The sequence below is a fragment of the Pelophylax lessonae genome (assembly GCF_965119305.1).
Source record: "Pelophylax lessonae genome assembly, chromosome: 4".
In the NCBI taxonomy this organism is placed as follows: Eukaryota; Metazoa; Chordata; class Amphibia; order Anura; family Ranidae; genus Pelophylax; species Pelophylax lessonae.
Genome location: NC_138771.1, coordinates 267,053,452 through 267,197,630, shown reverse-complemented (window position 1 = coordinate 267,197,630; position 144,179 = coordinate 267,053,452). Strand labels below are relative to the sequence as shown.

Below are 144,179 nucleotides of genomic sequence, written 5' to 3'. Positions count from 1 at the left end.
GGGCATTCCTGTAGTTTAAATAATTCTCGAACCATTACCGCTACAGTTTGTTCAGCATAAGGTACCTCCTTAACGGGTATAAAATGAAGCATCTTAGTGGTTGACAACAACCAAGATAGTGGTCATTTCTTTTGAGTTAGGTAAATCGACCACAAAGTCCAAAAAAAAAAAAGTCCCCCATGCTCTTGATGGAACAGGGAGTGGTTGGAGCAACCCCAAAGGAGAAGCTTGGGGAGTCTTATTGCGTGCACAGGTCAGACACAAGGCCACATAGTGTTTGACATCAGTGTTAATTTCGTAGACTAAAACGTTTTTCGTCGACAAAATTAACACAATTTTAGTCGACTAAAATACAACTAAATCTAAAACAATTCAGATAACTAAAATACGACTAAAACTAAAATGGCATTTTAGTCATAAGACTATAACTAAAAATAAATAAAAAATTGACATCATCAAAATTAACACTCCTCTGCTGGCCATTTCTATATCGGCAACACAATTCCATCCAGAGCATGTAATAATAGCACATTAAAGTTTAAACATGTATTGCACTACTGCATACGCATAAGTAAGGAGCATCTACTAAGCTGCTGAAAACTAAACAATTAAGAAAAAGGCTTTTCTTATATTTTTCCCTAATATTTAATGATGGTAATATATTCAGGTAATATGTGCAATGACATTACAGCCAATGGAGTTTACAGCAGTGTTAATTTCGTCAACGAAAACGTTTTTGTCACCGCTTTCGTCACCGGCATTTTTCAACAGACGAAAACGAGACGCAAAGTATAGCACATTTTCGTCAAATGACGACAACTATGATGAAAATACAATCCGTTTTCGTTAACGAACGAAAACTAAACGAGAATGTGAGGCAGGGACGTTTACCCAACTCCCGGTTTTCACGGAGCTCCGCCTGTGTGGCGTCTGGCGTGGCGTGCCCCGTGACGTCCGACGTGAGGAGTGGACTACTACAAGAGAGTCGACTCGAGACCAGTCACCTGACCTCACCAGAGCACTGCAGCTGTAGCACTACAGCCAGACGCGCCAGGCCCGACTCACCACATGGCACTGGCACCCGGCCACCACTGCATCCAGAGCAGAGCACCCACTGTGAGTTAACAGCCAGGCCAGCTATTACTGCCTCCCTGAGTCCCCTCAGACCACTCACCAGTCACCACTGGCATCCGATTCCGCCATCCATCCAGGACTGTGTGCGTGCATATAGGCCGCTGAGGCCCGCCCGGCCCATCCTGTTCAACAACTTCAGTTCAGAGTCATACCATAGACCACCCTTAAACCTGAGACCCCCATCCAGCACTCTGAGCAGCACTGTGTGCACTCACTGCACTGACTGCAGGCAGCAGCATTACAGGCCTCCTCTCTGACCTGACCATGACCATTTAGATGATTAAAATGAGTTTTAGTCGACTAAAATGTGCTGGAGTTTTAGTCGACTAAAATGTAAGATGTTTAAGTCGACTAAAATGTACTGGAGTTGTTTTAGTCGACTAAATACGACTAAAACTAAAACACTTGCAGAAGACTAAAATGGGACTAAAACTAAAATGCCATTTCAGTCCTAAGACTTAAATTGAAATTTGCTGCCAAAATTAACACTGTTTGACATCTTTCTTATAGCCAGGCCACCAAAATGAGCGTTACAATAGTTCCTCAGTCTTAGAAACCCCAAAGTGCCCTGCAAGTTTTGAGTCATGAACCAACCTGAGGGCTTCAACCCGAGCACATTTAGGTACATAAAGACAATGTGCATGAGTTCAAAAGCCGTTCTTGTACTCAAGGTTAAAATAAGTAGGGCGATGATTGAGAAGTGGGTCATTTTAATACCCCTCCTTGAGGAGAATCAAGAATATATTGAAACTGGTGTCCCCTATGTGGGGATTAGCTCAGTGGCGGGTGTGGATGACCCCTTGGGGGGGTTCGTTACACAGGGAGATAGCCGAGAAGTGGTTGCAAACAACAGTTTGGTTTATTCTTGCAATTTACTTCACACAAGTGCAAGCCTCAAAAACAGCAAAAATAAAAATAAAACACAAAATAAATCCTTGCCACTGTGGGCGGCTACCTTCTCACATACAGGCAGAGATGTATAGTAACGAAGTAGAAATACTTAAGTACTGTACTTAAGTACCGAAATGCGGTATCTGTACTTTCCTAGAGTAGAATTTTTTTCTCCTACTTCTACTTTTATTTCACTACATTTTTTCGATGATTTCAATACTTCTACTCCAATATTTTTTTTTTGTGCTGCATAGTTACTCGTTACTTTTAAAAAAATGACCACTGCCAGAACAGTAGATGGCAGGTTTCATGAAGCTCAAAAAAATGTGTATAATGTCATTTGTAAATCAGCGCATACGAAAATAAAGGCTGTGTATAATAAAAGCTGCTATACCAAATCTTTCCAATAAAAAGAAAATATGAAACAAACAAATAAATGGTACTACAGCGCTTAAAGTGCATCAAGAAACTACTAACAAACACAGGTTAATCATTTGAATAAATCATTTGAAATAATAAAAAACAATATGATGTTCAAACTTTTGACTTCTTTCTTTAATAACTACATAACACAGTACTTGTACTTCTACTTTCAGTACTTGAGTAGAATTTTTTTTTTTTCAAAACTACTGGTACTTTTTACTTCTAGTACTTAAGTAGCACATTTTTTGAAAAAACTACTTGCAATACTTAAGTAAAAAAAATGTTGAATACTTTAGTACTTCCACTTAAGTAACTTTTTCTGCGAGCACTTCCACTTCTACTCAAGTCACTTTTTGATCGAGCACTTGTACTTTTACTCAAGTAGAAATTTTGAGTACTTTATACAAGTCTGCATACAGGAACCTACCTACGGAGTCTGTCTCCAATCTACTGTTGGGCAAACTTTGCTGATCCTAAAGCAGACACTCAATAGTCCATGTTTTTCTCTTCACACAACAAATGTCCATTGAACATGTCCCTTTACTCTTCACATAGAACACATTCCTTTGTTTGTCTCTTCACATAGCAACCATTCATTTGCTTGTCTCTTCACATAGCAAACAGTTAATTTATTTATTTTCACATAGAAATAGTCCAGACCTCACCTTGAGTAGTCTTCACACTTTTTACCCTCCTCAGCGCACATCGCTCCAGGAGGTCTTCTCCCATGCTCACACAGCGTCGGGAGGCACACATCTGATTGTCCTCCTCTCCCCAGCTTCACACAGCGTCAGGAGGCAGCAATCCATAGACTTCCTTTGGACAATTTATAGAGGCCTTAACTTCCTCATTCCGAACAGCTGAAGGCCTTTCAACTTTCTTAAGCCAGTTCTGGCTACCTTTGCAGCCGACACCCTATAGTAATTGGTGAATTTTCAAAACCAGGTGGAAATGTATCTCCTGTCTGTGACTACATCCACAGATTTACCTGACTTCCTGTCACACCTAAGAAGTTCTTTTGAGGCAGGATTGTACATTCACAGTTGCCTTCCTGGAGAGGTTCAGTCAACATCCTCGATAAGGCATTGGCCTTACCATTCCTTGATACAGGTCGATACGAGATAAACCTGGAAAAGAACAGCGACCACCGGTCTTGTCTAGAAGACATCCTCTGGGTAGAACAAATTAATTCTAGATTTTTATGATCAGTGAGCAGGGCCGGACTGGCCTACCTGGAAATTTCCAAGTAGACCGGCAAGTCCCCCTGCCCTGGCTGAACATCAATTGCACCTGTAAAAAAAATGGCAGTGGCCAGCCCAACATGTACACTGCGCATGTGCCGCCGGGACACTCAGGAAAGCCCGTACACACTCGATTATTCTCGGGCAGACGGCGCATGCACGGTGACGTAATGGTGCTGGGTGGCGCCATTTTTAAATGTAAGGCACCTCACCGATGGGTAAGTGAGACCCCTCCGCAGCCCCTGCATCTCCTCAGGAGATGCAGTGCTGCGGAGATTGGTACAGGAGATTCTCCTGTACCTATCCCTGTAGCACTGCATCTCCTGTACCATGCCCGCAGCCCTGCATCTCCTGTACTATGCCTGCAGCCTTGCATCTCCTGTACCATACCTGTAGCACTGCACCTCCTGTACCATGACCGCAGCCCTGCATCTCCTGAACCATGCCCGCAGCCCTGCATCTCCTGAACCATGCCCGCAGGCCCGAATCTCCTGAACCATGCCGCAGCACTGCATCTCCTGAACCATGCCGCAGCACTGCAACTCCTGTACCATGCCTGCAGCCCTGCATCTCCTGCACCATGCCCACAGCCCTTCATCTCCTGTACCATGCACGCAGCCCTGCATCTCCTGTACCATGCCCGCAGCCCTGCATCTCCTGTACCATGCCCGCAGCCCTGCATCTCCTGTACCATGCCTGCAGCACTGCATCCCCTGTACCATGCCCATAGCCTAAATGTAAGGCACCTCACCGATGGGTAAGTGAGACCCCTCTGCAGCCCCTGCATCTCCCCAGGAGATGCAGTGCTGCAGGGATTGGTACAGGAGATTCTCCTGTACCAATCCCTGCAGAACTGCATCTCCTGTACCATTCCCGCAGCCCTGCATCTCCTGTACCATGCCCCCAGCCCTGCATCTCCTGTACCATACCTGCAGCATTGCATCTCCTGTACCATACCTGCAGCACTGCATCTCCTGTACCATGACCGCAGCCCTCCATCTCCTGAACCATGCCCGCAGCCCTGCATCTCCTGTACCATGCCTGCAGCACTGCATCTCCTGTACCATGCCCGCAGCCCTGCATCTCCTGCACCATGCCCGCAGCACTGCATCTCCTGTACCATGCCCGCAGCACTGCATCTCCTGTACCATGCCCGCAGCACTGCATCTCCTGTACAATGCCCGCATTCCCGAATCTCCTGCACCTCCTGTACCATCCCCACAGCCCTGCATCTCCTATACCATGCCCACAGCACTCCATCTCCTGTATCATGCCCGCAGCACTGAATCTCCTGTACCATGCCCGCAGCCCTGCATCTCCTGTACCATGCCCGCAGCCCTGCATCTCCTACACCAATGCCACAGCCCCTGCATCATGCCCCCAGCCTCTGCTGCACCATGCCTGCAGCACTGCATCTCCTGTAACATGCCCGCAGCCCCTGCATCTTCTGTACCATGTCCAGAGCCCATGCATCTCCTGTATCATGTCCGCAGCCTCTGACATGTCCTCCCTTACAATGCCTGCAGCCCCTGCATGTCCTGTACCATGCCCGCAGCCTCTGACATGTCCTCCTGTACCATGTATGCAGCCTCTCACATCTCCTGTACCATGCCCTCACAGCCTATGACCACCTCCTGTACCACAGCCGCACTTTTAACCAGAATTTGCTCATATATAGATAGCCCTATATGCTTTCATATCTGTCTTATCTATAATACACTCTTTAAATGTGCTTTAAAATGCATGGTTTTCCCTTTTATGAACAAGAAAATGGCGTTATGCTGTTGGGCCAGTATAATAATGCTATGGGGCTGGTATAAATTATTTCCAGGGCTGAATTTTATTCCCAGTCCGGCCCTGTCAGTGAGAACAGTTACCAGATGTTTAGCCCCTTCCAGCAGATGCCTCTATTCAGAAAAGGCTTCCCCTAATTGCCAGCAACTTCTTATTCCCAATGTTATAATTATTTTCAGTTGACGACATTAAGCGAGAGAAATACGCACAAGGATGAAGCTGCATCTTTTCTCCTTTTCGATGAGAAAGGATAGCTCCCACATCAGAGTCTGAGGCATCTAATTCCACTTTAAAAGGAATTTTAGGATCGGGATGTACCAATATTGGTGCAGAAGTGAAAAGAGAATTTAGCTTAATAAAAGCAGTCTTTGTCTCAAGTGACCACAGAAAGGGCATCCTTTTCTTTGTCAGCTGTGCAATTGGTGCTTTCATCTTAGAGAAGTTTCTTATGAATTATGGCAAATCCAACAAATCGTTGAATTTCTAGGGGCAGGCCAATCCACCGCTGCTTTGTTATTCCAAGGATCCATGTTCACTCCTGTAGGAGAAAGAATATATCCCAAGAACTACATCAGGGTTATGTCAAACTCACATTTCTCCAATTATATATAAAGTTGGTTCTTTCTTAACCACTTACGGACCGCCCGCCGCAGTTTTACGTTGGTATTTTGACGTTAAATACCGGGGTTATGGCTGCAGATAGCGGCCATAACCCAGGTATTTTTTTTGAAACTGCAGGTGGTCCGCTTTAACATAAGGGTGGTCTCAGCAGCAGATTCGGGATCACCCTTATGGGCGGCAGGAGAGGTGCCCCCCTCCCTCCCTCCCCTTCCCGGTCGTTTTCCCTGCTTACCGTAGCTGCCGTTAGCGGGGAAAACGATCCGGTCTGCTGTCCCCTCAGGCAGGAAGTTGAGTGAAGGCAAGATGCCACTCACTAGACTCTATGGCTTTGGAGGGCCGGAGCGATGTCATACATCACTTCCTAGCAACGGATTTAAAGAGCCCATTTTTTTTCAAGATTAAATAAAATTACTTCTTTTTTTTTTCTTTTTTAGATGTGAGATCTGAGGTCTTTATGACCCCAGATCTCACATTAAAGACGTCCTGTCATCCTAATTTCTATTACAAGGGATGTTTATATTCCTTGTAAAGGAATAAAAGTGATCAAATTTTTTTTCCTTAAAAAACAGTGTAAAAATAAAAGAAAATAAATAGGGAAAAAACGCAAAAACGCAAGTCGCGCCAACATATGTAAATGGTGTTCAAACCACACATGTGAGGTATCACCGTGATCATTAGAGCGAGGGCAATAATTTGAGCTACAGAACTCCTCTGTAACTTTAAACTGGTAACCTGTAGAAATTTTCAAAATGTCGCCTATGGGGATTTTTACGTACCAATGTTTTTTGCCATTCCACGAGTGTAATTTTGAAGCATGACATGTTGGGTATCTATTTACTTGGCGTAACATTATCTTTCACATTATAGAAAAAAATTTGTGTTTGTAAGACCGCTGCGCAAATACGGTGTGATAAAAAATATTGCAACGATCTCCATTTTATTCTCTAGGGTCTCTGCTAAAAAAAAAAACTATATATATATATATATATATATATATATATATATATATATATATATATATATATATATATATATATATAAACAACACGTGTCAGAAAAAGGCCTGGTCCAGAAGTGGTTAACTTTTCAAATACAGTGCAAACATGCTAGTAATGCTCCTCAGAGTTATTAGAAAAGATGAGAACATCATCCAGATAAGCAATCACAAACTGGTCCGATAGATTTCGAAAAGCATCATTGATGAAGTGAAGGAGCATTGCAGAGGCTAAAAGACATAACCAAGGACTCAATATGCCTATATCTGGTTCTAAAGGCAGTTTTCCATTCATCTCCTTGATGAATGCGGACGAGGTTATATGCCCCCTGTAAGTCTAGTTTTGTAAAGCCTGGCAGAGTCTTTCCAACATTTCAGAGATTAAAGGAAGTGGATAACAGTTTTTAATAGTAATTTTATTTAAGTCCCTGCAGTCAATGCATGGACACAAGGTAGAGTCTTTCTTTTCAACAAAGAACAGGGCTGCCCCTGCAAGAGAGGGTGAGGATCTTATGAAGCCCTTCTCTAAATTCTCATCAAGCCACTCCCTGAAAATCTTTAATTCAGGTTCTGATAGAGTGAAAAGATGACCAAAAAGGTATTTCAGCCTCTGGAAGCAGTTCAATGGGACAATCATATGGGCGATGAGGAGGTAACTGATCGGTATTCTTCTCATTACAGACATCCCAACACTCATAATTGTCATGAATCTGCAGTAATGTTTCATGCCCTGACTGTCTGCTTACCTCTCTGGTCTGTGTATCAGCTTTAGGGACCATGCTCTCACACCTGTGTGTTTAAGTAATCTTCTCTCAGCATGGCTCCACCCCAGCCTCTAACAGGAAACACTATATTAACACACGCACTGCAAGCCAGCTTTGCCCAAACAACAATTTTGAGAAGGCTTCCCTGAATGTTTCTTGCTGTGTGCGGCTGATCTCCGTATACCGACTTTGGCTTGTTCGCCTGACCATACCTGTCTGCTTGTTGCCCTGACCTTCGGCTCGTTCTTCTGACCATCCCTGTCTGCTTGTTGCCCCGACCTTTGGCTTGTTCTCCCGACTATCCCTTGTTGTCCTGGACTGCTGATTCCTCTCTATTCACCACAGCAAGCCATGAGCGTGAGCTGGGAGACCCTGGGGGGGCCACGACCGGGAGTCAACTGCAGCCAAGTCCATCCTCACCATCAGAGGCTCTGGTGAAAACCTGCTGGCACTTAGACTCGCCCGGGGATATCCTATGCTCTAGCTTCCTGTCCAGGACTGTGTCTGCGACCCTGTATAGCTGCTTCTCTAAAGCCATCAAACCTCAGCAGTTGGGTTCACAACCTCTGCGGTGCACTCACCGTCAATGGGTCCTGCAGGTGACGCTGGCAATGATATTGTGGTGGCAGGTAGTCATAGGACTGCACAGTAACCACATCCACCTGTGATTACTTAACTGGTGGAGAACTTGTTTGACAAGGTTCTCTACAATATACCTCGCAATGGGGGGACAGGGAACGTAAAATTTATAATCCGTGCTTCCCAGTTGATGGAAGGATGCCCCAGTGTATGTTATTTTTTTTTTCAAATAAGCCACTATATACCTTTTTTTATAGGACCACCTCTCTCCTCTCCATGTCACTTCTCTCCTCTCCAGGTCTGATAGGCGGCTAGTCACGTGAGCGCAGCTATGAAAAAAGTTTACAGCAGTTTACTTTTTAGAAAATACATATACTGGGGCACATCATTTAATATAACAGAGGGGATTATAGGCATAAGACACAGTTACAATAGCAGCAGGAGAGGAGGGGCAGGCACTGTCACAAGCTGACAGGCAGGGAGGAAGGGGGGAGAGAGGACAAAGGAGAGCTGCGGATGAACGGACCATGGTGTCAGGGCTCAGCAGCAATTTGGGTACAGCGTCGCACGACCGCGCAATTTTCCGTTAAAGTCACGCAGTGCAGAATCGCAAAATAGGGCCTGGTCTTTGAGCAGACAAATCCTCCGGGGCTTAAGTGGTTAAAGGAACACAATCCATTTTTTTTTTTTTTTTAGGGCTAACCATCCACCGTCTCCATATCGATAGGGGCAGATTTATTTCTTGTTTGGGTATTATTACTGTGGGCAAATTCTATGTACATAAAGTTCCCCCAACCCCAGAGTCCAGCATAGCAGAGCAAGGGATTTCAATGTTCGCAGAGATAGGTTTAATAGGGATGACAAAATGAGGTAGTAGAGAATTCACTTCCTTTTCTTCATGAACCAATGAGGAGAAAAACTGGCTAATGAAGTTTATTTGTTCAGGCTCAACGACATCAGTCCCAGCGATTGTTCTTCTAACTTTGTTAGGTAATTAACTGTGTAATGATCAGAGTCCACAATATAGACATAAGTTCTCAGAAAATCTTCTCTTTCTCCTGAATGGAAATGGATCTCTTAATAGCATTAACCTGCACAGGATCAGGAGTGTTAGAATCCAGAGAAACTCTGGAATCCTGCTGAACAAATGGACTAGCAGAGAAATGCATGCCATCCTTACTTCCAAACAATCCCAGCCTTTCCTTCCTTCTTTCTGTAAGTCTCTAATCAATTCGAATACATAGTTGGATGAAGGCCTTGAGCTCATGGGGAGTCTCAACTCTGGCAAGCTCATCCTTTACCTATTCAGCAAGCCCTTGGTGTAACCAGGGCCAGCGCTACCTATAGGCAAGGAGCGGCGCGCTGGTGTGCCGCTGCCTGCATGTGGCGGTGAGGAGTGAGACTTCAGCTGTGCTGCCGGACGGACTGCCCAAGACGACACAGAGAACTCCCTCTCCCGCCCCTACCTTCACCCCCCAGCAGGGGAGATGGTGCTGCCGCATACAAGATGCGTCTTGCCCCCCTTCTTCTTCCCTGGTATGTGAGGTGCTGCAATGCAGACTGAGCTCTCTGCACATCTAGTGGCTGAAGAGTATCGCTAATGGAGGGGGTGAATGGGGAAGTATGTGCAGGTGACAAGTGCTGTATATAGGCATCACAAAATGGAGTGTCCTTTCCTCTACCGTGTGACTCCTCCTTCCACCGATTTCGTCCTTACACAGCAGGTAGAAGACAGAATGTCCGAGCAGAAGGCGGGAGCTTTCGAACTTTTCAAGTTAAAAAGCCTTTTGCGGTTTGTTGCTAGAGGCGGTCCTAGCAACCAATCATCTGCCTATTAAATGGAAAGTTAAACAGCTCATGCCCTCTGCTCATACATGCCACATTCTCTGTCTTCTACCTGCTGTGCAACGTAAGGGAGGGGGCATTCACATAAAGGGGATTGGGTTGCAAAGAAGGAAGGGGGCTGTAAAGGGAACCAGGATATGAGAAAGGTGGGGACTGTGAAAGGGAGTGAGGTCCAAGTAGGGAGGGACAGCTGTAGAAGAGACTGAATACAAGAGGGGCTATAGAGGGGACTGGTATACATGGAAGGAGGGTCTGAACTTACTACACTATGAGTCGCTTCCTTTGGATCTCTTCCAATTTACATGTACTTCATTCTGGATGCTGTTCAGTGGTCTAGATACAAGATTAAACCTGGGTCTTAAGGCGGAGTTATCCTTTTAAATCACCCACTGCGCTGTTTGACCGTTGTGGGAGCAATGGTCTTATCTATTGTGGTAAGAGACAGTGTATTTATTGGTGACGGGGAGGATCATGCTCACATTTTTATATGGCTATGACACCAGGGTGAAAGAGTCAGTCTTAACTACTATAGGACTTTTTATATCTGGTCATATGATCACTCATTCTAAGTGCTGCATTTGTGTTTATATTATAGTTTACATTGAAGAAGGGCCTAAGATGCAGGAGGGGGGGGGGGACTATGGATGGGAACTGGGATACATAGAAAGAGGGCCTGGGATGCAGGGGGGGGGGGGGGCTGTGGAAGGGACTGGGATACATGGAAGGAGGGCCTGGGATGTAGGGGGGGGGGGACTATGGAGAGGACTGGGATTCAAGGAGGGGGGTGTGGTTGGAATGGAGATACACAGAAGGAGATGCAAGCATGAGGGCTGGGATGCAAGCATGAGGGCTGTGGAGGGGACTGGGGGTTCAAGGAAGGGGGGCTGTAAATGGAACTGGGATCCAAGGAGTGGGACTTTGCAGGATACTGGGGTTCAAGTAAGTGAGGGCTGTAAACAGGACTGGGGTACAAGTAAAGGGGGCTGGGGTACAAGCGGGGCTGTGAAGGGGACTAAGGTGCAAAGAAAGGGGGATGTGAAGGGGACTTGGATGCAAGGAAGGGGGGCTGAGGATGTAAAGGGGAAGGTCTGTGATGTAAAGGGGAAAAGAGGGCATTAATATAAAGGGGGGCTGAGATGTAAATTGGGGGCTTGGATGCAAAGAGGTCTGTGACATAAGGCAGGCACTGTATTGAAAAGAGGTGCTGTATTGCCACTATTTGTCATTACACTTGTATTTAAAGTATGTTCGCATTCATAAATGACTGAAGAGACTCCGGCAAGATGTTTCACAAGTCCTGTCGATGTGCAAAGTCTTTCAGATGCAGCATTAGAACTAAATTGTCCATAAAGAAAAAAAACTTTATATGACAAGTTACAATCTGAACCTTCTTGTTTATCCCCTCTTCTGTGAACGTTCGTCAGGGAAAATTTGTGATGTGGCAAGGCACAGCCAAACTGCCAGCCATTTTTCATCCATGCTCCTGAGACCTCGCCAATCTCTTGCTCCACCAGGACTCTGGGAATGAAAAACAAGAGCAGACTCAAATTCTTATCCACAATATCCATTAGTTTGCTATTTTTGCTTAATTTTTCCTTGCTTCTACAACTCTGAAGAAACTGATAAAACAACCATGATTTCTTTAGGATAAACCCACTCTAAAATGGATCTCCATTAGAAGGGGAAAAAATAAAGTAAATGCTGCTTTATTAATAAATTCTTATTTGAAACCAGCTTTTAACTTAAGGCCCCATGCACATAGGGCGTCTGAAAAAACGAGCTGCAAAGCTATTTCTGATGCCAGGAAAAAGTGGCGCCAAAAACGCGCCTTTAGCAGCATTTTGCATTAGCGTCAATGCGCGTTTAGGCGCGTCGGTGCTTAGCAACATTTTTAAATAAACACAACCATCTTCTATTTGTGACCAATCACATTTTTCATTTTTCACATTTTAAAAAAGGCCTGACGCTGCTAAAAGCCGATATACAGCGTTAAGCCGCGTTTAGCAGCCTCGGGCATTTTTACAGCTTAATGCTGCTGCTCCTGAGCGTAATGGCCCTGGGTTTTTTTTTTTTTTGCAGCTTAGAAACGCCTATGCCACTTGGAGCTCCTAAAAGCCTGTGTGTGCATGAGGCCACAGAATAACATGGAGGGGTGTTTTTAAGCTGCAAAAAAAAAACGTCTTATGCTCCTAACAGCAGCTGCAAGAACACCCTGTGTACATGGGGCCTAAGTCCTACCCAATAATTCCCCTTTTAGGTGGACCAAGCCTATCTATTTTGAATTTTGTTCCACCTGAATAAAAATAAAATGAAAAAAAATAAGATAAAGCCAGAGGTTAATATGTATTTTTACTAACTCCTGTCTTAACCAAAATGCATTCAGCTACTAACTGAGGGCAAAGCCAATGGCTCCCCTTTCAGGTGGGCTAAACCTAACACTTTAGAACTTTCCCACCTAAACTTAAAAAACAATAACAAAAATAAGAAAAAATCCAGAGAATTATCCTTGAAAATACTAAAAATACATCAATGTCTTCCATAATATAATAATAATAGCTCTGTCGATATTAATGGTGATAATATAACAATATCAGCTTTAAAAATAAACACAATGCTCAATGAAGCAAATGTCTTGTTTATTTATAAAGTAGAACACTTACATAAAATCTAGGCATAGTAATATAAAGCATATAAAACAAAAGAGCACAAATGATACATTACGTAAGTCCTTTCTCAGGGTCTGTGTGTTGGCTGGGCCTTAGGAGAAAGAGAGAGGGCCTTCATCATTGGCCCTCACATTTGAAAGCACTCACAGACATAACCCACACAAACATCCTCTGCCAACCTGTGCAGTCCTCTGTCCAACGAGCAAAAAGGCAGTAGACTTTCAGGAAGTGTGTTGCGGTCCTTGATAACCATCAGCAGATGGAACTGCTATATTACCATCAAACTTCTTGACCCAGGTCAGCATTCCAGTCTACATCTGGTCCCTTTGATGTTCTGGTTGAAAGCGAGGCAATTAGGCACTGTAATCTACACATCACCAGGAGGTCTGGGCTCACACTTTCATAGGCTGACATTACATTATACAATTTTCTTATATGATTTTCCTTTATATTTACCAAAACCATGTACCTTTACCTAGATCTCCTAATAAAGAGGTCAAACCTAAACTCTTTCAATTTACAGCTGCAAGAAAAAGTATGTGAACCCTTTGGAACGATATGGATTTCTGCACAAATTGGTAATAAAATGTGATCTGATCATCATCTAAGTCACAACAATAGACAATCACAGTCTGTTTAAACTAATAACACACAAAGAATGAAATGTTGCCATATTTTTATTGAACACACAATGTAAACATTCACAGTGCAGGTGGAAAAAGTATGTGAACCCCTAGACTAATGACATCTCCAAGAGCTAATTGGAGTGAGATGCCAGCCAACTGGAGTCCAATCAATGAGATGAGATTGGAGGTGTTGGTTACAGCTGCCCTGCCCTATAAAAAACACACACCAGTCCTGGGTTTGCTTTTCACAAGAAGCATTGCCTGATGTGAATGATGCCTCGCACAAAAGAGCTCTCAGAAGACCTACGATTAAGAATTGTTGACTTGCATAAAGCTGGAAAGGGTTATAAAAGTATCTCCAAAAGCCTTGCTGTTCATCAGTCCACGGTAAGACAAATTGTCTATAAATGGAGAAAGTTCAGCACTGCTGCTACTCTCCCTAGGAGTGGCCATCATGTAAAGATGACTGCAAGAGCACAGTGCAGACTGCTCAATGAGGTGAAGAAGAACCCTAGAGTGTCAGCTAAAGACTTAAGCCCCGTACACACGTAGCGATTGTCGGCCGCAAATATTCGGCCGCCGATCCGATCGGCCGATTGTAGGCTTGTTAGTATGAAGCTTTCCGACAGCCGACAGCGCATTTTCGGCCGAACAGAATCTGTCATGCAGGCATTAAAATTTTTGTAGGCCAACACCAGAACGGCCGATTGTTCGCTAGTCAGTACAGATTTCGGCCAACAGACAGCAGATTTGCAAGACTGGGCATGCTCAGAAAAGAAAAAAGACAAGGAAAGTTAACCATCACATGACATCACTTCTGCAGTCGGCTGTTGTTGGCCGACAAAATTCGTGTGCAGTCTTTTGCACTTTTCAGCGGACAGGACAGCCCTGGACAAAAGACGACCGATCGTTCGGCCGACGATCGGTACGTGTGTACGGGGCTTTACAAAAGTCACTGGCAAATGCTAACATCCCTGTTAGCGAATCTACAATACGTAAAACACTAAACAAGAATGGATTTCATGGGAGGATACCACAGAGGAAGTCACTGCTGTCCAAACAAAACATTGCTGCACGTTTACAGTTTGCACAAGAGCACCTGGATGTTCCACAGCAGTACTGGCAAAATATTCTGTGGGCAGATGAAACCAAAGTTGAGTTGTTTGGAAGAAACACACAACACTATGTGTGGTGAAAAAGAGGCACAGCACAGCACACCAACATCAAAACCTCATCCCAACTGTGAAGTATGGTGGTGGGGGCATCATGGTTTGGGGCTGCTTTGCTGCGTCAGGGCCTGGATGGATTGCTATCATCGAAGGAAAAACTAAGTCCCAAGTTTATCAAGACATTTTGCAGGAGAACTTAAGGCCATCTGTCTAGCAGCTGAAGCTCAACAGAAGATGGGTGTTGCAACAGGACAATGACCCAAAGCATAGAAGTAAATCAACAACAAAATGGCATAAACAGAAGAAAATACGCTTTCTGAAGTGGCCCAGTCAGAGTCCTGACCTCAACTCGATTGAGATGCTGTGGCATGACCTCAAGAAAGCGATTCACACCAGAAATCCCAAGAATATTGCTGAACTGAAACAGTTATGTAAAGAGGAATGGTCAAGAATTACTCCACGGTTGTGCACGTCTCATCTGCAACTACAGTAAACGTTTGGTTGAAGTTATTGCTGCCAAAAGGAGGTTCAACCAGTTATTAAATCCAAGGGTTCACTTACTTTTTCCACTTGCACTGTGAATGTTTACATGGTGTGTTCAATACAAAAACATGGCAACATTTCATTCTTTGTGTGCTATTCGTTTAAGCAGACTGTGATTGTCTATTGCTGTGACTTAGATGATGATCAGATCACATCTTATGACCAATTTGTGCAGAAATCTATATCATTCCAAAGGGTTCTCATACTTTTTCTTGCAGTTGTATTAGCAATCAGGCAGGCCCTTACACTACACAGTTGAAGGTAAATCTAAAGGAAATTGAACAATTTTAATAATTTTGTATAATGTATGGCCAGCCTTATTCCCATACGCCACCGCCAGGGGTATGCATGAACCCCTCTCCCAGATGAAGACCTGATATGCACCCTTCTGCTATACACACCCGGGTAATCTTGCTCTGCTGGCATTCCAGGCTAACCCCCAGCCGTATCCAGATGTCTTCAGTATAACCTGGTCTCAAAAGTACAGAAATATCATGTTGACATGTTGACTTCCATCACTCAGTGTATATAATAAAATAAATTAATTAATAAGTGCAGTTATTTATTGACAGCAAAACTACTTGCGGACTGCCCTACATCTACTAGTAAAAGCAGTGTATATTTCACTTGTTAGGCACACAGTAAATGGGAAACTCCAGTTAAAAATGAGATTTTTCCTATTAGTAGTATGTTAAATATCTTTTTCTTTGATATTTCATGCTCTGGCTAGCTGCTTGGGTAGCTTAGAAAGTCTTATCTAAGCTGGAAAAACAGCTTCTTCCTGTTCTTCATCGACAACACTATCTCCCTTTATCTGAATTTGCTAAGCTGTATTTCACTTCCTGAAAAGGTTGTCGGTCTTTCTTAGACAGGCATGCTCAGACCTGCCCAGCCCCACCCCCATCCCCCTTATCCTTCACCATGATCTCCTCCTTGCTTCATAGCTTCCTTTAAGCTTACATCTATTCCTGAGAGAAGGAGAGAGATGGGGGGGAGAGAGCGGAGGGGGGGAGAGAGAGAAGGGGAGGGAGAGGGGAGAGAGAGGGGAGAGAGAGGGGAGAGAGAGGGGAGAGAGAGGGGAGAGAGAGGGGAGAGAGAGGGGAGAGAGAGGGGAGAGAGAGGGGAGAGAGAGGGGAGAGAGAGGGGAGAGAGAGGGGAGAGAGAGGGGAGAGAGAGGGGAGAGAGAGGGGAGAGAGAGGGGAGAGAGAGGGGAGAGAGAGGGGAGAGAGAGGGGAGAGAGAGGGGAGAGAGAGGGGAGAGAGAGGGGAGAGAGAGAGAGAGAGAGAGAGAGAGAGAGAGAGAGAGAGAGAGAGGTCACGTGACCAGCACAATATATGAAAGAAATAAGGTACAAAGGAACATTTTTGAAAGTTTAGAAGGATAATTTTCTAAATAGAAATCAATTTCTATTGCTCGTTACATTTTTTTTTTGCCTTCCTCTGGATCACCTATGGGTACCGGGTTGTGTATATCGGATTGTAGGATTTTTTATTTTATTTTTTCCCTTTTATTGGTTGAACTAGATGAACTTGTGTATTATTTCAACCTGACTAACTATGTAAGATTGTATTATTCTCATATAACTATGTCCAGGGCACCCCACCCCCTTACATCAGATGTGAAGAGCCCCCCAGAAGTCATGAGTTCATCACCCATACATCACAGTGCACCCCCTTACCTTGTGCTGCTGCTAAGAAGAAGCTGTGGGCAGAGCAGCAGGAGAGGAGTGAGGGCCAAATGAAATAGCCTGGAGGGCCTGCGGGCCTTGTGTTTGACAAATGTGCTTTACAATATCCCCTCTACACCAAACTCTGTTCCTTCTATAACCACTTATCTTTCCTCCACTCATCTCCCGTGCCTTACTTCACCTGACAGATGAAATCTCAAGACCCCCTTTACCATGGAAGAATTGCAGACGGCGATTAAATCCACCAAATTGGGGAAGGCCCCTGGACAGGATGGTTTCACCATACAGTACTTCAAAACCCTCCAACCCCTATTATCCTCCTTTATGCTAAAGCTGTTCAACAGCCTGTGACAGTCCTCCTCCTTCCATACCGAAACCCTACTAGCTCAAATCTCACTCACCTCGAAGGAAGCTAAAGACCCATCAGCATGTAGCAGCTATAGGCCGATCTCTTTACTCAATTAATAGTTAAAACTCTTTACCAAACTGATAGCCACTAGACTGCAAGCCTTACTCCCCAGACTGGTTCATCTGGATCAGGTAGGTTTAATCCCCTCCAGAGAAGCAAGAGATAATACTGTTAAAGTCCTCAACATAGTCCACCTAGCCAAACATAGGCATTCTCTGTGTTTTCCTAAGCACTGATGCGGAGAAGGCCTTTGACAGAAGCCATGGGAGTAGCTATCCCCCGCTCATTACACCAAACACTCCAGCTTAACTTCGCCTTTATATGGACGACGTCTGCATTAAAATACCTTGGTTAACGGCACCAGGCAGGGTTGCCCCTTGTCCCCTTTATTATTTGCTATTGTGATAGAACACCTAGCACAAGCCATACATAAGATCAAATCCCTCCATCCAAGGTATACACACTCCTTCAGCACATTGTAAACTGTCCCTCTATGCAGATGACCTTCTATTATATGTCACACAACCTCACATTAGCATCCCCTCTATTTTAGCTGAGATCCAAAAATTTGGAACACATATTAATTTCAAACTGAACCTTTCAAAGAAGGAAGCCTTGAACATCTCTCTACCTCAAAACATCCTCTCTGTAATTAAATCGAACTTCCCATTACGCTGGCAATCCAAGGCCCTTACCAATCTTGGTGCAGCGATCCAGACGCATTATGCAGACTTGTATGCCCTCAATTATAGCCCTCTCCTCACTAAAATAAGAAGATTGGTCGAATCCTGGCATGAGATTCGTGCCTCCTGGTTCGGTCGGATCAATACAATAAAAATGGACATACTCCCTAAACTACTATATTTATTTCAAACTGTTCCAATTACACTACTCTCTCCCTTCTTTTGCACGCTTCGTTCTCTTATGATCAGATTCATCTGGCATGGAGGATGACCTAGATTGAAATACAGGCTACTCTGCTATCTTAAATCGCGAGGAGGAGCGGGCCTTCCAGACTTTGAGATTTACTACGCTTCTGCGATTACATCCAGATTGCTAGACTGGTTCCCCAGACCACTCTTCAAAGTGACTACACTTTTAGAACAAGATATGTCCCCTCTTGATCACAGTGCTTTACTCTGGGGCTATGTCTCTCTGTATAATTCCATCACCACTCTTTCCCTACTGACCAGAGCTGCTCTTCAAGTATGGTACCGTCAGAGAGAGACTAAACTCACTTACCTCTGATCCAGGTCCGTTAAATCTGCTCTTTGACAATCCAAAACTTCCTGGAGGTAATGGGGCACCCTCCTTCGGTACTTACGATAGACAATCCTGGCTCACCACCAGTTCCTTTGTAGACCCTACACATGGGTCCTTTGTGACGTTACCTACATCGACCTCATATCCGATTAACTGGTTAACCAATTTTCAATTATCAAATTACTTTAAGACGCTGCTGGCTTCAGGACAAATACAAAGACCCTTAATGGACTTTGAACGTTTGTGCCTTCTTTCAGAGACACCCCGCCACACTCTATCAGCGATACAACAATCCATTCCGTCCCACACTCATGACACACTCCCTAAGTTCACAAACAAATGGTCAAAGGAGCTGTGGTCGGAGGTCTCCACTGAAGACTGAATGTCGCTTTTCACTTTACTCATAAGTCCTCTACGTCAGACTACGCAAAAGAGAAAAATTTCAAATTACAATCTAGATGGTACAGAGATCCTGTCACTATTAACCGGATCTTACCCGCCTCCACAGAGAGGTGTTGGCGCTGTCAATCGGGGAGCAGAACGTATCTGCACATCTGGTGGGACTGCCCAGACATCCGCCCTTTTTGGTCTCAAATCTTTAAAACATACACCAAGGTATATGGTATATCCCTCACCCCTTCTCCCCAGGTAGCCTTATTACCATTCTCCCAGGCACTCTTGAATTCCAAAAACACACATTATTAAGATTTTTTCTGTCAGCAGCTAGACAGTTGATCTCCAGATACTGGAAAAACATGTCAGCACCATCTCTTGGTCTTGGGTAAGTGAGGTTAAATGATATCATGCTTATGGAGGAATTTCGGGCTAAAGAACTAGACAAATGGGAGATATGGCTGCAATATTCCTCTTCAGATTCCCTACATCACACAATTAAAAACCAAGAAACTTGTAGAGCTCATGCCCACGATTGAGGGCTACCACCCTCATCTTCCACAGAATTGCATATCTTCATCCCTTCCCTCCCTCTCCCCCATCTGGCACCACTCTTCCTTTCTTTCTTCCTTTTCTTCTCTGTCTCTTTTGAGATTACCAAAGATATTTTTCTATTCATGTTACCAATACCCCTGGACACTGAAAAGTTTTATTACATATTAAGTATTACACTGTTTATTTTGTTCATAGAGACATCAGAGACTTTTATATATTTTTTTACTTCCTATGATATGCATGTTATTTCCATGCCTTGGGTCTTTAAATTAAACTTCCCACCTCTGATAAGCATGGGACACACCCTCTTGGATGGATGGATTTCAGGTTTACACTCCTGGTTTGGACAATGCAATATCCTTAAGATGAGTGTCCTGCCAAAGTTCCTCTATCTCTTTCAAACGTCACCAAACTCCATGCCCTCGTCCTTCTTTAGATAAGCCAATGCTCGCTTTACTAAATTCATATGGGTCCCAAAAAACATCTATGGGACTGCCCGCATGAGGATGCATGTCATACCTGTGCATCCCCATGCCAGAAAGTCACATACCTGCATCGGACACATGGGTATTCGCCCATGCGAATTAAGCCAAAGTGTTTTTATCCATGTTGGAGAGACTTCCCACACTTCCTGGGTTTTGTCTTCTCCATAGGTGCCAGACAGCACTAGAAACCTGACAGAGGCTGTTACTAAGTAAAGTATTTTAGTTGGATGGACCTGGTCCTATTCCAGTCCTGATTCTGGGGTATTGGTTTTAACCACTTGCCAACCGCCTAACTGTAAATGTACATCATTATTTTGATGTTAAATACCGGGGGTTCTGGCTGCAGCTAGCTGCCATAACCCTGGTATCTTTATTTACAGCAGGTGATTGACCTTCATATAAAAAGTGGTCTCATCGGCGTATCCGACCCATCGGATGCCTGGGCAGGAAGCAGAGTGAGGGCATAATAGCCCTCACTTGGATCTATGCCCTTTGAGGACCGGAGCGACGTCAGATGTCACATCTGCCTCTCAGGCTTAAAGGGCTCTTATTTTTTTTTTGTTAAAGGCAAAATTACATTTTTTTTTACTTTTCAGTGCCAGTTCACACATATGCGATGCAGGAACCCTGCAAATCCACTGCAGGTTCCCGCTGTGGGTGTCAATACAAAGTTAACAACACCCCCAGATCAGCTGGCATATCGCAGTGCAAACTGTCAGTTCGGACATAAATCGGATCGCATAGGAGTGAATACCCATGGGATTTGATTCTGGTACGGACCAAAAAAAGGGTCCTGTGCGACTTTGGCCCGAATGTGATGCAAATTCAGCCATACTATCTGCTCTCCTCGACTCGCGCCTGTTAGGCGCGAACTGAAGAAAGCCGATCAACAGCACTTCCTATTTACTATGTGACCACCTGTGATTGGACACAGCTGGTCACATGGTAAAGAGCCTACGTCGTAGGCTCTTTACCGGGATCTAAGATGTGGTGTGCCAGAGTGACACACCGCACCACCAATCGCCGGGGGGCGTGCCTATCCTGCTGGACATCATATGACGCCCAGTTAGAATAGAGCAACCACTTTGCGGCCATCATTTTGCTATAGGACAGGCAGGAAGTGGTTAATCAGACAACCACTTTCCCGCCAAATCATGTACCTGTATGTCATTTGACTTCAAGTCGTTGTACCGGAGTGATGCCTGCAGCTGGAGCCAATGGTCGGAGACCCGAGCGACCAGCTGGCGTGTCCACCAGCTGGCTAGGAGACCCGAACAAAGCTGCAATAGGCTTCGATAGGGTCTCAGATGTAGCAAACCAGAAGCCATGTCATGACATCACTTCTAGTTTACTTGGGAGCCAACAGCACCAGTTTTCAAAAACTAAAAGTATTCATAAACGCCGATCTTGGTGTCTTGAATACTTTCAAGTGCAGAGGAGGGGTTTGAGGTCTTTTAGACCCCAGATCCCTCCATAAAGAGTACCTGTCACTGCCTATTACTGTCACAAGAGATGTTTACATTTCTTGTGACAGCAATAAAAAAAATCTAAAGGGACAGGGTAAAAAAATAAAAATTAAATAAATAAGAAAAAAAAATGTAAAACACCCCATCCCGCCAAGCTCACATGCAGAAGCAAATACATATGTAAGTCTAGCTCGCATGTGTAAACGGGTGTTCAAATCACACATGTGAGGCATCGCTGCGATCAGTAGAGCGAGCGCAAGACCTCCTCTGTAACGCTAAACAGCTAGCCAGTATGAAAAATTTGCCACCATTCCACGAGCATTAACACTTTAAAAGCATGACGTGTTAGGTATCTATTTACTCAGCGTAACATATTTCACATTAAAAAAAATTGGGCTAAATTTACTGTTTTTTTTTCGTATGATTAAAATATATTTTTCCAAAAAAATAAAATAAAATGCGTTTGAAAAACAGCTACACAAATACAGTGTGACATAAAATAGTGCAACAGCCAGCATTTTATTCTCTAGGGTTTCTGCTAAAAAAATGATATATATATATATATATATATATATATATATATATATATATATATATATATATATATATAGTTTAGGGGTTCTAAGTCATTTCTAGCAAAAAATACAGATTACTACTTGTAAACAATAAATTTCAGAAAAAGGCCTGGTTTTAAAGTGGTTAAAGAGGAGTTCCTGTCAAAAAAATAAAATAAAGCGGTTGTAAACCTAAAAAAAAAACCCTGTAAGACAAAGGCATAATGAGCTAGTATGCATCGCATACTAGCTCATTAGGAATTACTTACCTTAGAATGAAGCCCCGACACGGACCCCCGGACACCGCTGTGGGAGCTGACATGGTCCCTTGGCGTCTCTTCCGGGTTCGGCGGCTCCGGCGCTGTGAGTGGCCGGAGCCGCGATGATGTCACCCTGCGCATGTGCGCGGGGTTTTAACTTTCCGGCAACTTCCCGGCAAGGAACTCTGAAGGTCCGCCGAACCTTCAGAGCGCATTCGCCGCTACTGTCAGCGGCTGCATGCAGTGCAAATATCTCATAAACCGTGCAGGTTTAGGAGATATTAATTGTACCTACAGGTAAGCCTTATTATAGGCTTACCTGTAGGTAAAAGCCACAAGAATCGGTATACTACCACTTAATTGCATTGAATACATTAAGGTAAACAATCTTTATCCTTTAGAAACCACTTTCAGCTTTAAAATAGTACATTTTCACAGCTTAAACATTTGATGTTTTCTACGGTGAACAACATAGGTTTATGAAATTTACAAATGATTGCATTCTCTTTTTATGTAGCTTTTATTGGTCACGGCTCCGGCCAATCACAGCGCCGGAGCCGCGATGACGTCACTCCCGCGCGTGTGCCATTTTCCGGCAAGCAAAGCTGAAGGTCCGCCGGACCTTCAGAGCGCATGCGCAGCTCACGTGAGCGGCTGCATGCAGTGCATATATCTCCTAAACCGTGCCGGTTTAGGAGATATTAATTGTACCAACAGGTAAGACTTATTATAGGCTTACCTGTAGTTAAAAGTGGAAAAAAGCGGGATACTACCGCTTTAAAGGTCAGTAGCTACAAATACTGTAGCTGCTGACTTTAATTATAAGGACACTTACCTGTCCAGGTATCCTGCAATTTTGGCACCCCTAGCCGATTTATCCATCGGCTCCAGGTGCAAGCGCCAGCATCTTCACTAATCAATTAAAGCCTTGCCGCTTCACAGCCTGTTCCCTACCATGCATGCACAAGTCGCACTGCATTTTCTGAATGATATTGCTATCTTTTGGGACCTGTGTGTTGTGTGGCAACTTACCTGGAAGTGGGAGTGGGTACCTGGTTTTGACAGGTATCCGTTCCCTCCCAAAAAGTGCCAAATGTGGCAGCAGGGGACAGTAGAGTGTGCGAACAAGCACAGCTTCTCCTTTTGGGTGGAGCTCCACTTAAATAATACAAAGCGCCAGTCTCCTCACACCATAGGACAGTTTACCCGCCAGCTCCAGTCATCGCCTCTCAGCGGACACATTGGCTGCTGTGTGTGTCACTCAACCAATCCCGCCTGAGCTCAGTCAAACCGGGTCGGCTCGTCAGTCAGTGTGAGTGACGCGTCACCCAGCCAATCCCGTGTCAGAGGCGCGCTCCCGGGGACACGCCGTGAAGCCGAACTCTTTGCAGGCCTCTGCCATCTTTGATCCCGCCTCTGTTACGGGACTGTACGTGAAGCAGGCTGAGCTCGGCGCCTCCCTCCCTCCTAGGCCTCGCTGTTCTGCAGCTCGTAGACTTGGAGCACATAGGGCAGACGACGGCCGGCGGTGCTGGGCGGGGACACCCGGGGGCGCTCGCGTACAGAGAGAGGCTGATTCCCGATACAGGCTTGTGCGCGCCCCCGCCTCCCTTCCCAGCCGCCGCCGCTGCTGCAGCAACGACCCGGGCGCGTGGCTCTAGGCGGATAGGAGGGTGCACCGGGCACCGAACACTTCACCGGACTTATCACCTGAGACGGCAACATGGCGAGCGCCTCGTACCACATCTCCAACCTGCTGGAGAAGATGACGTCCAGCGATAAGGACTTCAGGTGAGCGGGCTGCCCGCTGTAGCACGGCCATGAGGGCGGGCCGGGTGCTGCTCATGCTCTGGCTGGAAAGCACAGTGAGGCCTAACTGTCACTGGTGAGGCGCTAGGCCGTGTACTGAGTGCGGTGTCACTGTGAATGGGCCCAGCCGTCCTATCCTGCAGTATGGGGCCTGCTGATGGACTCTGCTTACTGCTGAGCAGGCCGGATCTGCAGTTCATTGTGTCCCTGTAGAGTTTTACACCCAGACACAACAGCTGATGATCCAGGGACAATTGCAGAGCCTGTCAGATGTCAGCAGACGTGTCTAGCATGGTATACACCTTATCAATGGTTGGTGATGTACTCAGTGATTGCTGGGGCTGTGGATCTCAGGGGACACTTGTGTGATCTGAGAGTTCTATGGATGCATCAGGCTGGGGAAAGCACAGGAATGACAATGTGGACAATCTTGTAGTTTTGCGGCTAGCGCAAACAGTTGAGGTATTTCTTCTTTTGATGTTTTGACTTTGTGCACTGGGCTGCATTAAGGCGGTTGTAAAAAGTTTTCTTTTGTCTAATGTTTTACTTACCTGCTTTGTCCAATAGTTTTGCACAGAGTGGCCCAGATCCTCTCTTTCTGGGGTCCCCCCGCCAGTGATCTTGGCTATTCCTTTTCTGAATGCCTGTTATAGGGCACTCTTGCAAGCTCAATTCTGAGCTGGGCAGTGTGTGTCCATAGACACGCACAGCGTAGCCGGTCCAGATCCCTCACTGGATTTGTCTGACAGCAGGAGTCATTGGCTCTTGTTACTGCAGAGTCTCCTATAAGAAGAGAGAGGGGAGAAGAGCTGCTGCAGAAGGACACAGCGCTGGATTGAGATTGGGGTCAGGTAAGTGTTTAGAGTGATTTGTAAATGCTCAATTTTTTTTCTAATTAAAATAAACATGGTATACTTAGAGCCGGTTCACACTGGGGCGACCTGTCAGGCGACCTGGTCGCCTGACAGGTCGCCGTAGGTCACCTGTCATAGAGAAGCTGTGGACCCGTTCTAATAGGAGCGACACAAGCCGCTCCGACTTAGAAAAAGGGTCCGGAGCTTCTTTGGGGCGACCCGGAGCGACCTGCATAGACTTCAATGTTATGAAGTCCGTGCCGGCCGCTCCGAGGTCGCGGTGCGAGCAGCGCACCGCGACTTGTGAGGTCGCCCCGGCAAGTCGGATCGCTCTGTGAACCAGCTCTTGCCTGCGTTGTGCAATGGCTTTGCACAGAGTAGCCAGAAATCTCTTCTTGGCTCTCCTCCTTCCCCCTGGCTCAGTGCCCCCATAGCAAGCCACTTGTTCTGGGGGCACTCATGTGCTCGCTCCTGAGCTGGCTCTGTGTGTCCATTGACACTCAGAGCACGGTTCAGTGTCTGGTTATACCTGCTGCTCCATTGAGACTAGAGGGTCTGATCTGGTCTGCCTAAAAAACAGACTGACCCAAACGGTTCTCTCGTGTGAAAAGGGCCTTAACCACTTGCCTACTGGGCACTTTCACCCTCTTCCTGCCTAGGCTAATTTTCAACTTTTAGCGCTGTCACGCCTTGAATGAAAATGGCGCAGTCATGCAACTGTACCTAAATTCAATTTTTAGCATTTTTTTTCACACACATAAAGCTTTCTTTTGGTGGTATTTATTAAAGCTGGGTTTTTTATTTTTTACGAAAAAAAGACTGAAAAGTTTCTGTCAGTAAAGTTTGTAAATAAGTAATTTTCTGCGCTAATGAGGTGGCACTGATGAGGAGGCATTAATATGCTGCCCTGATAGGTGGCACTGACTGGCATCAATAATTGTTTGGGGTCACTGCTGGGGCTTTACTGTAATAAGGGCACTGATGATCAGTGACCGTATTATGCTGATGCTGCTGATCTGCTCTCTCCTCGCCACACGCACTGACAGTGTGAGGCGAGGAGCGCAGATAGAAGGCACTAACGCAAATACATGTGATCGGCTTTGATTGGACTTAGCCAATCACATGGGTAAAGAGCCGTGTTCTTGCCCTATTCTGGGGCATCGTTATGACATTGTCACTGGAGAGCCGCTCCATTGTCATTTGACAGTGGGCGGGTGGAAAGTGGTTAAGTTTAAAAAAAAAAAAAAAAAAAAAAACCTTTAGCCCATATAATCACTTTAAAGCGGAGTTCCCGGATTAAAGGATAAGTTCACCTTCTCAATAAAAAATATACCATTGCTGCAAAATTTGCAGGTAAAAAAAGTTTTTTATATATTTATTTATTTTTTTTTTTTTAATATACACTGCAGCCTATAACACACCCGTGACTGGCAAATCATGGGTGTGATACCACTATCTTGCAGACTGTCAGCTGTCTGCCTGTATTTCCTGTACGGGCAAACCGTTACTGAACTGTGGGATAAATCAATGAACTACAAGAGCGCTCGTCAACTCCCTCACAGTTCATTGAGAACTAGAAGCCCTCTTACGCAGTGGCAGACAGTACTTGTAGCTCATTAATTCACAGGAAACTGAATAAATGACACGGCTGTGTTGGTGGAGCCCACATAAGTGAGGTGGATGGAAGAATCGGACACATTGGGACATAGAGTTCTGACAGTAGGACCTGGTACTGTTAGAATACACTGATCGGGTGCTGCAGCTGCTGATTGACAGACTTCCAGTTTGTTGGTTCACCAGAAGTTGATCTTACGATTGATGTCTAGAGCAGGGGCAGCCACACATCGAAATTAAGCCAGTCCTTGCTGAACCGACTGAATTTCGATCAATCTCTGGCTAGCTTTAGAAAATCTAAAGCCAATGTTTTGGGGGGAAAAAAATCCCTACAGCCTTAGTCACATCACTTACCTGTAAATAAATATGTCCCGTGATGTACAGGCAGCTGTATCCTGAAGAAATCTTCACTGTGGGGGGTGTCCAGTCTTTTTCTTAGCTCTGATTTTCAGTGGCTGCAGTGATTAACAGTTGTGGGTCTACAGGCAGAACAGCAGTACAGATTGTCATCTGGGGGGACACCCCCTCATTCCTCCCCCACTGGGGACTATTCTTTCATTGTTTACACTGCTTGTTGTAATACAACCTGGTGAATAGGGGAAAGTTGGATGAATGACAGGATCCTCGCCTTCATTCAGATGGTGTTCTAATCGGTAAAAACAGAGAATGTTTTTCAGTGGCGGAGGAGGAAGTATGCACACATTGGACCGTCTTCACTGCTCTTCAGCCCCTAGACCCAAAGCTTTTAACCCCCACAGCTCTAGAAGTTCTGAGAGAGCGAGAGGACAGGGTATCCCTGCATATAGTGGGGCATACCTTTTTACAGGTAAGTTAGGTCCCTGAAGTTAGAGAGAGAGAGATTTTTGTTAGCTAAACTTCAGCTTTAAAGGAGAAGTGCCCTTAATATGGACATTTTTCCAAAGCCTTTGCGTTTTTTTGCGTACCTTTTTTAAAAATAATTTTATGCCTGAAGATTACATAAAACTCTCAAATATATATATATATATATATATATATATATATATATATATATATATATATATATATTTTCCGAAAACAGACACCTTGGAGAATAAGAGTTTTATTTTTTCTGTCACACAATATTAGTTGAAAGTTTTTTTGAGATGCTAAATGTCAGTGGAAAATACACGAAGCCTAATTTAAGTGGACACAAACACAAATTACCCAATTTTTGGGTAAAATATAAAAGATGAGGTTGCACCGAGTAAATGGATACCCAGCATGTCAAACTTCAAAATTGCTTGCGTGCGTGACAAACTTAAGTACTGTATATTTTTTATAGGCGCCACAGGTCATCAGTGTAATGGTAAAGTTCACCTTTTGTTTAAAAAAAAAAAAAAAATGCAACTCTTTTCAGGTAGAAAGGTGCATTTATTTTTTTTCTAGGAGCCTGCAAAGCATTGCACCCGTGATCAGCATATTGTGGGTACAATGTAAACTATCAGTGTAAGTTGTCTGCTCCTACCTTGTACGAGAAAGCAGTCGCACACAGAATTGAAGTATCCGTGAACTACCTAGAGTGGTCAACAGCACCCTTGTATTTCATTGACAATTACAAGCTGACAGCCACAAAGACTAACGGTAGTTTTCCCATTCACAGATCTCTGTGAATGAAGTGGCCGGGTGGGCAGAGCTCCGCATAGCTGCATTTTTTACAAAATTGTGACAGCAAGTTCAGAGAGAAGATCCCCGGCTTGCTGTAACTGAGAGGCTACAGATTAGGGAGAGGCTACTGCAGTGGGAACATATAACATAACATGTTTCCAAATGTGAATTTAACCTTGAATATTGAACCTAGAATTATTCTCACTCTGGCGTGAGCGGCAATATTTAACTTGTGTATCACAGTTGACATTAAGACTCCATTCACACTGGTACGACTTGTCAGGCGACTTGGTCAGCCTGACAAGTCGTGCACCGTCGCTCCCACTGTGTAGTACAGGAGCCGTTCTAATAGGAGCGACACAAGTCGCTCCGACTTAGAAAAAGGGTCCTGTACTTCTTGGGGGCGACCTGGAGCGACTTGACTTGACTTCCATTATGTGAAGTCCGTGCAAGTCGCGCTGCACGCGACTTCATAGGTCGCCCCCTAAGTGGGAGTGACCTAATGTGAACGGGGTCTTGGTGCGTAGGCTCCTCCACCATGTGCATTTATTTACGTATGTGAGGGTGGCAGTCTCAATCTTTTGGGGAGTGAATTCAGCGTGTAATTTTAAACCCAAAAACAAACATTTATTATTTTGTAGCTTACAATTTCTTAGATGTGATGGCTGTATTCATTTTCTTGTTTAGGCTTTCTTTCTTCTATTTACATCTGGTGATCAGCCAGTAAAGCTGGATACACACTATACAACTTTTGTTGTTGAATTTCCTTTAGATTTACCTTCAACTATGTAGTGCAAGGGCCTGCCTGACTGCATACAGATTAAGTGTTTTGGTTTTACCTCATATTATATGGTTTTGGTAAAACTAAAGACAATTGTATAGTGTGTATCCAGCTTTAGTTTGTTGTTTTTCAAAAGAACAAGCTCTCCAGCAGTTACACGGATGAGACAAATCATTTTATACAAGCGGGTGCTTACAATGATCAGCTTTTATTTGTGTAAAACCTTTATCCCAAAAGGAAAAACAATGTTTGCTATAACTGCTCATAAAGTATTAGCTGGACTCTGAGATTGGCTTCATTTTTTTTTAGTGTATTAAAATATACTAGTATATCGAACACTCCCCTCAGATTGACAATGCTGCCATCCAAATGTGCTCCTTCATCCAGAATATAGGTACGCTAATACAGGAGATGTTACTGGTCAGATCACCAGGTGAAAACAAAATACCTAAAGAAAGCCAATGCAGCCACCACATCTTATGATTGGTGAGCCACAATACAGTATTACAATGCATCCGGAAAGTATTGACAGCGCTTTACGTTTTCCCACATTTTATTATGTTACAGCCTTATTACAAAATTAACTAAATGCATTATATTCCTCCAAATGCTACAAACCATACCCATAATGACTGCATGAAAGAAGTAGGGCTGCAACTAACGATTAATTTGTCTGTCGACTAATCTAACGATTATTTTTATTTCATTTTTTTTGCTTAATTGAGTGTTTTTTTGATTAGCTAATTAATCCTGTAATTAATACAGACCCCTCAGTAAGCCCCCTCCCAGTACAGACCCCACAGTAAGCCCTCCCACCTAGTACAGACCACTTAGTAAGCCCCCCCCTCCCAGTACAGACCACTTAGTAAGCCCCCCCTCCCAGTACAGACCACTTAGTAAGCCCCCCCTCCCAGTACAGACCACTTAGTAAGCCCCCCCTCCCAGTACAGACCACTTGGTAAGCCCCCCCTCCCAGTACAGACCCCTCAGTAAGCCCTCCCACCTAGTACAGACCCCTTAGTAAGCCCCCCTCCCAGAGCAGACCCCTCAGTAAGCCCTCCCACCTAGTACAGACCACTTAGTAAGCCCTCCCACCTAGTACATACCACTTAGTAAGCCCCCCTCCCAGTGCAGACCCTTCAGTAAGCCCTCCCACCTAGTACAGTATGTACTAGGTGGGAGGGCTTACTGGAGGGGTCTGTACTGGGAGGGGGGCTTACTAAGTGGTATGTACTAGGTGGGAGGGCTTACTGAGGGGTCTGTACTGGAAGGGGGGCTTACTAAGTGGTCTGTACTAGGTGGGAGGGCTTACTGAGGGGTCTGCACTGGGATGGAGGGCTTACTAAGGGGTCTGTACTAGGTGGGGGAGGGCTTACTGAGGGGTCTGTACTGGGAGGGGGGCTTACTAAGTGGTCTGTACTGTACAGACCACTTAGTAAGCCCCCCTCCCAGTACAGACCCCCCAGTAAGCCCTCCCACCTAGAACAAGCCATTACAAGCCGCCACAGTACAGTACAAGCCGGTGTAGGGCCGCACATGTGACATCTCTAAGTAGCTGGGGGGTGATCGGGGAGGATGGCGTTGCGGCAGAAGCTGTGGCGGAGTACAGGGGTGCTGGAGCTCACCTTGTCTCCGACATCGGTGTGGATGGAGCCCGGCGGGGGAATTTCAAGCGGAGCGGCGGCCGGCCAGAGGGCGTGTGACGTCACGCGTCAACGCTTCTCACGCACGTCGACGATTTTTTGTAGTCGACTACGTCGACGCGTCGTGGCAGCCCTAGAAAGAAGTTTGTTTTAAATGCTGCAAATGTATTAAAAATGAAAAGCAAAAAAATCACATGTACAGAAGTATTCACGGCCTTTGTCATGACTCTCAAAATTGAGCTCGGGTGCATATTTCCACTGATTATCCTTGAGGTGTTTCTACAACTTGATTGGAGTCCACCTGTGGTAAATTCAGTTGAGCGGGCATGTTTTGGAAAGGCACACACCTGCACATATAAGGTCCCACAGTTAACAGTGCATGTCAGAGCACAAACCAAGCCATGAAGTCCAAGGCATTGTTGTAGACCTCCGAAGACAGGATTGTATCGAGGCACAAATCTGGAGAAGGGTACAGAAACGTTTCTGCAGCATTGACAGTCCCAATGAGCACAGTGACCTCCATCATCCATAAATGGAAGATGTGTGGAACTACCAGGACTCTTCCTAGAGCGGGCTGCCCGCCCAAACAGTGATCAAGGGAGAAGGGCCTTAGTCAGGGAGGTAACCAAGAACCTGATGGTTACTCTGACAGAGCTGCAGCGTTTCTCTGTGGAGAGAGGAGAACCTTCCAGAATAACAACCATCTCTGCAGCACTCCAGCAATCAGGCCTGTATGGTAGAGTGGCCAGACGGAAGCCACTCCCCTCAGTAAAAGGCACAAGACAACCCACCTGGAGTTTGCCAAAAGGCACCTAAAAGACTGACCATGAGAAACAAAATTCTCTGGTCTGAAGAAACAAAGGTTAAACGCTTTGGCTTGAATAACAAGTGTCATGTCTGGAGGAAACCAGGCACCGCTCATTACCTGGCCAATACTATCCCTACAGTGAAGCATGGTGGATGCAGCATCATGCTGTGGGGATGTTTTTCAGTGGCAGGAACTGGGAGACTAGTCTGCATCGAGGGAAAGATGAATACAGCAATGTACAGAGACATCCTTGATGAAAACCTGCTCCAGAGCTCTCTGGACCTCAGACTGGGGCAAAGGTTCATCTTCCAACAAGACAACGACCCCAAGTGCACAGCCAAGATAACAAATGAAGTGACTATGGTACAACTGAATTACCGTGAGTGGCCGAGACTTGAACCCGTTCGAACATCTCTGGAGAGATCTAAAAATGGCTGTGCTCTGAGGCTCTATATCCAACTTGATGGAGCTTGAGAGGTCCTACAAAGAAGAATGGGAGAAACTGCCCAAAAATAGGTGAGTAATGCTTGTAGCATCGTACTCAAAGACTTGAGGTTGTATGTGGTGTCAAAGGTGCTTCAACAAAATATTGAGCAAAGGCTGTAAATATATTTATGTACATGTGATTTTTGTTTTTATTTTTATTTTGTTTTTAATAAATTTTGTAAGGATTTCAAAGACTTCTTTCACATTGTCATTATGGGGTATTGATTGTAGAATTTTGAAGAAAATAATGAATTTAATCCATTTGCGAAGCGCTTTCAATACTTTCCGGATGCACTGTACATTTTTTTGATTTGAGTTTTAAAGTGCTTGAGTGGATTTTTTTTTTTTAACTTGTTAAAAAAAAAAAAAAAATTTTACAAATTTTCTTTTAATTTTAGGGCTCATTCACATCAATGTGCTGAGCTGCATTGATCCACCTTCAAAACTACTTCCTTGTCAATTTGGTCATCCCTCACAGTTGCACCAATTTCCTTTTTTTTAGGACCTGTTCACGCTGTCAGACGGCTGACGCACACTAAACTGCTATGGTTTAATGTGTGGCAGCTGTCCATTTTGACGGCAATATGAAGGAGGTTACACGATTCACTTTTTGTTTTCACTTTATTTGAAGTGCACAAAAGTGACGCTTCATGTAACTTTACAAAGCAGCGTGTTGCACTGCTATGTGATGCCCTCAATGTGCGCCCCTGCACTGCATCTCTGGTGCATTGCAGTGTGAACTGGACTTGGAACAGTCATTTTCTGTGTGTCCTACCGGTGACTTAGAGGTTGTAAACCCGTTTAAAATTTTTTTTTTTTTTACATCCTGCAAGAGAAACACATAATGAGCTAGTATGCATCGCATACTAGCTCATTATGAAATACTTACCTTAGAACGAGCCCCCGCCGTGCCGCTCACTCACCTGTATGACGAGCGACATGTTCAGTTGCCCGTCTTCCGGGATCGCGGCATCCGGCCATCTGATTGGCCGAAACCGCGGTGACGTCACTCCCGCGCACGTGCGCGGGAGCCGACGGTCACGGCACGGGGCTCTGAAGGAACGGCACGATCAACCGTTCCTTCAGAGCGCATGCGCCAGTGACGTCACTGGCTGCATTAAAGGTAAATATCTCCTAAACGGTACATGTTTAGGAGATATTTACAGTACCTATAGGTAAGCCTTATCATAGGCTTACCTATAGGTACAACTTCCCGAGGAGGGTTTACTTCCTCTTTAAGTTCTTGCAGTGTGGTAAAAGGCAGGTCACAGTACTATATGTGAACAGGGCCTAGATTGGGATCCCCTACAACTGGGGCTCTCCTAACCCCCTTGTATTGTGCCTGTACTGTCTTGTCGTGTGGTTTAATTTTTGAAATAAGGCTCTGCACATACTCTTGGCATTATAAAAAATCCTGTATAATAACCACCATACATGTAAAGCTGTAAAAATGTACTATTTTAAAGCTGAAAGTGGTTTCTAAAGGATAAATATTGTTTACCTTAATGTATTCTATGCATTTAAGTGGTAATATACTGATTTTTGTGACTTTTACCTACAGGTAAGCCTACAATAAGGCTTACCTGTAGGTACAATTAATATCTCCTAAACCTGCACGGTTTATGAAATGTTTGCACTGCATGCAGCCGCTGACGGTAGCGGCGCATGCGCTCTGAAGGTTCGGCGGACCTTCAGAGTTCCTTGCCGGAAAGTTAAAACCCCGCGCACATGCGCAGGGTGACGTCATCGCGGCTCCGGCCACTCACAGCGCCCAGGGCTGCCGAACCCGGAAGAGACACAGAGGAATCATGTCCGCTCCCACAGCAGTGTCCGGGGGTCCGTGTCGGGGCTTCGTTTTAAGGTAAGAATTTCATAATGAGCTAGTATGCGATGCATACTAGCTCATTAAGCCTTTTTGTCTTGCAGGGTTTTTTTTTTTTTTTTGGAGTATACTACTGCTTTAAAGTGGTTATAACCCCCCCCCAAAAAAAAAAAAACAGGGCAGGAGTGCTGGCGGGGGCCAGAGAAGGATAGGGGCTGTTCTGTGGAAAAAAGTGAATTTTATTATTGTTATACAGGATTGATATAGCGCCAACAGTTTGCACAGTGCTTTACAATATGAGGGAAGACCATACAGTTACAATACAGGAGGAATTGAAGGGCCCTGCTTGTTAGAGCTTACAATCTAGGAGGGTCAAGTGAAACAAAAGGCAATAACTGTGGGGGATGGGCTGATGGAGAAAATGGAAGTATAGTTGTTAGGTGTGGGTAGGATAGGCTTCTCTGAAGAGGAGAGTTTTCAGGGATCATCTAAAAGCTGATAGAGTAGGGGATAATCAGACAGATTGGGGTAAGGCGTTCCATAGGTTTGGAGAGGCTCAGGAAAAGTCCTGGATGCGATTTATGGGAGGAGGTGACGAGGGAGCTAGAGAGCAGGAGGTTTTCAGAGGAATGTAAAGAGCGAACAGGTTGGTATTTTGAGACTAGGCTTGTGATGTAGCTGGGGGCTAAACTGTGGATGGCTTTGTAAAATGTTAGTATTTCAAATTGAATTTGTTGGGTCAGCGGAGGCCAGTGGAGGGATTGACAGAGGAGTAGCGGACACTGAGCGATTGGTAAGGTGGATGAGTCTGGCAGCAGCATTCATGATAGATTGAATGGGGGATAGCCTATGTAGAGGTAAGCCAATTAGAAGGGAATTGCAGTAGTCGGGGAGTGAACTAGGAGCTTTGTTGCGGAGGTTGAGGCGGCAAGATTTGGACAGTGCTTGGATGTTGACAGAGAGATCGGGGGAGGGGGCACGTGGTGGAGGAAAAATTATAACGGTTTTGGATAGATTGAGTTTGAGGAAGTGGTGTGACGTCAAGACTGATATATCTGAAAGTAAATTAGTGATACGTGAGGAGACTGAGGGGAGTGAGCTTCAGGGGTGGATAAATAGATTTGGGTATCGTCAGCGTAGGGATGGTATTGTAAGCCAGATCCAGAGAGGTGTAGATTGAAAATAGGAGAGGTCCAAGAACAGAATCTTGGGGGACCCCAACAGAGAAAGGAAGAGGAGAGGAGGAAGTAGAATTGTAAGGAACGCTAAAGGTGCTGTTGGATAAGTAGGAAGAGAACCACTGAAGAGTGCAGTCACGGAGACCAAAGGCATGGAGTTCTTTGAGGAGGAGGGGGTGGTCAACCATATCAAAGGCAGCAGAAAGGTCCAGGAGGTGGAGTACAGAATAGTGTCAATTTGGTTTTGGCCATTAGTAGATCGTTTGTTAGTTTTAGGAGAGCAGTTTCTGTGGAGTGTTGAGGCCGCAATCCATACTGAAGGGGATCAAGAAGGTTATTCTCGACAAGGTAGTCGCTTGTAGACCAGACGTTCAAGGAGTTTGGATAAAAAGGGGAGCAAGGAAATTGGGCGTAGGTTAAGATTGGTTGGGTCCAGTGAGGGCTTTTTAAGTATGGGGGGCTGACTAGTGCATATTTTAGAGAGTTGGGGAAGATGCCAGAAGAGAGGGAGAGATTGAAGATGTGGGTTAGAGAGTGTAGAGGAGCAGAGCATTTGCAAGGGAACAGGATCCAGAGGGCAGGTCACTTGAATTCCAGGAATTTAGCTTTATTTAATAATTTTTTTTTTTTTTTTTTTTAAGGTCTCCTGGACTTAGCTCTATTTTATATCTGACAGCTTTATAGTCTCAGAAGACCACTATCGCTGTAGTTCCAGGAGCCTGATTCTGAACCTTCTGAGCTCTGCATCTTAAACAGGATTACTGCAGATGCTTTGTCCACATAGTTACATAGTGAGGTTGAAAAAAGACATCAGTCCATCCAGTTCAACCTATGATGTGTGTGTGTGTTTGCTGTTAACCATACATTGTATACCCCTGTATGTTGTGGTCTCTAAGGTGCCCATCTAATAGTTTTTTGAAACTATCAATGCTCCCTGCTGATACGACTGCTTGTGGAAGAGAATTCCACATCCTTACCGCTCTTACAGTGAAGAACCCCTTACGCATTTTAAGGTTAAACCGCCTTTCCTCTAGTTTTAGTGAGTGGCCACGTGTCTTATTGTATTCCCTTACTCTGAATAGTTTGTTCCTTATGCTAGGGTCGCCAGTACCTTATTTGTACATTGATATCATATCCCCCCCTCAATCGTCTCTTCTCCAGAGAGAATAAGTTCAGTGCTTGTAGTCTTTCCTCATAGCTGATGTCCTCCATTCCCCTAATTATTTTTGTTGCCCTTCTCTGGACTCTCTCCAGTTCCAGCACATCCTTCCTGAGGACCGGTTCCCAGAACTGGACAGCATACTCCAGATGTGGCCGCACCAGAGTCATGTAGAATGGGAGAATAATCTCTTTATTTCTGGAGTGAATCCCCTTTTTTATACATCCTAGTATTCTGTTGGCTTTGCTTGCAGCAGCTTGGCATTGCATGCCACTGCCAAGCCTGTTGTCTACCAGTACCCCCAAGTCTTTTTCCATCCCTAGACTCACCCAGAGGTTCCCCCCCTAGTGAGTAGCTTGGTTTCTGGCCCCCAAGTGCATTACTTTACATTTTTCAACATTAAACCTCATCTGCCATGTAGTTGCCAACCCCCGTTATTTGCCCACCTCTTCCCTCCTCTTGCCCGATCACAGAATCCTTTGTATTACGTGAACTTGGTCACAAAATGCAAAGGCTTCCATGAATAGGCAGCTTCGGCAGAGCTATAAACCTGTCAAAAGTAAAGAATAGTGATAAGTCCAGGAGATGTCTTGCCACCCTAGGCTATGTGGCTGTATGTTTCTGTTGATGCACACAATGTAAGGAGACAGCTCTAGTCCCTGTATGCAGGATTGGTTTCAGGATGCTGCAAGGAAAAGGGACCACTCTGAAACTGGAAACCTGGGGCTGCAGTCAGTGCACCAGCTTAAACTGGGATAAGGATTAAAAGTTAAAGAAGCTACATACTCTGTAACTGATAAGTTCACTTTAAAAAAAAAATATTTACATTTTTGTGCATTATTTTTTTTTTTTCTTTCGTTCCTTGACGGACACAACTCCTCCTCTTTGTGATTGTATGGGTTATACTGTCCCCTACAGGAGGAGTAGGACACTAGATAGACAAAAACTTGACTACACCTATGGGGCAGTCCCAGTGAGTATACTCCCACTCTCTGCTATAGGTATTCAATTTTTTTCTGCCTAGTCAGGTGTAAGGACCTAGTTCCTTCCATGCGTGGGTCTCTGGTCCTGGCAATTTTTTAATTTTCTTTTTAAGTGGAATTTTTTTTTTCCTCTTGATATTTGTTCCTGTGTGATCTACAATCAAGTGTCTGACTGGGCAATCTAAATCCCTGGCATCCCTTCAGTCTGACCACAGAGTGCATACAGACAACAGCTCTGTGCTAGGTCGGCCAGGACCTAGCCCCACTGGAAGGGGACCAGCCTGCGAGTTAAACGTTTCGCGAGGGGTCATACGAACTGGCTTCAGCTTGAGTCGCAGCATTTCTTCCTGCCTTACAGCACCCACATTATGATGGAGTGGTAGTCTGTCCATAGCGGTGCCCACCCTGTTTCTGGTAAGTAGCTGTCCCCTCTCTACCCCTGGAGGGTTTTGGGTTGGACGTGGGCCCCTCCCTGGGAAGGTCCGACCCGCCCTGTCAGCGTCTGAGGAAGAAGAAAAAAATTCCATTCATGTCTGTGCGACTTCAAGTCAGTCCCTGCACTACTTTGGCACCGTCTATAGACCTCAAGATTACACAGGCTTTGCTTCAGTCTAGTCAAAATCGTGCGACTTTTAGGTCTCACAGGGGCGGAAGGGAATAAGTGAAACAAATCCCATCGATTTAGGTCTCTAAAAGACTACATTCCTGGAATTCCTGGATTGATTGCTGTCACATGTGCTTGTTGCATCAACCAGGCTGTTAAGCCATCAAGTGGCTGGTGTTGTGACTTGCATCGTATGAGCAGTCACCACGACGGTTACAGATCAGACAGAAGCAGCTTCCTTGGGAACATTGGAGTGGATGCGTTCGGCCAAAGCTGGGTTCCCCCCATCTATGTTTTGCTTCAACCCCCCCCCCCCCCCCTACTGCCCTAATACCAAGGTTGGTACAAAAGGCTACATTGATACTTATTGCACCCCATTGGCCTCCGAGACCATGGTTCAGTCACTTAAAAAACCTCAGCATTGAGCCTCATCTAACACTTCCAGACATGCCGAACCTCCTGTTGCAAGGGCCAGTCAACCACCCCAAATGCAAGGTAATGACTCTCTCGACCTGGTTCCTGAAAGGGTGAGGTTACACCATCTTAGCCAGCAGAAAACCGGTGACTAGAGCCATCTACAAAAAAGTGAGGGAAAAGTTTGTCTTCTGGTACTAGAACATAGGAGACCCGACAAGGGAACTATTCCAACAATCTTAGTTTTTTTTTTTTTTTACAGTAAGGAGCGGACAAGGGTATTTCCCATAACACTTTGAAGAAGTGGCAGCCCTATCTTCCCACCTAGATTTTAGGCTGACAGAAGGCACTCTCATAAGAAGATTCCTTCTCTCATTGGGAAAAGCCACACCCATAAAGTTCAGAAGAACTCCGACAAGGGACCTTTCCATAGTACTAAAAGGATTCCTCTCTGCACCCTTTGAACCACTGGAGGAATGTTCAGATAAATACCTTACACTAAAAACAGTACTCATGGTGGCACTTATGTCAGCAAGAGAAGTGTCAGGGAAATACAGGCTCTATCCATGATAGAATCTTGCTGCTTAATTCTGACGGATAAAATTATTCTCACACCAAACCCTGCCTTCCTATCAAATGTCTCTTCAACTTTCCACAGAACTCAGGAGGTGGTTATTCCTTCCCTTCCAAATTCAATGGATAGCAGGAAAAGTCACTTAAACAAGCTAGATATAAGATCCTGATAGCTTACTTCGAGAGAACTGAAGAGTGGCAAAGAACCACCACACTATTAATTTTCCATGCAGGAGTCAACAAATTAAAGCCGGCCTCTAAAAGTACGATATCCGGATGAATAAAGTTTGCTATTCAGACTGCCTACCAAGCACTAAATCTTGCCCTGCCGAGTGGAGTCTTTGCCTGCTTAACCAGAGCTTGAGCATCAAGCGCAGAAAGTGTCGGGGCAACACGAGCAGATCTGCAGGGTGGCAACATGGTCAAGCTTCAATGCCTTTGCAAGGCATTACCGCATTGACCAGCTGTCCAGTCAGGACCAGGCATTTGGCCGCAAGGTCCTCCAGACTTTTTTCCCTCTCTAGTAAGTATTGTTTGTTATATCCTTTTTAGATGCAGCCCTGGAAGATGAGTGGAGAAAACTGAGTTAGGTACCTCTTCTTCTTGCAAAAAAAAAAAAGGGAAGTCTTTCAGGGCAGCACTTGTTCCCACCCTAAAGGACAGACAAAAAAGGGTTTGTGGATTCTTAAGATTACTGAGGGTACCTTTTTGGTGTTTTGGTATGACTGACATTTTTATAATGGTGGACTATCTCGCAGATGCTGCCCTGGAAGACTTCCTAGAAAAAGTTACCAGGTACCTAACTGTTTTATTGTGGTTTCCCATTGAAAATAACAGCAGCCATGTTTTTGGAGCCAGATGGGTGGTAATACGGCGGTTGGAGCCTCTCCTCGGCCTCTAGTGCTAATCCCGGGACATTCCTCTTCCTGGTGGCTGTGTAGTGTGCACTCTAGTTTGGTGCTGGGAGTACCTGATAGGTGGTGGTGAGTCCTTTTTTTGTGGGCTTTTTTTCTCCCTCTTTCTGCTATTGCAGCGGTAGTGCTCTGTGCTGTGCCTTGTTGCCTTGTGCCACAGCGCAGTGGGGTGTGCCTTAGTGTTCTACGCCTTTTTTGTGTGGGTTCCACTCTCTACTCTTAAAGTCCCTGAAGCATATTTCAGCACCTGATCCCCTCTGAGGCTGTCGGGCTCTCCCAGGTACCAAAAGCTGGCTGCACTGACGGTGGCCCTGGAGTCCTTGGTGTCAAGTAGATTTGGTCCTTGGCAAAAAGTGTCCCCCCACCTCCACCTGTTTCCTCTGTCTCATCAGATCTATAATCTGCTTCAGCCGCCGTGGATGTGTTACCCTTCGGGGTCTGCACTTTGCATGCTCAGATAGTGAGGATGATTCCTCTGGCTGGCACTCTTTGGTGGCTGGCTGACACCCTTTGGTGGCTCGTGGCTGGCTGGCATCGGGCAGCTGTGGGTGGGTGTTGTGGCTGTGTTAAAACACACTGTGCACTGTGACTGTAGTGTACGTACGCTCACTGTCCCGACTCCACACAAGGCTGAGGGAGTCGGCCTAAGCAGGTAGAAGCTGTCCCAGGGCGCGTGGCGCCAACATATGCGATGTCACGACAATATCAGTAACCGCCGGGGCCGATTCGATCTATCGGGGAAAGTGCATATCAGCCCTCGATATATCGGCTTTGCCGACAATCGGTCGATCTCTAGAACTGATGCTAAATAGGCTACTAAAAGTGCATTTAAGCCTAAAAACTGAAGGTTTAGGCCCTGTTCACACCTGAGCATGTTTCAGCTGGAAAACCGCTCAACTCTGAAGCTCCAAAACACCCAACAAGCAAAATCACATTTATTTTAATAGCCCCTTTTTACATCTGAGTGTTGTGTGGCCTGAAGCAAAACGCCTGAAGCTCAAAAAAGTACATGAGCTTCTTTTTGGCAGATTACAAGCCTTTTTGGCCCCATAGAGACTTCAATAGAAATGCCTGACTTGAGCAGAAAAACTTTGTAAAATGCTCAAATAGCAGCTCTCCGCCCCTAATTTCCTCTCCTAGTGCTTTCTTTTGGCTAAACAAAAACACCTGTAGTTGAGAAAACACTTGTAATACACTTCTAATATGCTTTAAAAAAGCTTGTCCCAAAAAAAGGAAAAAAAAAAAAAAAAAAACCCCTCCTAAAAAACGCAAGTAAATCGATTACGCTCAGGTGTGAATGAAGCCTTAAGATCGCTAGAACCTATTTCCGCTGGCTGCACGCATATGCACATGCTTGCGATCGGGAACTTTCTGATCATATGACAGCTAATCGCAGCGGTCACATGACCCGAATGGCTGCCTCCACCTCCTGGCATCTAGAAGTTCTTAAAAGGTTGTGAGGCGGCAGCGGTAAGGGTTTAAGGTCACCCTACACATTAGTCTGACTGTACCGTCCACTTTAGATTGACGAAAATGATCTATCATAAGGACCTATATAAATTTTCCCATCAGTCGGGTCTTTGCACTACATAATTGTTGCTAGATCTAAAGGAGTAAGGAGTTTGTACATTCAGATTGTAATATGTGGCAAGTAGAGCTGCATGATTAATCATTAAATCACAATCCTCGATTCACCCCCCTCACAATCTTAACGGCATTTCCTCGATTCTTACAGAGCTGTTCTCTGGCATCTCTGCTCACTCACAGCTGTCAAAAAAAAAAAAAGCCTCCGGCAAATGTTTACCAACTTTGGTAAGGCTGCTAGATACCTATAAACACAATGTTTTACAATATATCATTACGTTCTTTTAGATCAAAGGAATGAACTTCTGTCTGTAAGTGAGGGCAGTTTAACCTCTTAGGCCCCTTTCACACGATCGGACCGATTAGGTCCCCCCGTCTGTTTTTCAGGTGGACTTGATTGGGCCACCCATTCTCCTCTTTGGAGAGACAGATATCAGCGAAGATGTGTCTGCTGACATCCGTCTGTCATCTGATCTGACAAGATCCGCTTTACGTCCAGCGGGTCAGACGGGATGAAAACGGACATGCTGTTTGTTTTTATCCGATTTCCCCATAGAGTAGAGCAGGACTCTGACAGCTCCGTCTCTGCACAGTGAGCAGAGACGGACCTATCATCCGCCTACTCAACAGAGATCAATGGAGCGATCCCCGCTGAGCTAGCGCATCCACCCCGCGTGAAAGGGGCTTTTTAAAGACTATTAGAACCCCCCAAAAAAAACTAAAGTTAGTCCATTTTTTTTTGTATAATTTAAAAGATATGCTGAGAATTGTAATCTTTATTCTAAGCAAAATACTTCTAATTTTATCCAGAATCATGCAGCTCTAGTGGCAAGCTTTACTTACCAGAAGAGATGAGAATACTGCAGCTTTACTTATTGCAACCCTGAAACTGATCAGCTGGTAATAGAGATCATCCAGAAATCTGTTTATGAAAGGAGTTGTTTAGGCAGACAAAAAGATTTGCTAAAATCCTGGTGTTTTTTTAGGAAAGGTACCAGATTTTCTTTTCTTCTTTTCTGTATGTATTTGACCTGCAGCTATATTGAAATCTACTAGAGTCTGGACCTGTTCTCTTATTATTGCTATGTTGAAGTGGTTCTAAAGGCAGAAGATTTTTTTTTTTCTTTATGCAATTAGGATAAAAAAAACATCTGTGTGCAGCAGCCCCTCCCCCCCCCCCCCCAAATACTTTAGCCCTATCTCGGTCCATGTTTTACAAGAGACTAGTTTGTCTGGGATTCTCCCTCCTGATTGGCTGAGAGAGCAGCGGGTGCTAATGACTGAATGGACGCACCGGTCTCGGCTCGGGTGCCCCAATAGCAAGCTGCTTGCTGTTGGAGCACTCGGCAGGAGGGGAGGGGCCAGGAGCGCTGGTGGGGGACCTGAGAAGAGGAGGATATGGGCTGCTGTGTGAAAAAAACCACTGCACAGAGCAGGTAAGTATGTCATGACTGTTTTTGGTAAGCCAAAAATTAGACTTTAAAGGGATAATAAAGTATTAATGTTGATGTAAATAATCCTATTCCCTGGTAGCTCAAGTAATCTTTTTGAGCTTTGTGCGTATTTTGTTTTTCTGTTCATTTAGCTGATTTTTTTTTTTTTCTTTTTTTTCTGAATGTTTTTACATGTAAAAATGTGTATCTTGATGCCATGTTTGGAGTGCCAATAAACAATTAAAGTTTTGTGAATGCGTGTAAAATCTTGTGATTTGTTTTGCACATTCATGTGGTACTGTAATGTGAATGCAGCCTTAGAGGGTTACAGGAGGATAGTTTACCTGCTTGCTGACGGCCCACCGCATATATACTGCGGCAGGCTGGCTCAGCTGCAAGAATCGACGTTTGGGTAGGTCGGTTCGCGGGAGCGGTGCTGGAGGCGAGCGCGCACTGCTGGTGCACTCCTTCCCCCACTAGGCAGCAGTGATGCAGATCCACAGGGCTGGCGGCCACGATTGCCGTTAGGCGTATGCGATCGCTCCCCGCTGAGAGAGGACGATGGTCAGCTGTTCTCTGAAATGATCACAAAGCGCCTGTGATCCTTCTATATAGGATCACAGTTCTCTGTGGTCATTTCACAAGTCCCTCCCCCATACAGTTAGAAGACGCCCCTTAACCCTTGCTCACACTTAACTCTTTGATCACCCCTGGGTTAACCCCTTTCCTGCCAATGTCATGACCGTAATAGTTTATATTTTTAGCAGTGATTACTGTAGTAATGTCACTGGTCCTCCCAAAAGTGTCAATGTCAGGGGTCCAATCTGTTTGCCGCAATGTCGCAGTCCCGCTAAACATCGCAGTTATTACTAGTAAAAAAAAAAAAAAATTAAAATAAAAATGACACCTTTCCCCTAGTTTGTGGACGCGATAACCTTTTTATAAACCAATCAAAATATGCTTATTGCGGTTCCCCCCCCCCAAAACTATGTAGCAGAATACAAATTGGCCTACTAAAAGGATGAAAAAAATTTAAATTTTTTTTTTTTTTTTTTTTTAAGCACAAAAAATAAAAATCACACAGGTGATCAAATACCACCAAAAGAAAGCTCTATTTGTGGGGAAAAAAGGGTGTCAATTTTATTTGGTTATAGCGTCGCACGACCGCACAATTGTCCGTTAAAGTATTGCAGTGCTGAATCGCAAAAAATGGCCTGATCATTTTTTTTTTTCTCCACCTAAAGCATAACTAGATTAAAACATTTTTTTTACACCTTTCCAAACTTTTTTTGTATTTTTTTTTTTTTTTTTTTTCACCATGTGCGAGCCTGGGCCTGTGTAATTGTTTACTGAAACAGGACTGTGTAGATTACTTCATTAGTTCCAATTCCAGTTTGCACTTCAATTGCAAATGAGCTGATGTTAAGCTTTGCCAGGTTTTTTTCTCTTTAAGGCCCCTTTCACACAGGCGGACCGTTCAGATCCGCCTGTTCGTTTTTTTGGCGGATCTGAACGGTCCCCCCATGCATTCCTATGGGCATCGGATGGCAGCAGAGACATGTCCGCTGACACCCGACCCGATCTGTCAAATCTGGACGGATGGAAACCCTATTTTCCATCCGTCCAGCGGATCGAATGAGAACGGACAGACGGTCTGTTCCCATCTGATTTCCCCCATAGAGATGCATGGGGAACTGACAGCTGTGTCTCTGCACACAGCACGGAGACACAGCTGTCATCCTCCTGCTCAGCGGGGGATCGGCGGCTCGATCCCCCGCTGAGAAAAACGAAATCCGTCCGACGGATGGGCTGTGTGAAAGGGGCCTAAAGTTACAATACATATTGCTAGTTATCTTGCATATCAGAATTGTCACCATGTTTTATAGTTGGCCTTAAAGTTGTCCATGCATGGATCAATATTTAGTTGATTCAGCAGGGACCAGCCGCATTTTGATCCATCTGTATGAACTTCTGTTCAGTTAGCCTGTTAAAACATTTCCGCTCAATCGGCACTGTAGCACTGATCTGTGTATTCTGATGGGAAGTCTCCCTGCTGTCAGAATACAGAGCTACAGTGGAAAGGATTCCCCACCACCACCACCTGTGTCGATGGTAGAATCGGGTCATGTTTTTTTTTGTTTTTTTTTTTTTTGTTTTTTTTTCAACCCACTGGTTGAATGAAAACTGACTCATCTATGGCCAGCCTAAGAAATACTATTTTTATTATATTTAATATTACATTTTTGTGTGTGTGATCTTCATTCTACTTGACAACTGTAAATCATTTGGCAACATATTGTTAATGTGTTAACTGTGTAAAAGTGCATTTCAGATGGTTTACTTTCATTTCTCTCAAAGCACAATGCACTTCATTTGTTTAATCCATTCATTAATTATCTTGCAGGTTCATGGCAACTAATGACTTGATGACGGAACTGCAAAAGGACTCTATTAAGTTGGATGATGATAGTGAAAGGAAAGTGGTAAAGATGATTTTAAAACTATTAGAAGACAAGAATGGGGAAGTTCAAAATTTAGCTGTGAAATGGTAAGTTTTACGTTTTAAACCAGTATTGCTAATTTAATGACTCCCCAATTGAGTATGTATCCTCCACTTAATTAGAAGTATCCATTAAAACCTTGTAGTTAAGGCATCCCCCCTTTCCATCTCCACCTATCAATTTTTAACTGACTGCTGTCCATCCTGGTGCTTACTAGGGATGTAACGATATCGAAGATATTGCGATATCGTATCGTCGTGGTCGTGTCTCGATATCGTCGTGGTTGGGTTACAATATTTAAAGGACAGGTGTCCGTCAAAAAGCAAGAGGAATAAACACAGTCCCGCGGAACAAATCATTGTTAACTACATAGACCAGAGTTTAAGGATTTTTTTTTTTTTTTTTTTTCTTGCAATGTAGATATTTTGATCTTTCTGATGAAAAACGTGAACATAAGCTAAATGATAGGTCAGTGTTTTTTTTAAAGGCTTTTTGACTGACTATTTTATTTAAGTTTAAGTTATGTTCCTAAATACCATTTTTAAAAGGCTGCCTTTATTTGCCTTGCACATTTAAACCTGACCTAACTTGATCTTTGTTTGCACTTAAAGGGAATTGCCTATTGTTTGTTTACAATTGTTCTAGCTGCTTCTTAACTTGAACATTGCACAGAAGAATCAGTTATGCAACCAAATATTACTATACAGAATATTGATGTTCCTGACTACAACTTGCACTTTAAAAGCACTATGTGATCAGTGTTTTATGTTGTCATGGATCCATAAATACAACAATAAATTGCCTGTTGACTGGCAAAAGCAGAATAAATGTCGGTATTTTTTCGCAATTATCATCACAAACCCTATCATGAGCTATTTAACAATACCATGAGCTTTTCCACAATATCGCAATAAATATCGTACCGTGAGGTCAATATCGAAATTGTATCGTACCGTGAGATTTTGATATCGTTACATCCCTAGTGCTTTCTATGACTGTTTATTATACCGCCCCCCCCTCTCCTCTCAATATCAGGGTTCAGTTCTGATTCTCAGTTTTTTCAAAATCTTTCAACTTCCTCAGTTTTTCAGGTTCCATTTGTGTTGCTTTGCATTTTTTTTTTTATGAATGTTCACATTGACCCACCCTGCAGGAGGGCTACACAGTGATGATTGGTGGGGTGGAAGGTATATAGAAGCAGGAGTCCATGTCAATTCATTAGGAATGCAAACAAACTCAAAGAGCACACTGAAGAAGTTGGAGAAATTTTGAAGGGACTGTGAAGCAGCATTGAACCATTATGAAGGGCAAATGATGAACCTCTGAAACATATTGGCTGTTATCTGGACTAAAAAATAAAATAAAAATGTACTAGACTTGATAAGACTATGGAGCTCTTATCCTTTGAACTTCTTTATGCACCAGTTCTATGGTAACCACAAGCTTGTAGAAAGCTACCTCTACTCTAAAAGTAACTTTTGGATTTGGGTTCAGCTCTCCACAAATGATTCAACAGAGCATGCAGACTCTTATTTAAAATCCGCCATGACGACTCAATTTACCGAACTCTGACTTGTGATTTATTTAATATAAGTGTTGTTTACATGCATGTGACTCCTTTTTTCAGTCCTCTTTGGCCTTTATTGCTAAAATTAAGTCCGTTAGGTAAACAAAGGTCATTATTCCATAATGAATTTAGCCTAAAACCTAACTACAAAAGTCCTCTTACTAGGGATGCACCGAAATGAAAATTTTGGGCCGAAACCGAAAATGCAGGATGCCCTTGGCCGAAAACCGAAAATGACTTTTTCCCCCAAAAAAATTTAAAATGGATAGAACGGGGGCATACACCAAAAACAGGTAGTGACGTACACCTGTTGCTGCCACCCTGTCACAGTATATGTACTGTGATGGGTTGGCAAGAGGTTAATTTAATTACCAATGGTATTTGTATTATGAAGCATGAGGGGTTAATGTATTGTCAATGCTGGTCACTCATCTATTAGTGACCGACCAGTGGCAGGTAATTAAGCCCTTTGTGCTGCATTAGTGCAACCAGTATTAGTGCAACCAGTGTTAATTAACACTGATACTGGTTGCACTAATGCAACACAAAGGGGTTAATTACCTGCCACTGGACAATCACTAATAGATGAGTGACCAGCAGTGACAATACATTAACCCCTCATGCTTCATAATACAAATACCATTGGTAAGCTTCCTCAGCTACCCCCCCCCCCCCCATTGCCTCAGCGTCCCCCCTCCTCGGGTGTCCTTCATTCAAAAGTCCCGCCTCTGGCCGGCTGCACCGCCTCTCAATGACGTCCCTACTATGATCTGTGCATTATGAATGGACATACCAGGCAGGGGGGGCAGGGCGAGCGGCTGCTATAGAGAGAACTAATGTGATCCATCCCTGTCAGCTCAGTACGACTATGTGTGAATGAGAACAGAACTGACCTGACACCAGGCGGGGGGAGCGGCCGCTATTAGCTGTAACTATGTGAGCGCTTCACTTCCCTGACAGGCATGTATCTCCGCTGACCGATTTTCGGCCGATAATTTCGGTGGCCAAAATTTCGGTGCATCCCTACCTCTTACTATGTTGCTTTGCCCTGTATGTGCTCACCCACCAACTAAAATTGATGTATATTTGTTACTTGTTTAAATTTCTAACAGAACTGATTTGTTTTTAAATAAAGCCTTGGTCCACTAGTAAGTAAAGTAAAGGAGTATCAAGTTGAGACCATTGTCGACACACTCTGTACAAATATGTTGTCTGACAAGGAGCAGCTACGTGATATATCTAGCATTGGGTTGAAGACTGTAATTGGAGAGCTTCCCCCTGCATCCAGTGGTGAGTTACATCTTTATATTTTTGTCTTGCTGTATAAAAAGGTGATCAGCAATATGTTTAATGAGTTAAGAAAGGTCAAGTGGAATTTCTGCCTAACCGTACCTGTTCCTTAAAATTTCCCCTACTTTCTGTTATCTATTCTGCATACTTTATTCAAAAAAGATCTGTATACTTAAAGGGATTCTAATAAACCTGCTGTACTACTTGTGTGATGTTGCACAGAGCGGTCCCCCATCCCCTTCTTTCCTTCTTTTGGGGTCCCCTGCTGGCGCTCATGGCTCTTTCTTCCTTTCGAGTGGTCCCCCCCCCCCAAATTGCAAGCTGCTTGCTGTGGGGGCACTTATGTATGTTTGATTCCTACCCTTCCTTCTCTGCCCTGCCCCCGTTTTCCGTTCCCTTCTCACAAGGTTTGATTGACAGCAGCAGGAGCCACTCCAGTAAGTATTTGCGGGGGGGGGGGGGGGTTCATGTAAGTTGTCCCCCCCCCCCCCCCATGCAGAAAAATATGTTTAGGTTAAAAAAGACCTTATACCATTACCACCTTCTTTTTTTCGCAACCCAGTCTTGTCATGTGATCCCACAGCTTTGTCTCCCCTGTGTCAGTAGCCAAGCTGCAGGGGAGAGTAGGGAATGCAAACAATGGCTGGGCTATGGAAGCCTGTGGGTGATGTCACTGCTCCTGGAATTCTCAGGCATTGTCAATGTTTTCCTGACACAGGCAATCAGAGCTGCAGGATCATGTGAACGAAGCAGATGGAAAAAGGGAAGTATATAGATTTATTTTTTATAGGGTAGGTAGCAGGGGAAGGGAGGGGACATTTTTAAGAATAGTTATGGTTGTTATGCAGGAATCCCAGTTTAAGCATTTAGGCTGTTCCATAGCATAGGTCTAGGTTTTAAATAATAAAAAAAAATCTCAACCTGTAGGATGTTTATAGCATTTGACCCCAAAGTTTAGGAAAATGTTGTTTGTGTTTCTTCCTAAGGATGTTTTTGGGTATGCTGGATGCCAGTTCAGTTATATATGGAATATGGATAAATATGTAAGAATGTTATCTACATGAGTTTAGCATTTCTCAGTTCGATCAGGATTTAAAATCTGTACTTAACCAATAAAAAATAAAATTTGCTTAGATGTCTAAAATCTAACTTTTTAAACCTATATCACCTTTTTTAAATTTCAGGGTCTGCTTTGGCAGCAAATGTTTGTAAAAAAATTACAGGGCGTTTGACAAGTGCTATTGCAAAACAAGAGGATGTTTCTGTCCAATTGGAAGCCTTGGACATTATGGCTGATATGCTTAGCAGGTAACATTTCATAGCCTTGAAAATGTTTCTAAAACGATCTAATTAAATTGACTGTGTTTAGTGGTTTGAAAGACAAATTTGCATTGAGTATAGTTAGGCAAGGAGCAATGGTTTTCACATTTTTCGGTAGAAACAAAAAGTGCTTTTATTTCCTGCAGGAGCCTGCATCAGGGGTGCAATGTCAGTCTTCTGCAGACAAGCCCATACCGCCATTCGGGCTGTCAGTTGGAAAGCTGCAGGGCTTTTGAATTAACTAAAAGAGCGCTTATCAGCGCCTTCACAGTTTATTCAGAACTGCAAGCCGTCTGCTGCGATGGATAACTGTACTTGTAGTTTATTCATTCACAGAAAACTGTGAATGAATGATGCGGCCAGGAGCTGGTAGGATATCTATATCATATTGACTCAAAAAAAGTGGCTACCATTTATCCATGTGTGTAGATTTGTTATGTTCTATTCAAGTGTATAAATTATACTTTGCATCTGAAACATGCTAATATGTCTAAACATTAAAAAATATCCACATTAAAGGGGTATCTAGATCGTAAAAAAATATATTCTATAAAAATCTAAAACCGAATAAGGAAAATCCCCATATGTGTATTGAACAATAAACTATTTCCTGATGTGTAGTACCACAATGTACATACAAAAAAAAAACCAAGAACGCGTACCTAAAAGCCCATGCACACCGCCCAGGACAAACAAATTCCAATATAATCCCCAAAAGGGAAAGGAATTGAGAGAGTAGTTCCATGAGCACTGGTAGTGATTTTACAGGGGATAAGATAATCCGTTTGGCCACAGCGAAAAGAAGCCAAAGAATATCAAAAATATATATGGGTTGTCGGCATTCCCTTTAGGAACTGTAACCTAGAATCCAGTAGTAAATTTATATTAACATTAATAATACTATAGGTTACATGTCTTATGCCCAGAAATATTCATCTTACCATCTAAAAGAGGACCTTGCTGGGTGAGGCGGGAGCAACACCCCCCCCCCCCCCTCCCCCTCAGCTATTGCATGACGCCCCACAGCAGGCAGAGCAAGAACACGCGGTTTTAGAATTGTGACAGCTGGTACATGGAGAAGAACCCCCACCTGATGTTACGGTGGGGGTGTAAGTCAGCAGGCGCTGGAACGTGTTACATGTTCCACCCTAAAAATGGGTAGTACCTATGACTGGTTCCAAAAGGTGGACTTGGCTTTTAACCTATGTGAATTTTTATTTTTAATTGGCTTTATCTGTTATTTAATAAAGTTTATTATGTTGCTGAATTGAAAGGGGATTGGTTGACATTGATTACTTCACCTTGTTGTTTTCCCTCTTATAATTAAAGCCACACTCCTATAAATATTCATGAAAACTTGTTTGGCATATTTTTTTCTTTTGGTTATACAGTAGTTAAACTGCGTGTGTGTTTTTTTTTTTTTTTTTTTTTCAGGCAAGGTGGATTGCTTGTTAATTTCCACCCATCAATTTTGAGTTGTTTACTTCCACAGTTAACGAGCCCAAGACTTGCTGTAAGAAAAAGAACCATTATTGCTCTTGGACATCTGGTTATGAGTTGTGGAAACATTGTTTTCATTGACCTTATTGAACACCTATTGACAGAGCTTTCTAAAAATGACTCCATGTCTACCACCAGGACATATATCCAGTGCATTGCTGCGATCAGTAGGCAAGCAGGCCACCGAATAGGTAAGTGCAGGACTTAGCTAATTAGCCAAAAATGTTGACTGGGTAGGCTTATATATGACAGAAGAGACTAGAGGGGAAAGCTCTAGATATTTGTGCATCAAAGTAAATCATGAAGTAAGTAGTGTTTCAGCTGTGAGGGGCATTAATCATAGCTATGATTAAGGCCCCGTTTGCCTGAAATGCATAGGAGGATTATGTGGGATTTGTAAGCAGTTCGTGAGATTCACTATTTGCTTCTTTTGAGGACGTTTGTTAAATTTCTGTACAGGTGTGCTCCTTTTTTTCTTTTTTTTTTTTTCTTCTTCTGTTGTAACATCCTATACTTGTCACTACATGTCTGCCATTAACTCACAGTAGCCAAGTTTGATAGATGTTGTTGGGATCGTGCACGTTTAACAGTGAATTAAAGTGCAAGTCCAGTTTAAACTTTTTTTGATTTGCATAAACTAGGAAAGGGTTAGAACCCCTGCCAAGTGTTTTAAATCTTGTCTGGGAAGATTTACTTTTGTTTACTGTTTTGGGGTTATACCCAGACCAGAGGTGTTTGAAATCTGCATCAGGTACACAGAAAAAGGTAAGCAGGTTAGAGGTGCACAGATGTCACACAGTGCATCACTCTCAGTAACCAGCAACTGCACTGTTCTAATCTTGTTATACTTTTTTTCATTTTAGGTGAATATTTGGAGAAAATAATTCCTCTTGTTGTAAAATTTTGTAATGTTGATGATGATGAGCTCAGAGAGTATTGCATTCAAGCATTTGAATCTTTTGTAAGGCGGTAAGAATGAATGGTTTCTATTCAATGTTTTTAAAACTGAATAAATGATTTGTTTTCAAAGTGGTAATTACTGTAAGTGCCGGTTCATACTGAAGCGGCTCGACTTCGGGGGCAACCTGTGAAGTCGTGTGCACCGCTACTTCGGCACGGACTTCATAAAATGAATGTCTGTGCAAGTCGCTCCAGGTCGCCCCGAAGTAGTACAGGACCCTTTTTCTAAGTCGGAGCGACTTGTGTCGCTCCTATTAGAACCGTTCCTGTACTACACTATAGGACGCGACGGTGCGTGACTTGTCAGGCTGACCAAGTCGCTTGACAAGTCGTACTAGTGTGAATGGAGACTTAATACTGATCACTTTACTGTGCAAAGTTGAGCTTGACCATTCACATTTTTGACCTTTTTGATAACTGTGATTGAGCTTTTTTCTTCAACTTAAAATTGTCAACATCAAATTTTATTTTTTTTTTTAATAAAACGATCTGTTAATCTTTGCTAACAAATCAAAGTGGTGAGTTTTGCCTATAGTCAAATCAATAGCTAAATGTGTTGAGCCTTGTGGGTACTGGCCATCAAAAACCAGTGAGGTGGCCATTGGGTGCATTGCAGCGTGAGGCAGGGATCCCTATTTGAATCAAGGTAAAAAATGTTTGTTTCTCTATCGTATTGACAGACGCAGCAGCTATGCTTCCTTACCATTTGGTTTATGCACCATCCACAGGAGTAGACTAGGTAGTGAAAAAATTCAGATACCCTTATAGGGGCTGTCCTCTGCATAACCCCACACACACACTGTGCTCAAATCAGTTTCTTGCTGCCTAGTGAAGGATTAGGACCTAGGTTTCCTGCTGGGACTTTGGTCTCAGTTTTTTATTCTTTTCAGAATATTTGTTTCTCTTTACTCACTATCGCTAGCTAGTGTCGGGGATCCTCCTGGTGAACTACAAGCGACAGCCGGCTGAGGTTTCACACTGGATAATATAGATCCTTAAGGCCTCCCAGCCTGGCCAATGAGTGTGAGCAGGTTATAGTCCCGTACTAGGCCTCGCCAAGACAGAGCCCCTATGGCGGGACGAGCCTGCGAGTAGTTGTCTCGCTAGGACGCATCGACCTGGAACAACCTGAGTCGCAGCGTACCCCTCGGCTGGCAGCACCCCCACTCAGAGTGGGAGGCAGTCTGCCCGGAGCGGAGCCCACCTGGTCCATTGTATGGTGAGTAATGCTGAGCCCCCCCATGTCACTAGCGGCCTCTGGGGGGGATGTGGTCCCACTCCTGGAGACAACAGGACTGTTTTTTTTTTTTTTTTTTTTTTCTCCTGAAAGATCCCCCAGGCCTATCAGGACCCGGCCTTGTCCTCCCTGCTCCCACATGGGGGCGCTCTTTTCGGCACCTGGCGCGGGGAGGGTATACAGTGTTACCTTGTCCTGTGGGGTCCTTATTAGGTGGATCCCTGAGGTGGCCTCATGCCTGGGTCCTGACCGTGTGGCAGCGATTCCGGCCGCCATCTTTAGTGTGGGCTTCGGCTCTCTGTGTGTAAGGTACAGCAGCCATTTTTCCTGAGCTCCATGCTGCTGACTACACTGTGGTACAGTATAGGGGTCTTTTTGGCCATTCCTCAGGCACACTGCTACCTGCTGCTATTTCAGGGTGACTCCGGTTACAGCGCGATATAGTGGTGCGGACTGCAAACGCAATTTTAAAGGGGCAGTACACCTTTTTTATGCAAATTGCAAAATGGAGTCCCAAGCAGTAAATTCGCTGCCAGACCCCCCTCAGTGCGACTGCCGGTGCATTTGGATCGCAGTCTCTTGTGTCTTTCTGCAGCATTTCTAAAATCTGGCATCAAAGGTGGATTTTGTAATGAAACGAGTCACTAGCCAAAAACGGCCACTGTTTTCTCTGTCCTATGATTCAGAGCCTGATATGGGTGTCACGGACAAACTCCTCCTCGAGGGATCCCTGCCCTCGCAGTCGGATGGTGAGGATATGTTCTCCTCGGCTGGTGGAAGCACTGATCCTTTTAGTAAAGCAGACATTAACAATGGATGATGAGCCCACACAGTCAAAGGGGGTCGTTTTTGGCTCCCGCAAAGCCCAGAAGTCGGGTCATCAAGCAGTGTCTGGCCTACCTGGTGATGACTGGTCCTGGCCCTTGGCTCCGATCCGATGGCCTGGTCATTAAGGGGGCAATTCCTTGCGGTCCAGAAGTGGTTAAACCTGCTGGAGGAGCTGTGTTTGTATCTATAAATTACTTTACTATTGCTTTAGGCCTGGTTTACATGTATTCGGGTTGGCGGCCCACATTTGTATGCGGCTGTGTGCTGGGAGCCGTCTGGTTACAGGGAGGAGCTAAGCTCTCTCACTCTAGGATCGTATTACCAGAGCTGTTTCTATTGAGTGAATGAGTCATCCAGCTCACTGAAATGTATCAATTCAAAAGGTAGACTTGGAGAGCAGATAAACACGGTATTTTAAAAATGACCACAATAACAATACCACGGTTATGCAATACCGCGATGTATCGAATTACCAAAAACCGGCATGTCTAATCCAGAGGTATTTCATCATCTTTGTGTCCAGTGGGGCACTCCGGAGGTCAACCTGTTTGCGTCCTGTTTGAAGGAAAAGGTGCAAAGGTTCGTGACCAGGGCTCGAGATCTTCTGGCCGACGCCAAAGACGCATTGGTAGCTTCTTGGAATCAGTATCAGCTGATTTCTGCCTTCTCTCCGATACAGCTGTTGAGGTTTCTTTGCAGGGTGGCTGTGGAAAATGTTCCAGTGATTCCAGTGGCCCCAGACTGGCCTCGTTGGTCTTGGTACGCAGACCTGGTAAAGATGGTCGTCGAGCCTCCTTGGCGGCTGCCTCTAAGGGAGGATCTGCTGTCTCAAGGGCCGATCTTCCCTCCTGCTTTATAGTCGCTGGCTTTAACGGCATGGCCGTTGAAGGCCAGGTGCTGAGAGACAGGGGTCTCTCTGAGTCTTTGACCCCTACCCTGTTGAGGGCTTGGAAAGGACTTCCAGAAAAATGTATTATTGTACTTGGAAGATGTACATTTCCTGGTGTGAATTGAAAAACTTGCACCCTCACTCGTTTTCGGTTGCGAGGGTCTTGGCTTTCTTGCAAGAAGAAGTTGAGCAACGGTTGGCCTTGGGGATGATCAAGGGCTAAGTGTCGGCCTTGGCTATTTACTTCCAACGCCCGTTAGCAACTAATTCCTTGATCTGCATCTTTATTCAAGGGGTGCGTCGTCGGGCTCCTCCGAGGAAGTCCGTGCATACTTTTACAAAATTGTAAAAGATTGATTTATTGGCATCTTCGGATGCCTCTTTTGGCCGCAAGGTTTTGCAGGCTGCTGTGTAAAGAGACTTGCCTTTTTTTTAAGGGGGTCAAACTTTGTTCGTGGGTAAGGTCCTGTTACTGGTTGAGCTTTTTTCTTACCCAGTTGGCTACATTTTTAGCCATGGAAATATGTAACTTTTTTGGTTGTGTTCTTCCCACCCCCTCATGCCTGTACTGCTTTGGGAGGTCCCAATGGTAAAGAAGCATAGCTGCTTTGTCGGTCAATGGATGATAAGAGTATTTGTTTTGTTTTTTTAAAGTACTCTACGTAAAATCCTTTTAATCTGAAGTCCATTGACAGATGCAGCATCCGCCCCTCTGTTATGGGATGGTTTGTCTTCTTTTCACTGCTTGCTACGAAACTGATTTGAGAGCATAGTGTGCAGGGTTATGCCGAGAAGGACAGCCCCTTAGGCGTGTCAGTCAATTTTTTCACTGTCTAGTCTACTCCTGTAGATGGCGCATAACCGGATCGTAAAGGAGCATAGCTGCTGCGTCCGCGTTGAATTCAAAGAAAATTTTACAGTAAATTCTTTTTTTTCCTTTTAGTGGTGGCCATCGTTGTAGCTATGTAGAGAGAGATATTGCTAATTTGTAGGTGATGAGTTGTCTGCTAAAATGATTACATCCACTGACCCTGATTGTGTTGTGAATTTGTGCTGGATATATAGGGATAGTTCCCTAACCTTTTTCAGTGTGCCAAGTTATGCAATACTGAATAGATGACCTGCATAACTAGCTTGGCATTTGTGCATACACCTGTTCACATAAAAGGCTTTAGTTACCTGTTTGTTTAAACCTTTGTTTTCTAAATAGGACATTTACCAGAATTGGTAATTATGAATTGTTTTGTACAGGTGTCCAAAGGAAGTGTATCCACATGTATCAACCATTATTAACATCTGTCTTAAGTATTTAACCTATGATCCAAATTACAACTATGATGATGAGGAGGATGATGAAAATGCTATGGATGCTGATGGAGCAGATGACGATGATCAAGGTTTTCTTTGTTTAATTTAATATAAAGTGTTCCACAAATTTAATCTACTTTGTACAGAATTAAAAAAAATTAAGTTTTTGATTTAATACTTTTTTGTTGACACAGTTGAATCCAACAAAGTTGGGGCACTGTGTAAAATCTACATAAAAAAAAAAAACAGAACGCAATGATCTATAAATCTCATAAACCAGTATTTTAATCACAAAAGAAACTATATCAAATGTTTTTAAACCGAGAAACCGTACCATTTTAAGAAAAAAACTAGGGATGCACCGAAATTTCGGCCACCGAAATTATCGGCCGAAAATGAGCCTATCTCATTTCGGCCGATAATGGGTTAACATTGCCGAAAATAATGGCCGCCGTGGAGAAGGAGGGCGCAGCGCAGCGCAGGGCAGGCTTTAAAAGTCCCGCCTCTGGCCGGCCGTCCGCCTCTCAATGACGTCCCTACTACTCTGTGCATTAGTGAATGGACATACCAGGCGGGAGGGCGGGGCGAGCGGCCGCTATAGATATTACTATGTGATCCTTCCCTGTGCATCCCTGTCAGCCTGTCAGTGTCAACTATGTGTGAATGAGAACAGAACTGACCTAACACCGGGCGGGGGGGCGGGGCGAGCGGCCGCTATAGATATTACTATGTGATCCATCCCTGTGCATCCCTGTCAGCCTGTCAGTGTCAACTATGTGTGAATGAGAACAGAACTGACCTGACACTGGGTGGGGGGAGCGGCCGCTATTAGCTGTAACTATGTAAGCGCTTCACTTCCCTGACAGGCATGTATCTCCGCTGACAAGGAAGTGAAGCGCTCACATAGTTACAGCTAATAGCGGACGCTCCCCCCGCCCGGTGTCAGGTCAGTTCTGTTCTGTTCTCATTCACACATAGTTGACAGGCTTACAGGGATGCACAGGGATGGATCACATAGTAATATCTATAGCGGCCGCTCGCCCCGCCCCCCCGCCCGGTGTTAGGTCAGTTCTGTTCTCATTCACACATAGTTGACACTGACAGGCTGACAGGGATGCACAGGGAAGGATCACATAGTAATATCTATAGCGGCCGCTCGCCCCGCCCTCCCGCCTGGTATGTCCATTCACTAATGCACAGAGTAGTAGGGACGTCATTGAGAGGCGGTGTCCCCGGCCAGAGGCGGGACTTTTGAATGAAGGACACCCGAGGAGGGGTAGCTGAGGCAGTGGGGGGGGGGGGAGCTGAGGCAGCTTACCAATGATATTTGTATTATGAAGCATGAGGGGTTAATGTATTGTCACTGCTGGTCACTCATCTATTAGTGACTGACCAGTGGCAGGTAATTAACCCCTTTGTGCTGCATTAGTGCAACCAGTATCAGTGCAACCAGTGTTAATTAACACTGATACTGGTTGCACTAATGCAGCACAAAGGGGTTAATTACCTGCCACTGGTCAGTCACTAATAGATGAGTGACCAGCAGTGGCAATACATTAACCCCTCATGCTTCATAATACAAATACCATTGGTAATTAAATTAACCTCTTGCCAACCCGTCACAGTACATATACTGTGACAGGGTGGCAGCGACAGGTGTACGCCTGCCTGTTTTTGGTGTATGCCCCTGTTCTATCCATTTTAAATTTTTTTTGGGGGAAAAAGTCATTTTCGGTTTTCGGCCAAGGGCATCCTGCATTTTCGGTTTCGGCCCAAAATTTTCATTTCGGTGCATCCCTAAAAAAACTAAGGTGTTCTTTCATTTTTGATAATAGTTTGCACTGAGACATATTTACCACGGCGTAGCATCATTTCATTTTTCAACTTATCCTTTGATCTAGGCATCTCTAGATTCTTGGAGTATTTTAATGATCTGTACTGTAGATGATTGATTGAACGGTGTTGCAATTTTATGTTGAGAACGTTATTATGAGAAACTTTGACAATTTTTAGATGCAGCTTTTCACAGATTGGTGATCCTCTGCTCATCTTTACTTGTGAGACATTCTTACTCTCTCAGATGCTGTTTATACCCAATCATGTTACTAACCTTTCGCCAAATAACCTGAATTAGTTACAAAATGTTCTTCCAGCTTTTTGTTGCCATGTCCCAGCTTTTGTCAGCAGTTTCTGTCATCAATTTTAAAATTACCTTTTTTTTTTTCTTAAAATGATACATTTTCTCAATTTAAACATGTTTATTTTCTATTTTTGTGAATAAAATATAGGTTTATGTGATTTGCTAATCATTGCGTTCTTTTTTTTTTTTTTTTTTTTTTTTTTGGTCTATTTACACCGTGTCCCAACTTTTTTGGAATTGGGGTTGTAAATGCAAAATGTTGCAAGAGGATATCTCATGGTCTGTGGACACTGTTTCCAGGCTTTTTTAAATGAATTTATAAAAAAAAATTCTGAAGGCTAATTTTAAAGCTTTTTTTATTTTCTAATGACAAAGCTGCTAAAGTGTGTACTACTAGTTGACCTAGCTTTGATGCTGATATGCAAACTGTCCACGTTTTTGAATATAGGCTTAGATAAATTCTTGAATTTGCGTGACAGATATTGTGGGTTCTGTAAGCAGTGTTTTACATAGGAAGTGTTTATGTTTGCTTAAGTGAGTAGTTAAAGTATATTTTATATATTTTATACAATAAAGAAGTGTTGAAATCCCTGTCATCGTCACCGCTTGGGAGATTCACACTCATCTTTATGACCCTCGACACCAGAGTGGGAAGGATGGAAAGGCACTGATTTACAATTTCCTTCAGATGGGATAAAGACAACAAGAATACAACCTAATGGGAATTTTTAACCATTTTTGTTTAAAAAATTTTTACTTTAAGGTTTGCACACAAACAGAAGTGTTCCTGTTACCCGCTGAGACCTCCCTGACACCCAGAGCTCAGTAAACAGAAAATGTTTGGCAAAATGCTGAGTTAGCGCTGCATTTTGTCAGAGTTAAATTGGCCTGCTCTGTCTGACTGCATTTGAGTCTGCAGTGCAGTCTGAGCTGCTTTTCTTGCCAATTTCCTCAGGGAAATATTTTTGTGCTTTTCTGGGAAAGGTGCTATAATTCACTACATAGTAATCAAAATTGTTGGAGAGAAACTGAAGTTTAAGATTTAAACTTTATGCAGGACCACATTGTATAACGGTGGCTATTTTTTAGGTAGTGATGACGAGTACAGTGATGATGATGATATGAGTTGGAAGGTCAGACGTGCAGCTGCCAAGTGCCTGGATGCTGTAGTGAGCACTCGACATGAGATGCTGCCAGAATTCTACAAGACTGTGTCTCCTGCGCTAATAGCTAGGTTCAAGGAACGGGAAGAGAATGTGAAGGCTGATGTATTTCATGCATATCTGTCCCTTCTGAAACAGACAAGACCTGTACAAAGCTGGCTTTGTGACCCAGATGCAATGGAGCAAGGAGAAACACCGCTGACTATGCTTCAGAGCCAGGTTTGTTTTCTACATGCTGTTTTTTCTAAATAATTGTGATGCTCCAAAAATTTTTTACTTCAAAAAAAAAAAACCTCTCCATGCCTCCTACTAAAAAATACCTTGGACTGCCTACTTTCAGAAATGGGGGTATATTGAGGGATATTTCTACTGTCCTGGCGTTTGAGCCCTTTAAAAATTGGGCTGTCAATACATCAGGATTGATCAATTTTCAGAGCGAGAGATAATGTGTGTATAAAATCGATTCATAGTTTTTTGGCAAAACTTTTAACAGACGAAGAAACACTTTTTTATTTTTTTCAAAATTTTCGGTCTTTTTTTTTTTTTTTTTGTTTGTATGGGGGAAAAAAAATCCAGTGGTGATTAAACACCAAAAGAAAGCCGTTTTTGTGAAAAAATGTTTAAAAATTTGATATGGGTGCAGTGTTGCACGACCGCACAATTGTCATTGAAAGTGCGACCGCACTGAAAGCTGAAAAATTGGCCTGGGAAGGAAGGGGGTGAAAGTGCCCTGACTAATCACTTCCCATCCTTAGGTCATTGTTATAAGTGGCCTAAGGTTGAAGTGGTTATACAGGGTAATAGTTGAGGCTACAGCCATGATTCCAGTATCGTGTTTGTTTGTGTTTTTTTTTGTTAGCTTATGATTCCCTACAATGTAAAAGTGATCCAAGGAGCTAAAAAAACACTGAATTAACTTTTGCAGGCAGCAGAAGGGGGTCCCTATTATGGCTTGTGAAAACATCTACTCCAATATTGATTTGATCAGATGCTTTGAAGGCCACAGGAGAGATCTTGGGGTCTATTTCCAAAAAGAGGACCCATGCTATCACAAGGGATGTTGTTCATCCCTTGTGATAGCAATAAACTTGGCCCAAAAAAAAAAAAAATAGGTGCCATGCACATATGTGAACAATAATTTCACCACACTTGAGGTATCGTTGCGAGCAGTAGAGCAAGAGCAATAATGTTAGCCCCGGACCTCCTGCGTAACTCAAAACTTGTAACCTGTAAAGGCTTTTAAAGTGGCGCCTATGGAGATTTATAGGTATTGTCGTTTGGCACGGGCGTAACGCAGCTATCTTAGTTGGTATCGAATTACTTCGTTGCATCATCTTTTATATTTTACTAAACAATTGGGTATTGTGGTTTTGTGCATTAAAATTCACTGAAGTGCATTTATTCCAAAAGATTTGCTTTTGAAAAACTGCTGCACAAATATCACGTGACAAAAAATATACAACACCCACTTTTTTATTCTCTAAGGCCTCTGCTTAAAAATATATATAATTTTTGTTGGGGTTTTTATTAGTTTTCTAGGTAAATAAATGCTGTTTTTTATATGTAGGAATTGGCCTAGACAAACTGGTTAAAAAGCATCTTCTGATGGTTTATATTATGTGGATGTGTTGTATAAATGTTTCAGAGCTTTGCTTTATTTATTTAATACAGTTATTTATATTGTGCCTACGATTTACGCAGCGCTTTACATATATTGTACATTCACATTAGTCCCTACCCTCAAGGAGCTTACAATCTACAGTCCCCAACCCACATTTATACATATACTAGTGCCAAATTTGACAGGAGCTAGCAAACCTTGAGCCAGCATGTCTTTGGATTGTAGGAGGAAATGAGAGTACCTGGAGGAAACCCACCATAACCTACCTTTTAATCTTCTGGGTGGTGGGAGTTAATAAACTTGAGAGCTGTCAAGCGTGCCCAACTATACTTGAGAACAGGAGGCCAGTAGCTGGACTTTTAGAGGAATGTTTGCCCACTATTTCCTGATAAAGGATTCTAACTGCTGAACAGTCCTGAGTCATCTCTTGTATTTTTCATTTCAAGATGCGCCAAATATTTTCAATTGGTGAAAGGACTGGAGCACCGGTGGGCCAGTTAACCACCCAGACTCTTCTACTATGAAGCTATGGTGTTGTCATAGAAGCAGTATGCGATATAGCATTTTTATCCTGAAATGTGCAAGGCCTTTCCTGAAAAAGATGTCTCCTTGATTGGAGCATATGCTGCCATAAAACCTGAATACACCTTTAACCATAGCTTTTCCAGATGTTCAGGCTACTCATTCTTTACACCCAGTTTTCTTTTTTTTTTTTCTTTCCCATTTTACTGCACTTAGGTTGTAAATGAGTACATTTAGACTCTCAATTCGCCCCCCCCCCCCCCAATTTTGATCACATATGTATTATTACAAATGGATATTGGCTTTGTTTAATCTAAGGCAGCAGTGCATAAACATGCCCGAATGTTTGATGTTTTGGTTTCATTTCCTAAACTGATTAAATTTAATGAAAAGTTTGTGTTTTTTTTTATCTTTAGGTACCAAATATTGTGAAGGCTCTACATAAGCAAATGAAGGAGAAGAGTGTGAAGACGCGCCAGTGTTGTTTTAACATGCTCACGGAATTAGTCAATGTGTTACCCGGTGCTTTAACACAACACATTCCAGTTCTGGTACCAGGTAAAACAACTTGTTTTCTTTGCTTTAGTTGAATTTTAAAAAAAGTAAAGGAAATTAATTTTGTAATTTAGAATATTGTGTGAAAATATTCTAGGCTCATTGTTTTTTATCTTTTGCAGGGATCATATTTTCATTAAATGACAAGTCAAGTTCTTCTAACCTGAAGATAGACGCTTTATCGTGTTTGTATGTGATTCTTTGCAATCATTCTCCTCAAGTCTTCCACTCACATGTCCAGGTCTTGGTTTCACCTGTAGTAATCTGTGTTGGGGATCCATTCTACAAAATCACCTCTGAAGCTCTGCTGGTTACACAGCAGCTTGTGAAAGTAATTCGACCTCTGGACCAGCCTTCTTCCTTTGATGCAACACCATACATAAAAGATTTGTTTACATGTACAATCAAAAGGCTGAAAGCAGCAGATATCGATCAAGAAGTAAAAGAGCGTGCAATCTCTTGCATGGGTCAGATTATCTGTAGTTTAGGTGATAATCTGGGAAGTGACCTTCCTAGTACTCTTCAAATATTTCTGGAAAGACTGAAAAATGAGATTACTCGTTTGACCACAGTAAAAGCTCTGACGCTAATAGCAGGTTCTCCTTTGAAAATAGATTTAAGGCCAATCTTAGGTGAAGGAGTACCTATCCTTGCCTCATTTCTTCGGAAAAATCAGCGAGCTTTAAAACTTGGGACACTCTCTGCTCTAGATATTCTAATAAAAAATTATAGTGACAGCCTCACTGCAGCAATGATTGATGCTGTACTGGATGAGCTTCCACCTCTTATTAGTGAAAGTGATATGCATGTGTCTCAAATGGCCATAAGCTTCCTGACCACCTTGGCTAAAGTATACCCATCCTCTTTATCAAAGATCAGTGGATCTATCCTCAATGAACTTATTGGGTTGGTGCGGTCACCATTGCTTCAAGGAGGAGCACTTAGTGCAATGTTAGAGTTTTTCCAAGCCTTAGTGGTGACTGGCACTACAAGTCTGGCATATATGGACTTGCTCCGTATGTTGACAGGACCAGTTTATGCACAGAGCACTGCGCTTACTCACAAACAGTCATATTATTCTATTGCCAAATGTGTGGCAGCGCTAACTCGAGCATGTCCTAAGGAAGGCCCAGCTGTGGTTGGTCAATTTATCCAGGATGTTAAAAACTCTAGGTCCACAGACTCCATTCGCCTTCTGGCTCTGCTATCACTAGGAGAGGTTGGCCATCATATTGACCTCAGTGGACAGCTAGAGCTGAAATCTGTTATACTGGAAGCTTTCTCTTCTCCTAGTGAGGAAGTCAAATCTGCAGCTTCATATGCCCTTGGAAGCATCAGTGTAGGCAACCTTCCAGAATATTTGCCCTTTGTTTTGCAGGAGATAACTAGTCAACCTAAGAGGCAGTACCTTCTGCTTCATTCCCTCAAGGAGATCATAAGTTCTGCTTCTGTAGTAGGCCTTAAACCTTATGTTGAAAATATATGGTCTTTACTACTTAAACACTCTGAATGTGCTGAAGAAGGAACAAGAAATGTAGTTGCAGAATGTTTGGGAAAACTGACACTGATCGATCCAGAGACTCTACTGCCAAGACTTAAAGGATATTTGGCTGCTGGTATGTCTTGTAATTTTGTATCTAGTTTAACCCTTTTTGCTTCCAGAGCAGTGTTTGTGTTTTTTTTTTTTACACATGATTAGCTAAAACTACGAAGCATATATTTTCTGAGAGCAGGCACCCTGGAGAATAAAGTGGTGGTACAGCTGTGACATGATATTTTTTAAATTTCAAGATTTGTGTTAAAAATACACTAAAGTTAGGTTTAGAGCATACAAAATGCAACCTATTCATTTTTGGTAAAATATAAAAGATAAGGTTGCGCTGAGTAACTACCCAACATGTCGAGCTTTAAATTTGTGCCCGCAAAAGGATGATAAACTTTGGAACCCTATAGGTGATACTTTAAAGCCCTTACAGGTCATCTGAATGGGGCGAATGGGCCTAGGATTATTGAATGTTGGTCTCACTCTACTTTTTTTTTTCTTTGGGGGGGCGCAATGGTGTTTAGAGTGGGTGTAACCTTTTATTTTTGATATATTTTTTAAGACCAGTTCTTTTTATTGAGAAATGAAGCACACTTTGAGTCGGTGTAAAACCCCCCTTTCCCCACTGCTACTGCTGTAAACCTTGTGGCAGTTTTTAAATGTATGCCTCTAACCCACACAAAAAAAATTGTGCTAGGCGTGAAAGGCAGTATAAACACATTTTAACTTGCCAACAAGAACTTCTTCTCTTCGCACAGCCCAGTAAACAAAAAATATCAGCAATAGTTTTGGCCGTCCCTGGCCTTTCTCAAGTTCAAATGTGTATTTACTCTGAAATTCTTATTTTAGGGACTTGACCGTATATTTTAATGGCTTTTAATTTAGCTGTAACATAAGTGGTTTCAGATTTCTAATGTTGTGCAATGTTTTTTAGGTTCATCTTATGCACGAAGCTCTGTAGTCACAGCTGTTAAATTTACAATATCAGACCATCCTCAGCCCATTGATCCTCTGTTGAAGAATTGCATTGGTAAGTTTAGGAGCAGATGATTCCAAAGTGATCATTACAGTGGACACATGCAGATTGCTCAGATGCCACATATTATGATGTGTCCTACACTTATTTTTGGAAAGTAATATGTGCTTAGTAAATGACTGTTATCCCAGTTCACTTCTTTTATATGTTTGTTGTCCTTACTTTGTGTACTGAATTTAAGGGACACTTGCACCAAAAATATAATGTATAATATGTGAAAGTCACACTAATTACAAGGTGTATGTGCCATTAAGGTATTTCCCTGAAGATTGAGAAACTTCATTGGTATTAGTAAGAACTAGCCAGGTAATAATTGCTTATGTTTACAACAGGATAAGCTGGTCCAGCCAAATTTTGGTCCATCTAAAGTTTTTTTTTTAATAATAATTGGAAAAAAAAATATTTTTTTTTACATTTTAAAAAATAAATTAAGTTAATAATAATAACCACACTCCCTGTCAAAGGTAACTAACTGGACAGGGAGATGGTAATGCATTGAGAACAAACAGGCAGTGGAAACAGTCATTACAACAGTCATTACTCCCGGCCACCACAAGAGAGCGCCAGTTCCCCATTGGAATCCTCTCTCATCTCAAGTAGGCCGAAAAGCCGGGCCTCAATTTTTGGACTGCGCGGAAGTCCGTGCAAAAATGACAGGACACCTTCTGCAGGGCACCCCAGTCGCCAGGTCGCTAATTCTAGTTGCAAATGCGGCCTGGCGCCCGGGGTTTGTCGAGCCCTGTCATAATTAATTTTTAATATTCAAAGCAAACTCCCTCATTAATCCATGTCTTTATTTTGCTGAGAAATCACTTTGAAAAACAACTTCTCTGTCGCTCATTGACAGACGTAGTCCTCCTTGATTAATATCAACTCGGGTTATACTGCCCTCTACAGGAGTAGGACTAGACGGGAAAGAAAACGTTCTGGCCACACCCTAGGGACAGTCCCAGAGGGTATATCCTCTCACTTCCTGCTACAGCAAATCAGTTTTTTTTTTCTGTCTAGTTAGGAGTAGGGATGTAACGATATCTAAGATATCGCGATATCGTATCGTCGTGGTCGTCTCAATATCGTCGTGGTCGTGTCTCGATATCGTCGTGGTTGGGTTACAATATTAAAAGGACAGGTGTCCGTCAAAAAGCAAGAGGAATAAACACAGTCCCGCGGAACAAATCATTGTTCACTACATAGACCAGAGTTTAAGGATTTTTTTTACTGTTTTTTTTTTTTTTTTCTTCTTGCAATGTAGATATTTTGATCTTTCTGATGAAAAACGTGAACATAAGCTAAATGATAGGTCAGTGTTTTTTTTAAAGGCTTTTTGACTGACTATTTTATTTAAGTTTAAGTTATGTTCCTAAATACCAGTTTTAAAAGGCTGCCTTTATTTGCCTTGCACATTTAAACCTGACTTAACTTGATCTTTGTTTGCACTTAAAGCGGTTGTAAACCCTGTAAAAAAAAAATAAAAAAAAAAAAAAAACCTGCAAGACAAAGGCATAATGAGCTAGTATGCATCGCATACTAGCCCATTATGTTTAACTTACCTTAAAACGAAGCCTCGACACGGACCCCCGGACATCGATGCGGGCGCTGCCATGATCCCTCGTCGTCTCTTCCGGGTTCGGCGGCTCCGGCGCGCTGATTGGCCGGAAGAGACGGCTCCAGCGCGCTGATTGGCCGGAGCCGCGATGACGTCACTCCCGCGCATGCGCGCGGGAGTGATTTTTCCGGCAAGCTCCCGGCAAGTTAATTGAAGGTCCCCCCGGACCTTCAGAGCGCATGCGCCGCTCGCTCGAGCGGCTGCATGCACTGTAAATATCTCCTAAACCGTGCCGGTTTAGGAGATATTATTTGTACCTACAGGTAAGCCTTATTATAGGCTTACCTGTAGGTAAAAGTGTAAAAAAGCGGGATACAACCGCTTTAAAGGGAATTGCCTATTGTTTGTTTACAATTGTTCTAGCTGCTTCTTAACTTGAACATTGCACAGAAGAATCAGTTATGCAACCAAATATTACTATACAGAATATTGATGTTCCTGACTACAACTTGCACTTTAAAAGCACTATGTGATCAGTGTTTTATGTTGTCATGGATCCATAAATACAACAATAAATTGCCTGTTGACTGGCAAAAGCAGAATAAATGTCGGTATTTTTTCGCTATTATCACAAACACTATCATGAGCTATTTAACAATACCATGAGCTTTTCCACAATATCGCAATAAATATCGTACCGTGAGGTCAATATCGAAATTGTATCGTACCGTGAGATTTTGATATCGTTGCATCCCTAGTTAGGAGTAAGGACCTAGATTCCTTGCTAGGATCTTCGGTCCTGGCAAGATTTTTTTTTAGAAATACTTTTTTAGACAGCTTTTTTTTCTCCAGTGTTCCTTTGAGATCTTCAAGCAAGTACGCTGAAACTGGGCGACGGACTGGATGTTGAGATCCAGTGGTCACCCCAGTTCAGCCTACGAGCGCGTGCAGGCCATAGCTCCGCGCTGGGTCGGCCACGACATAGTCCCACTGGACGGGGACTGACCCTGCGAGTTAAACGTCTCGCCTGGACGCCAATGACCAACAGAGTCACGGCGTCCGTATTGGTCGACAGCCCCCCCACCCCGGTGGAGAGGGGTTCTGTCAGGAGTTGGCGCCCGCCTGGTTCCGGTATGGTGAGTAGAATGTTCCCCCTCTCCCCCTGTCGGGTTTGTTGGTGGACGCGGGCCCCTCTCTGGGATGGTCGGACACTCGGTTTTCTGGGTCTCCCCTCTATCCTATAACAGGTCACAGATCCCCCAGTTTGAGTGTGATTTTTGTGAATAGAAACCAGGAGGCTTGGTTTGGGAGCTGACTATCTAAAAGTCACTATATGACTGTAAGGATGACTTAAGTCAGTGGCAGACTACTAAGAGGCATTACTATTGAGGTATAGAGGTATCCTACCTGTCTAGTGTGTACACAGGCCGATGCCTATGCCTGAGTTATTGCAGCCACAGATCGCCATCCCTCCAGAAAGCCGGTCACTTCCACAGGCCACACAGCCTCCCGCAGGCCGAGGCACTTCCGCAGGCCGCACAGGCCGAATGCACACATCCCGCAGGCCGCTGCTAGCTTGCAAGCCGCCGCTATCCTACACAGGCCGCCGCCATTTTCCTGCAGATCGCACGAGGCCGCCATATTAGCGTAGCCTCGTGCAGGGTTCATACGGTCCTGGAAAACCTGGAAAAGTTTTGGAATTTGGAGATGACACTTTCCAGGCCTGGAAAGGTCATGGAAACTTAGGATTCCACTAAGGTTTTGGAAAAGTCATGGAAATATATACTGGGGAGGAGCGGGGAGCGGCGGGGGGAGCAGATGCTTAGTGTAATTTATTATTTTATTCAGTAATGTTTAATAAATTGCCAGTGCCACATACTATTTGCCTTCCGGGTCCGTGGTATGCCCGTGCGCTGTCACTGGCCAGCAGCAGCCGAGGAGATGATCGTGAACCAATCACTGGCAGCGGGGAGGGCCGGCCGCGGTTTGCCTGGATGTGACTGGCCAGCAGCAGCAAACCAATCACAGGCAGCAGAAGCGACACTGGAGGGCGGGCCGGCCGGCCGCATGAACGTGATGATGACGCGGAAGGGGGCGGTAACCGTTCCGGTTACCGAACCCCCGCGTCATCACGTTCATGCGGCCGGCCCTCCCCGCTGCCAGTGATTGGTTCACGATCATCTCCTCGGCTGCTGCTGGCCAGTGACAGCGCACGGGCATACCGCGGACCCGGAAGGACATCTAATGTACCAGTCATATACGGGGAATGTAAAAAAATAAATGTCAATAAATTATTAAGCATGCAATCCTGAGTCGCCTTTCTGTGAACTCTTTTCTGCATTTTTGTGGGACTGTTAGCTTCGGCCTAAGAGTAGTAAGCGCCGCATTTTGTGCATTTAACTGTGCCATCCATATCAGTGTCCAGCTGCACCTTCATGACTGCCTGAACTGCTTTATTCCGGCAAGCAGGAGCACCCATTACTGTTCTTTCTCCAAGAGTAAGTGCCGCATTTGTGCATTATCAGATCTGTGCCATCCATACCAGTCCGCCTGCACCTCATGACTGTGGCTTGGGCCTAAAAGATTACATTTTGTGCATCTGGCTTTCAGAAATGAAAAATTAAATGGTGTTGATTGTTTTTTGGCAATGTTTAAGTTAACTTGTTAACCCACTTGCCTTCTGTGCACTTAAACCTCCTTTCCATCCGGACCAATTTTTAGCTTTCAGCACTCTCACACTTTGAATGACTTGGTCATGCAACACTGAACCCATATGAATTTTTCGTCCTCTTTTCACACAAATAGAGCTTTCTTTTGGTGGTATTTAATCATCTCTGGGTTTTTTATTTTTTACAAAAAAAAGTTTTTCTTATTTTCTGTGAGTAAATTTTGAAAATAAATAAATTTTTTCTCCTTCACTGATGTGCGCTGATGAGGTGGCACTGATAGGCTGCACTGATGGGCACTGATGAGGAGGTACTAATATGCTGCACTGATAGGTGGCACTTCTGGGCACTGAGAGGTGGCACTGCTGGACACTGGCGGGTGGCACTGATGAGCAGCACCATCACTGCCCACACTCAGTGCCCATAGTGCTGCCAGTCAGTGCTTATCAGTGCCTAGATGAGCAGGCACTGACTGGCAGCACTATGGGCACTGATTGTGGGCACTGATGGCGGACACTGTGGGCAGTTAGTGTGTTTAATGTACCTTGTGTAATCAGTGCACTGATGATCAGTGCCCTGATTACATTCCTCTGTGTCCCCTTACTGCTGATTGGCTCTCCTCCTTCCTCACACTGCAGTCTGTGTGAGGAAGGAGCACTGGCGATGAGAGATGATCTCATATGTTTACATTTGAGATCATCTCTCATTGCATGGGCCGATCACGTGGTAAATGGCTGCTGTGATTGGCCATTTACCATGATCTGTGATTGGCTGTGTCCAAGGGACACGGCCGACACAGATTTTCCCCGATGCGTGCTTGCGGGAGCGCGCGGGGAGCCTGTCTCTGGGATGCCGTTTAAAGACGGCCTCCTGGAAATGTGAGTCCGCGCTGCAGCGGTACTTCGGCTATAGCGTGGATAGGAAGAAGTTAAAGACTGTTATCGGGTCAATTTATGGCACTTTAAGTTCAGAACAGTGTTGCTGGACACTTTTTTATTTATTTTTTAGTTGCTTCTCCTTGATTTATGTTATATCTCCTGTGGATTACGTTAATCCATTTCTAAGCGGTTCTCAGGGTTTATGTTATGAAACGTCGTTACTGTGCAAGCGTTATTTAAATAAATATTTCATATTCCACTGTACACTACAAAGCTTGTAATTTATATTAGTAAAAATATGCTGGGTGTGACATAGATTTTCTTCTTATTTAACACGTATACATAGACATTTCATGAAACATTAGGTCATGAATATTTATGTGAAGTCATGGAAAAGTCATGGAATTTCATTGGTGAAAATGTGTATGAACCCTGCTCGTGCCTCCAGCATGGGGGCGGCCATGTTTGAGGTGACCAAACACCTCGTGGAGTAATTGGGAGGCGCCGGAAGGCGTGTAAAGGGGCGGAGCCGCCTCCTTGGCCCAGGGAAAGCAAGCCAAAGACTTCCTGTCTGTAACAGTGCTGGAAGCAGTTTGATAAGAAACTTCTGTGCATCAGGTGAGCCTTGGGGTCTCTCTCTCTCTCTCTCTCTCTCTCTCTCTCTCTCTCTCTCTCTCTCTCTCTTTCTGAGGGGTCCAAGCAGGTAGACTGAGGGGCGCTACTGCGCTGGGGGACTAAGTTTAAAAAAAAAATAAAATGTTTTTTTCTTGCAATTAATTTTTTTGTGTTTGCTGGCAAGTGTCTTGTTACATGAACCCTGCCACTCATGTATCCCCACCTGATCCCCTCGGGGTGGCCGCAGGACCCTCCAGTACCCCACTTGTGATGATGCATTATCAGCAGTTTTGGAGTCTTTGGTATCCCGGGTGGAGGTAGCCTGTCAGGGACGGGGGTCAAGAAGAGCGACCCCCGCCTACCCCTATGTCATCTGATACTTCAGATACGAATTCTGAGCTTGTCATTGACGGGAAACCTTAAATCTTGAGGTTACACCGGCAGAGGTAGCTGAGACTCGTATTCCTTTTTTGGTACTAGCAAGCCTACCAAAATGGTGAAGGGTTTCCCTTGCCCAAATGGGGTCTCCCGTAAACGAGCCCCTGCTATTTCCAAACGCATTGCTAGGCGCTATCATTTTGAGGAATCCCTCATTACAAAGATGGACGGTACCACCAATAGTGGACTCGCCGATTTCCAGACTAAATAAAGCCACTGTTATCTCGTTGGAGTGACAGAATGGGCCCCACCCATCTCTAGGGTGGGGGGACGTCTTCACCGGTTTCCGGATCCAGGGCTTTCCAGAATCCCGGATAAAGGGATTCGCAAGGTCATATGGTTGGGATACAAGATCGAGTTTCGATTACTTCCACCGGTGCGATTCTTCCCTTCCAATATTCGACATCCCCGGGTCGCTTAAAAAGCTTTGCGGGGAACAGCTTGATGCAACAAGCAGTGGTAGTTCCCATTCCTTGGAGGAGTTCTAGTCAAACCTGTTCACAATGCCCAGGAGAAAGGGCTAGGTGCGTCCAATTCTGGTCTTGGAAGAGATGGAGTCCATCCATACAGTGGTGGCCTCCCTGCATCAGGGGGATTTCCTGGCGTCCATAGACATTTAGGATGCCTATCTTCATATCCCCATCTTCGCAGGACATCAGCGTTTTCTTTGCTTTTCCCAAAGATCATCCCTGGTTCCCACCAGGAGACAACTATCTGGGCCTAATTTTGGATACATCCTTGGCAAGAGTTTCTCCAGGCGGAGAAACTCCAGAAGATTCAGTCAATGATTCGGATGTTGCTGTCCGTCAACTGGCTGGGATTGATGGTCGCCTCCTTAGAGGCAGTACCGTTTGCCCAGTCTCATACCCGAATTCTCCAAAGAGGAGATTCTTCTCATATGGAATCGGAATCCCGATTCCCTGGACAATCGGATCCGATTGAGCGAGCAGACCAGGGAGGCTCTGGTCTGGTGGCTTCGGTCTCCAATGCTCAGCCAGGGGAAGTCATTTCTTCTGATAAATTCCAGGTTACCGATAAAGGTGTTGGAACTGAGAGCGATCAGACTTTGTCTGATTTACTGGACCGAGCAGCTCCAGGGCAGTCCGGTTCGGATCCAATCGGACTATGCCACGGTCATGACTTATGTCAATCACCAAGGGGCACCAAGAGTGCCCTGGCGGCCATAGAAATGGCCAACATTCTTTATTGGGGGAACAGTTGTTCCAGTTCTCTCCACGATATTTATCACGGGGGTGGACAGGCAGATTATTTCAGCCGTCAGATTCTGGATCAAGAGGAATAGTCTCTTCATCCAGAGGTATTTCACCAGCTGTCCCTTCATTGGGGCACCCCGGATATGGATCTGTTGGCAGGTTGGCTCAACAGGGCTCGCGCCCGCGATCCTCTAGCGGACGCAGCAGACGCGCTGAGCGCCCCGTAGGGGCAGTATCAGCTACTGTATGTCTTCCCCCCTCTTAAGTTGCTGCTGAGATTTCTCCGCAGGATAGAGGTGGAGGGAACTCCAGTTATCCCGGTAATTCCCGGGCTAGCCTCGTCAAGCCGGGTACACCGACTTGGGCAGGCTAGTCGCAGACGCTCCTTGGAGACTTCGTCCAGGGAGGATCTGCGGTCTCAAGGACCGATCTTCCATCGTGCTTTACAGTCGCTGGTTTTAACGGCCTGGCCATTGAGACCCAGGTACTGAAGGACAGGGGATTGTCGGCTTCAGTTATTCCTACTCTAATTAAAGCAAGGAAAGCGACTTCTAGCAAAGTCTATTATCGCACATGGAAGACTTATATTGCGTGGTGTGAAACGTTGGGATTTCCCCCACATACCTATTTGGTGACCCGAATTTTGGCTTTTCTGCAAAAGGGGGTTGAGCAGAAACTATCCTTGAGCACTATCAAGGGTCAGGTTTTCAGCGTTAGCAATCTTCTTTCAGAAGCCGCTGGCTCCTCATTCCTTGGTGCGGAATTTCATCCAGGGGGTGCGGCACTTGGCTCCGCCAGTGCGCACGCCCTTACCGCCCTGGGATCTTAATTTGGTTTTGTCGGTTCTGCAGAAACCTGCCTTTTAAAAAATCAGGGAGATTCCCTTGCTTACATTATCCCAGAAGGTGGCCGCCTTGGTGGTTATCACTTCTGCACGCAGGGTGTCAGAACTGGCTGCATTATCATGCCATTTCCCATATCTTGTGGTTCATAGGGATAAGGTAGTTCTTCATCCGAAGCCATCCTTTCTTCCTAAGGTGGTTTCAGACTTTCATCTGAATGAAGATATTGTGCTACCTTCCTTGTGTCCTCAGCCCAATCATCCTTGGGAATATGCGTTGCATTCCTTGGATGTGGTGCGGGCAATCAGGGTATACCTGAAGGCTACGGAATCGTTCCGTAAGACGGATTCACTTTTGTGATCACGGATGGCCCCAGAAAGGGGTTGCCTGTATCTGCCGCGACTATCTCCAAATGGATCAGACAGACGGTGGTACAGGCTTATTCTATTAAGGGTCGGAATCCTCCATTCCCTGTTAAGGCACACTCCACTCGAGCGCTCAGTACTTCCTGGGCCTACCGCCATCAGGCGTCAGTGGTCCAGGTGTGCAAGGCGGCTACCTGGTCTCGTCGGTTCATACCTTTACAAAATTTTATAAAGTTGATGTGATGGCATCGGCGGATGCCTCATTTGGCCGCAAGGTTTTGCAGGCCGCAATTTGAGGAGACCGGTGGTCTACCTCAAGGGTTTTTTTCCGTTGGAATTTCAGTTGTCTCATCGTGTGATTGATGAGCCTTTAAAACTTCTAGTTGGCACCGGTTGGGCCTTCTAGATTGGATTTTGATTTCCATTATCCCACCCCTCATTTGTGGCACTGCTTTCCGAGTTGATATTAATCGAGGACTACGTCTGTCAATGAGCTACAGAGAAAAATGGATTTTTGTAAAATCTTACCGTAAAATCCTTTTCTCAAGCTCATTGACAGACGTAGTACCCGCCCCTCCGTTTTTGAGTTGGGTTGGGTTAAATTCTCTAAACACTGCTTTGTGACACAACTGATTTGCTGTAGCAGGAAGTGAGAGGATATGCCCTTTTGGACTGCCCCTAGGGTGTGGCCAGAACGTTTTCTTTCCTGTCTAGTCCTACTCCTGTAGAGGGCAGTATAACCCGAGTTGATATTAATCAAGGAGGACTACGTCTGTCAATGAGCTTAAGAGAAAAGGATTTTACGGTAAGATTTTACAAAAATCCATTTTTAGCATTTCTGGCTTTAGCCATCTTGAGTAAGGGCAGATGATTCTCATGTAACATGTAGATCCTGGAATCTATCTACTCTTAGGCTAGGCATGCAGGCAGGAGGGTGTGCTTAGCTGAGACACACCCTCCCCCTCCTGAATATTTCAGGGATGTAGGACATCAATTTGCTAAGGCCTGGAAGCCAGGAAGTAACAGAAGAAATGTAAAAAAAATAGCTTAAAACCAGTAAATATATGCACTGCTCAAAAATAAAGGAATTCTTTTGAAAGCACAACAGATTTTAATGGGGAAAAATATCATCATGCTGGATATCTATACTGATATGAACTGGGTAATGTTAGGAATGCGAGGATGCCGCATCTTTTGATGGGAATGAAAATGATCAACCTACAGAGGGCTGAATTCAAAGACACCCTGAAAAACAAAGTGAAAAAAATTATGCAACAGGCTAGTCTAATTTGCTAAAATTTAATTGCAGCAACTCAAAATGGTACTCAGTAGTTTGTATGGTCCCCAGGTGCTTGTTTGCATGCCTGACGTCGTCGGGGCATGCTCCTAATGAGACGGATGGTGTCCTGGGGTATTTCCTCCCTGATCTGGACCAGGGCATCACTGAGCTCCTGAACAGACTGAGGTGCAACCTCGTGGCGTTGGATGGACCGAAATTTAATGTCCCAGAGGTGTTCTATAGGATTAAGGTCAGGCGAGCTTGGGGGGCCATTCAATGGACTTAATTCCTTCATTCTCCAGGCTGCATACTCTCGCCACATGAGGCCAGCCATTGGGTCCAAGAAGTTCATCCCAATAACCTAATGGCATTTAGGGTGCCATTGCCTATCTTGAATTTGTCTGTGCATCCCTCCATGGATATGCCTCCCTAGACCATCACTGACCCACCACCAAAGCGGTCATGCTGAAAAATGTTACAGGCAGCATAACGTTCTCCACAGCTTCACCAGAATCTTTCGCGTCTGTCACGTGCTCAGGGTGAATCTGCGGTCTGTGAAAGCAAAGGGCGCCAGTGGCAGACCTGCCTATTCTGGTGTTCGATGGCAAGTGCCAATCGAACTCCACAGAGGCGGACAGTCACTCAGCACAGGGCCCACTAAGGGTTGTCTGGCCCTCGGGCCACCCTCATGAAGTCTATTTCTGATTGTTTGGTCAGAAACATTCACACCAGTGGCCTGCTGGAGGTAATTTTGTAGGGCTCTGGCAGTGCTCATCCTGTTCCTCCTTGCTCAAAGAGCATATACTATGTAAACAAGGCAGATCACCGTTCTGACAATGCGGAAGACAGATCTTGTTCCTGCTAAGCGGGAACACTGATGTCTGCCTTCCGCCAGTCAGAGCCAACCCCCTGCCGCCCCCAGTTAGCAAACACCCCCTAGGGACATGCCTAACCCTTTGATTGCCCCTGATGTTAACCCCTTCCCTGCCAGTGCAGTGGCAGTGCAACTTTAAGCACTGATCACTGTAATAACGTCACTGGTCCCTAAAAAGTGTCCCATTTGTCTGCCACAATGTCGCAATCCTGCTAAAAATCGCTGATTGCCGCCATTACTAAAAATATGTAGCAGAATACGTTGGCCTAAATTGATGAAATAATTTGATTTTTTTATTGGCTGTGTTTTATAACAGGAAGTAAAAATAATATATAAATATATATATATATATATATTTTCTCTTCAAAATTGTTGCTTTTTTTGTTTATAGCGCAAAAAATAAAAACCGTAGAGGTGATCCAATTACCACCAAAAGAAAGCTATATTTATGGGAAAAAAGGATAAACTTTATTTGGGTGCATCATCGCCCGACCGCGCAATTGTCAGTTAAAGTAATGCAGGGCCGTATTGCAAAAAATGGCCTGGTCACTAAGGGGGTAAAACCTTCCAGTCCAGAAGTGGTTAATTGAGAATTTAGTTCTGCTTTAGTATATCTGTTTATAAAATGTTCATGCATTTCAGGTGACTTCCTGAAAACACTGGAAGATCCAGACCTAAACGTCAGACGAGTAGCTCTTGTGACGTTTAATTCTGCTGCTCACAACAAGCCATCGCTGATCAGAGACTTGCTTGATTCTGTGCTTCCCCATCTGTATAATGAAACAAAAGTTAGAAAGGAGCTAATAAGAGAGGTTAGTAGCGTGAATTTGTTTGTTTTCCCAGACGAACTGCTGGTCACTGTTACTAATTACACTTTTCCAATTCTAGGTCGAGATGGGTCCTTTCAAGCACACAGTTGATGATGGCTTAGATATCCGGAAAGCAGCCTTTGAGTGTATGTACACTCTTCTTGACAGCTGTCTGGACAGACTGGACATCTTTGAGTTCTTAAACCACGTTGAAGATGGTCTGAAGGATCATTATGACATAAAGGTAAGGATGTTTTAGATATTTTATGAGAATGTTGGTAATTGTACTGTAGTTAACTTATTTTTATGGTATCTGAACATAACCAATTACAAAGAAGTAGGACATATTACATGGTGATTTTACTCCTTATGCTACTAATTTTTTATTTTGTTCTTTTTTGTTTTAGATGCTAACATTTTTAATGTTGGTGAGGTTATCCACACTCTGTCCAAGTGCTGTACTGCAAAGGCTGGATAGACTAGTAGAACCATTACGTGCTACTTGTACAACTAAGGTATGCAACATAGGTGACAATATCCTTAGTCTGCTTTTTCTCAAATCACTTTAAGATATGCTAGTGATCAACAGATACCGTATATACTCGAGTATAAGCCGAGTTTTTCAGCATTTTTTTTATGCTGAAAGAGCCCCCCTCGGCTTATACTCGAGTCACTGGCTCACTTTTTAAAAATGGCACTGCCCGGTGCCAACATGTCACCGCGCATGCGCCATCTGTCCAGGAATAGCCAAACTGGCTTTCCCGAGCATCGGCGGTGCATGCGCAGTGACGTGTTGGCGCTGGGCGGCGCCATTTTTAAATGTAAGGCCCCTGGTTTGTGTCTTGTGGTGGTCCAGTAGCTGCTGCATTTCGCACCCTAGACTTATACTCGAGGCAATGCATTTTCCCACTTTTTTGTGGTAAAATTAGGTGCCGCGGCTTATACTCGAGCATATACGGTAATTAATATGGGTAAAAGCATGTTCTTTTTAGTGCCTGTGCTCTAATTGCTTGTACTTTACTTCCCTTCACTCTGCTGTTGCTCCATGTGTCTATGGGGACATACGTAGTACTAGTAACATACGTAGTACTAGTACTTCTGGGTAAGAGCTAGCATGTGACTCTTGTTCCTACCATGCGGGAGAGTGCAGGCTGCAGTTGATAAGGCACAGAGCTTTAAGGAATAGCAGTGGTGGAAAATATCAAGTTAAAGCATGCTCAGTTGTTAATAGCAGCAGTTGGGGTTGTGCACTGATGTTTTTGTGTTTTTTTTTGTTTTTTTTTTACCTCTATCGTTTATTGATGGACACAGTTCTCTCTGATTCATATCAGTAGGGTAATACTGCCCCCTACAGGAGTAGGACACTAGGCAGGAAAAAGTTCTGGCTACGCCTATGTGCAGTCTCGGAGGGTACACCCTCTCTTCCTGCATAGGATGTCAGTTTTTTTTCTTTTTTCTGCCGAGTAAGGACCTAGTTCCTTGCTGGAATCTCTGGTCCTGGCATAAAAGTATTTTTTTATCTAGATTTTTTTTTTTTTTTAGCTAGCCTTTTTTTTCTCCGGAACTTTTTTTTTTTTCCCTGTGAGATCTTCAAGCAATTATGCAGACCCTCACACTCCTGGGTTTCCCTCTGTCCTATTGTGACCCCCCCTCCTCTCCACCCCCCACGTGGGGGACTGTTTGGGCCTACCTGAGCCTGGGGCCTAGTGTGCAGGCCGCATTGGCGGCCGGGGGAGTGCGCTGTCCACAGTGCTCAATGATGGGGGGGGGGGGGGCCTTGCTGGGGTTCTTCTGAAGTGGATGGGCATTTGGGGGTCTCCCTGTGGGTCCCGATCAGCGCAGTTCCTGCGCGGGGTCGCCATTTTGTTGTAGCCTCTGTCTGCTTCTGAGGCGGCCATCTTGGTACACCCGTTTTCAGGCATTTTGCTGTGATTTTTTGCTGTGAAGGATGGTGGGAGTGCCTGGAGGACAGTGAGTCTTGAGGGTGGTCTCTTCCTCGCTGTGGGGGTCCTTTAGCGCGTGCCTGACCTCCGGGGCGCGCTGTGGGGCCGTTTTTAAAACAAAGTAATTTTTTCTTTTCTTTTTTTTAATTTGCTGGCGGGTTCCTCAGGTTCAGTATGGACCCTGCAGGCCATTTTTTTCCCACCTTGACCCCCTTTACGGAGGCTGCCGGGCCTTCCCGGATCTTCACTGTCAGTCGATGCCTTTTCGGCAGTTCGGGACGCATTTGGGCCCGGAGGGTGGTGGTAGGTGGGCTAAAACGTTTCTCCACCTACCCCTGCCTCATCTGATGTCTCTGAGTCTGGCTCAGCCGCCGCAGACGTGGGCCTCCCTGCCGGGTCTGTTACCTCGCTTCCTGTCTCCTCGGATGATGAGGATGACATTTCCACCTCCCCTGCCGTGACAGGCGCAGGTGGACGCACTGGCTGTTTTCGGTGCGTGGCACCCTGCAATTTGGGGGTCGCAGCAGCGGCTGCGCCTAGGGCGCAGGTGGCATTTGGCACTCCCATGCCACCCTGAGCTGCTCACTTTCCTGGCTGCTCATGTAGGTGGGGACCGTCTGAGACGTTCCCCTGGGGTGTCTAAGTGGCCGTTAGCCGTTGCCCTTTTAGGGGAGTGTCTGGTAAAGAGGACTGTTCCGCCTTTAGTGGACGTACGGTCTCTAGCTGAATGGGACTACCATTGTTCCGGTGGAGGAATCCCCGTCCTTTACGGACTTGGGGGGGGGGGGGGGGGGGAGATAGGATGGCGTGGGCTGTGGCCACGCAGACTCTGCCTGATGGGCGGAGTCCCAACACCGCGACTTGGTGTGGGGCATGTCCCTCTTGCCCTGGGGGAGAGCTGTTGGACCAGCTGGCGCAGGGGCTGCATTTTGTTTGTGATTCCGCACTGGTTGAGGCTCCCTTGTATAGTCGCCTTTAGGGCTGCGCATCTTCACTTACCCCACGATTCGATGCGATTTAGGATTATTAGGGTCGTGATTCGATACAATTCGATTCCACGATGCATCACGATTACTATGGGGATCCTTTTCTAAAGGGGGATCTATGGGGACCCTTTACCCTTCTCTAAAGGGGGATCTATGGGGACCCTTCTCTAAAGGGGGATCTATGGGGACCCTTCTCTAAAGGGGGATCTATGGGGACCCTTCTCTAAAGGGGGATCTATGGGGACCCTTCTCTAAAGGGGGATCTATGGGGACCCTTCTCTAAAGGGGGATCTATGGGGACCCTTCTCTAAAGGGGGATCTATGGGGACCCTTCTCTAAAGGGGGATCTATGGGGACCCTTCTCTAAAGGGGGATCTATGGGGACCCTTCTCTAAAGGGGGATCTATGGGGACCCTTCTCTAAAGGGGGATCTATGGGGACCCTTCTCTAAAGGGGGATCTATGGGGACCCTTCTCTAAAGGGGGATCTATGGGGACCCTGCTCTAAGGGGGATCTATGGGGACCCTGCTCTAAGGGGGATCTATGGAATGAGAGCAGGTCCCCTCATAGATCCCCCTTTAGTAGAGCAGGTCCCCTCATAGATCCCCCTTTAGTAGAGAAGGTCCCCTCATAGATCCCCCTTTAGTAGAGCAGGTCCCCTCATAGATCCCCCTTTAGTAGAGCAGGTCCCCTCATAGAACCCCCTTTAGTAGAGCAGGTCCCCTCATAGATCCCCCTTTAGTAGAGCAGGTCCCCTCATAGATCCCCCTTTAGTAGACCAGGTCCCCTCATAGATCCCCCTTTAGAGCAGGCCACATCGGGTTAGAAGAGTTACCTGATGCTAGTTGTAGGCCCTGGTAAGGCGGAATGCTGGGCTCTGTAGTCCCCCTAGTTGTAGTATAGCAGGCTCTGGTAAGGCGGAATGCTGGGCTCTGTAGTCCCCCTAGTTGTAGTATAGCAGGCTCTGGTAAGGAGGAATGCTGGGCTCTGTAGTCCCCCTAGTTGTAGTATAGCAGGCTCTGGTAAGGAGGAATGCTGGGCTCTACAGAGCTACAGAGCCCAGCATTCCTCCTTACCAGGGCCTACTGGTTACTGCACAACATTATTGGTAACTGGTTGCCAGATGTTACTGCACATAACTGTTCACTGCTTGGTTGCTAAAGGTTACTGCACATCATTAATGCAAAGAAATCCTCTTGCTAGATTAAAAGTGTTGTCTTGCATTGCATTTGCAGCAGAATTTGGGCAGAAAAGATGGGGTTAATAAAGCCGAGCAGGATTATATTCAAAAACAGTACTAACAATGATCATAGCAAGCAGAGAGCAGTGATCATTTAGTGGCTAAAGAAGTGAAAGTTCAACTCAGCAGGGCAAATGAGCTAATTCCGATTTGTTAATCACACAACATACCATCTGCCCGCTCATCCATGCCGACCAGTGTTACAGGCAGTGCTTGTAATGCTGTTAAAAAAATCAGAGGAGAGAAGCGTGCTAACAGATAAGCGGTTCAAACAGACATAACTGACCGATCACCGGCTTTCCTTATCCATGCTGCCTTAGGATTGTCACTGTCTCCTCTCTGCGATCCTTTCACTCCTCGGACCCCGGCCACTGCTCATTAGTGTGTCTCTCCATTCGGCCAGTTCTGCTTTCAGGCAAGGACACCGCTGGTTAGTGCTTCCCTTGCCCTGCAGCTGCATGTGACAGGGAGCGATTGTGAGGATGCGTGTGTATCCCGGGGCCAGAGAGCACTGATAGCTCCGCTCTTCCTCTCCCGCGCCGTGAGGAGGATCTCCGTGTTTCACAAGCCCGGCCGCCGCCAACAACTCATTAAGCGCCAGCCCCGCCATGTCACTTCTGTCCCCGCCCCTGGAACTGACGTCATTAGTTAATCGATTTTTCAATCGCCCCGATCGATGCAGAATCGCAAAGGGTCGCATCGCGATGCATCGATTCGGCGATTATGTTCAGCAGGCCTAGTCACCTTGTCGTTTTCGGCGGTGGTTGACCGGAGTGGAGTGTTGGTCTGCGGATCAAACTTCTAAGAAGGTCTTAATGATCTCCCTTTTCAGGGGGATCGCCTGTTTGGCGCTGCGCTGGATGACATTATGTAAGAGTCTCTCGGGGGGGTGTTTTCTTTCACAGGCTGTCAAGGGTGAGAACCTTCGTCGCAATAGGGGTTCCTCCCTTTCAGCTCACAAACAGTTTCTTCGTCCCTCGGGGACAGTCGTGGCGAAGTCCTTCCAGACTTCCGCGTGGGTTCCAGACGACCCTGGTCTGGCGTACATGGGTTTGGTTTTTTCCAGACCTGTGGACAAGGCCTACTCGGCCTGAAGGTGCTTCCTCTCCCATCTAGGGGGTCGAGGACCTGCGGCTGGCCCGGATCCCAGGCTTACTGGGTTCAGGAGGTCATGCAGTCCAGTTTCAAGATCGAGTTTGATCCGTTTATTTCCGGTAAGGTTTTTCCCTTCCAATGTACGGCTGTCTTCCGAATCGCTTACAGGCGCTCTGTGGGGCACTTCAGCCTTTGGTTCTGTGCAGATCACAAATTCAAGTTAGTATTGGTTCGCACAGTGGTGGCTTCTCTACTTCAGGGGCTTCCTGGCCTCCATAGACATCAAGCTGCCTACCTTCATGTCCCGGTATGTTCTGGACAGCTACGGGTTCTCCTTTTTTTTTTTTTTTTTTTTTTTTTTTTTTTTTTTTTGCCGTGGGGAAGAATCTCTTCCACGGAATCTCTTCTGTGTCGTTACCCTTTGGTCTCGCTTATGCTGCTAGGGTCTTCACGACTGTGTTGACTCCGGTCCTGGCGCTGTTGCGGCAGCGGGGCGTATCGGCCCTGGTTTCCTGGCCACTCTGCTTCTCCGTTTGGAGTCCCCTACGGTGCTGACAACGAAGTTGGTTGTCACCGTGAGCACTCTGGTGGAGTTCAGGTGGGCTCTGAACCTTCAGAAATCATCCCTAGTCCCTTCCAGGAGACTGGACTTTCTGAGCCTGACTTTGGACTCGTCTTCAGTCAGGGTGTTTCTCCCTCCGGGGTTAAAACTCTTGACACTTTAGACTGCGGTCGACTGTTGCTGTTCCGCACACAGTCTTCCCTTTTAAACCTGCATGTGAGTTCTGGGACTCATGGTGTTGTTTTTCAAGACTGTCCCTTTCGCTCAAGCCCTCTTGAGGATCCCACAGGAGGCAATCCTTCTCGAAGGCGATTGGAATCCAAACTCTCTGGACTTGCGGATCCGGCTGGGCCGGGTACCCGGGGAGTCTTGCTCTGGAATCCCTCCTACCCGTCTACTGGACATTTGTCACCACGGATGCAAGCTTGTCCGGGTGGGGAGGAGTCCTCGGCAGGTTTTCTGCTTAGGGACTATGGTCCCTGCAGGATCCAGGCTACCGCTTATTGTCCTGGGGCTTAGAGCGATCCAGCTTTGCCTAGTTCACTGGATTGGGCACCTGCAGCTGTCTAGTGCACTTTCAATTGACTATGCTGTGACCGTGGCTTGTGTCATTCATCATGGGGGCACCAAAAGTGTCCTTGCGGCCTTGGCAGTGATGTTTCTTCGTTGGGCAGAGCGCCTTGTTCCGGCTCTATCTGCTGTTCCCTTTCCAGGGGGGAAACCACACAATTGTTAGGCCGTTTGCCTCAGTCGACAGGCCCTGGATGCAGGGCAATGGTCCCTTCATCCGGAGTCATTCCAGTGGTTTTGCCTTCATTTGGGGGCACTCTGGACGTGGGCCTGTTGCCATTGCATTTACAGGATAGTGCAGGGGTCATGGCCCGTTCCCAGGACCCTCTGGCGGGTGCAATGGTGGCCCCATGGGTTCGGTCATGGGCAATAACATTCGCTTAGTTTAACATGTTCGATGCAGAGATGTTTGGCGTGGTCACCTGTGCAAGGCTGACGCCGGCATGGTCCTACGAGAGTGCTCACGGATGGGCCGAGGTCAGTGTCAGCTGCTGTCTGCCTTTCCTCCTCTCCAGTTGCTGCCAAGAATCCTTCGCAGGATCGAGGCGGCAGGGATTTTGGTCATTCTCGTGGCTCCGTACTGGCCCCCCCGAGCTTGGTACGCCGACCTGGTCAGGCTTGCCGCTGATGCTCCTTGGAGTCTTACTCTCAGGGAGGGTTTCTTCTCTCGGGGGACTATCTTCCATGCGACTTTATGGTTGCTGGCTTGCCCGCCCGGCTTGGCTGTTGTAAGCCAGTTGTCAAAGGACGGGGGGTTGCCTGCTTCGATGTTTCTCACCCTGTGTAAAGCGTGGGCAGCGTCTATGATGATTTTTTTCATCATATGAGAAAGTCGCATGTTGCGAGTCTTCATAGGCTCGCTCTTGCTCAGTGGCCGGATCTTGGCTTCCTTCAACGGGGGGGGTTCATCAAAAGTTGGCCTTGAGTACTGTCAAGGGTCTGGTTTCGGCTTTGATAATTATTATTCCCTGGTGCGTAACTTTTTCCAGGGGTGCGACACTTGGTTCTTCCGGTGCGACCTCCGTCACCAACTGGGGACCTTGGTTGGTGCAGTCGGTTTTTCCAGACCCTCTTTTGCGAATATTGAGGGTATCCCCTGCTTACCTTTTTTGCAGAAGGTGGGCTTGGTTGCTGTCACTCTGCATGCGGGGTGTCGGCACTGGCGTCATTGTCCTTTCATTTTCCCTATATATGTTCATGGGGCCAGGTGGTACTTCATCCGGGTCTGTCCTTCCCTCCGAACGTGGTTTCTAGTGTTCACTTGCACGGGGGCCATTGTGTTGCCATCTTGTGTCCTGAGCACCCTCATCCTACGGAATGTGCGCTGCATACTCTGGATGGAGTTCGGGCACTCGAGGGGTACTTGGCGACTGTGGAGTCTTCCTGTAGTCAGTTTCGCTCTTTTGTGTCCCTGGTGGAAGTGACTTTTGGGCGATGGGCTTTCAAAAAGCGCTCATCAGATCCTGAATCTGATTTGGCCGCTGAAGACGGTCTCCCTGCTGGGTCTGCAACCACGCGCGCGGAATCCTCAGATAGTGAGGATGATTCCTCCACATCTGCAACTGCGCACGAAAAGGCGCTGGTGGAAGCACTGATTGTGTCTGTGCGTGAGACCTTGAAGATGGAGGATGCAGCTGTGACAGAGGCGCAGGTTCCCTTTGGCACACTCAAGCCATCCACAGCGGCAAACGTGTTTCCTTTCTCCACCTATTTTGACAGAATTGGCGCTAAATAGTAGGGACGACCAAAGCGTCCCTTTGGGGTCCCTAAGCTCTTTACTAGGCAATACCCCTATGAGGAACCCCTTAAGATGTGGACTGTTCCACCGGTGGTGGACCCTCCGGTTTCCTCATTGAACAAGGCAACCAGGATTACAGTTGATTTCCTGGCCTTTAAGGCTCCAGCTGACAGGAAGGCGGAGGCTGTGGCTCACAATATGTACACTCCGGCTGGTTCGACACGGAGGTCGGTATTCACCATTTCCCTGGTGTCGCAAATTCTGACCAACTGGGCTAAGCTTTTACACCGTGACCTGGAGGGAGAACCGCCCCCCCCCCCCCCCTGCCTTTTGCTGAGCTGGTGGACTAGCTGGTCCAGGGGCTGCAGTTTCTGTGATGCGGCTCCCCAAGTGGCTCGGCTCTGTTTTCGGCAGTGGTCCTTCGGTGTGTCTTTCTTTTAAAAAGGCCTTGACTGATAATCTCCCCTTTTAACGAGATCGCCTGTTTGGTGATTCCCTGGATGACCTCATTAAAGGTCTCGCAGGGGGGAAAGAACCCCTTTCTTCTGCAGGCTAATAAGGGAAAGGAACCTTGTGGTAGAAATGAGAGCCCTTCTCTACTCATAAGAAATGTTTTCGTCCCTCAGGGTCGACTGACAAGGGCTCAAAGCCTTTCAGGGCCCCCTTTGGAGGATCCCAACGAACCTGGTCTGGCAAGGCTTCTCCAGACCTGCGGACAAGACTGCTTTAGCATTAAGGTGCACCCTTACCCATATCGGTGGTGGGGGGATGTCTTCACTGGTTTTCTGGACCCGTGGACTTCCCTGGTACTAGACAAGTGGGTCCACTAAGTCATTCGGTCCAGCTACAAGATGGAATTTCGCTCTTATCCCACCTGGCAAGGTTCTTTCCTTCCAACTTGTGCCTGTCCCTGGACAGCTTACAGGGTCTGTTTGGGGCGATAAAAGATCTGAACTTTATTTGTCCCGGTTCCGTCTTTGGAACGTTTCTGGGTTTTTACTCGACCGGTTTAAAGTTCCCTGGAAGGAAGGCAAGTTGCATCCAATCCTGGACTTTAAGGTGCTGAATTGCTTTGTGTGGGTGCAGAAGTTCAGGATGGAGTCCATTCGCACGGTAGTGGCATCCCTGCATCAGGGGGATTTTCTTGCCTCTGTCGACATCAAGGATGCTTACCTTCACATTCCAATATGTGCCGGTCACCAGCGCTTCCTCTGCTTTGCTGTGGGAGAGGAGCATTATCCCTTTGTGGCGTTACCTTTTTGGTCTCGCTTCTGATCCTCGGGTCTTCACAAAAGTGTTAGCCCCGGAGCTAGCATTTTTAGGCGAACGGGGATCGCGGTATTGGACTACTTGGGCGACCACCTTCTGCGAATGGAGTCTCCCTCTGCTCTGGTAGAAAAACCTGGAAATCACCATATGAACTTTGTGGGAGTTTGGCTGAGTTCTGAATTTTCAGAAGTCTACTCTGGTTCTGTCCACAAAGCTGGACTATCTTGGACTTAGCCAGAGTGCTCCTTCCTCTGGACTAACTCTAGAAATTGCAGGCTTCAATTCCTGCTGTCCAGCAGATGGTCATCCCTCTGGACTTGCATGCAGGTGCTGGGCCTGATGGTGTCTACCTTTTTGAGGCGGTTACGTTTGCAGAGTTCCATACGAGGTCCCTGCAAAGGGAGATTCTGACCAAATGGGACAAGACTCTGCAGTCTCTGGACAATCCAATCTGGCTGAGCCAGGGAACAAAGGAGTCCCTGATTTGGTGGCTTCGTTCTCGAGAGCTTCGGCTGGGTAAATTCTTCCTTCCCTTATATTGGACAGTGATCACCATGGGTGCCAGCCTGTCCCAGCTGGGAAGGCGTCCTCGGAAAAAATTCTGGTTAGGGAATGTGGACACTGGAAGAGTCCAGACTACCGATTTTAATGTCTTGGAACTCCGAGCGATCAGACTGTGCCTGGACTATTGGACAGGTCACCTTCAAGGATGTCCAGTGCGCATTTAGTAGGACCATGTGCGGCCGTGGCTTATGTCAATCACCAACAAGCACAAGAAGTGTCCTGGCAGCTCTGGAGGTAGCCGGCATTCTAAGGTGGGCAGAACGGTTTGTTTCAGCCCTCTCCGCAGTACACACTCCCAGGGTGGAAAACTGGCTGGCGGATGACCTTAATCGTCATCTTGGAGGCTCCGGACTGGCCTCACTGGGCTTGGTACGCCGATCTGGTGCGGCTGGTTGCCAATGTTCCTTGGAAGCCTCCTCTGAGGGAATCTGCGGTCCCAAGGACCAATCCTCCATCCTGCTTTACAGTCACTGGCTTTGACGGCTTGGCTGTTGAACGCCACATGGTGATGGATAGGTTTGTCGGAGTCGGTGATTCCAATGCTGTTAAAAGTTAGGAAATCCACTTCTAGGAAGATCTACCATCGTATGTGGAAGTCATACATCGCGTGGTGTGAGTCTCTTGCGGTTCAGCCTTGCTCGTTCTTGGTGGCTCTGATCTTGACCTTCCTTCAACGGGGGGGTTGAGCAGAAACTGGCCTTAGTATCAAGGGTCAGGTGTCTGCATTAGCCGTCTTTCAAGGGCCCTAGGCCACATACTCCCCTGGTGCGCACTTTTCTTCAGGGAGTTAGGCACTTGGTCTCCCCAGTGTGGTCCCCCGTTGTCAATTTGGGGCCTCAATTTGGTGCTCTGTCCTCCAGAAGCCTCTTTTTGAGTATTAACTCAGGGGCTGAATACAAATGCAAGCCACACTTTTCACATATTTATTTGTAAAAGCTTTTAAAAACCATTTATTTTCCTTCAATTTCACAATTATGTGCCACTTTGTGTTGGTCTATCACAGAAAATACTAATAAAATACATTTGTTTTTGGTTGTAACAAAATATGGAAAATTTTCAAGGAGTATGAATACATTTTTAAGGCACTGAAAAGCCATGCTGCCAGAACTGGGACACCTGGATGAAGCCAAATCAAGATAGCTGTTTTGAGACTTACAAGAGTAGGGCCATGGTATAAAGATATCTGCAAGGATCCATGCACATGTCACTTAACACAGGAGAAAAACATATCCACCCATGGGCCTTAAGAGCCTGACTGCATGAAAATGTAGAACATGTGGATACCAGAATACTGACTCCCCAGGGATAGTTGGCATATTCTGAGTGATATTGCATTTTAAATTTGGTTCCATAAACGAGGTCTAAAGCTTCTGCTTTTAAATGCGTCCACTGCAGAAAAACTACTGGCAGACCATAGTATGGCAATGTAGTAAAAACAGCTGGTCTCTTTGAATAATCTTGACATCCCCTGCTCCTTCCATGAAGCCAACGCTATGGACGTAGCCCTAGTCTCTGTTGATGGAATTTGCCCATCTCCCAGTAGCCCTGTGCATAGATTGTGTGCATTGGGAGCATAGGCATCTTAGACTGCAATAGTGCTCTAGAGCTGCAAGGCCCCTTAACTATTTAAGAGCTGTGACACGGTGGAGCGGGCAGACAGTGGGAGCGGAGCTTTGTTTTTTTTTTTTTTTGTTTTCTGGGGTTGGCTCTGGGTGACGTGATTGATGGATCTACATTGGGGGCCTTTGTGGTTTGGTGTATGGTGTTTTTTTTTTTTTTTAAATAAAGGAATGGTCAAATGTCTGTCTTTAATTTTTTTTCTGACACTTTTTTTTTTTTTTGCGCGAATGCATAAGGGTATGTACCCCATACTCATTTACATGGTGGGGGGGGGGGAGGTCTGTAGGTCCCTTATTAAAAGGGGGGTTCCGTATTCCGATAAGCCCCCTGTCCGCAGTTCCCCACAACCACCATCTAGGTTTGTTGGGAAGAGGCCTTTGTCCCCATCAGACGTAGTCCCCATCCCCCCCCCCCCCCCCCCCACAAGCACCAAAACAAAGCGCATATCTAATTTTTTTTATTGTTTAAAGTAAAGTGCCTGAGAGAAGGTTGGTTTATGCAATCTGTAACTCCTAGCCTGAACTGACAAATGATGGTGGATCAAAAGAAGTAGACTGTACTGGGACAATTTTCCCTCATGCTTTGATAAGGCCCCAGGGCAGTTTTCTTCTTTTTCACTGTATATTCACATGCAATATAGTCTGTAATACTTAAGCTTTAATAACAATTTTCATGTCTTTAGGTAAAGGCAAACTCTGTGAAACAAGAATTTGAGAAGCAAGATGAATTAAAACGCTCAGCAATGAGAGCAGTGGCAGCACTTTTAACCATTCCTGAAGCAGAGAAGAGCCCGTTGATGAGTGAATTTCAGTCCCAGATCAGCTCAAATCCTGAACTGGCAGCCATATTCGAAAGTATTCAGAAAGATACTTCCTCTGCTAACATGGAATCAATGGACACAACTTAATTATACTGAGGAGGGACCTTAACATTGAACCATAAAATGCACTGAAATTGACAGGTTCCAAGAGACGAAAGAGAATGAAATATCTTAAATTTCAAGCTTCACAATGTTCCACTTTCTTTATACTTTAAGAAGATGGTTTGGCTTAATTCCATTGTTGCTTTTTGTAGCATTGATTCCAGGAATATAAATGTCCATAACCAAGATATTATTGGTTTGACCATTTTAAAGATGGCTATAGCTTAGAACACAATGTTTGAAGATAACTTCCAGCATCCATTTGCTCTGTAATGTTTAGGATTAAAACTGTTTAAAATGGACCATGAATATAACTTTATTCCTTTTTTGTTCTCCAGCAGCTGAACACATGGCTTTTTGTACAACTTCTGTTCCTTTGATTCCACTACATAAAAACTTCTGGCTTGCAGATCTAAATCTTTGTAATGTTCATTAAACCAGACATGACCAGAAAGTAAACATCCCTTAACTTCTGTTTATGGTACCAGTCTATCTGTAATCTTCATTCAGTTTGCATGAATGGGTGCACAAATAAGTATATAAAAACGCATGCAATTTCACACAAGCTGCAAATGGGCAAGCAGCTATCCTTTTACAGAACATATAGGAATTTTGATGTCCTATTAAACATTACATACATTGTTCAACAGTGTGATCACAGAACACAGTGTAATGTAGGCTCTCAGCAATTTAAATAGCCAATTTCATGAATACTTTTAGAACATGTGAAAGTATGGTCTTTATTGTGCTGTCTGTTTTTTTTCCCAAGAACAGCATTCATAACCTCTTATTGTGTATATATTTAATACTTAAATCATTCACTACCTACTTTAGGATTTGTGCTCGTGTTCATGCACTCTTTTATTTCCACGGATTGCAAGTTTACCAGAACTCATCTGGCTTGGCATGTGTAAGGTACATAGATCCTTTCGGTATACTGCTGTTTTGGGGTGTATGGATATCTTTTTTGTTAAGTTAAGCAATTGGAATGTATCCTTAATCACCCTAAAGGTTTTCAGCTTTCCTACATGAAAACACCAGGTAATGTTATAGGAAGGTGTGCGAGTCACTGGCTCCAACCTAAAGGAAAAGAATAATACATCGAGTATGTATAGCTCTCCTCCTCAAAGGTCACTACTGGTCTGGTGGGATATCTAATCAGAGAATTGATATCTTTCACTAAGCAAAATTTATCCTTCAAAAAATTGGATATTTTTTTCATCACTTCTGTGTTTTACAATACTAGTTTTCACACTTCTGTGGGTGTTTTTAATTATTTGGGGCTTCCATGGCCGTCAAAAATGGGACAGCATGATTTGAAGAAAAACTAGAGGTATTCCTCCTGTAATTAGAAATTGGAAAACTCATACGGAGTGCTTCTGAAAGCCCATCATCCTGTCGCCTCCCCAGGTTATCAAGTTTTTCACTGTGGAGTTGGTCAGATTCAAGTTTGTGTCTGCCTTGTCCAGCTTGTTAGTTTAGCTAAATAGAAGTTTTTCCCCTTTCGGCTTACTGTAAAGCAAATTAGTTAAACGACCCGTATAAACTATGCTCAGAGTAGACCACTGCCGCTACAGGGCCAAGTCAATCAAAGCTTATGTACATAAATCTGTAGTTTTGTACATTTTGGCATTGCATTCTGTTTGGAGTCTTTTTTTTTTTTTTTTTTTTTTTTTTTTTAATATAGAAATTTAAGAGAGTGGGCGGAATTTATTGAATTTTATAGTTTCTAATGGGAAGTGGCTAAATGATCTACGTTCTAATAATAAATTGAACAGAATTTCTTGAAGAGCTATTTTTAGTGTACGTCAAAATAAGGGCCTTTTACTTTTTGAGCAAGGAGTTTATAAGAAAGACCAAACTGTTTTCTGGGCTTTGCCTGTGTTTGTGCCTGCAGAGTTAGGATTATAGATATTTCCCAAGAAAAAAAAATGAACAATTAAAACCCAATTTTTTTTTTTGGTGTCTGTGTAAGCTAAGTTTGCGTTTATTTACATTCCTAAAGAAGGAACACAAATTGATGCTGCATTGAGATTTCTGCAAGTATGTGCTAAGCTTCCAACACGCTATCTGGTAATGTATCCATTTTGTAATGCATCTAATACCCGGCCTGCTCATTTGTCAGATGCCCTTGCCCAGTGCTCCGGCTGGTTATTTTTATTTTTTAAACATTTTACCCAGATTTCTTTCCTTTTTTTACTTAAAATAATTTGGTCTGATATTATTTTGTAACTTGGGTCAAATGCTAGTTTTTATCATAACCACTTTAAAGGTTGATTCTGTAAAATAAAAGCCTGTAAAAATGTAATACTTCTCCCTCTATTAAAGGTATATCTGTTTTTTTTTTTTTGTGTTCAATTGTTATTCAGAACAGAAAAGTAGGCTTTAAACATTTTTTAGGGATTTTCCTTTTTCTGTATAGAGGCCGATACTTTTTTTTTTTTTTTTGAGAGGTTCAGGCTAAGTTATTTATAGTTACTCTTTTATGGTCATAAATTTGTATATGTATCCATTTTCTTAAAGAATATGTAGTAGTTTTGTACATATTTTCTTTGTTACGGCCAGTTGAGCTTCTCTTTGCAGAGACTGTTGTATAAAGCTACAGTGCATCCATAGAACTGATTGGCCATGTATAATTTTTTTTTTCTTTTAACCAGTGGGTTGAACTTAAAAAAAAAAAAAAAAAAAAAGACGACCCAATTGCCCCATCCACACATTCAATGCAGATGGGGGAATCGCAATAGCTGGTGGCACTGATCAATTGGAAAAACGGAACAGGCTGGTTGTACAGATTGACATCTGTATAACCAGCCTTCCCATAAATGGATCAAAATTTGGCTGATCTCTGCTGAACCAGCTGAATTTTGATCCCTGAATTGCCACCCCTAACTCCATTCAACAAATTTTTATCTAATCACTATTTGATAAAGCCACAGTGGCAAGGCAGGATGCTACTTCTGTGCTAACAGTTTAGATAAGTGTCCTGAGAATGCTGTATAAAATGTGTATAACATTTTTGTGAAGTTTTTGTTATAGTGAGAGATTTTTGAAAACAATGATTTTTTTTTAAAACATACATTTAAAAAAACTTAAATTTGACCCCCCCCCCCCCCAAACCATTGGAGTCTTACCTTTCAGTACTGTTTAGTGTTTTAGCTGTAAAACATGCTTGTCTTCAGCCATTCTGTCAATTTTTTTCATTGGTTACAGTTTATAATGCTATTACAAACTGTAATTCAGCAGATTTGAGTGTCATGAAGGTTTTCGTTTCTCCAACGTGGCGTCTGCGTGTTGATCACTGAGAAGATTCATACTGATGCAGTGCTAACTCTTATTCGTACAGGGGGTCATAGTGTGTGTTGTAAACGTATGGTCTATTCTTACTGTGTGCATTCTGGCAGTATGATCTGTTGCTGTCTGGCCATTAAGGCATCATGCACACAAACATGTGAAAACAAGCAGCATTTTTTCAGCCAGAATCTGGCAGAAAAATGATCACCAAACAGGATACAACCTTCTGCACTCTTGAGTGGTGCTCAAGTATTCGATTAACTCTCTATTCCAGATCCACGTCCACTCTCCGGTGTTCGTCATGCCTTGTTGTCCAGAAAGAGGGTGCACCATCCACATGCATTATCTTTAAACACTGTTTATTGAAATAGGAGGAAATGGGTGATTATAAGCACAAACCAATCAAGATACACGCTCATTACCAGTATCCAAATATAAGACTGCCAGAGCTGCTATGGATACTTCTTACATCCTTGGAAGTTGGCACACAGGTTCTCAGATGCTGACACATTTTAATTGATGTCCCCTTTCATCAGAGCGAAGAAAAACACTAATGTTAATGTATATGCATTTATGTGCAGATGGTGTTTGAGTGCATTCTACTGGCCACAATATTTGTTCTAGTCATTGGAATACATTTATGCACATTTCGATGTGTATGCAGCTTTTCCTTTTTTTTTTTTTTTTTTTTTTTTTTAATTATATATGTTTAAAAGCTCCTCTAGGAATGTGCCTTTTGTGGGTTCTAGTCCTGTGTGTAAGCCTATGTGCATCGGACTGCTTTTACAAGCATAAAAAAATGCTTGACTCCTGCATAAACAGCATTTTTTTTTTTTTTTTTTAATTAGTAAAGCATGAGCTTTTTTTCATGAGGCAGTGGACAAAGTTGTGTACATATGTAAAGTATCGAATCGTAACCATTTTACTATGATTGCATTGGTTGTTACTGCCTTGTTCTCTTTGCAATAAGTGTACTTCATTTAGAACTCTAAATTAGCTTGGTCATACAATTCCACTGGTCACTTTTCAACTCATGTCCTGCTTCTTTTCTTTTATTTTTATTTTTTTCACATGGATTTCAGCTTGTGAATGTTAATTTGTAGAGCAGTATGTAGAGCATGTAAATTTGCTTTTAACCAGCTTTGAGGAAACTCTCACCGACCTTAGTTACAGGTAAAAGCAAAGTAAAATCAAGCATTTTAGCCATTTCTTGTGATATGGCACTGTTACAATTGAATGCTCGTGCAATGCTGTACACAAATAAAATTGATGTTCTCCCCCCCACTAATGGAGCTTTCTATTGATGGTATTTGATCACCTCTGCGGTCTTTAGTTTTTGCGCTATAAAGCAAAAAAGACCAAATTTAAGAACCTTTTTTTTTTTTTTTTTTTGTTTACTTTCTGCTATTAAAAAAAAAAAAAAATACCCCTTAAAAAATGTAAAATTTCTTCATTGGTTTAGGCCAATATGTATTCTGCTACATGTTTTTGTTAAAAAAAAAAAAAAAATCCTAAAAAGCGTATATTGATTGGATTGCGCAAAAGTTGTATAGCGTTTACAAACTTTGGAATTTAAACTAGTGATGGCAGCGATCACCTTTTTTTTGTAGGGGACTACGACATTGCTTCGGACAAATCTGACACGAAGTGACACTTTTTGGCAACCAATACACTGATCAGTGCAAAAAAAAATGCACGGTCACTGTACTGCCACTGGCAGGGAAGGGATTAACACAGGCAATCAAAGGGTTAAATGTGCTTCTAGGGAGTGCTTGCTGTCTGTGTGGGGGGTTGCTTTGGCTGTGGGATGACAGAGATCCATGTTCTTGCTTAGCAGAATCACAGGATCTCTTTCTCCCCTACTAGCAGAACGGTAATCTGCCTTGTTTACCTAGGCAGACCGCCATTTTGAGCTCCCCCTCTCAGGAACGTTTGGTGGATCCAGGTGGACATCGGACCCGCTATTTTGCGTGCCGCAGACCTTGAAGCCTGAAATAACGTACAGATATCTGATTCCATGCAGAAGCGCTGCCGCCCCCCCATGGTATCTACTTGCGATGTGAATTATTCTAGATAATGGTACTATGCGTTAACTCCCAAGCAACAGCCCAGTTGGCTCCTCCATATCATAGCCCTTTTCTCCTATGTGAGTGCCTAATTAAAGCATAGCTAAACTTATCTTTCCTTCCAACTGTCCCTGACTCACACCAGCATTTTCTGGGTGTTGGTCTTCAGCTGTTTTCCTTGGCCTGTGTGGGATGAGGTCACTAAAGCTGGCCATACCATTTTCCTTAGATTTACCAACACCATATAAGGTCAAAACCTGAACACTTTTTCAATTTGTATGCAATCGGGCAGGCCTTTGCCATACATTGTTTAAGGTAAATTATAAGAAAACTGTATAATGTATAGCCAGCTTTAGACCATGCTGGTGATTTAATCTGAGCTACACATAAGCAGCTCAGTTTACATGCAGGCGCACGCTGCAAGCAGGCAGGGACCTGCGTTTTACTGCAGAAGAAACCTTGAATGTTTCTGCTGCAATAAAGAGCTTGTCTGCTCGCAGTTTGTGACAGTGGAATGCTTTAATCTCTGTTCCGGGCCTGCTGCTCTGCCTCACTTCATAAACTACAGTATCTATTTGCTGGGAAATACTATAGAGTCGCTTGAGTGACAGCTTTGAGTCTGCTTAGGTTGCTGACATTACAGCCAAGATCGTGGCTCCTAGCAATATATTATATTGCTCTCCGCATCTTGCAAATCTCAACGTTCCTTTTTTTTTTTCTTTGCTGCTGTCATCTGGCTTTCTGTTTGAAGGTGACTTTATTCTCCATGATACCACTGAAAAACTGGGAATGTAACCACCCACTCTTACTCCTACCATGGACCAAGGCCTATGGAATTTTGTACTGCGCATAAAGCAGTGCATGACTGCTACTAATGTGCACTGCTTGCTCCAAGCAAGCAAAAGTGACAGGGGGGGATGAGAGTTTTGGAACCTCCATGGAGAAGGCAGAAAAACACAGTAAGAAACCCATTTAATTTAAGGGTTATAAAGTAGTGGCATTGTATTTTCTCTGTCGCTCATTGCCAGATGCGGATTCCATCTCTTGATATCCGTAGGGTATTACTGCCCCCTACAGGAGTAGGACACTAGGCAGAAAAAAAGTTCTGGCTACACCTATGGGCAGTCCCAGGGGGTATACCCTCTCTCTCTCCCTGCTATAGGATGTCAGTTTTTTTTCTGCCTCGTCAGGAGTAAGGACCTAAGTTCCTTTCTGGGATCTCTGGTCCTGGCAAGTTTTTTTTTTTTTTCTAGATAAATCTTTTTGTGGCTAGCTTTTTTTTCTCCGAATTGTTCCGGTGAGATCTACAAGCAATTATGCTGGATCTGGGCGACGGGCTGAATGCTGATATCCAGTGGTCACCCCAGCTGGCCTACGAGCGCGTGCGTCCCTAGCTCCGCGCAGGGTCGGCTGCGACATAGTCCCACTGGCCCGTGGGTTAAACGTCCCGCCGAGTCGCATACGACCGAGTTACAGCGTCCCTTTTGGCCGACATCCCCCCCCCCCCCCACTGGGCGGCGAGGCTTTTTGTCTGGAGTGGCACCCGCTCTGTTCCGGTATGGTGAGTAAATGTTTCCCCCCTTTTTTCCTCATGGCTGACCCTGGGACGGTCGGTCCCCCATGTCTCTGGGTTCCCCTCTGTTCCTCTGTGCACCCCCCACCTGTGGTGTCCCTCTCCCCCCTCGGGGGGGGGGGGGTCTTTGTGTGTGGGGTGGCTGGCTGTTCGTGCAGGCTGCTAAGGGGGTCCTGATGGTGCGGGGGGCTTCCTCCTCTCCATGCGGAGTCTCCGCAGGCTCTGTTGTCAAACTTGGAGATCACCATGACCTCTTTGGAAGAGTTCAGGTGGCTTGTGAACCTGCAGAAGTCATCCCTGGTTCCCTCCAGGAGGCTGGACTATCTGGGCCTGGCGACTCAGCTGTTACTGTCCGCCAACTGGCCGTCCCTTTGGACCTGCATGAGGGTTCTGAGACTGATGGTGGCATCTTTCGAGGCAGTACCTTTTGCTCAGTTTCATACGAAGACTCTGCAAAAGGAGATTCTTCTCAAATGGAACCGGAATCCCCATTCCCTGGACAATCTGATCCGGCGGAGTGAGCGGACAAGGGAGTCCCTGGTTTGGTGGCTTTGGTCTCCGATGCTCAGTCAGGGGAAGTAATTTCTTCCTATCTATTGGACGATTGTCACCATGGATGCCAGTCTATCCAGGTGGGGAGGGGTTCTTGGCAGGCTGTCTGCTCAGGGGCTCTGGTCCCTGGAAGAATCCAGGTTGCCGATAAATGTGTTGGCACTGAGAGCGATCAGGCTTTGTCTGGTTCACTGGACCGAGCATCTTCGGGGCTGCCCATTTCGGATTCAGTCAGACAATGCCACGGCCTTGGCTTATGTCAATCACCAGGGGGGCACCAAGAGTGTTCTGGAGGCTGTGGAAGTGGCCGGCATCCTTCGTTGGGTGGAACGTTTTGTTTCGGCTCTCTCCGTGGTCAACATTCTGGGTGTGGAAAATTGGCAGGCAGATTTTCTCAGCCGTCAGACCTTGGATCAAGGGGAATGGTCTCTTCATCCAGAGGTGTTTCACCAGTTGTGCCTTCGTTGGGGCACCCTGGTTTGCGTTGCACTCCTTGGATGTGGTTCAGGCAATCAGGGTGTACTTGGCTACTACTGACTCCTTTCGTAAGTCTGATTCGCTTTTTGTGATCACGGATAGCCCTAGAAAAGGATTGCCTGCGTCTGCCGCGATTATCTCCAGATGGATCAGGCACACAGTGGTGCAGGCTTATTCTATTAAGGGTCGGGTTCCTCCGTTCCCTGTTAAGGTGCACTCTACTCGGGCACTTAGTGCTTCCTTGGGTTTCCGCCATCAGGCGTCGGTGCTTCAGGTTTGCAAGGCGGCTATCTGGTCGTCTGTTCATACCTTTACTAAATTTTATAAGGTTAATGTGCTGGCATCGGCGGATGCCTCCTTTGGCCACAAGGTTTTGCTGGCTGCTGTTTGAGGCGACCTTTTGGGCTTCTGTTTTTTTTCAGGTGGGTCCCATCTTCTTGTTTCGCTGAGTCCTCTGTTCTTCTGGATTGGGTTTTTTCTGTTATCCCACCCCTCATTTATGGCTCTGCTTTGGGGCATCCCTACGGATATCAAGAGATGGAATCTGCGTCTGTCAATGAGCGACAGAGAAAACTGGATTTTTGACTAACCGTAAAATCCTTTTCTCTTAAGCTCATTAACAGATGCAGTACCCGCCCCTCTATTTTGAGTTGGGTTGGTATGATTTCTCTGACACTGCTTTGTTACATAACTGACATCCTATAGCAGGGAGAGAGAGGGTATTCCCCCCTGGGACTGTCCAAAGGTGTAGCCAGAACTTTTTTTCTGCCTAAGTGTCCTACTCCTGTAGGGGGCAGTAATACTCTACAGATAGCAAGAGATGGAATCTGTGTCTGTCAATGAGCTTAAGAGAAAAGGATTTTACGGTTAGTCAAAAATCCAGTTTTTGTAGAATAAGGATATTGTTTAGTGCCATTTTAGGTATTAATTTTAAAGTATTTAAAGCACTTTTCAGCTCAAGGGTGTTGAACAGTCAATTCATCCCCCAACCCTTATAATTTCCTGGAACTTCCTCTCAGCTGGTTCTGATATTGACTGTTGGCGACACATGGGAGTGGTGATGTAACCTGGTAATGGAAATTGGTTGCTAGGTTGGGGACACTGTCCCAAATAAGCAGGTCACCTGCTCCTGCATCTTTTTTTGAGGTTTATATGCGCATTATTGGAAAAAAGATTGTTTATATGTACTAAAACACATAACTGTTTAAAAACATATGCACATTAAAATAAAAATAACCTAAAGTTTTCATAGACTACCTTTTAAAGTGACAGCCAGCATTATTTCACCGAACAGCCTCAAAATAGAGCTGAAGGGTGCTTTGAAGCAGACCTTGCAAGAGTAAGCAAGGTTTGTTCATTACCTCAATCCCTTTATACAGTTGTGCTTATAAGTTTACGTAACCTGGCAGAATTTATGATTTCTGATTTTTCAGAGAATATGAATGACAAAACAAAAACTTTTCTTTCAGTCATGGTTAGTTTGCTTGAAGTAATTTTTTTATCAATCAACTGTGTTTAATCTTTTTAAAATCATAATGACAACCGAAACTACCCAAATGATCCTGATCAAAAGTTTATATACCCTGGTGATTTTGGCCTAAAAACATGCACACAAGTTTACACAAAGGGGTTTGAATGGCTATTACCGGTAACCATCCTCACCTGTGTGCTGTTTGCTTGTAATTAGAGTATGTGTGTGTGTGTGTGTGTGTGTGTGTGTGTGTGTGTGTGTGTGTGTGTGTGTGTGTAAAAAAGGTCAATGAGTTTCTGGACTCCTGACAGACCCTTGCATCTTTCATCCAGTGATGCACTGACGTTTCTGGATTCTGAGTCATGGGGAAAGCAAAAGAATTGTCAAAGGATCTGTGGGAAAAGGTAGTTGAACTTTATACAACAGGATATGGATATAATGCCAATCAGTGTTCAAACTCTGATCAAGAAATGGAAAATGACGGGTTCTGTTGAAACCAAACCACAGTCAGGTAGACCAACTAAAATTTTAGCCACAACTGCCAGGAAAATTGTTCGGGATGCGAAGTAAAACCCACAAATGACTTCATGTGAAATACAGGACTCTTTGAAAACATGTGGTGTGGCTGTTTCAAGATGCACAATAAGGAGGCACTTGAAGAAAGATGGGCTGCATGGGCGAGTCGCCAGAAGAAAGCCATTACTACTCCATTGCCACAAAGTATCATGCTTATAATACACCAAACAGAACAGAGACACGCCTCAAACCTTCTGGCACAAAGTAATTTGGAGTGATGAGACCAAAATTGAGCTTTTTGGCCACAACCATAAACGCCTTTAGTGAGGAGTCAACAAGGCCTATGATGAAAGGTACACCATTCCTACTGTGAAACATGGAGGTGCATTGCTGATGTTTTGGGGATGGGTGAGCTACAAAGGCACAGAAAATTTGGTCAGAATTGATGGCAAGATGAATGCAGTATGTTATCAAAAAATACTGGAGGAAAATTTGCGTTAATCAGCCTGGAAGCTGTGCATGAGATGTACTTGCAGACTGCAGAAGTGATGTCATGTGATGGTTAACTTTCCGTGTGTTTTTTCTTCTCTGAGCATGCCCAGTCTTGCTCATCTGCTGTTTGTAGGCCGAATTCTGTACTGACTGAGAAATAATCGGCTGTTCTGGTGTTGGCCAACAAAAATTTTAAAGCCTACACACCAGATTCTGTTCGGCCGAAAAGTCGCAGTTGGTTGTCGGAAGCATCATACTAACAAGCCGACAATCGGCCGATCGGACGGTGGCCGAATATTTACGGCTGACAATCGCTACGTGTGTACGGGCCTAAAGTCTGGGCTCTGTCTAGGTCTTGCAAGGACATTCACCCCTTTCTCCAACTGTGTGGTCATTTTTGCTGTGTGTTTTGGGTCATCGTCATGTTTTAAGGTAAACCCCTTCACATTAACAGGTAGCAGTCCCTCTTGCATATCATCCAGGATATTACCACCTCTATGATTTACTGTAGGAATGGTGTTATTTGAATGGTGAGCTGTATTTGATTTCTGCCAGACAAATTGTTTGCTCTTGAGACCAAATAATTCAATTGTAGTCTCATCTGACTGCATGTGACCTTTCTTGAGTGGCTTTTTTTCTTGCAACCTTCCCATACAAGCCACATTTGTGGAGAATGTGTGATATTGTCACATGCATGCAATGATCACTCCGTCATAAATTCCTGTAACTGCTTCAGAGTTGAAGACCTCTTCGTAGCTTCTCTGACCAGTTTCCTCCTGGCGCTTTTGTTCTGTTTGGAGCGATGTTTTGATCCAGGGATGTTCTGTGTTTTTAACCAAATACCTTCCATTTCTTAAAGTTGTAAAGTCTTACGTTTTTTTTTTTTTTTTCTTAATGTATTCTATGTATTAAGAAAAAAAGCCTTCTGTGTGTAGCAGCCTCCCCACCACCCCCTTAATACTTACCTGAGCCCCATCTCTGTCCAGCGATGTCCACGAGTTTCTCGACCATCTGGGATTCTCCATCCTGATTGACTGAGACTCAGCCACAGCGCCATTGACTCCCGTGCCTGTCAATCAAAGTTACTCGTCAGAAGAGAGAGGAGATGGGCCGAGTGGCAGCAGTGTGTCTGAACACGGAGCTGCAGCTCGGCTCGGGTGCCCCCATAGCAAGCTGCTTGCTGTGGGGGCACTCGTTGGGAGGGAGGGGGCAGGAGCAACAAAGGGGGACCCGAGAAGAGGAGGATCCGGGCTGCTCTGTGCAAAACCAATTGCAAAGAGAAGGGAAGTATAACATGTTTGTTTTTTTGTTAAAAAGAAAGATTTTACATTCACTTTAATAATAGACTTCACTGTGCTTCTAGGCATTGATAAAGCCTTGGAATTTTTTTTTTTGCATCCATGGTGCCTGTCCACAACTTTATCCTGGAGATCTTTTACCATGACTTGCCACCCATAGTTAATTGTGAATAAAAAGTCTGATACGTGCATATGCTTTTATCACAATAAAATCGTTGGGGGTAATGCACTATTGGCTGCATTCTTTATTACATCTATGGTGAATATTGGTGGAATAACACGGAAGAGTGCAGGAGCCAAAGGTGTCCGTTTATGAGAATACCCATATTGATCTGCTGGTTTTGGAGGAAGGGAAGCCTTAAAGGGATACATCCATGCACATTGTTATACTTATCTGGTAAGAGGCTTGGATCATTTGTTCCTAGCACGTGGTGATTTATAGCACTGGATGATCTTCTCCACACAGAGATTTATTTTGGGGAGTTTATTGCACTTACTTTCATCCGTCTGGTAAGGAGGAAACCCTACAGGTGGTGGGATTCACAGACACTTCTTTTGGGATTGCATTAAGCATCACTTGGTTACCATCTTGGATCCATTATTAATTTTGCAATATGCACTTTGGATAATATGGATTTATGCCTCGTACACACGCAACGATTGTTGGCCGTCTTTTGTCCAGTGTTGTTGTGTTGGTTGAAATGTGCTCTAGACTGCACACGAATTTTCTCAGCCAACAAAAAACAACTTCAGAAGTGATGTCATGTGCTGGTTAACTTTCCGTGAGTTTTTTCTTCTCTGAGCATGCCACGTCTTCCTCATCTGATTTTTGTCTGCCAAAATCTGAACTGACTGACGGAAAATCGGCCGTTCTGTTGACGGCCAACAAAAATTTTATAGCATGCACACCGGATTTTATTCAGGCCGAAAAGTCGGTTGTCGGAAGCATCATACTAACAAGCCGAAAATCGTCCGATCGGACATTGGCCGAAAATTCACGGCCAACAATCATTGCTTGTGTGCGAGGCTTTATGGACACTAGTCACATTTTATATGTATAACTGAACATTGTTTTGAATTTTTATTCATCATGCTACTTATACACACAAGTGACTCTATTTAATTTTTTTAGCGCACCAGACTTTTTATTCACATTTATATTCCACACTAGGTAACTAGGATCTTTGGTTGCAGCTTTAAAATATATCAGCACACCCTTCACACCATATTTACCCATAGTTAATTGCTTGCTTTAGTTGTACTACCAGGCATTGAAATGGCACAGGAAACTTCTGTTCATGTTGAAATAATCAAAGTGACCACAACTGAAAGTCAAATGGCTTTCTGTGCCATTGAGGAGGTGATTTGCTACTGATTGTGTTTACATGTTCTTTTTAGATGGGGGTTAATTTTTATCCAATTCACTATTTCTATTTTTTTTTTTTTTTTTCAGTTGCACTGAATAAAAGAAAAACAGTGTCTGTCTTCATTTCAAACTGCAAAGCAACAAAGTGTGATTTTTTTTTTTCTTTACCCACTGTAAACTGCAGTAAAATATGTAATATAAAAATATGTGGTGTTAATAGGTAATACGTTTAGTGCTTAAACAAATTAATTACCAAACTAAGAAGATAAACCCTCAGGTAGTGATCAAAAATATAACCTGAATGCCGTTACCGTTATTAACCATAAAATGCAGTGTTTTTTTTTTTTTTTTTTAAATCCGCGGTGGTGCAAAACTACAGCGAAAAAACCTGATAAGTGAACCAAAAAAGTGCATGTGGATCACACACAAAAAAAATGCACTTAGGGGTGTGCTTTGTCCACCTCCCCCCCCCGAAGGGGTAGGACGTGTACCCTGATCCCCTGGGGCGCAAGGCTCCTGCCAGGGACAATGGACAAGGGTTTCCAATGGCCTGGCTAGCCAGAAGGCCTGGCAGACCCCGTTCTTCTAGGCAGCCGAAGCTACCCCGAATACTAGGACGAGGGCCTCTCCCGAAGAGAGACCCCCCCCCAAGGGACAGGGGAGGAAGGAACCAGAAGGCCACACATCCTCCCCCTAGACTTTAGGGCAAGCCCGAGGACTTACCCTCCATCCGTGAGAAGAAAACACACACATAAGTGAGAAGTGACAAACATGGGAGAGAAATAAATTGAATAAATAAGTGGCCATGCCAAATGTGCAATGGCCTGGGCCCTGAGGCCTGGTAGACAAAAATCCAAACAGCATGAAGGAAGGGAAAGCAGCACTAGCATGCAGAAGATTCAAGGGTCGTCATACTTATGACCATTTTGCAATTGAGTTTGACACTCATCCTATGGCATATCCCATAAAATTACATCAACTGTCACTGATAATGGCTCCAATTTCGTCAAAGCCTTTAAAAGATACCAGCAGCCAGTCGAGGGGGACACTGAGGAGGAGGTGACTTTTAGGGACAATAATGATGTATTGCAAAACGGTGATGATGATGATGGTGAAATTGTGATCACTTTGCCGCAACATCAGAGATGTGCTGTGCACACTTTAAACCTTGTATAATGTACTGATGTTGATAAGTGGTTACTGTCAAAACCACAAACAAAAGCGATATACAGAAGCGCTACCACAAAATGTACAGGCTTATGGAACAAGGCAAGTTATTCAACGGTGGCTGCAGAGACTGGATGACATAATTGCAAAGAAGCTGCTGGTCTCTTGCAGTACGAGATGGAATTTGTTTTTATGATGCCCTGGCTTGAATCTGTGAGATTCCTATGGGCTAGCTGAACTAGTGATCGACCGATATAGTTTTTTTGGTGCCGATACCGATATTTTGGCCAATGCGTATCGGCCTATATGCGCCGATATTTTTGTACATTTAAATTTTTTTTTTTTTCTTGACAGGTAATTTTGTGGAGGGATCTGGGGGTCTGAAAGACCCCAAACCCCTCCTCTGCACTTAAAAGCATTCAAAACGCCAAGTTTGGCTGTTTTGAATGCTGTCATTTTCTTGAACCTGGCGCCAGTACCCGGAAGTGATTTCACTCGTGACATCACTTCCGGGTTTTTGCATGGAGACCCGATCCGAGCCGAATGCAGCCATCTTCGGCGGCCGTGCAGGCTGGTTGCCTGGGTCTCCCGGTGGGACTGGAGACCCGGGCGAGCCGCGGAAGGCGACGGGAGGGGGGGTGTCCCCTCCTGCTCCTTGTAATGACATCCGAGCGGCTTCTCAGCCGCATCGGTTGTCATTACAGGACAGCCGACCGTCAGCTATAGACGCCGGTACCAGGGTGATGCCTCTAGCTGCAGGCATCACTCCGGTACAAGCACTTTCCCGAAATATCGGTAACCTCCGGGGCCGATTCCGCTATTGGGAAAAGTGCATATCGGCCCTCGCTATATCGGCTTTGCTGATAATCGGTTGATCCCTAAGCTGAACATCTTGTCCAAGTTCGGGATTACAGCCATCACAGAACGAGAACATCCGTTCATCAGGGAGTACTATACTGTCATGAGGCCACTTACAGTAGCCTTAGACATTCTTTAGGGAGAAGACAACTGTTTCCAAGGTACACTCCTACCCACACTGGAGACATTGATTTTTCAAGACCTTGGAACTGAAGAGTGGCCTGCAAATCCTAGTTAACCTTCCAGAGGCAGAATTGCATCTTATTTATTAGAATGGATGTAAAATGAAGTACAGGCTATTCATACACAAATATAATTTTAAACTGATAATGTGTGTGTGTGGATATAGACATAGTTTATAATGTTCTTTGCATTCTTATTTCAGGCAATCAAAACAAGATTTGCAGAGGTGCTGGAAAACGAGGATGCTGTCTTGGCTGCTGTGACCCTGCCCAAGTTCAAACTACATTGGCTTCGGACACAGGTCAGAAAGGACAAGGCCAAGGCAAGTCTGCTGGCAGAGCGCCAGAAACTTGTCCTAGACAAAGACCAGCAAGCAGGTACCACTACCAGCACATCAGCCCGCCACCTTAGCAGAGACTCAGCCATAGAGGAGGAGTTATTTTCCTATGAGGAAGAGGATGGTGCCTCTTCTGTGTCTGAAAGTCAAGTTGCAGATTATTTCAAATCGGGAGCACAAGAGATAGACTCTCTAAATGGATTTACACTGATAAAGAAAATTTTACTCAGATATAAGGCAGCCACTTCATCCAGTGCCCCAGTAAAGAGACTCTTTAGTCTGGGTAAACTTGTCATCACTCCAAAGAGGAATAGGCTCTCTGACCAGAAGTTTGAGAAGCTTCCGGTTTTGAGATACAACCACTGGTTTAATACTTAGGAGGGATAGCTTGGGTGGATGGGGAGAATAGAAGGATGGCAAGGATGGTTAGATGACTGGGCTGGGTGGATTGATTGCTATAGTGAATGAATGCATGCATGAATGAATGGATGAGTGTTACGAAGGAGTATCGATTGATGAATGTTTAGGAGCTAAAGTTGGATTTATGTGGCAAATGACAGTGATTTGAATCGAGGCAGAGGGCACAAAATTATTAAAAATATACACTCTTTGTAGTGACGGTTTTATATTTTTAGTTTGCACAACAAAGAGTGTATTTATATTTTTTATTATCATTTTATTTTTGGTACAGTTCTTAAGAAGCATAATTTATTTTTAGACTTGTTTGTTGGCCAGTTGTGGTCTGTGCAATGAATATTAAAAGTTCTAAACCATCTATTGTGTTTTATTGTTCCACTATAGTAATGGTCATATTTAAAATAATATATTGAATTTGATAGGTGTCTCATCGGTAATGCAATAGTTACTTTCCCTGGTAATTAGTTACTTTTATAATGATGTAACTCAGGTACTAACTCTGTAAGGGCTCTTTCACACGGGCGGTCCGATCAGATCCGCCTGTCAGTTTTTTAGGCGGATCTGATCGGATCCTCCATGCAGCTCTATGGGGCAGCGGGTGTCAGCGGAGGTCACCTCCGCTGACATCCGCATCCGATCCTGTGCTGAAATCTGGACGGATGGAAACCCTATTTTTCCATCCGTTCAGTAATCGGAGCGGAGCGGATCTGATGAGAGCGGACAAGCGGTCCGCTCTCCTCCGATCCCCCATAGAGGGCAGCGGGTGCTGAGACACCTCCCTCTCCGCTCTGCAAGCGGAGACGGAGCTGTCATCCGCCCGGCTCAGCGGGGATCGCGGATCGATCCCCGCTGAGCAACACGGATCCGCCTGCGGAGGCGGACCGTGTGAAAGAAGCCTTACTCTTTGTGAGAAGTAGCTATAACTAATTACAAGTAACATGCCCATCACTGGTAAACATAAAGTCTAAAGAGTGAGCCAAAATAAAAGTTAACAGTCAAGATTCCTCTGGTGGTGAACATGGAGTGTCTAAACATTCACCAGACAATAACCAAGAAATGGCAGTGAGAACCAAAGGCAATACACCCCAAGTGTATCCTTCACAGTGATCTCCCTCCACCAATTTATGCACTCACCAGAAGATGAAATAAGATGAGCCTTGCGCTGCTGTTAAGCGGTATGTTGGTGATGTAGTTCGCTGTGTGGGTTGTGCAGTCAATTCCAATACGATATGCACTGTGTAAAGAAGCCCAGCTCCATTGACCCATATACATAAATAGGTTGTGCGTTTTTGTTCTTCCACAACCTTAATTATATTATTTGCTGCCTCCTCCTCCACTTCAGATACAATCTTCAGTATATATTATTACAATGGCCATGAAACAGCATGCAACCATGGCTCCTCCTCTTGTCATTTTTCTATATTGTCTCTGAAGGGGCATGGTGATAGGTAGAGCCCATATCCACCATGGATATTGATATGGGCTCTACCTATCACCATACTCCTTCAGAGACGATATAGAAAAATGACAAGTGAAGGAGCCATTGTTGCATATTTTTTGCAAAAAATAAAAATATATTTTTTCTGCTGAACTTTGTTCATCACATAGGGGACAAAAAGTCCCTTATGTAATGATTTTTAGTAGACAGGATCTCTTTAATGAGACATGCATGTCTCCTCTGGGCTCCATTAAATGTATTGCAATGCACATTGCAGTGCAATCAGGGCCGTCTTACCGAATGGGCACTTGCCGGGGGCCCCACTTGCTGCAGCCAAGCCTTAGTCCCGATTCCCGTGTGCATCCCGCCGCCGAACTTAGAAGGTGGCAAGCGCCTGTCGGCCCTGCGCTGCTGTCAGGCCACTTGGGCCATGGAGGGGGAGCCCATAACTGCAGAAATGCCTGTCTGCTTCCAGGGGAACAAGCACACACAGGACAGTCGAGTCTGACCCCCATCTGTGTGTGTTCACCGGACCCACCCGCCAAACTTGGAAGCTGTCATTAGCCTGCCACTGCTGTACCAATAAATATTGCCTTATCGATAATTTGCATTTTTATTCTCGTGGGTGAATGTGTAGGCAGGGCCCCAGTGCACTGCATTGCCCGGGGCCCTTTAATGCTCTTAAGATGGCACTGATTGCAATACATCTCTTCCCAGCTGTGCTAGCCGAGAAAAGTGACATCATCTGGGTCACAGAAAGAAGGGGAGGAGAGTGGATGTGTTTCTGCTCTTCTCCCCCTCCACTCATCGCCGCCCTCCATTTTAGTCCCGGCCCACAGATGGGCAAGCAGAGCCTGGAACACATGGCAGGGTGCATCGGTACCGGGGGTGTGCGGAAGAAATCGGGCAGCACAAATGCTTCCACCTGACAGGCAGGAGTTCTACACTCAATCCCGGTGGCTGCAGTCACCAGAATATGTGTGAAACCCCTCACTGTCGTGCAGGCCCGACTGCCAAAGGGTTAAACTGTCTAAAAGCTTTGCAAATGCTTGCTGTATTGCTTTTCCAACTAGCATTTACAGGCTGCATCAACTAGGTCTTACTGTGTATTACGCCACATTACCTCAAACATGTACAGTGCTGTGCAAAAGTTTTAGGCAGGTGTGAAGAATAGCTGTGTAAAGAATGCTTTCAAAAATATATATTTTATTTATTTATTTATTTTTTTTTATCAATTTACAAAGTGAGCATGCAGCAGAAAAATCTAAATCAACATTGGTGTGACTACCCTTTGACTTCAAACCAGCATCAATTCTTACACTTACACCCGTACACACGTACCGATTGTCGGCCGTAAAGATTCGGCCGACGACCGATCGGCCGATTGTAGGCTTGTTAGTATGATGCTTCCGACAGCCGACAGCGCACTTTCGGCCGAACAGAATCTGTCGTGCAAGCATTAAAATTTTTGTAGGCCGACACCAGAACGGCCGATTGTTCGCCAGTCAGTACAGATTTCGGCCGACAGACAGCAGATTTGAAAGACTGGGCATGCTCAGAAAAGAAAAAAGACAAGGAAAGTTAACCATCACATGACATCACTTCTGCAGTTGGCTGTTGTTGGCCGACAAAATTAGTGTGCAGTCTTTTGCAGTTTTCAACAGACACGACAGCCCTGGACAAAAGACGGCCGATCGGTCGGCCGACGATCGGTACGTGTGTACGGGGCTTTACACACTGTCACAGATTTTGTAGAATTAGAGTCAGATGTATGATTATTCAATTATACCAAGCAGGTGCTAATGATCATCAATTTCATATGTAGTTTGAAACACAGTCATTATCAGAAACAGCTGTGTAGGAGGCTTAGAATTGGGTGCAGAACAGTCAAATTCTGCTACTAAAGTGAAGTTGTGAAAGAGTTTTAGGTCACAGGTCATACACCACTGCACCAGAACTGAGCACAGCAACAAGACACAAGGAAGTTATACTGCCTTAACAAGGTCTCTCCCAGGCAAGGATTTTAAAGCAGACTGGTGCTGGTCAATGTCTTTTGAAGAAGCACAAAGAAATGGCAATGTTGGGGACCATATTCGCAGTGGTTGACCAATTAAACAATGCAGCAGATGAAAGACACATCATGCTCACTTCCCTTCGACATTGGAAGATGTCCAGCAGTGCCATCAGCACATCACTGCCAGAAACCAATGGGACCCAGGTACACCCATCAGAGAAGTCTGGCCAGAAGTGGTCTTTATGGAAGAAATGGGGCCAAAAAGCCATATCTCTGATGTGGAAACAAGGCTAGGCAACTCAACTTTGCATGAAAACATAGGAACTGGGGTGAGGAAAAATGGCAGCATGTGCTCTGGACTGATTAGTCAAATTTTGAAATATTTGGCTGTAGCAGGAGGCACTTTGTCCACCAAAGGGCTGGAGAGCAGTACAGTCATGAGTGTCTGCAGGTACAGTGCATCCGGAAAGTATTCACAGCGTTTTACTTTTTCCACATTTTGTTACAGCCTTATTCCAAAATTGATTAAATTCATTATTTTCCTCAAACTTCTACAAACAATAGCCCAAATTGACAACATGAAAGAAGTTTGTTTTAAATCTTTGCAAATTTATTAAAAATAAAAAATGAAAAAAATCACCTGTACATCACATGAACTATTCACAGCCTTTGCCATGACGCTCGAAATTGAGTTCAGGTGCCTCCTGTTTCCACTGATCATCCTTGAGATGTTTCTACAACTTGATTGGAGTTCACTTGTGGTAAATTCAGTTGATTGGACAGGATTTGAAAAGGCACAAACCTGTCTATATAAGGTCATACAGTTAGTGCATGTCAGAGCACAAACCAAGCCACGAAGTCCAAGGAATTGTCTGTAGACATCTGTGACAGGATTGTAACAAGGCACAGATCTGGGGGCGGGTACAGAAAAATTTCTGCAGCATTGAAGATCTCAATGAGCATGGTGGCCTCCATCATCTGTAAATGGAAGACGTTTGGAACGACCAAAAATCTTCCTAGAGTGGGCCGCCCGACCAAACTGAGTGATCGGGGGAGAAGGGCCTGAGTCAGGGAGGTGACCAAGAACATGATGATCACTCTGACAGAGCTCTAGCGTTTTTCTGTGGAGAGAGGAGAACCTTCCAGAAGAACAATCATCTCTACAGCACTCCACCAATCAGGCCTGTATTGTAGAGTGGCCAGACAGAAGCCACTACTCAGTAAAAGGCACATAACAGTCCACCTGGAATTTGTCAAAAGGAACCTGAAGAACTCAGACCATGAGAAACCAAATTCTCTGGTCTGATGAAACAAAGATTGAACTCTTTGGCTTGAATTTTCTTGGAGGACACCAGGCACCGCTTATCACCTGGCCAATGCCATCACTACAGTGAAGCATGGTGGTGGCAGCATTATGCTGTGGGGATGTTTTTCAGCAGCAGGAACCGGGAGATCAGTCAGCGTCGAGGGAGAGATGAATGCAGCAATGTACAGAGATCCTTTATGTAAACCTGCTTTAGAGTGCTCTGTACCTCAGACTGGGGCGAAGGTTCATCATCTAACAGGACAACAACCTTAAGCACACAACCAAGATAACAAAGGAGTGGCTATGGGACAACTCTGTGAATCTCCTTGAGTGGCCCAGCCAGAGCCCAGACTTGAACCCTAGTGAACATCCCTGGACAAATCTGAAAATGGCTGTGCACCAACGCTCCCTATCCAACCTGATGGAGCTTAACAGGTCTAGCAAAGAAGAATGGGAGAAACTGCCCAAAGGGAGACGTTAGGGGGAGATTTACTAAAACTGGTACATTCAGAATCTGTTGCAGCTGTGCATGATAGCCAATTAACTTCTAATTTCAGCTTGCTCAATTAAGCTCTGACAATAAAACCTTGAAGCTGGTTTCTATGCAGAGCTGCATTGGATTTTGCACCATGCAATTTTAGTAAGTAACCCCCTAGGGGGGATTTGCCAGTGCTATCACCAAGGGGGGCTACTTGTGATAGCAATTAAATAAAATTAAAGAAATGAAGTGTTAAAAAAAAAAAAAAAACAGCAAATCTCATTGCCCCATGCACATACCTGAATGCAAACACGTGCACCTGTATGTAAAACAGTGATTGTACCACACATTATCATCTTGAATGCCAGAGGGAGAGCAATAGTTCAAAGGCTGTCATTCATCATTAACTCAAAACTAGTGACCTGAAAAGTTTATGGACAAATGCACAGTTTTTACGTCTTGGCATGTTTGGTATCTACTCAATGCAACCCCAAATGTTATATTTTGTCAAATAATTGGGTATTATTTTGTGTGCAAGATTTATTGCAGTGGATTTTTTCCTGAAAATATAGATTTTGTAAAGAATTGTGCAAATATTGTATTGCAACTGATACCGAAAATATTCTACTGGGCCTCTGCTTTCAGAAAATATATAATTGTTTAGGGTTTAAAATATGCAAATTTTTAGCCTATTAAGCCACTAAGCAACTTATTCACTCCCTTGTTACCTCTCGCCTGAACTATTGCAACTCGTCCCAACTCATCCGTAGCTCATTATGTGGTTTCTTCACTGAAAGTCCCAGTTTCCTCCTTGGCAGTGGCTCTCAACTCTAGTCCTCAAGACCCACTAACAGGCTAGGTTTGAAAGACAACTGAAATGCATCACAGGTGATATCATTTGCTGCTCAGTGATTGCAGTATTCTAGTCTGCATCTACCCAGGGTACTACTTAAAATCTGGACAGTTAGTGGGTCCTGAGGAGAGGCGTTAATCACTGCTCTATGGGAATGGTGAATTTCTACCTGAGAACTGCCCACTGTATGCCCTCACCTCTTCAGGGACCAGTCCCATCTCCAACTGAAAGATTTGATGTCGCTAATAGCAAGTATCCATGTCAATGCCTATGTGATGTGGACACCCAGAAGAAGGACCAGTAGAGGAGAAAGACACGGACCACATGACTGTGGCTTAAAGTAAGTGAAATGGGCATTTCATTTCTTTTTTCCATTTCAATCTTTACATGTAATTCCAGAGATGCGCTTTAGAGGTAAAGCCTAGTGTATTTTCAGTAACCACATGACAATTATTGCAGTGGTTACCTTAAAGGAGATTTTTAATTAAACTTTAACACATTAAAATCCTAGGTCTTTCATATTTTAGTTTTTCTAAAATTCTGCTGAAGAAGAGGCCAGTATGCCTCAAAAACTTGGAATACAACGTATTTAGATCTAAGCTTCCACAATGCAAATTTTGATTTTAATTGTGTTGCTAAATTTGCAGATTTGAATTACCACCAATTACCCCTGTGCGCATTTTAAAGTGACACTAAACTCATTTTGTTTACATCAATCTTTCTATAAGTATACCTATTTTTAAATCTCTTACCATTGCTTTCAGGCTTCCTTATTGTCCTGTACAAGCTCCCTATCCTCCACTGATGCACTTCACTGCTACTAGTGTAGAGCAAACAGTGGTGCGATTTCTGGTCACATGATCAGCTCTATGCGTACTACAATTTCTATGGAGTTGAATGCCCACTATGGGTGGGCAGGAGGGGCGGCTACCCTGGGCGCTGTGGTATCATTTGAGGTGGGGGGGGCACCACAAGGAGATTGGGAGAAGGAGATTTGTGTTGAGAAGGGGAATTTGGGGGGCGGCAGGGGGCAAGAATTGTTCCAGGAGGGAAAATTTGGGGAAGTGTACTAGGAGTGGTGATTTGGGAGGATTTGTGTTAAGAGGAGGGATGGGATTTGTGCTAGAAGGGGGGTTTGTGTTATAAAAGTAGTATGGTAGAGGGGAAAAAAAAATTTAGGGGACATTTGTGCTAGTAGGGATGATTGGGGGTGTTTGTGCCTATACTCCTTGGGGGGGGCATGTTTACCCCTGGGCTCTAGATGACCTTTCCCGGCACTGGTAGTCCATCTTGGGGGCAACCAGGAAAGGGTGGATGTCCTGTGGCTTGTGCTATGATGCATTGCTCAAAAGTAATGCAGATATGTTACTTTGTGTAAAGCCTCATTAAGGGCTTCAATCGAAGTGAACAAGCTGCCTTAATGCAAATTTTGTCAATGCATGCATCGGTGTGAACCAGACATTAATATTTTACATACTCCTTTTGACGCACATGAAGCCCTAGGTGTATACATGTACAGGTATAATTACAAACTATTCTTACAAACAAGGTTATGTTTAGCATTTATTGATGAATGTGTCCTTACTTCTCACCAAGCATTTAATCATGGATCAGAAATGAAGTAAAGATAAGAACCTTTTGTAAAATATATATTAAACATACCTCTTTAAATGTTTGCAGTCTAGAACTGAACCTTGTAATTTACTGCTCTACAATTTGATTGCCTATTTAATTGACATAATTGGCTGCAATCACAGGTACTGATTATATTAGTCTGTCTTTACATAAAATTGTATGCATTTTGAAATCCATTTAAATGTTATTCTTTTACAAAATATGCAGTACGAAAATCCAAACCAATGCTATAATACATGGGCCCTGACAAAGTAAATGCAGATTTAACTCTATAACAAAGATAAAAATATCTGTTTTGGTGGACTGACAGTAGCAATTTGCTTAACATTGTCAATGCATTTTGGGACTGGAGAGTTAAATCTGCATTTACTTTGTCAGGGCCCATTTATACACGCATTACCCCACAATGTGCATTGGTGTACCCGTGCTACAGTGCGTTGCAACCCATGGTAATGCACTACAATACATTTTTTTGCCTTAGCAAAAATGCAATCTAAAGCTGGGTACACACTTAGTTATTTTTTTGTTCAACCCAAACTGACAGATCGCCGTACCAACAGAAGCGATGTTGGTGTGACGAACTCCTGCTGTGCCTTTGTGTTATGAGAGGGGGACTGTTCCCAACCCGCCAGAACACACTGATCAGCTGCTGGTTTTCCAGCAATACAGTTCAACAGAAGACCAGCTTCTGTCGGGCAGACAGCTATGCACACTGTCTGAATGTTGGCCAATTCCTGCTGAATGAGCGGATATTTGGATCGTTTACAAAAAGCCTACATTTTGGTCCATGGTATTATGTTGGGCAAGCAATTTAAGTTAATGGATTGCATTGTGATTCATAGAAATGCCCATAAATGAATGTACTGCAATAGACTGCCCTGGTGTGAATGGGCCCTCAGTGATCTATAGATTTTTAGTCTGATATCCACTTTGCCTAGGTATACTCTGTTAATTGCCAGCAATACATTTTCTGGTAAAGTCCCCTGCACCTCTTACCCAGTCCACTTTCGTGTGTTTTCATCTAGCTGCTGAGCATCACTTATATTGTATATATATATATATATATATATATATATATATATATATGACACAACGCACAACATTATGAACTCTGAAAATGTGTGATTGGATGGACAAAATTAATCATCAATAATTCCTGTATAATTTATATATATATATATATATAATTATGAAAATTATACAGGAGTTATACATGGTGATGATTTTGTCCATTCAATCCCACATTTTCAGAGTTCATAATGTTGTGCGTTGTGTCATATATTTATACAATATAAGTGATTTTATATATATATATATATATATATATATATATATATATATATATATATATATATATATATATATATATAGTTTTTGTAACCTAATGTTTTGAGTTTTGAACAAACTCAATTTTAGTCTCCTATTAACCATGGTTTTCTATTCCCGTGAAAGGATTTACATTTCTTTTAGCTGCAACCACACCAGTACTATTCAGAACTGGGTCCCTGCTTCACCCAGAAGTGTGTGCAGTTTTAGAACAAATTACAGGCAACCATTACTTAATCTTAAGGTTTCATCTTAAAGTGAGATCGTTTTTTTTTTTTTTTAAAAGGGATGCAATGATTCTCATAAAAACATGTAGCTGTTTCCCCCCGTAGGGGCTGCCGGATTAAGTGTTTCTTTACCAAAACTGTGCAGAAGCTACCAATCACACAGGCAACAATCCATTTACTCTGGCTGGCTGGATTCCTGAGCTTGGATCAGTACTCCTAATTTCCCATGGCAGCTGCACACCTCCCAACTCCCACCAGGCACTAATTAATGGGTCCTTAAAACCAAATCCTTAGCTCCAGGAGTAATTAGAAATAGGCCCCCAAGCTCTGTTATAGCTGGGATTTTGATAAATGTTCGCAGACTCCAGCAGAACTGCTTCAAAGAGGCAGCAGCCCCTGAGGCTGGTAACTTCTACAGCAGGACAAGAACTCTCCCAGTCCTCTATATTTGGGAAGCCTCCAGAATGCAAGGGAAAACAATCAATCCTTCAGCCTGTGAAATGTAGAACAACCCAAAGAAATCAATAGCTGCTCCAATGACTACAGAGTAGCCAAAAAAAAAATGACCTAGGATCCTATACAAGGAAGGTGCTATATTCACCCCCCCCCCCCCGCTAAAATAGGCCCCGTCTCCTTGGGCTGGAACACAAAAAAATAGCTTGTTGCCAAGAGCGGTGTATCCCATAATAACATGGATGGAAGAGGGGATTAACACGGTAACAAAAGGTATGTGTTCATTCCACATAATAAACATTATTTTAATCCAAGCACAAGACTTTGTACAATATATTGAGAGACTGGTGCCAGGCCATATAAGTAGGGGGCAGCAGACATACTGTATCTTTGGTTCCAAAAAGTAAATACAAGAATTAAAAAATTATCATTGGGATCCATATGCAGAGAAGTTTCAATTTCGACAAAAGTTTTACTTGAATATATACATTTTTGGCAAAACACTTTGTTGGCAGGGTGGAACTGTTAGCAGTTAATTTTTTTTTCTCTCCCTGGGGCCCACCATATCAGGCTCTGTTAGAGCTTCAGGCAAACACTATATTCCTCTTTCTCTAGGTAACTAAACTTGTGTCCAGATTCACAATATAATAGATTGTACTTACAAGACTGCCATAATACTGTCTCCCTCTCCCAGCCTGGTTTTCCCACTGCGTTCCTTATAATTACCGTTATTGAAATTTTTATATATACATATTGTGGGAAAATTAGCTCACGGTAGTGCCACAGACACATCCTGATAGTACATGCTCACTCTCCAGCGACTCCAGCTGCTCCCAGCTGTACTGACCCATGAGCTGACTCCAGTGCAGAGCATCCTGCTTCCCAGGTAGAACCCCGAGCAACAGTGACTCCTGAATATAAAGGGTTTGTGCACGCACTTCATCCCTACTAAGTCTCTAAGAAGCCTCCAAGCTCCAAGACTCAGATTAGAACTTACTAAGCCATGAGAAAACCAGCAAGATTGTTTTATTTCAATACAACACATGTCTGAGCCTCTTACTCTGTATGAGTGAGAACCCTAGGTGACACTTACACCTTTTATTATTCAGCGAATCCAGTCTTATCTGGCAAACAACATTTTAACTTATGGGCAGGGCTCAACACACCTAAATAAGGACTAACACCTTGTGCTCACTAAAACTTGTTCTCACTGCAGGAGCTTGCGGTAACGTAAAATTAGCATTAAGATGGCACTCCAACCTAAAAGTTAGCATATGTTATTTGCACGGTTAACCCATTGTGTACGCCACAGTTCTCAGCGATTCATGCTTCACTGTACTTTGACTTCTCCCTATGGATGTAGCAATTCCGAGTGGATACCGCTAAGACTGTACCCCACTCTCTAGCACAGCACGATGTGTCACCTTACTCCCAGTGTCACTATGAGACTTCTCCTGACACACAGGGATTATCTCTTCACTTGCTCCCAAGCTTCTCCACTCCTGAGGGCCCTCTCTCTCTTTTACTCTTCTGTGACCTCCAGGCTAGGTACATAGGATACCTTGTGCTGCAATATCAGTTCCTGTATGTGGGGCAGCGGTCACTAGGGAGGGGGTTAAGCTCACAAACCCCCCACTACCAGGGCCTTCCATCACCCGTGCCAAGTCACCACCACTTTGTGCTGGCTAGCTGCTTTAGCAACCAACATTACTGCAATATAGCCTCTTCTACTTCACTCCACTTGCAGGTTAGACCATTGTAATGCTTCTTCTCACTGGCTCTTCTTTATCCACATTCTAAGCCCTGTTCTTATGATATGCCATGCATACACCCCTTTCCAAGGAACTTCAGACCAGGCACTATCTTAGAAATTTTATTTGAAACTTGTGCAGATACATATCCATATAAAACAGTCTTTTACGGATTTCGTCCATACATGACTCTATTTCATCCTAACTTCAGGCTTCCCCAGTTCATATCTTCAAATAGAGCAGAGTCCTTTAAGTAAAGTCCATGAATCTGTCTTTGATATTTCGACTGGGTACCCACCAAGGGGGAGCCCTCCAAAATTAAAGTAGAGTTACAGTACATGTAGCTGCAATCCTCCTTACAATTCCCCATCCAATGACCCAGCTAGGCTGCCTTCCCTTGTTTTTATAGCCCGCCACAAGGTGGCAGAGCTATGAACATCCGTAATTTGGCAGATTTACATTCTCCTAACTTCCAGACCGCCTGATAGCAAAAACTCAGTAAAACCAGTGCAGAATTACATATGAGGTAGAACCTGGGGAGGTATGTATCCCTGAGTAGGCACCTGCCTACAAACTGCCTAGTGCCAGTAAAGGAGATATATATATATATATACTGTATATATTTTTTTATATATCTCAAATTAAAGAAAAAGTAAACCTTTAGTTATCAAGGACAGAGGCATGCTAACCATTCTTTACTCAAAGCAGCCAAAACAAAGTTAAATAACCACCTACCTTTATAATCGTTTATTTCCAGCGATTAACAGACTCCAAAAAGCAGTTGCACTCTGCAGTGCTCCATTGCAATGGGTCACGTGTGTTGCCCCGCTGCTTTAAACTGTGATGACAGCGAGCTGCAGTGGATTAGCTGCTGCCCAAAAAATACTCTGGCCCTCACTATGATGTCATCACAGCATCCCACACAGACACTACCGCTTTAGTTTTATTTAGATATCAGGGTTACAGATTATTAACTTGTCTCATTGTGTTGAATAATAGCCTTGTGAGGCCTTCTATAAACAATGTATTTTTGTGCACAACATAAAGACTATGCTTTATCTCGGTTCCTATGTTTTATTAACTTTAAATTGTTGAAACTCTATAAATAATATTGAAACATACTGAATAAATATGCAAAGCATGATCAATTTGGTGGCAACACTGTGGAGGCTAGATGAGTAGATATTTCTACCAACTGTTGGCCCCGCCAAACCCGGAACATCAGCTCACTGGTAGGATCAACAATTATTTTTAATAAAATGCAAGTAATTAAAAAAATAAAAGTAAAGCACCCACTGTTATTTTTTTGTATTTTGAGGATTATGTTTTTTTTTTTTTTTTTAGGGGGAGGGGGGGGCATGGGGGGGAGTTACTAACACTTTAAGTAGCAACAAGCAAATATAATGTGAAAATCACATGCACACATGCAAATTTACTTTCAAATGAATGTCATATTAACTGAATATTAACTAAAATGTACTCCTACAAAGATACACCTTAATTTCTCTTTGTGTACTGTATCTGTTTTTTTTTTTTAATCTTCAAATGGTTCATTAATGTGATTAAAGTAGAAGATTAGCATTTGTTTCATAAAACGACATTGCTGTAAAGGTTTAGTAAAGCACACTGTTTCTAAGAGGTGTCCTAGGAGATCTCTGCTTCTCTTCCAATTGTAGCTGTGGGGGGTAGTTAATGTTTCAATATTCCAGTGGGAATAGAAGGTGGGAGCATAGTAAACATACATTTTATGATGCACTTTGGAGGACTCCTGTGAAAGACCCGTGTTTATTTTAACCACAGTATGATCCTTGAACTGACTGCGTTTAAGGTACTGTATATTTATATCTATTTTATTTGGAAGAGATTTAAATGTAGGATGCAGTATACATTTTTTTTTAATGTAATCTTAACAATACATGCAATTAAATAGTAGTTATTAGTTTGATGCATGATACCAATATTATGTGTTTTTTGCTAGCTAAATGTCAGGAATTGATGTGCACTTAAGAAAACACATCCCCAGTGTAATATCAACTTCATGGAAAAAAGAAGTCAGTCCTAAAAGATAAATATTTTTTAAGACGACTTTCATTTGTCCACTTCTGAATATGCTATTTGCCTGCCCACCACTGATCTTATTACTTGGAGGCACTCGCCTGGAACAGGTCAGTGACTCAAATTATCAAAATGATCATGTTAGCATGACAGCCAGGCAAATAGCATTTGTAGTTAGAGAAGTCAGCTGTATTTTTTCAGTACAGGCTTTTATTAACCACTTGTCTAATGGACAATTTATAAATGTTTCACACACATGGTACAATCTGCATCTTTTGCTAGAAATTATTTTAAACCCCCAAACAATTACATATTTTCTGAAAGCAGAGACCCCAAGTTTTTGGTAAAATAATATAAAAGATGGAGTTGCACTGCCAAGTAGATACCAAGCATATCAAGCCTTGAAGCTGCATGTGCCTGTAAACTAGCAAAAAAGAAAAATGATGGTACCCAAAATTCTCTGTAGAAGATGCTGTAAAAGCTTTTACAGGTTATCAGTTTAGAGTTAACCACAAATTATGGCCCCATAATTTTTGCTCCAACTCTGGCAGTCATGCTGATATTTCACTTGTGTGGTGTCATTTATTTTTACATAAGTGTGCTTGCCCAGAAAAGAGAATTCCAGGATTACTTTACCTTTAAATGGGTAATTTGCCAATAACCAAAATATTTCCATGCCAGAATGGTCTGGCCACTAGAGCTTTTTTCAGTGAATAAGGCTTCCTCTGATTGGCCGAGATGGAGATTGCGATGTCAGTAAGAAGGGAGTTAACAATCATGTTTGTATTTTTCTTTTTTTTTATGTGTTAAATTTCATCATACATACAAACCTTTATTTTAGAAACTGGCTGCCAGTAATACTGCATAATGCCACTATCAGATCTCCATCTACCTGCAATCAATAAGACTGGAAACAGCATGGACAAAACTATGATCCTCCCAGGTCTTGTTGATTTTTTCAACATAAAGAATAGTAACATTCACAAGAACAAAATGCAAGGCCACAATATACAAAACAGCCAATTTAAAAATCTGCCAACAACAATAAGGTAATGTACAACCTTATAGCATGTGATTAAGAAATAACAATCCTAGCTCTTCTTTCATTTTCTTGGTAACCACTATTTTCTTAAAGAGTAACTCCACTTTCCTGGAGGAAAAAAATAGCAAATAAAAAAAAAAACAATATGGTGTATACAATTGTGACACAAATCATATTGTAATTTTATGTTATTAAAAATTACCTTTTCTTTTCAATCTGCAGCTGTTGTAATTTTCTGAAATTGCAATGCAATATGGCTACCTGGAGCTGTACACAGAATGTATACTGATCCCACCCCAGAAACATAATTTCCTGCTTGTGTGATTGGCTCACCAATTTTCCCAGAAGTCTGTCTAAGATACAAGTCAGATTTCTGGCATCCCCTGCAGCAAAAATGTCATTTTTGGTGAGATACTTCCAATAGGAACACGTCTAGAGGGACGAAGGCCCGGCAGATTTCCTCATTAGAGCCCTGAAGCTGCATAGCTGATAGATAATTATGAAATCAATCCCATTAGACTCACTCAGCATAGAGGAACAAACAATGATTTCTTCAGAATAACAAAAGGTAGGAATCTGCAACAAAGTTTGTTAAAATCCCTGCAATGTACAGAGATCACCCAGAGGGGAATGTTTTTTTCTCAACAAGGTTGGAGTTACGCTTTAAATGTATAATTTATAATACTGTAAATGGCTTGGATAAGCTATGAAACATCTAAAAAAATCCAGTTAAATGTGATGAACCACTATTAGCATTTCCAAAAATTTAAAAAATGTTTACCCCAAATCAATACAGTAAGGAATGGCTTTCCAACAATACGGGACATTGAGTAATAACTACGTTACGGTATTAATTTATAGAAAAAAAATCATGTTATGCTGCTTCTTACTTGAGGCTGGGTTCATATATGTGCGAAATGGATGCGGGTTTCCCCACATCCAATTGGCATGACATGCGAGTGTGACCGGCTCTCAATTGATCAGGTTCACACAGGTACGGGGCGGCTGTGGAGCAGAAATTTAAATGGGTCCTGTGTGTGTTTAGGTCTGGTTCAGGTGCAAATTCAAGCAAAAATTCGGACCTGAATCAAACCTGTGAACTGACACACACCGGACCCCAGGCAAGAACCTGCTGCCACACAAAATTGAACCTGGCCTGAGTTATACAGTATAGCAGGGTTATAATGTCATTCAATACTGATTGCTTAGGTAATCATTTTGCCTGAATCTCAAGAGTCTAATAGGGGTTTTCTACTCACATTGGAGAGATTCCCATTTTATTATAGATTGTAGGAAATAAACAAAAAAAGAAAACTGACAGAGGCTTTACCAACCCACCTACCATATCCTAAGCTAACATTTTGGGACAAATACTTGTTAAGGGGTGTATTTATAAAAAAAATAATTTCTCACTTACTGTAAATATTCTTATTGTAAAATTGTGCAAATGGGGCAAAGATTAAATATTAGGCTAATATTATAACACCTGTGCAATGTTAATTAACAACAAGCTCATAGCAGCTGCACTCTCTCAAAGCAGACGCATTGATTTGTTTTGGACAAAATCGTGTAAAGTGCACTACAGTACTCTTTTACATCTACATGAGTTGGATGCAGTCAGGTCCATAAATATTGGGTCATCGACACAATTCTAATCTTTTTGGCTCTATACACCACCACAATGGATTTGAAATTAAACAAACAAGATGTGCTTTAACTGCACACTTTCTTGGGTTCTTGGGTCATTTTCCCTTCAGTTTTGTCTTCAGCAAGTGAAATGCATGCTCAATCGGATTCAGGTCAGGTGATTGACTTGGCCATTGCATAACATTACACTTCTTTCCCTTAAAAAACTCTTTGGTTGCTTTTGCAGTATGTTTCGAGTCATTGTCCATCTGCACTGTGAAGCGCCGTCCAATGAGTTCTGAAGGATTTGGCTGAATATGAGCAGATAATATTGCCCAAAATAATTCAGAATTCATCCTGTTGTTTTTGTCAGCAGTCACATCATCAATAAATACAAAAGAACCAGTTCCATTGGCAGCCATACAGGCCAACGCCATGACACTACCAGCACCATGCTTCACTGATGAGGTGATATGCTTTGGATCATGAGCAGTTCCTTTTCTTTTCCATAATCTTCTCTTCCCATCACTCTGGTACAAGTCGATCTTGGTCTCATCTGTCCACAGGATGTTGTTCCAGAACTGTGAAGGCTTTTTTAAATGATGTTTTTGGCAAATTCTAATCTGGCCTTCCTGTTTTTGAGGCTCACCAATGGTTTACATCTTGTGGTAAACCCTCTGTATTCCCTCTGGTGAAGTCTTCTCTTGATTTTTGACTTTGACACACATACACCTACCTCCTGGAGAGTGTTCTTGATCTGGCCAACTGTTGTGAAGGGTGTTTTCTTCACCAGGGAAAGAATTCTTCAGTCATCCACCACAGTTGTTTTCCGTGGTCTTCCGGATCTTTTGGTGTTGCTGAGCTCACCGATGCGTTCTTTCTTTTTAGGGATGTTCCAAACAGTTGATTTGGCCACACCTAATGTTTTTGCTATCTCTCTGATGGGTTTGTTTTGTTTTTTCAGCCCAATGATGGCTTGCTTCACTGATAGTGACAGCTCTTTGGAACTCATATTGAGAGTTGACAGCAACAGATTCCAAATGCAAATAGCACACTTGAAATGAACTCTGAACCTTTTATCTGCTCCTTGTAAATGGGATAATGAAGGGATAACACACACCTGGCCATGGAACAACTGAGCAGCCAATTGTCCCATTACTTTTGGTCCCTTAAAATGTGGGAGGCACATATACAAACTGTTGTAATTCCTACACCGTTCACCTGATTTGGATGTAAATACCCTCAAATTAAAGCTAAAACCACATCTTGTTTTGTTTCATTTCAAATCCATTGTGGTGGTGTATAGAGCCAAAAACATTAGAATTGTGTCGATGACCCAATATTTATGGACCTGACTGTATATCCAAAAACAAAAGAACCTAAATAAGTAATGAAGGTATTAAAAAATAAAAAGTTTGATACAAATATCATTCAAGTGAAATGTGCCAAAAATTGCCAGTGCCTGAATTAAATTTGTGATATTCCATTGTGATGAGCAAGTGCAAAGTTTTCATCGAAAAAATTGATTGGTGTATAGATCAATCAAATCCTCTAATGATCGATACCAGTGTTCTTAAAGTGACAGTGCATTGCTATTTCACTTCAATTCACTCCAAGTGCATTGTGCCTCAGCCCCAATGGGTCAAGACTGACCAAATGTAGTTGACCTCCTATGGCTTATGCCAAAAGGGATCAAAAGAAAGCTTTCTGCAGCTCTGCTGTGTGTGGCTAGATGTCCCTAATGCTGTTTTTTTTTCTTTACACAGACCAGTTTGAGCTCAACATGTGTATAAAGCAGAGAGAGATATTATCGCACAAAAACATCTTTATTAAAACATTGACACATTATAACAAACTACTCACATTGTTAAGTGCCTCCCTGGCACCCAGGTATCATCTGCCTGTAATTGTTATAACTGCTGCTGGCCGCCACTCTAAAAGCGAAAGCTGATGCTACTGTGTATGGACTCAGAAAGCCGAGAAAACTGTTTGCCCCACTCGCTGGACAACTACATTTGGTGAGTCTGGACCCATTGTGGTTGGGGAACAGTGCACATGGAGTAAATTGAAGTGGAAAAGTACAGCACTGTCACTTTAAGAGCACTGGCATCGATCATTAGAGGGTGTGACTTGATTTTTAATGAAAACTTTGCACTTGCTTATTACAATGGACTTTCTTGTTTGAATGTTTAATGAATATTATATTTATGGAGTCATGCATTGCACTTTAATTCAGGCACTGGCACTTTTTGACACATTTTACTTGAATGATATTTGTATCAAACATTTTCTATATTTAAAAACCCTCATTACTTATTTAGGTTCTTTTGTTTTTGGATATATCCAGCACATGTAGATGTAAAAAAGAGTTGCGCACTTTATACCATTTGAAGATTAAATATTATTAGGCTATTTTCTCTCCAGATTTGAATGTGTGAATCAGGAAAAGACTACATTATGGCCATTAGATGGAGCAGGTAATCATAGCAAACATTTATGTCTCATGATTGTCAACTCTATCTAGTGGCCATAATGCAGTATTTTCCAGAATCATGCATTCCATGGTGAGAGAAAATAGCCTTATATCATTTTGCCGCATTCTCACAGAATGAATGTACATGCAGTTTTCAAGGGCAAATAGCTCTGCAAACCTTTTATGAATACACCCCTAAAGGCCATACACACTTGACTGAAATCGGACGAAATATCCTCCGATTTTTCTCTCTCTTGCTCAGCGTTCATAACCGTTTTTAGTTGACAGTGCATAAATGCTCACGAAATTTCTCGTCCAATTTTTTTTTTTCCCGGGACATTTGTTCCTAGACTTCCGGGTTGTCAGCAACTTCAGATCATGCGCGGTCTTTCGTATCCGATTTTTCACGGATGTACTGCATACACATTAAATGAAAATTGGTCGTCTGGGGACGGACGATAAAAATTTTGGTGTTTGTCCCTCCATTTTTTTTCGTTGAAAATGTCGGCATCGGCTGCTGAAGGTGGTGTACACACTAGCCGAAAACTGTACGATTTTACCTGGCAGATTTTCTACTAGTAGTGTGTACCCCACTTAAGTGTTAAAGGTTCACTTTTATAGATAAATTAAATTTGAGGGTGCAGTTTAAACCTAAGTTAATTGGTATAGTCATGTGAAGGGTTAAAACCTGGTAGCGCATTTATTGTTTGGAATTGAGAAAAACAAAGTACTGTGCTTGTCCATTTCCAGCTGTCCAATTCTTTATTGTTGTAAATTACATTAATGTTTCATTGGTAGCCAGAGGGTTACAGTAGCCATTCACTGATTCCAAGGGCCTAGTTTGGGTTATGTAGATGGCCAAATGCAGCATGCTCAGCTTGCATTTGAGATCAATTGAAAGCACTTCTGAGATTCTTCTGAAGGTCTTTTAAGCTACTTTTGTATTCCAGTTGTCTTGTATAGGGAGAAATGCAAATACAATTGCCTATGTACAAAAGCCCTTACTATAATATGTGCTCATTATGGACTATCTGGCAAGTTATGATGTCTATTCTTTAACCACTTAAGCCCCGGAGGATTTGGCTGCTAAACGACCAGAGGGTATTTTGCGATTCGGCACTGCGTGACTTTAACGGACAATTGCGCGGTCGTGCGACGCTGTACCTAAACTAATTTGGCGTCCTTTTTTTCCCACAAACAGAGCTTTCTTTTGGCGGTATTTGATCACCTGTGCGATTTTTTGATCACGCGCTATAAACAAAAAAAGAGCGTAAATTTTGCAAAAATAGCAATATTTTTCCCTTTTTTTTATATGAAATTCCCCCCAAAAAAAATGTAAAAATCAAAATTTTTTAATATTTTCGGCCAATTTGTTTTATGCTACCTATGTTTGGTAAAAAAAATCGCAAAAAGCGTATTTTGATTGGTTTGCGCAAAAGTTATTGCGTTTACTAACAAAGGGAAAGATTTTTGTCATTTTTGTTGTTTTTTTTTTTAACGCGTAATGGCGGCGATCTGCGATTTTTTTTGCGGTACTGCGACATTGCGGCGGAAAGATCGGACCCTTGACTGACATTTTTGACACTTTTGGGGTTACCAGTGACATTTCTACAGTAATCAGTGCTATATATATGCACTGTTACTGTAAAAATACACTGGTAGTGAAGGGGTTAACTTTATTTGAGAGGGAGGGGCTGTGTGTGTCCCTAGGGGCGTGATTCTAACTGTGATTGGCTGTGGCTTCAACTGTATGCAGAGTGATCAATGGATCTACATAGTAGATCCATGTGATCAGCTCTCATACAGAGAGGAGAATGACAGGCAGCTTGTTTACACAAGCTGCCTGACTTTCTCCCTCTCCCCCGCCGATCGCAGAGTGGCCGGCGGCGATCGGGTCCGCCGGTCACACGCGCGGGGAGGTCCGTGACCACGCGGGAGCGGGAGCGCGCCTCCGGCGGCGCGCGCTCGCTCCCTAAACCCTCACAGGCGAGCGACGTAGACCTACGTCACTTTGCCTGTGAGGGGCTGACCGCCGCCGTAGATAGTCGTGCGGCGGTCGGCAAGTGGTTAATAGCAAGTGATGAGACATACATATCAATCATTCCTTTTGTCCCTGTGGCCAATACACATACCACTGATGTACCAGAGCTACTAGTATATTTTTTCAATAACATAGTCTGCTACACTTGTCAGTGTGACTTTTCTTTATTATATGTGTTTAAACCTATACATTTCCTCTGCACTGAATGTAACAGTTTCTTCTATGGTCTAGTACTCATGCATCAGAGCAGAAGAAAATGTAGACTGAAGTGGTTTTGGGGGCATATAAGCAGCAGATTTGCATGTTTCCACCTCATGTTACTAAAGAAGGGAATAAGTCTGGAGGAGTCTGTCTCTCTGGATTTGGGAAGAGCACACTGATGTACAATATAAATACCTTCTATTTTAATAGGGCTGCTTCTGCAAGCTCTGGTAATCAAAACTGTAAGCATGCAGCAGTTTGTTAGACTGTTTTATTGAAAATAATACAGTACTATTACTGCAAGGAATGCTTTTGCTTTAAAGGAAATAGCTATCAAGGAAAATCTGCTGCATCACCTAATGGATTGACCAGTTACTGCCATTGATCACCCATGGGAATAGATAACAAAGTCTTTTCTGTGCCAGTTTGCTATCCTAAATGAATTAACTGCAATCAATTGCACAAATTGTACTGATCAAGCTTTTCTTTAAGTAGGGAAGGTAATTTATACCATTTATGCAGTGTCTGACTTAATGTGGGACTTAACTGTTGCATTCTTAACACAACATTAACCATACAGCTAAATACCTGGATCATATTCCTTCACTTGATGTCCTGTAAATATATAGTAAAATGTAATGCCGTATGCTGTCTCATTAGAATTTTTAAATGTGAGTTTACTTCAGCACAAATATGTGTGCAAATAATATACAAATATACAGTTAGGTTCATATATATTTGGACACAGGCACAATTTTAGATTTTTTTCAGGTATTTACTCAAAAAATATTCAAGCTATAGTTACATAATGGATATGGACTGAACATGCACACTCTTAGGTTTAATTGGAGGGTATGTACATCCAAATCGGAGGAAGGGTTTAGGAATTACAGCTCTTTAGAATAGCCATCCCCCGAAAAGTAATTGGACAGTTGAATCAAAAGCTGTTTCATGGCCAGGTGTAGGCTACTCCTTCGTTATTTCTTCATCACTTAAGCAGGTAAGAGGTTTAGAGTTGATTTTAAGTGTGGTATTTGCATTTGGAATCTATTGCCGTGAACAGGCCATTGCAAGGCTTTAAAAACCAAACAAATCTATCAGAGAGATAGCAGCAACATTAGGATTGGCCAAATTAACAGTTTGGTACATTCTGAGAAAAGAAGAACACACTGGTGAGCTCAGCAACAGAAAAAGGCCTGGACGTCCATGAAAGACAACAGTGGTGGATGATCACAGGATCCTCTCTATGGGAAAGAAAAACCCATTCACAACATCCAGACATGTGAAGGACACTCTCCAGGAGGTGGGCGTATTGATGTCAAAGTCTACAATCAAGGGAGAACTTCACAAGAGCAAATACAGAGGGTTCACCACAAGGTGCGAACCATTCATAAGCCTGAAAAATTGAAAAGCCAGATTAGACTTTGCCAAAAAACATCTAAAATGCCAGACCGGTTCTGGAAAAGCATTCTTTGCAGCAGAGATGAAACTAAGAATAATCTGTACCTTAATGACAGAAGAAAAAAGTGTAGAGAAGGCTTGGAACAGCTCATGATCCAAAGCACACGTCATCTGTAAAACATGGTGGAGGCAGTGAAATGACATGGGCATGCATGGCTTACAGTGGTCAGTGGACAGACTAGGTCATTGGTGTTTATTGATGATGTGACAGAAGCAGTTGGGTGAATCCTGCAGTGTTTAGAGATACTGTCAGCCCAGATTCAGTCAAATGCAGCAAAGTTGCTTGGACAGCGCTTCACAATACAGATGGACAATGATCCAAAACACATTGCAAAAGCAACCCAGGAGCTTTTGAAGGAAAAGAAATGGAGTATTCTGCAATGGCTGAGTCAATCATCAGATTTCAACCCAATTGAGCATGCATTTCACTTGCTGAAGGCAGAAAGGCCCACAAACAAAGATTAACCGAAGACAGCTGCAGTTAGAGCCTGGCAAAGCATCAGAAAGGAGGAAACCCAGTCTTTGGTAATGTCCATGGGTATCAGACTTCTGGCAGTCATTGCCAGTAAAGAATTATCAACAAAATTATTATATTCATTTGTCCACTTCAAATTCATTTAGATTTTTTTTTTCGTTTTAATTTCATTCTGGTGACATACAGAGCCAAAAAATATGAAAATTGTGTCTGTGTCCAAATATATATGGACCTAACTGTATGTGAAAATATATTTTGGCTGACACCAACTAAGTGTTCACATCTCCATTTATATGTAAAAAAAAAATATATATATATATATATATTTAAAACTTTAGTGCCGCGCAAGTTGACAGATAATCTATTGCTGTGTGTGCCCTAGTGCATTTATTTTCAAAAATAACTAGTAGTACTTCAATTCATCTATCTATCTATATATATATATATATATATAATATATATATATATATATATATATATATATAAAATACAGCTTAAATTGAATTCACCCTTGTCTATATTCAAATAATTACAGAAATACAATTTTAATTCATCTACTGTATATTCAATCAATAAAGTGCTATTTATGTGCCATTAAGGATCCAAACAAATAACTCCAAGTCCTTGGTAGTATGTGTAAAACTTCTTTGTATGTATATTTCCTTGACCTCCCCATGTCAGCCTACTAGCAGGCGACAGGCGAGGTTACGGCAAAGTTCTGGTCAATGTGCTGTGGTGCCTGTGGCTCCACCTCCTTCCCCTGCCTGCCCTCCCCGGAGCCTGTCTGTATCTGCCCCGTGCAGGCAGAAATCCCAGCTGAGTGATGCAATCCCTCGCCTGGCTGGGAGGAGGGAGAGGTGCCAGTTGGGTGGGTGAGCGAGGTGGTCAATCTCTGGAGAGGGGGCTCTTTAGTTAGACAAATTAGGGGGCCACGAGGCCTAAAGCGACTGCCTAATTTGCCTAATTGAAGAGCCGCCTCTGCCGCCCCTCTCAAAGTGTCGTCTGGGTCCAATGGGTATGGGGTATTTCTGCTTCCTGGGGGGGCATATGGTAAAGTATTGCCTGAAGTAGTATGCAGAGCAGCAAGCTTGAGCCCGCCCAACACTTTTATCCGTCATTATAGGGTGAATGTGTCTCTTCTGCCTTCGGAAACTTTTGGTTCTACTAATATTACGGTGGCTGTAGGCCATACATATATTTAGCAGCAATAAATTATGGGCTTTGTGTTTTCTCCGTATATTTTCTTTCCCTCCCTTCAGATGATTGCTTGGTACATCCCATAGTAGGTTAACATGGGGAGGTCCAGGAAAGGAAAATTACGGTAAGTACGGAGAACAGTTTTCCGTAATAAATATATACAGTTTATACATATATATATATATATATATATATATATATATATATATACAGTATCTCACAAAATTGAGTACACCCCTCACATTTTTGTAAATATTTTATTATATCTTTTCATGTGCAAACACTGAAGAAATTACACTTTTCTACAATGTAAAGTAGTAAGTGTACAGCTTGTATAACAGTTTAAATTTGCTGTCCCCTCAAAATAACTCAAAACACAGCCATTATTGTCTAAACCACTGGCAACAAGAGTGAGTACACCACTAAGTGAAAATCTCCAAATTGGGACCAAAGTGTCAATATTTTGTGTGGCCACCATTATTTTCCAGCACTAACGTAGCCCTCTTGGGCATGGAGTTCATCAAAGCTTCACAGGTTGCCACTGGGGCCATCTTCCACTCCTGCATGACGACATTATGGAGCTGGTGGATGTTAGAGACCTTGAGCTCCTCCACCTTCCATTTGAGGATGCCCCACAGATCGCAAAGTAAAAAGAAGAATATAACTGCGCTAACTACTCAGATCAAGCAGCAACTTAAATTGTGACAAACAAAAAAATAAAGTATATATAAGTAAGTTGCGCTACTTACTTATATATATGCCCCACAGATGCTCGATAGGGTTTAGGTCTGGAGACATGCTTGGCCAGTCCATCACCTTTACCCTCAGCTTCTTTTGCAAGGCAGTGGTAATCTTGGAGGTGTGTTTGGGGCTGTTATCATGTTGGAATACTGCCCTGTGGCCCAGTCTCCAAAGGGAGGGGATCATGTTCTACTTCAGTATATCACAGTACATGTTGGCATTCATGGTTCCCTCAATGGAACTGTATCTCCCTAGTTCCGGCAGCTTTTATGCAGTCCCAGACCATGACACTCCCACCACCATGCTTGACTGTATGCAAGACACACTTTGTACTCCTCACTTGGTTGCCACCACACACGCGTGAAACCATCTGAACCAAATAAGTTTATCTTGGTCTCATCAGACCACGGGACATGGTTCCAGTAATCCATGTCCTTAGTCTAATTGTCTTCAGCAAACTGTTTGTGGGCTTCCTTGTGCATCATCTTTAGAAGAGTCTTCCTTCTGAGATGACAGCCATGCAGACCAATTTGATGCAATGTGCAGCGTATGGTCTGAGCACTGACAGGTTGACCCCCCCTCCTTTAACCTCTGCAGCAATGCCGGCAACACTCATACATCTATTTCTCAAAGACAATCTGGATATGATGCTGAGCACATGCACTCAACTTCTTTGGTCGACCATTGCGAGGCCTGTTCTGAGTGAAACCTGTCCTCTTAAACCGCTGTATGGTCTTGGCCACCATGCTGCAGCTCTGTTTCAGGGTCTTGGCAATCTTCTTGCAGCCTAGGCCATCTTTATGTAGAGAAATAATTCTTTTTTTCAGATCCTCAGAGAGTTCTTTGCCATGAGGTGCCATGTTGAACCTCCAGTGACCAGTATGAGAGAGTGAGAGTAATAACACCAAATTTAACACACCTGCTCCCCATTCACAACTGACACTTTGTAACACTAACAAGTCACATGACACTGGGGAGGGGAAATGGCTAATTGGGCCCAATTTGGACATTTTCACTCAGGGGTGTACTCACTTTTGTTGCCAGTGGTTTAGACATTAATGGCTGTGTGCTGAGTTAATTTACACTGTTATACAAGCTATACACTCACTACTTTACAGTGTAGCAAAGTGTCATTTCTTCAGTGTTGTCACATGAAAAGATATAACAAAATATGTATTTACAAAAATGTGAGGGGTGTACTACCTTTTATGCGATACTGTATGTATGTATATATATATATATATATATATATATATATATATATATATATATATATATACACTGCTCCAAAAAATTAAAGGAACGCTTTTAATTCAGAGTATAGCATCAAGTCAATTACATTTTTGGGTTATTTTTCTGGTCAGTTAAGTAGCAAAGGGGGTTGTTAATCAGTTTCAGCTGTTTTGGTGGTAATGAAATTAACAACAGGTGCACTAGATGGGCAACAATGAGACAACCTCCAAAACCAGCATGGTTTTACAGGGGGAGGCCACTGGCATTTTTTTCCCTACTCACCTTTTCTGACTGTTTTTCAGTAGTTTTGCATTTGGCTGGGGTCAGTGTCATTGATGGTAGCATGAGGTGATACTTAACCTATAGAGGTTGCACAGGCAGTCCAACTCCTCCAGAATGGCATATACAGTGGGTACGGAAAGTATTCAGACCCCCTTAAATTTTTCACTCTTTGTTATATTGCAGCCATTTGCTAAAATCATTTAGGTTCATTCTTCTTCCTCATGAATGTACACACAGCTCCCCATATTGACGGAAAAACACAGAATTGTTGACATTGTTGCAGATTTATTAAAAAAGAAAAACTGAAATATTACATGGTCCTAAGTATTCAGACCCTTTGCTGTGACACTCATATTTAACTCAGGTGCTTTCCATTTCTTCTGATCATCCTTGAGATGGTTCTACACCTTCATTTGAGTCCAGCTGTGTTTGATTATACTGATTGGACTTGATTAGGAAAGCCACACACCTGTCTATATAAGACCTTCCAGATCACAATGCATGTCAAAGCAAAGGAGAATCATGAGGTCAAAGGAACTGCCTGAAGAGCTCAGAGACAGAATTGTGGCAAGGCACAGATCTGGCCAAGGTTACAAAAAGATTTCTGCTGCACTTAAGGTTCCTAAGAGCACAGTGGCCTCCATAATCCTCAAACGGAAGACGTTTGGGACGACCAGAACCCTTCCTAGAGCTGGCCGTCCGGCCAAACTGAGCTATCGGGGGAGAAGAGCCTTCGTGAGAGAGGTAAAGAAGAACCCAAAGATCACTGTGGCTGAGCTCCAGAGATGCAGTCAGGAGATGGGAGAAAGTTGTAGAAAGTCAACCATCACTGTAGCCCTCCACCAGTCGGGGCTTTATGACAGAGTGGCCCGACGGAAGCCTCTCCTCAGTGTAAGACACATGAAAGCCCGCATGGAGTTTGCTAAAAAAAACACCTGAAGGACTCCAAGATGGTGAGAAATAAGATTCTCTGGTCTGATGAGACCAAAATAGAACTTTTTGGCCTTAATTCTAAGCGGTATGTGTGGAGAAAACCAGGCAATGCTCATCACCTGTCCAATACAGTCCCAACAGTGAAGCATGGTGGTGGCAGCATGATGCTGTGGGGTTTTTTCAGCTGCAGGGACAGGACGACTGGTTGCAATCGAGGGAAAGATGAATGCGGCCAAGTACAGGGATATCCAGGACAAAAACCTTCTCCAGAGTGCTCTGGACCTCAGACTGGGCCGAAGATTTACCTTCCAACAAGACAATGACCCTAAGCACACAGCTAAAATAACGAAGGAGTGGCTTCACAACAACACCGTGACTGTTCTTGAATGGCCCAGCCAGAGCCCTGACTTAAACCCAATTGAGCATCTCTGGAGAGACCTAAAAATGGCTGTCCACCAACGTTTACCATCCAACCTGACAGAACTGGAGAGGATCTGCAAGGAGGAATGGCAGAGGATCCCCAAATCCAGGTGTGAAAGACTTGTTGCATCTTTCCCAAAAAGACTCCTGGCTGTATTAGATCAAAAGGGGGCTTCTACTAAATACTGAGCATAGGGTCTGAATACTTAGGACCATGTGATATTTCAGTTTTTCTTTTTTAATAAATCTGCAACAATGTCAACAATTCTGTGTTTTTCTGTCAGTATGGGGTGGTATGTGTACATTCATGAGGAAGAAGAATGAACCTAAATGATTTTAGCAAATGGCTGCAATATAACAAAGAGTGAAAAATTTAAGGGGGTCTGAATACTTTCCGTACCCACTGTAAATATGTGCCATTTCCAGAAGGTTTGCTGTGTCTCCCAGCACAGTCTCAAGAGTCTGGAGGAGATTCCAGGAGACAGGCAAATACTCTAAAAGAGCTGGACAGGGCCAAAGAAGGAGCTTAACCCATCAGCAGTACTGGTATCTGCTCCTTTGTGCAAAGAGGAACAGGGTGAGTACTGCCAGAACCTTACAAAATTACCCCCAGCAGACCACTGGTGTGAATGTCTCTGTCCAAACAATCAGAAACAGATTTCATGAGGGTGGCCTGAGGGCCTGACATCTTCTAGTGTTGCCTTGTGCTCACTGCCCAGCACCATAAAGATTGATTGGCATTTGCCATTGAACACCAGAATTGACAGGTCTGCCCCTGATGCCCTGTGCTTTTCACAGATGAGAACAGGTTCACCCTGAGCTCATGTGACAGAAGTGAAAGGGGCTGGAGAAGCAATGGAGAACGTTAAGCTGGCTGTAACATCCTTCAACATGACCTGTTTGGTGGGGGGGTCAGTGATGATCTGGGGAGGCGTATCCAAGGAGGGAAGCACAGACCTCTACAGGCTAGACAATGGCGCCCTGACTGCCATTAGGTATTGGGATGAAATCCTTGGACCCATCGTCAGACCCTATGCAGGAAAACTGCCCGGCCTCATGTGGCGAGAGTATGCAGCCAGTTCTAGGAGAATGAAGGAATTGATACCAGTGAATGGCCCCCACGCTCGTCTGACCTAAATCCAATAGAACACTTCTGGGACAATATGTTTCGGTCCATCTGACGCTGCCAAGTTGCACCTCAGTCTGTTCAGGAGCTTAGCGATACCCTGGTCCGGATCTGGGAGGAAATACCCCAGGACACCATCTGTCATCTCATTAAGAGATGTTGTCAGGCATACAATCAAGAACATGGGGGCCATACAAACTACTGAGTACCATTTGAGTTGCTTCAATGAAATTTCAGCAAAATGGACTAGCCTGCTGCATCATTTTTTCACTTTGATGTTTGGGTCTTTGAATTCAGCTCTCTGTAGGTTGATAATTTTCACTTCAATTAAACGATGTGGCAACCTTTCATTCCTAACACATTACCAAGTCCATATCAGTATATATATATATATATATATATATATATATATTGTGACAGGAAGTCAGGTAAATCTGTGGATGTAGACACAGACAGGAGATACATTTCCACCTGGTTTAGAAAATTCACCAATTACTATAGGGTGTCGGCTGCAGAGATAACCAGAACGGCTTAAGGAAGTTGAAAGGCCTTCAGCTGTTCGGAATGAGGAAGTTAAGGTCTCTATAATTTGTCCAAAGGAAGTCCTATTGATTGCTGCCTCCTGACGCCGTGTGGGCTGGGGAGAGGAGGACAGTCAGATGTGTGCCTCCCGACGCTGTGAGAGCCTGGGAGAAGGATTGCTGCCTCCTGACGCCGTGTGGGTAGCGGAGGACAATCAGATGGGGGCCCCCTGAAGCTGTGTGAGCATAGGAGGGGAAGACCTCCTGGAGCGATGTGCGCTGAGGAGGGTAACAAGTGTGAAGACTACTCAAGGATCGTTTCTATGTGAAAAGAAACCAATGGACATTTCCTGTGTGAAGGGGAAATTAATTAAGACTGAAGACTACTCAAGGTGAGGTCTTGGACTATTTCTATGTGGAAAGAAATAAATGCACTGTTTGCTATGTGAAGAGACAAGCAAAGGAATGGTTGCTATGTGCAGAGACAAACAAAGGAATGTGTTCTATGTGAAGAGAAAAGGGACATGTTAAATGGACATTTGTTGTGTGAAGAGAACAAACATGGACTATTGAGTGTCTGCTGTAGGATCAGCAAAGTTTGCCCAACAGTAGGTTGGAGACAGACTCCGTAGGTAGGTTCCTGTATGTGAGAAGGTAGCCGCCCACAGTGGCAAGGATTTATTTTGTGTTTTATTTTATTTTGATATTTTTGACGCTTGCAGTCTGGTGAAGAAAATTGCATGAATAAACCAAACTGTTTGCAACCACTTCTCGGCTATCTCCCTGTGTAAACGCACCCCCCAAAGGGGTCATCCATACCCGCCACCAAGCTAATCAACCTCACAATATATATATATATATAATATAGGGGCACATATCAATATATATATATACACATATATACAACATTTTATACATACTAAGATTGGACTTTTTTTTCTCTGGCACAAAAAAGTATTTTCATTTAATTGGTTATATGGTTCATGGAATGTGTGTAATAACTAGTCATTAGGTGGCATACTACTTGATAGGAGTATATTTTTTGGACCCCTAAGTGGTACATAAATAGCACTTTATTGATTGTATATACTGTAAATTAATTTGAATTTTATTTTGGTATTTATTTGAATATATACAAGGGTTAATGCAATTTCTGCTGAATTGTATATACAGGTGCACCTCATAAAATTAGCATATCATCGAAAAGTTCATTTACTTCAGTAATTCAATTCAAAAAGTGAAACTCATACAGTGGAACCTTGGTTTACGAGTATAATTGGTTCCAGCAGCTTGCTTGTAATCCAAAACACTCGTATATCAAAGCAAGTTTTCCCATAGGAAAGCATTGAAACTCAGATGATTCGTTCCACAAGCATTTAATGTTATAAATAAAAAGATATGCTGTATTATATATAAAGTACATAACTGTACAGTATAAGTATGCCATATCCTCTGTTAGATAACATTATGTGCCCCTGTGTCTGTATTGTATATAACAGCCGATTTATAGTGTATTACAGCGTGTCTGGCTCTGTGTGACTCATCAGCCCTGCTCTGTTGCTCTCCTCCCCCTCCTCCTCAGATGACGTCAGGAGGAGTGATCGGCCCCTCCCGCCGGGGAGAACAGACAGGACGGAGAGCTGAGAGTGACAGAGGGACAGGAATCGTACAAAGTAAGTGCAGGGAAACACTCTAAAACAGTATATAGGCATCATTATATACAGTAGAAGCACTGGGACACATAATGTTATGTGACAGAGGGGCATTAACAGAGGGGATGGCATGCTTTTAGTGGATAAAACTGCTCGTATATCAAGACAGTGCTCGTAAACCAGGACAGATTTTTAAAAAAAATGTTGCTCGTCTTTCAAAATGCTCGTAAACAAAGGCACTCGTAAACCAAGGTTCCACTGTATATTTTATATAGATGTGTTAAACACAGAGTGATATATTTTATGCGTTTCTTTCTTTTAATTTTGATGATTATTGCTTACAGCCAGTAAAAACCCAGAATTCAGTATCTCAGAAAATTTGAATATTACATTGGTTAAAAACAAAGCAAAACATATGTGTGTAGGTGTGAAATTGAGCTCTGGCTAATATAATATAGACACATATAGAAATAATATAAAATGCCCAGGGACAAACATTAAAAAGGATCTTGCATGCAGATTCTGTTATGCAAATATGTCAGTTCCATATGTAAAATACTTTTCAGTAGCTGAAAAAAAAACTTCTGTTTTCCTTTTAGGGGAACAAATATAAGTTATGGTGCAGCAGAAGACAAGTACCCCAAATATACAGACGTTTCACAGTGCTACCCAAGAACATGGAGAGAGCAACAAACTGTTTTCCTGCCTCCTTCAACAACAGTGAGAGCATTGGTAAATAAAGTGCAAACTGTGTTTTGTCTTCCATGTAATATGTCAGTATTATTAGTACATCAAATTAGACCTGTATAATTGTCGAATACAAAATCAACTTCTACCAGAAAAATATTTTTCCTTAAAATTTAGGAAAATATTTTGCATTTTCTTCTATGATATATTTTGTGGTAGCGACACCTTTTTCTGTGATTATTGTATTTGGAAAATCTCTGTTTAGTGGACCAATACAAATATTTTATGAAAGACCTCAGTAAACTTTATCTAATAAATGTCCAAAAGAGGAAATATTTGTGTAGCCAACTGCATCCTAGCAGAGTATGCCTTTGATGTTCCTGCCGAAGGCTATACAGTGAAAACAAGAACTCTACATAGTTGCTAAGTGCAACACAGACAATCCTTCATTCTGTTGCATTCTTACGTGGGTCTAATAACTTTTGTATTTTAGCTTCCAACTACCCTTATTAAGGAAAAGAGATGCGATGAACAAAGTGATAAAAGCTTGCATAGTGCTCGAAGCTCAAGAAGTGTCCTGGAATCTGCATTCCACAAAAAATGGGTCAAAGGCTTCAAAGAACAATGTAATAAACGGTCACTTTATTATTCTTCTGAGAAGAACAGGTAATGGGTTTAAAAAAAAAATTATCCCTATTGCTACAGTAACCATTGTGTATTAGATGTTTAGAAGTATTCCATAAAATGATTTTTTTTGGAGAGGATCAACCTTGATTTAATATTAAATGGGTTCTATGGTACCACATCCCTTGTATAACATCAGAATGGTAATAGCATTACAATTAATAATTATTTTAATTATTTTTAAAAATCCAGTATAAGTTTACTTTAAAAAAAATCTCCTTTCATGTTGTGAGTTCTACCTGCCTGATGGTTATCTCTTTAACTTCCTGGATCCCCTGCAAGCTTTGCAACCTTTTCTATGCTCTTTACTTTCCATTTCTAAGGACTACATATCCCATGGTACCTTGCTGCTTGTAAGCAGTGATTCATGTATGAACTCCACTCCTGAAACTCCTCCTCTCAGCACCTCTGTAGTTCAGAAGGCAGATGCTGTGAAATGTGTGCCACAGCAGTAACTACTCATAGGGCATAGTAAATAAGTTTTACAGAATTCAAGGTGAATACTCAGAAAAGTGAGTACACCCCTCACATTTCTGTAAATATTTTATTATATCTTTTCATGTGACAACACTGAAGAAATTACACTTTGCTATAATATAAAGTAGTGAGTGCACAGCTTATATAACAGTGTAAATTTGCTGTCCCCTCAAAATAACTCAACACACAGCCATTAATGTCTAAACTGCTGGCAACAAAAGTGAGTACATCCCTAAGTGAAAATGCCCAAATTGGGCCCAAAGTGTCAATATTTTGTGTGGCCACCATTATTTCCCAGCACTGCCTTAACCCTCTTGGGCATGGAGTTCACCAGAGCTTCACAGGTTGCCACTGGAGTCCTCTTCCACTCCTCCATGACGACATCATGGAGCTGGTGGATGTTAGAGACCTTGCGCTCCTCCACTTTCCATTTGAGGATGCCCCACAGATGCTCAATAGGGTTTAGGTCTGGAGACATGCTTGGCCAGTCCATCACCTTTACCCTCAGCTTCTTTAGCAAGGCAATGGTCTTTAAATGTTTCCTGCTCGCTGTATTGTAGAATGACAGTCGGGCGGGACCACTCTGGTTTTGGAAGGACATCATTAGATGTCCTCCTATTCTTGCCGTGCATGTGTGCCAGTGGGAGGTGCGCAGGACAGCAGTCGGTGGTGCGCTTTTTTCCTTAGACATGGCGCATCACCGACCGTGGTAAAGAGCCGATGATGTAGGCCCTTTACCATGTGATCATCTGTGTCTAATCACAGCTGATCACATGTAAACAAATGCTGGTTATCAGCATTCCCTTTCCTCAGCGCTGTTAGTGTCTAAAGAAAGGACATTAGAACCACTTTAAAATTCAAGAATTGGGACAGTTCTGCAGAAATTAGGCAGGTGGTGGTGACCAATGTACTGGAGCAGGCTCAATGAGGGACTTAATGAGAATCTGCTTTTATAGCTAAATACTAGGCCATTCTGGCAGACAAAGCTTCACCATTTCTTAATGGTACCAAAGCTTGTCCTGTCTGACTCCTGAGCATACCTTTTAGCCAGTGAGACAGCCCAACATAGTGGCAGAACAATAGAAATGCATGCAGGGTAAGCGATAGCAGGAAGCTCCAATACTACCTAAAAGCCACAGAGCTTTGCCTGTCAAATAGCCTGGAATTCAGAGGTTAAAGCAGGGTGCACCAGGGTCTATTTAAGTCTTGAAAAATTACAGATCCAACAGCTCAAACCAAGGTCAAGAGCTATTGATTGGCCATGAACAGCAATTAGAGATGAAGCTTGAAGTTAGGATTGCTGACTCATACATGTGCCCAAATTATATTACATAAAAAAAACAAAAAAAATGTACGTACATTCACAGATGAGTGGCAATGTTAATACTAGGTAAAACTACATAACTTGGGACTCTGCAGTTTCAGGTCGAATATTGAATTGAAGAAACAATAACTTTTATGAAAAGATCTTCTGTATATGTACATAATATAGTAAGACCTTGGATTGAGAGTAATTTGGTCTGAGAGTGTTTTGCAAGACAAGTACATTTTTTTTAATTTTTTTTTTTAGTTTAAATTAATAAACGAGCAATGTCTTGATACACAAGTAGCACCATGTCACAGCTGAATGTAAAATAGAAGAGAGGTGCCTTTAAGTGTAGAAATATGGTTACATATAATGAAGGTTCAACATTTAGACATTTAACAACTCACATGGTGTATGGATGTGTCCCTTAAAAATTGGCTTCAGTTTGTCCTTTGCTATAACTTAATTTAGAGTGCTTCCTTAACATTGGGTTTTAGCTGACAGCCTTAATATGTGACAACACAGAGGAATTTTCTGTGTTATGATACTGAGCTTGAAAAAGATAATTGTAGTTTGACAATTCGCCCAGAAGATGTTTACAGAATGTAATCACAAATATCCTGATAGTGTGTCTATGATTAATTAACTTTAACCTCCCCCCGTCCGCGCTACAGCCTATATACGGCTGCAGCGCGGACTCGAATTTTCGGGAGGCCGTTTTTAAACGGCCTCCCAGTGACACGCCCCCAGCGCGCTCCCGCGAGCGCGCTGCGGGGAAAATCTGTGTCGGCCGTGTCCCTTGGACACAGCCGATCACAGATCGTGGTGAATGGCCAATCACAGCGGCCATTCACCACGTGATTTGGCCGTCCAATGAGCGATGATCTCATATGTAAACATATGAGATCATCTCTCATCGCCGGCGCTCCTTCCTCACACGGAGCCTGCAGTGTGAGGAAGGAGGGGGAGCCGACAGCCGCTGGGGACACACAGCAATGTAATCAGGGCACCGATCACCAGTGCCCTGATTACTAAAAGGTAAAAACACACACACAGTGCCCCCACATCAGTGCCCACAGTGCCCGCCATCAGTGCCCCCATCAATGCCCACAATCAGTGCCCATAGTGCTGCTAGTCAGTGCCCATCAGTGCCTGCTCATCTAGGCACTGATGAGCACTGACTGGCAGCACTATGGGCACTGAGTGTGGGCACTGATGGTGCTGCCCATCAGTGCCGCTCATCAGTGCCACCCGTCAGTGTCCAGTGCCATCCGCCAGTGCCCATCAGTGCCGCCTATCAGTGCCCATCAGTGCCGCCTCTCAGTGCCCAGCAGTGCCACCTGTCAGTGCCCAGCAGTGCCACCTCTCAGTGCCCAGCAGTGCCGCCTCTCAGTGCCCAGCAGTGCCGCCTCTCAGTGCCCAGCAGTGCCGCCTCTCAGTGCCCAGCAGTGCCGCCCAATGTTCCCTCTAATTTTTTACTGTGCTGAGCAAATAAAAAAATTTCTGAGCGCAAACCTTTAGACTGAGCAATTTCATCAAAAATCGTATATTGTCACAAAAAGTGCATGTTGCCATTAACTATGGGCTATATAGTTTGATAGAATATTAGTAAATCGTATTAACTGTTCAACCAATTTTACAGTATAGTATACTGTAAAGTTGGTTGTGAACAATTAATACGATTTACTAATATTCTATCAAACTATATAGCCCATAGTTAATGGCAACATGCACTTTTTGTGACAATATACGATTTTTGATTAAAGGTAATAGTAATAATAAATGTTCAATAGGCTATTTTTATCCAAACACATTTTATTAAGGCAGATTGAATAAAAAAGATACAAACACAACATTTTTTAGTGTTTTCGTTTTAACAGTTTTAACAATTTTAACAGTTTTAACAGTTTTAACAACTTTTAGTGCAGCAGTGCTTCAGTGCTGTAGTCTTGACTGGCCTTGCAGTAGGTCTGTGGAGATATGGAACCTCTTTCAAAACAGAACCTGAAAACAAAGATGCACCACAAATTATCTGCCTATTTTCAGCAAAAAGTATAAATATTAGTTAAACAAATAAAACATGTACCTTTAAAACTTCTCCCGTCTGTCCTTAATACCTTTCCAGTGGTTATAGATCTTGTCCAGATTGATAGACCCATCTGCTTGCGTAGACCGGATTCTCATTAGCTGATCCAAGTGGATGGTCTGAAGTCGGTTGCGTGAATTTGTCTTGATACGATTCATGAGACTGAAACCGCGTTCACAGTCTGCACTAGACGCTTGAAATGTCCCACAAATGTCAATTAACTGTGCAAGCTCCACAAAGTCCTGAGTTTTTAGTGCCCAGGTTACCATTTCATCGAATGTCTGCAGCGCTCCTGTCTTTCTTTTTTCTTTGACAGTGAACTTGAAGTCGTTGTACTGTTGACAGATGCTCTCGGTGGCGTCATCCTCATCATCTCTTTGTTTTAGAAAAGCGTGGAACTTCTCTGTCAGTCTGGTTACATCAGTGATGCCGTAATCAAAATCAATTGCTGAATCCAGTGTTTCTAGGCTAAATGCAGACCATTCTTTAAGCTCACCTTCAGGAAATCTTGCGTCAAGATGGTCACAAACTTTGCGGACAAACAGAATAATCTCTGCTGTATTTATTGCACTGTCATGTTTCCCCAACAGCTCATTTACACGGGTGCTCCAATGAATATGCTGCCCGAGATACTGAGATTTAAGTTTTTCCATCTTAGCTCTGGCAAAGCAATGAGCATCAACGATGCTAAGATTGCTGCGCTGCAGGGAGACACTGAGCTGAGCTAGTTCTTCCAACACATCTCCGAGAACAGTAATTGCAACTCTGTACTTGGGATTAGATAGTTTTTTGAGACAGTATTTCGCAATTGGGTCGTCGTCGTTTTCTGCTTCTTTTGAACAATACTCCGTTAACAGACTGTAATTCCGCAAAAAAGCATTAACAGCTTGGTAACGTGACAGCCAGCGAACCTCATTCAACGGTCGGAAAGACAGTGAATCCACTTCTAAAACTTTTGCCAATTCGTCAAATTTGCTTTTCTTTACAGAAGACCTACTGAATAGTGAATATACTGTTCTTAAAAGTGTTTCCACTTCTTTCATCAACTGCACGCCTTTCCATGCATCATCAATACCCAAATCCTCTCGATGAGCAACGCAGTGTTGTTCTGTAAGGTGCGGTATTTGCCGTCTAAGTATTGCAGTGACTCCATTATGTTTGCCTAACATGACAGAAGCGCCGTCAGACGTTAACATGGCCATTTTCTGCAAATCAAGTCCGTGATCAGTGTAGAACTTTATTATTGCATCTGCAATATCCTGGGCGCTGCATCGTGCCAGCTGAATGATTCCGGCAAATACACTTTTGTATGTGAAATGATTTTGTTCTCTAAACTTAATGTAAAGAACTAGCATTTTGTGTACTGTAATGTCTGTGCTTTCGTCGACTATCAACGTGTGAACATTGGCATTTCTTACAGCTTCCATAGTCTCAGCTTGTACAACTGCATTAATTGACTCCACAAATTCAAAAGCGTAGTTTTTACTTCTCCAGCTGTCGGGGAGGCTTACATATTTCGCCAGATGATTGTGAAGTTCTTGAACAGATAGCATAGACGCGTTCATTTTAATGGCAAGTAGCACGTTATCGATCAATATTTTGATTTGTTCAGGGTTTGCCTTGCTCTTATTGGCGAGGTCGATACATTTTTGTCTAGATTCTCTCGACTCTCCAAGAAGCTGGTTAATCGCAGTTCCATGCTTTCTATTGTACAATGCTTTCACAGCATCAATGTGACATTTTTGTGTTAAGTGACGTTTTAGGTAGTCAAGTTTCCACTCTGTCCATGTTTTCCCGGTGGAAAACTCTCCTTTAACTTTAGCTTCGGAGCAAAGTTTGCACACAACCCCATTAGCTCCGTAACTAAATATTTCCGACAATTTAACAGATTTGTCAGGGCCATCGCTAGTATCCGTTTGAAGGAGTTCATTTAGCCATTCTTGTTTGAAAGTCAAACAAACCTTTTTTTTAGGCTGTTGCAGAGGTGTTTCATCTTTTCGTTTCGCCATTGCTGAATGGATTCACGCGGTCTGAACTTGTGGTTCACGTCTGTGAATCAAAGGCTAGCCTTAATTACTCCAAAATTCAATATAAAATACAAATGGATGGTGCTACAAATCATATAGTTAGTGAATATAAATTGTGCCAAAATCAATTGTGCAATCTTGCGAAACTTCACTAAATAAGTGACCCGGCCGGCAGCACACAATTGTGCCAACACCTGACCTCACTACAGGGAATCTGGGTGTATTAGACCCCAAGTATCGCTTGCTTCCACTGTTATTCAATCAAAGATTGTGCTTGATTATCTGCTTCCCTAGCTAGAATAGCCTGAAAATTATAGATTTGATCCTAGAATTGAGAAATACTTGTCGCTTCCACATTCATTCAGGCTAGGTTCACAGTACTGAAGTGCAATTTTGATCAGATTTTCAATGGGTGGTTATTTTTGGGGTCATCATCCACATACAGAAACAGACAGGACAATAAGACAATAAATTAAACAATGTGTTTAATACCATTTTAAAGTTCAGACTGGATTCAACTGTTCCATATGCATGGTAAGGCGCACACAAAAACACACGGGTGAATGGATTAACCATAGGTTCATTTACCTTCCACACAAAACTGCAGTGTATAGATGTGAGCTAACCCCATCGGAGAGAACACAGTTTCTACTTGAAATGCATCTTTATGCAGCAAAATGCATGACTTTCACTGCAACAAAGTGGACAAGTGTGACTAGGCTCTTAGGAACAACACAGAATTCCGATGTAATTAGAGGAGTCAGAATAATCTGCCCATTATTACCAAAAGTATAAGGTGAACACAAAAATAAAGATCAACACAATGTCAGACCTGTCTAAAACTGAAGCATGCAACAGGTTTATCAGGTTCCTTCCAGTAACTGGGTGGGCAGGTCCTTACGCACATTTATGCACTACAGGATACAGCATGGGTTTGAACAGCACTTTGATGATGATCCCAACAAAATTGGCCTCCTGACAGGCTGACAGCATTCACCCCAGCATTCCCACCAAATCAATGCAGAGATGCCAATTGCCAGCGTTCCCCCCGCGAGCCCCCCGTGCACTTACCTCACGGACGGTCACCCTTCACGGAAGCGGCGGTAAAGTAAGTGACTTGGCTGTGGAGGAATGATCATGTAACACCTGGTGGTCGTTGTCATTCACCTGAAATTAAGCTGTGGTTACATTTTGGCACCAAGTTTGAAAAGTTTACACAGTAAAGT

General features: G+C 43.6%; 3 protein-coding genes across 4 annotated transcripts in view; 2 read left to right on the top strand and 1 right to left on the bottom strand.

Annotated features, from left to right (window-relative positions):
* Positions 1–23,750: 23,750 nt before the first annotated feature.
* CAND1 (cullin associated and neddylation dissociated 1) lies at positions 23,751–88,964 on the top strand. The gene is made up of 15 exons (XM_082255663.1): positions 23,751–24,153; positions 45,052–45,195; positions 47,851–48,005; positions 49,190–49,313; positions 50,760–51,016; positions 51,689–51,794; positions 55,991–56,136; positions 59,277–59,569; positions 61,910–62,051; positions 62,171–63,664; positions 64,526–64,621; positions 75,987–76,156; positions 76,233–76,397; positions 76,561–76,668; positions 88,423–88,964. The coding sequence occupies exons 1-15, from the start codon at positions 24,086–24,088 to the stop codon at positions 88,645–88,647; spliced, it is 3,693 nt and encodes a 1,230-aa protein (XP_082111789.1). The 5' UTR covers positions 23,751–24,085; the 3' UTR covers positions 88,648–88,964.
* Positions 88,965–117,923: 28,959 nt separating this feature from the next.
* LOC309555246 (uncharacterized protein) overlaps positions 117,924–144,179 on the top strand; it is a 53,188-nt gene continuing 26,932 nt past the window's right edge. Inside the window, exons 1-4 of one of the 2 annotated variants that reach the window (XM_082257144.1) lie at positions 117,924–118,035; positions 119,104–119,311; positions 136,286–136,418; positions 136,867–137,039. In XM_082257144.1, the coding sequence (XP_082113270.1) occupies positions 119,130–119,311; positions 136,286–136,418; positions 136,867–137,039 (488 nt within the window). In that variant the 5' untranslated portion in view covers positions 117,924–118,035; positions 119,104–119,129. Of the gene's footprint in view, positions 118,036–119,098; positions 119,312–136,285; positions 136,419–136,866; positions 137,040–144,179 lie in introns of those variants that run through there. The other variant, XM_082257145.1, reaches the window with a different exon arrangement.
* On the bottom strand, positions 140,929–142,935 carry LOC309554580 (zinc finger protein 862-like; the record flags this gene model as incomplete). Its single annotated transcript, XM_082256313.1, has 1 exon — positions 140,929–142,935. One exon carries the CDS (start codon positions 142,933–142,935, stop codon positions 140,929–140,931), a length of 2,007 nt encoding a protein of 668 aa, XP_082112439.1.

Bases quoted from the DNA above. Each gene is read 5' to 3' on its own strand.
- CAND1 (XM_082255663.1), top strand. From the start codon at position 24,086: ATGGCGAGCGCCTCGTACCACATCTCCAACCTGCTGGAGAAGATGACG. The intron at 76,157-76,232 runs GTTAGTAGCGTG...TTCCAATTCTAG, and splicing joins GAAAGGAGCTAATAAGAGAG to GTCGAGATGGGTCCTTTCAA. The intron at 76,398-76,560 runs GTAAGGATGTTT...TTTTTGTTTTAG, and splicing joins AGGATCATTATGACATAAAG to ATGCTAACATTTTTAATGTT.